This window comes from Camarhynchus parvulus, chromosome 7 (assembly GCF_901933205.1).
Source record: "Camarhynchus parvulus chromosome 7, STF_HiC, whole genome shotgun sequence".
In the NCBI taxonomy this organism is placed as follows: domain Eukaryota; kingdom Metazoa; phylum Chordata; class Aves; order Passeriformes; family Thraupidae; genus Camarhynchus; species Camarhynchus parvulus.
In genome coordinates, this window is record NC_044577.1 from 17,284,524 (window position 1) to 17,406,419 (window position 121,896).

Consider the following 121,896-nt stretch of genomic DNA (forward strand, 5'->3'; position numbering starts at 1 on the left):
ATTTCCAAATATTGCCTGTGTCAAAGCAAATAATTTTAAATATACATACTTAACTTGGGGCTGGTGGGAGGTAGGGCTGCACCTGTTTGCAGTCCAGGAGCTTCACTTTACTGGATCCTTCTTAGCATGAAGGTGCCAGGTCAGAGCGTGTGTGCACACAGAGAACATTCCAGGTACAAAGTGCATCCAGGTCTTTTCCAGCACCTGTGATTCCTGACCTTCTACACCCAGTTTGCTTCTAAACACTTTGAAAGCAACAGCACCCTATTCAAAGCCTCAGTGTTCCAGCGTTTGCTTAGCAGTACATTCTATTAGTGAACACTTTCACTGCAGGTTAAAATTTTCAGACACAGATGATACAATGCACTGAGAAGTATTGGCTGGGGAGAAAAAGCCTGTCATACATAGCAAGACTACTGATAATGTGCAGTGCATTACACTGCAGCAAAAATGACTAACATCAAAGCTAAACAGGAATGATTTGTATGGTTGAGACAAGTAGAATAAAATATGTATTTTAAATAAATCAATTTTTAGGAACACCAGGCACAGGTTAATCCTTTATAAATATGTTCACAGAGTACATTAGACACCAGCCCGCCTACACGAAATGAATGCAGCACACACTCTGATGTATTACAGAGGCAGGATAAATGAGGGAACTCTTCTGTGTTTGATCTGGTTCTGCTCTGTAATTCAGAGATACTGGAGATGGGTGGTGAGTTTCTCATTGATCCCAAAAGAACCAATAATGTTGAATCCTGTGAAATGTAAGCTTTGTAGAGGATTGGAGGCTATGCACGAAGGACATTGTAGCTTTAGGGGCATATTCTCTTCTCTGGAATGTGTGTAACTGGCATTCACAAGAGTCATACATATCCCAGGGAAACTAGATCCTGTAGCTTTGCAATACTTAAAATGCATACCTAGCTCCACAGGCAATTATATCACTCTCGTGGCTACATCTGCATCCAGTTATCAAAGGATAGATTTCCAACAGATAATAAATGAACCTGCAAATGAGTATCTTCAGAATTTTGAAACAATGCTAAATTTGCCACACATCAGCATTTAAAAATGCAGCAGAACAAAGCCAGAACATCAATCCAAGTCTAAGATATTTAGATAGAAAACACAGAGCTAGCACATATATATGGAAATAATCAATTCAATTTCCCCCCACACCCCCAATTCTTTCCAGCTTTTTAAACCACTTACTCCAGTCCTTGCTTCTCTGAACTGTATTTTGCATGTGGTGGAGGTGTTAATCCACAGTTACTGCACAACAGGGTTGTGAATTTTAGCTAATGAAAGCTTTTAAAGGCACAATGAAATGCTCAGATGAAAGGCAACAAAGAAGTGCAAAGTATTATTACAGCCTAGCCTAAGTTTTACAGAGAGCATTCTTATACAGGATGGACACAGCATAAATATGTATTACAGATGATAACCTCCCTGTAAAGGCTAATTCCCACCCCTGAAGCTGCCAGAGGCAAGGGGTGGCAGTCTTATAAGACTTAATAAAAACTCACAATGTTTTCATCCTGTTCCTACCCCCAGGAGCTGGAAGAGAACCCCTGTATTCATCTGAATCCTTAATGAACAGCATGTCCATCCCGGCATATTGCCGGCACGATCAGATCACAGGGAGTGCAGACTGGGATGGTTCAACGAACACTTTAAGGCAGAGGCAAATACAGGAAGGACAGCAAATGCTCTAGTTACAGCAGTTTGGCATACAGTAAGTTTATAGTGTGTATCTGTATGCTATCTATGGGAGAGGTAAGCAAAGGGACAGAAATCTACTTGTCATTTTTCCTGATAATTTTTCGCTAAAACCCAAGTAATTGTACATGATAACAAAAAGGAACAATTAACACAGTCTGTATGTTGCAAAGGTGAGAAAGGGATAGCTGTCAACAGGATGCGGATGAAAGCACCAGTAACTCATTTGGAAAAGAACTAGCACCAGAATAAATGTACAGCAGCTTACCAGGCAGAGAGGACAGGATCTGCTGCTCTGAAAGATGGTTTGATCTGTTACGATGGGAATGAAGTCTTCAGTTTGAAAAATATTATTATGCTTCCTAGGTCTGCAAAAGCTAACATTGTTCTAAAGACTGCACCTCTCTGATCAGCTGCCGTTTCACTGATCATAGTCTAAGTGATCCATAGTCCCCTTCTTTTTCTGCCTCTGTTCAGATAAAAGATTGCAGCTTCATTTCAGTTATCATTTGCATGTTTTTCTTAACAGTTTATTCTCAGCATCTTCTGATTTAGCCTTATGTGTTCTGTTGTTTGGGAAAAGGCTAGAAAGATAATTTTTAGATTGGTACCTAACATTTTCAAAGTAATAGCAGGCACCTCATGCATGCATCTCATGTTCCACCCTTTTGGTAAATGTATTCTAACACTCTACTTACCTGCTTTAAAAGGACTGGCATGTTGAACCAGCTGGCCTTTTTCCAGCGCTATAGCTTTTCATGTTATATTCTGCTCCTCCAATTTCTGTATTTTCCCTGCATTTTGCAAGACAAAATGAAGAAGTTTAAAGGCACATAATGTTTATGTGACAAAATCTTGCTGCTAAGTACAGTATTACTGACGGATTAGTTTAATGCAATAGCATAATGTAATTTAATTATAGTAATAGTGCACAGCAACAATCTTACTACTTATGTCAGATTGTGAGACATTCTCTTTTAAAAGCTTCATCGTTATTATTTAGGTTTTTGATTTAGTTCCAGTGTCCCCCCGCTTCCTCCACATACAGTAAATTAATTTCATAGGTATAGAAGAAACATTAGGTAAATTGCTCTCATTTTGCCCTAAGAATTCACAATACTAACTGAAAATCTATTTTGCATCATTAGACAATAGTCAGACAGCCTATGGTGAAAGCTCATACCCTTCTGGGCAGTAAGTCCTCAGACCTGCATTCTGCAGTTTAAAAAAATGAAACAAACATCAGAAAACAATGCAGGAAAAAAAACCCAAATAGGAGCATTCCACCACATCTACCTTTTGTATTTACCTGAGAGCTCTTACTGGAGATTGATCCAAAATCCTATGCCAGCCATTAACTATTTCTACATTCATGTAAACTATTATAGTTCAGGGCTCCAGGTTTTTCAGCCCACAGCTTCCACTGATTTCAGCTGTGGCTGACTGCAATTCTGAAAATCCAACCCACAATAATTCCTATTTCTAAAGTGTTTTCTATCTGAAGACCACAGAATTTTCTATCAGTGTTAATTTAGCCTCCAGAAAGACAGAAAAATATATCTTCAGCCAGCACAGCTGTATGCAAAGTGAACATCTGTCCATTGCCAAATTCAGTTTAGCTAATAATAAAAAAACACACTTTATTTTCTTTTCCAGACAGGATCAGACTGCAAGGGAAAGCCTGGAGAGGACTTCTGTGCTTTAAAAAGAGAAACAGGGGAAGACTGAATTTCCTAAGGTCACTGAGGAAACATGTGGCAATGCTAGGAAAAAAACTCAGCACTCGAGCAGCAGAGATACCATCTTCAGAGCCAAAACCAGATGGGTTTTCTCTGCAGTGTGGCATAACAGCACAGACAGAGTAAGTCTGTGGATTTAGTGACAATGAAGCCAAATAAGGTTAATTTCTGGGTGGCTGAGAGACGTCTTTTTGTAATTGCATCATGGCAAAAGCTCTTCTTGCCTTATTTCAATAACAAGAAGCCAGGTAATGAGAATTAGCCAAACCACTGCAAATCACTGCTTTTTAGAAGGGGGAAAAAGATGTACCCTCATCTTGAAAGTATGGAAACTGCAAAAACAATGCTGCTGACAGGTTGCTGTTCATTTCCTAGCTTGCCCAAGGCTTTGTATGTATTTTCAGTGTATACAATCTTTTAGGTGTGAGGCTTAGCTCACAAAGGGTCTTGGGCTCAGTACTGTAATGCTTGACTCTTAGGGGCTCTTTCAGCTTAAGAAACCCCTAGCTCCACAAAAGCCAGCATCTCTGCATCTCTGTGTCCAAGGGACCTGCATTTCTGCTTCTTTCAAGGGTTTTGGAAGATGACTACAGGGTGAGTGGACACATTTCTCTCCCCTTTTGACTTCACAATGTGTAACAGTGTGTGGAAGAGTATCCATGCCTAATGCCTTTTAGTACAACACACCAACATAAAGAGTAAATAAGTCACACTAGCTTTCCCCACTCCTTTTAAAGCCTCAACAGTGTATTTAAGAGCAGTTCTGTGCCATGAGAGAGAAAAACACAGCCTTTTTCCATTTGATTTTGGGTAGATGTTTCAATCCAGAATCAATCTTTTGCAGCAAAAGATTTTAAAAATTCTTTTAAAAAAGATTTTTGCAAAAGAAATTGCTAAAAGCTGGCCAATTTAATTGGGTTTTACAATACCAAAGACCACCTGTCACATCTACGGCACCTTTAAAAGCTACAGATAGAAATATAATTATATGCCAGTTCATTTTTGCATTCATTTTGGCATGCAGCAGAACCCCTTTCTCTAGCCAGCCTCTGCTACTGCAGCAACACCCCATGCTTAGCAGCAACCTGGACTTTGATAGAAGTGGCACCATTTTTACACCTTTCTGCCCTGGTGTTATTCATACTGTGTACCATTTGCTACCAAAAGCCTCTGCATTCCTTAAAGCTTTGTCTCAGAAGAAAGAAATCCGGGTCAAACTCCCCTGCCTGAAAGCAAGCTGGTGGGGGATTTAAACCTTTGTCTTAGCTCCACATCTTAGGTGACTCTTCAGAAGATTTAAGGGCACTAAGAAAACATTGTCCTCTTTGCTGTGTTTTGCATGGAACTTTATAAGAACTGGAAAGCAAGAAGCTGCTCCCAGCCTAAGATCTACTGCAGTAAATTAGGTCACTTCAGCTGCGTCTGTAGCAAGAGGATGTACAAAAGTCTCTTCCTCCCATTGATAACATTGTTCTCTTGCCTATAGGTGTCGGTTTGGAAACAAATGTAGGGCTACAATTTAAAGTGAAACTCATGATTATTAGTCTCTCAGCTATTTTTTCCTCCTTTTTTTTTTTTTTTTTTTTAAGTTTAACCATTCCGGTGCAGTGAACAACTTCTGCGCTGCTGTGAGCCGACTCCTAGCCTCAAGATCTCACCCTCCCTAGTGTTGTCTGGATATCAATTCTTTCAACCCCCAGTCCTTCCTCACAGGTAGGAAGCACATCACAACTCATTAGTAATTTACTGCTACAGTAATTTTTATAATTACTGCCAGGAGGCCTCATTAAATTTGATCTAATGAATAAATATTGTATTTTTCAACGTGATTACCAGAACAGCTTAAGCTGTGTGCCATAAACAATTATTTTCCTCAATATGCAGTATGTCAGTGAGTATTGATTTTTATTTTGTAAAGAATTTACTGTATTTCTATCCATGGCTATTAAGTAATAAATAGCCAATCCTCTGAAGCCTCAATTGCTGCAGAGCAGACGGCAAAACAGAATTTGGGGTATCTGTTGCAAAAAGTAAAATAATGCATGTTAGTGAAGATAAAGGGTTTGTCTGGAGGTTAAGAAGGAGTGCTCCAATGTGAATGTCTCTCCTAGCCCTCAAGAAAGCAGCCTGCTCTCGTCTGGAGTCTCTGATGTATAAGTCTGTGATATCAAAAAAATTTAGGATTTATTAGCAGGATACAACATAGCATTTTATCTCAAAGAACTAACACATGAACAAACATTGATGCCTTATGTTTCATTTGCTTTTAGAGCAACTGCTCAGATGGAACATTCTTCTAACAGGTTCAAGAAAAATAAATATAAAATATGCTGAACATGAACCTATAGTTCAAACCAAGGCTGCAAATTATATTTACTTTCCAGTATCATTTACTCCTTCTTTTCAGCAATTGCAGACTGTAGCACACAAAACTGTAACAAAGCACTGAACTGTAACAAAAGGCATCAGAGGAGCTCAGGACTAGGAGGAAACCCTTTGCATTTTTGTCGTGTAAGAATGTTTTCTGCACCTCCAGCTATACTGTACCATATTAGATAGATCTAATTCCCTAGCTACAGCACTACTTAAATAATTTCAAAGTAAATTTATCTGCATCAATAAATAGCATTGCTGGTCTGTGCTATCAGATTTTCTGTTCAAACCAGACTTTCATTTAGGGAGAAAGTAAAAGGGGTGTGGGTAAACCTAGGGTCATTAGGGGCAATTCATGTACCTGAAAGGATTTTTTCCTATTTTAATGGACATTTTTGAATTGCATTTTCTCCCTTGATTGTTTACTTTAAGGAAACCTGGGAAGTGTTGAGATGGTTAGCTCAGTCTCCCAAGCTCGCTCTCCACACTGGGCCATGGCCTCCCCCAGATTTCCCTGGGCTGAGCACAGTGCAGTCACCAAGCCGTGACTGTGTCACCAGAACAGCCTCTGGCTCTCACCAACACACAGACATCACCCCCAAGTAAACCACAGGCAATTAACTCTACACAGGACCTCAGGACTTAGATCCACCTTAGCTGCTGCTTCACTTAACATTTCTACTTTAGGACACAGCATTTGCTCTCATAAGGTTCCTTATACCCAGGTTTCTCTTGTGACAGATGTGAAGGAACCTCATTCTCACCAACAATGGCTGAAAAATACCTGTGCTTCCAGAAAGGCTGTCAAATATAGCATAACCTCCCTCATCTCACCAGCTGGCAGCAGCTGCTGAATGATCTTTGCAATGAAGAGCAACTACAAGACAGGTTCTCTCCCCACTTTTTTTTTTTTTTGGGTGCTCCATGTCCAAAAAGCACACTAATCCAGCATTGCAGAGCTCAGTACAACTACAGGTAAAAGCACTAGCCACAGTACCCTGGTCTGACACCTCCAGTACCTCTTCTGGTTGTACCAATTGTTTTCTGAGGGAAAAGGTCAACATGGTTCAGGTTTATAAGTGGTTTGCCATTTACAAAATCCACATCTTCTTGCATATTATACAGCAACCTGTGACTCACTGGGAGGGGCAAGGGAGCTCCAGCAAGTCCAGCTGTTGCACAGGTATCAGGGAACTCCAAGTTATGGCAGGAAAACCACTTCCTTCTGGATCCCAATATGTAAAAAGTAGAATGTGGTATCTGTACAAGGGAAAACAGAAGCTACATTTCAGCAGTCAGGCTTAATTAGCAAGTTAGTTAAGCCTGACATCAGCCAAACTGTTCCTCTCATTCATAACTTTTCTTCAGAACTGGAAAGAAAAATAGAAATCAAAAGCTAGACATGAGATTTTAGAAACTAGAAAAACAGATGGGGATAAAACCAATGGTACTTAAGAGACTACAATACTCTCAACTCCCATGCATCAGCTACAATGTAAAATATACTAACTAGTGAGTATACCAAAGAAATAGTGCATATTATACTTACTACTGAGCATGTCAAAGAAATAAACTATCTCTGTTTTTAAGGAGAAAGGGCATGTGTCTTCAGCCTGTGCTACACACACCTGTGCTGTAGGTACCCAGAAAAAAAAAATAGCAAAATTCCTTGCTGTGAGTAAGTCTGCATGTCTTGATGAAAATTAATCGTACTCACATTAAGAACATTCAAGTGGTAATTATTTTCCAAAGCAGGCTTTAGCTACCTTAGTGAATGGGGGTTTAGTCTTACAACTACAGGAAAAGTGACTTGTTTGAGATCATACCAGCAGGTTTTGACAGAACACTATCTGTATTCTGTAATGGGCACATAGATATCCTACACACAGGTATATTTTTATTTACTGGAAGTGCTTTTCAGAGCTTTGTAATACCAATGCTGTTTTCTAGCCATACCAACTATTTAAAAACTAGAAGTTACTTCTCCTGGAAAAAATCTAGGATTACATCAAAGCATTTCAGTTCCTCACAACAAAACTCTGTGCTTGGTTTCCAATACTAAAACTGTAACATCACAACTTTTTCATAAGAATTAAATGGAAAGAGAAATAAAGGGGGAAGAAAAAGCTTTAGAGTGTTAACTCTCCACGGCAGGAGGAAGCCAGCATGGGCATTGAGCTCAGCACACTCATTCCCTTCTCCCTGCTGAAAGGGACACAAAAAGAACTCTGGCTAAGCATTTATTTTTCTGCTAATGTGAAAGTTTTCTTTTAAAGAGGAAGCAGATTGAACAGAGCACGAGAAAAGAATTTGACTCTGGCTTATTTCCAAAGGGTTTTTTTTTCCTGATGATTCACTGTTATCACTTGTATTCACATTACAACTAGCCTCAAAAAGAAATACCCAAAACCAAAACCAACCCCCCAACACACCCAACAACAGCAAAAAAATACACAGCACAAAAGCACTAAGAAATAGAGTCTTTCCTACTGCTAAATTCTGCTAATAAGCTACATAAGAAGAGGATCATGTAAGATAAGAGTGCCTGTGTTCATTCACATTTGAGTAGGAACATTGCTAAGCCTCTATATCTGGAACTTTAGGGCACATCTAAAAATGGTGAACTTCCAAGGTGTTAAACAAAATGGTGGACACTGACTGGACTTATTTTACTTCAGCTATATAATAAAGTAGAAACCATCTAAATTTCTACCAAGTCTAAAATGTTTAAATATTCATTATAGTCTTACCAGTCTTTCATTACTTTCAAACAGGAGTTTGATTGGATATCCAGAGAGGAGACATAACTGCTAATTCCCTGAAAACATGAACAACAACAATTTTTATTCCTGGGACACGTCTCACCCTCATTCCTAGTGTCAGTCAGTTGTGAAGCTTATATAGCAATTCACAAACATACCATTTTTACATGGATATTCAAGCTAAAAGGAGGTAAAGGAAAGCCAAAAGGAGTGCTGGTAGGGTTGCTTTGTTATTGTGCATGTGATTAAAAGAGAATGAGGATGGTTGCCATAGGCTTCTGTTATCTACACCTCTTGACACAACCTAGCACATAATTTCATTCTCTGTGCCTGAGTCCAAACACAAATCTATAATTTCAGTAACATTTTATATCTGCTTTCAGGAGTAGATTTAAGTTTTGCCTGTGGATATATTCCAAGGGAAAGACTGTACCAGTAGGTTTCAACACAGCTGGAGCTACACTTCAACTGACTTTTTTTCTAGCCCAAGTGATCAGTACAAAAACTACTAAAGTACTACTAATAGAGACAGATGCAATGCCTTCTTACCCCATCCTGACCATACCATGACTTCTGGTTTATTTTTTTCACATAACAGCATTTTCTGCCATCCTTACAACAAGAGCTAGATCAATTCTAGCTGGAAGAAAGCTTGTACCAAACAGCAACGAGAGCTGTTTTAATATGACTGCATCTCTATGCTCTAGACATATTTTCATACAGATTCAATATCCACAACTTCTTGTAACTATCCATCACAAGAGGATTCTCAATTCCCCTCTCATCTTCTATTTTCAGGACTTCTACCTCTAGAGCTGATCATTACATTTTTGAATTCAAACATACAATTCCCCTACCATTTTCCAGGTCCAAAGGGCTTGTGGGGTCTTTAGGAGACCCAGGCTTTTTCTTTTGAAGAACACTGAGACCCAGTCACGCAGGTGTAGTGCTGTCCTCTCTCTTTGGCATTTGCAGCCCACACACTCACGTGTGTCTACAATGAAGCTCAGCATTATCTGGGTGCTGGTGTTCAGGATCCCATAGACTGGTCAGCCTCTATTTGACAGTTTTATCTTTTTACTGACTTGCTTTAGAGGTAAAGAACCTCAAAGAACAGTAGGCAGTGTTTCCAAATCTCCCCACTAGCTCACATTAGCCATGCAAAAGCTGCACTCACAAAAGGCTGAAGAGAACAAACTGGATGATGCCAGCAGAGGCCAGTGGGTGACTCTTGGCAGAAGTTCCAGATGCACAGTGTATTACAGATGGTTTCAAAGTCAGCTGAGTTCTCTCACCCTGAAACACTTCAAGTCATTCTTTAACCAGATGCCACCATTTTGCCCTTTTTCATCTCATTTGCCTTCCTCAGCAAATGATGATGTTGCTTTGGTATGTTGCCATCATCTCTGTGCTTTTCTCTTCAAAATGTATTTTTAAGGTTGCTGGCAGTCAAAATAAAGGTATATCAGCACATGAGGCTAGGAAGGAAGAGGGGTACTTTCCAAAGTTAAAATTCCAATCCCTACACTAATATAACTGGTTAAGTAGCCAAGCATGCTGCTCTGCAATGGTTACTGTATGCTTCAGCCTGTGAAGCAACACTGCCATACTGGCTTTTTAACTTACATATAATGAAAAAAGCTTAATTGTTAAGGAAGACAAATTTTTTTTCTCAAAATTTGAAGAGACCTAATGCTTCAATGTTTGGCTTAATTAAAAAGCAAGTGGAATGGGGAAAAAGCAAACAACATATATATTAGTATATACCAGCCTAAGAAAATCTTCTGGTAATAAGGAATTTATTACCAATTTAATCAGTATGTAATATAAAGTCATTCTAAATTATTATATATCAGGTTAAAAAAGTTTTTTCAGACCTATGCACAAGATCACCTGGCTCTAAAGCTGAGTAGTGAGGGAATGTCAACTCATGCAGCCTTTTTCAATTATAAATCAGTAGTCACTCTACCTCACACATGAGCTTCATTCTTTTGTTCTTCCTTACACAGTGATACTCTATTTCCACACATCTTTGGTTTTCAAAGCTGACAGGACCTTTTCCTCTCCAGTCTCCTAAAACGCTGTTCATTCAATGAGCTTATAAATCATGAGCTTGTTAAAACTGTATTTCAGGTCCACATCAACAGCACTTAAGTAACTGTGGTAGAGGGGCCTGGGGAAAGTGGGGTATTGAGACACCTCAAAATCACCAGATTAGACAAACTAACATCCTCTACAATTTATAAATATGAATTTGTTCTCACATCACAAGAAGTGTGATGACAGGCACAACCAAAGACAGCTTTTAGGTGAGAGTAACAAGGTGAGGATTTTACCAGTAAAGAGTATCTGCGACAGCTCAGCCACTCTGCTGGATCACTTCTTTCCCATTTCTTCTTACTACAGAAGGTTACAGCTTTTTGTGCAACCTTCTGCCACGGCCTCATGCAACTCCTGTCTCTAGACCCAGGGCACAAAAGCAGCACAAGTGTCTTCACTATCAGCATGCAATCAATTACCCCTCAGGTAATTCTCTCCAGGAAAGAGCTCCTGAGAGGCTCCTTAAGAGCTTGTTTGTAAAAGAAATAGATAAATAAATTTAAATGGCACACACATTACTCCAACTCATGTCCAAAATTTGATGCTCATCCTTGTCAACTCAGGATGTAGGCATCTGGTTTAAAAACAAGTAGAGAAAAAGCAGAAGGGTAAAGCACACAGCACATTGGCCTAGAGCCTCCGCTAAGCCTGAACTAAGCACTCTGTATTCTGACCATCACCATTTAGTCACCAGGTACTGAAAAATTCACTCCAAGCATGAATATCAGAGCAAGACTGATTCAGGAACACAGGGCCAGAGATTATAAGATGGCAGAGTCCCACTGATCCCCCAGGTATGATGGGAACAACCAAGTCCTTTACTTTGCAGTATAAGTTCACCTGAAAGTGGTAAAAGAGAAGTACAGCTCCAACAGGCTTTTTAAAACCAGTTCAGAGACAAAATATTCTAAAATTGAAAATTTTTATTTTCAAAATAAAGAAATTTGTACAGAACAGTGTAGATCTGAGGAAATCTAAATACAGCAGTCTCTGTAATATAACACAAGGGTCTGCTTTTAGCACAGTACTTTCACACTCTAGCAATCAGAAGGCAAGCCAAGCAATTAGGAGGGAAAAAAAAACCAACCACTTTTATCTGTCAGAACATGTATTTCTAAAATGAGTTCCTTCTTCACAAAATGTACCTAGAGGGAAGAGCACTCTCCACACCTCAGATTGCACAGCTATTCACACTATAAAAACAGACAAAGAGAGGACAAGAGATTTTCAATAGGAGAGATGATTTATGAAACAGAACTTCAAGTCTGAGACATAAATATCTGTTGTTTCTAAATTCCTCTCTCCTCCCCTCCCACACACACTGATGCAATTCCCAGAAAGGTATGAACTGTGGATCATTTTGTATACACACAGTGCAAATACTGCACAGGCACAGAACTGTAAACCCATGGTGATTCTTCTACTGTTCAACTGTACATTATTTATAGCATTACATTCTAAACCTTATACAAAGCTTATACAGTAGTTTCCATAACAAAACTAAGCACATTTACAAACTTGGTGGTTCTCTGGATTCAACTTTCATGGCACCTTCTTTTTTACAACAGAGTACAGGAGACCCCTATGTGCTTAGCATATCAGAATTCTTCAGCTCTGTTTCTGCTGTACTTACATTTCACAAATGTCATGTGAAAGAACATTCCACAATCACAAAGAGCCAGATACAGAAACATTCATTGCCTGTTTTCCTGATAACCAAACTAAACAAGTTACCACCTCTCATCCACGCAAAGATGGCCAACAGCCACACGAGCTGCCACCCCTCTACTTGACCAAGCCCTGGTCTGGAGGCATCCCTCTTCCCCAGGACGACTGCTGACTCTGCAAAGCACTTCTGCAGCTGCAGCAGGAACAGGGAAAACAGAGTCCACCAAAACAGTAATTTACCACATGGAACATCCTGTTTTAGACAGTGGTCACTACACAATGTATGCCAGTACATTCCCATCACTGTCACCAGTAGGCAATGGAAGCTGTGGAAGCTTTCAACAGTGGCCTTCTCTCATCTGAGCAAAAACAGAAAGTGCCAGGTCAAACAGCATCTACTGCATTTTTTAATTCATAGAATCTCCCTTGAAATAGCCAGTGTGAACTTTTAGTACTCTATAAAATCAAATATTAGTGCTTGGAGACTGCTCAGCTGCGACTTACAGAGCTTCGTTTTTGAACTTAAGAACATGCTGTTGTTTCAGAGAATTCTACAATTCCATTTGGTCATGAAGTGCCTGTATTGCAGAAGTTGGCTGATTTGTTCTGTGGAGAAAACCACCCCAAGTTTTCAAAACATCTCTATCTTTTTGTAACCAATTTTGGAGGATAAGTAAACCTGCAGCATAGATTGCTGCTTGAGTGAAACGGATGGCTTAAAGCCCCATCTCCTTTCAGGAAGAAAAAAAAGAAGTTAAAAAGAACTGATGCTATCTGATTTGCAAAGTTGTCTGAAAACAATGGCCTGTGGGTGAAGACCTGCACTAAACAGCTTTCCCAAGTACGATTTATACTGAAATAAATGAAAGGTTTTTATCCTTTTTTACCTAAAAGGAAAGGGAAGCAGAGAAGGCACTTTGTAATCTCATTTGATTAAACAATTCACTGCAGGCAATAATATTATGTTGGTGAAAGAATATGTAATTTAAAGGCAGTCACAGCTTCAGTCTTCCATTCCAAGCTCTTGTTTCAGACTGAAAGACAAGTAAAAACATGAGTCAGCTTGTAGCAAAACACTGAAAACTCTTTGGACCAATTAGTGGAAGCCTTGACAATACACACTGAGGTTGAGAGCTAAAAGGCAGAGTGAGTATATCACTTGTTTCAGGTAAAATTCAGTGTTATCAGAAAAATCATAGGGCAAAATCTCAGATTCTGGAGGCAACACAAAGTAATCTTGAGATTTACCCGGCAAACTAGGATGTGGACATCTTTTCTCTCCCACTTTTGAGATGCTTATCCCACTTAATGCAACCACATCACTGACACAATGGCACACTCACCTTTTTAAGTAGGCATGGACATTGTCAAAGCCGTGGTACTTGGCCAGATAGACCAGGACACCGGTGGCACATCGGCCATCTCGCTGTCTGCAGAAGCTACAGTTGCAGATTCCACGACATGGGGGGCACCTCCATGTCTACACAGAAGAGAGACAACAAGAAGCCCTTTTAGCTGAGATGCTATGCCAGATGTAGCTCACACTCGCTTAGGAGGGTGCCCTGCTACACACTGAGTTCTGCAGTGAACATCAGCACTGCAGAAAGTCGTCTAAACCAGTACAAGAGTACAAATTCCTCAGTCTGTAGGGGATTAAGCTCTCCATTGCCTGCCTTGCACATAACCACAGGAAGCATTCCACTCTGTTTTAACTCCCACATCACAGCCCACAGCAGCAGCACTTTGTCCACAATACAGTTCCTTTCCCCAGGGCATTAAGCACTAATGCAGAGATAAAGAGAACACTATTTTGATGCTTAAACACAAGAATATTCTGGCTGCTTTTCTGTTCTCATACTTTACTCCTGCAATTAAAACTACAAAAGTAGTAAATACAACAAGCGCTACACAACACAGTTCCACGATTCAGGGTGAATCAAGGAGTGCATTAGGCACTGTAAGCAGTTGTTAAAACCACTGCTGCCAGCGACCAATAGCCCTGGCTGTGGAAGTCAAGCACAAAAAGCACCACTGAGCACTGTCCTACCGGGTCCAGCAGTGCTGCTCTGACATCCTCCCCGTATCTGTTGCGCAGGCAGGGCCCGCAGAACTGGCCCCGCACTCCCACGCACTCAGGGTTACGACAATTTGTCTTGGTGTCTATGGTTTTCTGGCGACACTGATGACAGGTGGATCCCTAGAACACAAAAAAACAAGCGAGACATTTAAGATGGCATTTTAGATAGGGGGAAAAAAAGCATTGAACAAAATCTCAGTGGCAGTGACCCGAAATAGAAAGCCACCTTGCAAGTTTCAACCAAGACTGTTCTGATACTGCATCTTCAGTGTCTCGTAATCACTTAGGTATGACAGTTGTTCAAGAGTGAAATCAAGCTAATTGGCTTGGTAAGGGGCATTCTACAAATTCAGGAAAAAATAAGAAGGGACACTTCAAGATCCCAGACATATTTCTCCCCAAAATCACATCCTTTCTCTCAGTGAGAGGGAGTGTACCCTATTTGATGCTAAAACACAAACAGAGAATAACAAAAAAAATTACTTCACTAAGTACACATTTCACAAAGCTGGAATATACTTACCAAGGCCCTGTTATATACTTTTTCGCTTGCAGATCCACAGATATTATCCAGCTCTTCTGGTGTTATGTCCTCAACTGGGCGCACGACGTGTGGAAAAGCCATGGCACCACGGTGACCCCTCCTGGGAGTACGGGCTTCATGCTGAATAGCAAAGACGCAATACTTGCAGTATTAGTTTCAGCAACAACTCTACAAAAGCGAGGATCTTCACAGCAATGCTGAAGTCTCAAACACCCATCATATATATAAGCAAGATATAATAGAACTTTGTACAGACACGTGATATGGATGCAGCTTTAGCACCTTTACTTGATCTGTCCCCCTCAGGGTGCAGTGACGCTACTGATCTTGCTTCACTCCTGCTGGGGTGCAAGAGGAAGTGATTTTTCAAGGACAAGGAAAGGGAAATGGAGAGCACATACAAAATGCCTTTTTTTTTTTTTTTAAATTCTTCTAAGGCCATGGCATACTGATAAACCTCATCAACTCTCTATGAATCGCTATTTTCTTGAAGGGAAACCTTCATACAAAACCACCCTCACAACCTACAACAGGAGAACTAGATCTTCATCATACCTCCAGGTATTCATCAGACATCTTTCTTCTTCTCACCAAGATGTATGGGTCATCTTCTTCCTCTTCCGGTACAAGAGTAGGAGGGCCTTCAATCAAGGACCTGGACCTTGTGTGAGGCCGAGAACTCCGGTCTGGGTTCCGCCTCAAGGCACATTTGGGCAGTGAACGCCTTGGAAGTCGCTTTGGTCCCTGCTAATGTTTAAAAGCCCCTAATGAAACACGTGACAACACAGATAGCTCCTGACCCTACAGTGAATTCCTCCCCTAAAGATGCCCTCCTCTCATCTTTTCCAAAGAGAGAGACATGTCTATCCCAGTCAGCAAACCAAATGTAAGAAGATCCTAAGCAAGTTCATGTTAGGCATTCTGCTAGTCACTGAGAAATAGTCAAAAGCAGCAGAACCTGTGTCTATGAGGAGCTGTGATTTCCAGGGTTGTTCTAATCTTCACCCAAATTACAAATACATCAGCAGTAAAATCCATTACACTGCTGATTCACAACCCAACCTTCTTAAAAGTTGGGCTAAATGCCAGGTGTTTTTCAAGGCCCCAAACTCACAGAATATTTAGGTCTGAGCTGCCCTCCCTTATCTGCAGCCTTTGTATAAACACATATTTACACAGCACCTTGTTTGGTTTTACTGGCCTGTGGAGACACTTAACCTTTACAAATCAATCTGTTCTGCTTTGTACCATGGTAAAATCAAAAGAGAATTACACAATGAGGATACCCATTTTAGGAAGCAATAAAATTCTAACTGGACTTTGATTTGCACAGTTTATTACGTTTTTACATTGAGAATCCTGCTTTGTAATGTCAGAATTTGACTCTTAGAAATCTGAATGCAAATCCAGTAAGCTTATACTCACATGACTGACAGCTGGCAACGATTTTCTCCCACCAAAGATACCAGAAACATTTTGCAACTCAGCCATTAGTTTTGCAAGCTAACAAGAGAGAGAAAAATGAAGCAGAGCTTTAAAAGGGTATTTATGTGCTATTACAGACTACTAGGGCAATTGGCTAAAAGTACAATTACTTATAGGAAATGCAGTCATTCTTCAACTCTTTGCATTTATGTCTTATTTATGTTTTAGTGACTGCAAGTAATTTGGAAATGATCAAAACTTATTATGTTGTTAGGCTTGCAGCCTATGGATTTTCATATGCCAGTGAATATAAAGTATCAGATTTATATTTTAGGAATGCAAATTCATTTTAATGCATTCACATAATTCCCATTACAGTGAATTTAAACAGAGGTCCCCCGAGAGTTGTAAGGAGGGGGAGGGAAAGGGCCAGTCCACAGGAAGACATAAGAGTACTTACCATTGCTTTGTTTTCCTTTATGTTTAAAGCTCTTTTTTCTAAAAACATAGCACCATTCTCTTCAGTGTCAGAGTCTGAATCTAGAGCAGGCATCGGTGTTTCAGGAACAGGTTCCATGCCACCCTTCCTCCTCTCTGATCTTCGAGGTGGAAACTTCATGGCCACTTTCAGAGGAACAGAGCATTTCTGCCCTCTCTGATCGGTCTCACTTTCAGCACTTGCATCATTCTCATCTGAATCTGATTCCAATTTCTGTTAACAAACCAAAATGGAAGCATGTAAATCCAGGGGAGTTGCTCTGCAGCTAAATACAGCAGACAACATTTTGTCTAGGAGTAGTTTAAGAGGCTACCTTGCTGAAATCCAGACACCCAGTCCTAGTGTATTTTGGAGGGGGAGGAAAGGACAGGGGACACAGGGATGAAAACCTCTCAGGGAGACGCACACGGTTGTGCCAAACACACCAGAAAAGGGAGTGTAGTATTTGCAGCAGTTGCAGCAGTCTTAGCTCTCACTTGTAGATCTAACAGCAAAAGCAGTTCGTGTGTATGAGAAAGAGAACTGCCTTTAAAGGGCTCCATTTTGCTACATCTAGCATTTGGCTGTAAAAAAAGCCACTATGCAGTTGTCTGCACAAGGTCAAACCCAATTCTGTAAGCTATCAAGTAGTCATCTCACCATATCAATGATAAAAAAAGGACACTTCCTTCTAGAGCCAACCAATGAAATAATTATGAATAAAATCCCAGTATTTTCTAATCTTCAAATTCAGATGTCTTGCTTACAAATTTCTCAAGAACCAATGGCTCAGTGAGGACATAATTTAGTTAAAAGCTCATTATGCAATAGGCTTTGATTTTTCTTTTTAGACACAACAAGACAGTCTTACTTTGATCAGCAGTAAGAATGGACATCAAATGGCCATTTTTATTTACACAGGGTTTTTACTAAGCAGGTATGTGATTCTGGTTGTACATTATGTGTAGTTACTGACTTTTTTTATATTTATCTACTCCAGCTTTGTCTCCTACTTACTATCTTTACGATTGTGTTTTAACTCAGATGTGATTTCTTCCAATTAGCCTTTTTTCTTTTCTAGTCGTTTCCCAGCATGTGCTGAAGTTATGATGAACCTTGTTTTGCCAAAAGTGGTACTATTTCAGTTTCTCTTCCGAGTATCAACTACTGATCTTTTTAAGCAATAAAATGGATGTCAAAGAAAAGCAGGAAGGCAGATTTCACCACCTATGACTATTTCTCTACTGCTGACAGATGCTCAGCATTCCCTGTTACACTGCCAGAGTGGAGGTCTGACTGCATGTCAAGACACAGGAATTTTTCTGAAGCTTGCTGGAGTCCATGGGCTAGGCTAGCATTTCATATTGAGGAAACCGGAAATGTTAGGCTCCAACAGAGTAACACCCAGCAAGGACAGTTTTAAGATGTATATTTCAAAATACCTATGGCAGATTTTTAAAGCTCCATATCTTGAGTGCTTTTCATGGAGACAAAAAGAAAACTAAACTTTGGCTACTTGGACTATTTACTAAATGAAATTATGCTTCCTTCTGAAACAGTGAACTTCAAGTTGAAGCTGACATTATTCTCCAATTAAGAATGTATAAGAATTTAAATATAAAATAGCAAACAAAAATCAACTGTCTTACCAATGCATCTTGAACCTCATTTTCCGAAAAGCCACAGAAAGATTCATCATCAGAGGCTTCATGAAATATTTTTGCCAGTTCTTCTTTAATATCCGACCTAAATTTGCATTTCTACAAAAAGCAAATATCCTTTAAGTTGTACAGAAAATTTTTAACATTTATATGTGCAGTACAGGCAAATAGCTTTTTAATAAAGAAAAAAGTTAAGGCGTTTCACAAGGGGTTTTAGAACCACAGCTGTAAATTACCAGGTACATTAGGTTAGGTGACATATCAAAGGCCTGAATTGATAGCTAATCTATTTCCAACAATTACCACCTAGAAGCACAAGTAAAGAGTGAAATGAAATTACAGCATATAGAACAGGTTTATAACTACTATACAAAAACATAAGCAGAGCAAGTAGTCTTACATTATTAGCTTTACATTTTTGCAGTTCTTTACTAGTCCAGCACATATGATCTTATTTGTTCTTGTACTGTACTTACAGTATTTGCAAAATTATCAGAACCAAAACTGTCACAACTGTCATCAGAAGATGAGGATGTTTCCATGGGAATCAGTTTTGTATTTCGAAAGGTTGTGAAGTTTCTCCTTGCTGAACGACGCTACAAAAGGACAACAGCAACACCATTAAGAAGAGACCTACTGCAGCACAGTAGCTTTGAAGAATATCTTTGTACTGAAGCTTAGGAAGCTTGAACATTTTAGGATGTTTAGCAACCTTGAATGCAAGTCAGAAAACTAACATCAGCTTTGAAATAAATCTCCAAGTTAGGAATGACAGTAGTTTTTACTGTGACACAGTTCTGATCACTGTTACAGATGAGTTTCATTTAGTATTTAAGAATACTCTTTATGCAAACAGGCAAGTGGAAATAAGCACATAAATCATGCCATTCCCCAGTCATCATAGCCAGTGATGGAAAAAAGTGCAAGTACATGAAAAGTACCTAGAAATCTACTTTGATTCATTTATTACTTGCAGTTTGAGGCAAACACTAAATACTCTGCAGCTCTTAAGGAAGGGCCAAAGAATCCTACCCACAGATTTGAAACAACCGTTCTAGACAAAACAGCTTACTGTTTGGCTCCTTTTGCCACCGATTTAGACTTTTTTTAACGGGCTTCAGGTTTTCCTTTCCCAGGAGATGTTTCTACTGGCAGTGACCCATTTTATCCCCCGGGGCCGGCTGGCAGCGAGCCCAGGGGGCAGCACCCACACTGAGGCGGCGCCCGGTTATGAGCGGGGGCGCTTCACGGGCCCACCGGCGGGGCCGAACGCCGGACACACGGGGCTTAAGCAACAGCTGCCCGGGCCAACCTGGAGTCCTCCGCCCTCTCCTCAGCACCGCTCTGCTTGCGGCTTTTCGCTCCACAGTTCCGCCGAGCGCCGAAGTGCGGCCCGGCCGCCCCAGACACAAAAGGGGAGCTTTCTGGTGCCGCCCGCCGCGGCTGAGGGTGCGCGCAGCCGGGGCCAGTGCGCGGCCCGGCCGCACGGGGGGGCCTCAGGCGCAGAGCGGCCCGGCCCGGGTGCCTCGGGCTAGCCAGGGGCTCGCAAACTCGCCCGTCCCGGCCAGCGCCGCTCCCGCCTCCGCTAAAATGGTGCCGCCCCGCACACACGCGGCTGGGCCGACCTCTGTGCTCCTTCCGCCCGTCCCGTCCCTGCGGCGCGGGGCCGCTCCCCACAACACCGCCCCACCACCGGCCCGCGCCCTCGGCGAGGCAGGGGCGATGGGCGCATGGCTCCGGGCCGCCAACCCCGCCGAGCACGGCTCTCAAGCCGAGTTCCCACTCCACTAAGGCGGGCAAGGGCACCGCCATGCACGTGGGACCCGAGCACCGCGGCGGGGCAGGAGACCCGGAGCTGTGGGTCCGAGTGGTGGGGCTGCCCCGACGTCGCTCTCCCTGGGGTGCCCAAACTAAAGAACCCCCCGCGCCCGACCCCACCAGCCTTCCGCAGCGCGCCTCAGTCCGGCTTGCCCCGGTTCGCAAGACCCCGGAGCGCCATGGGAGGGGCGGCAAGCGCCACAGCCTCCCCCTCTCTCCGCAGCAGCAGCGACCTCTCCCACGGCCTTACGGCGAGCTCGGCGGGCAGCGCTCACCTGCGGGCGCGGCGGGGCCATGCTGGCGGCGGCGGCGAGCGCTGGAACTGAAGGTTCGCGCCAAAGCGGAGGGACCGCGGGGGGCGGGGCTGGCGGCGGCTTTCCCGCGTTGCCGCCCGCATCCTGGCAGATGCAGCGCACACACCGCGGGGTCAGGCACCCGGCGGGCTCCCCTGCGCCCGCCCGCCCGCCTCTGCTAAGGAAATTATCAGATCTCCCGGGATATCCCCGAAGGGGTCAGTGCGGAGGTCCCTTCTTTTTTTTCTACTCGCGGTGTAGGCTTTGTGGAGCTGCAAGGGCCTGGCCCTGTGGCGCGAAAAGCTCCCGGGCGGAACGTGGCGGGACTCAGCTGCAGAAGGGGGGCGGGGGGCGGAGGGCGCGCCCGGGGCTACTCGTGCCTAAGCTGGGCCAGCTGGGAAGTCTCCGTAGTTTCTAGCTCTCCTTTTTTTTTTTGTTTAAAATATTTTTATATGCCAAATAAAATAAACTGAAATAAACTCCTTAAGCCTGCCAGTTTTCAAGGGCAGTGTGGCTTCACGAAATAAAGCCGAGGGTCTGTGGGCTGGCTGCCCCCGCAGTGCCTGCCGACCAGCATGGTACGAGTGCACTGTATCAGAACAGCCGCCCGCAGCGCGCAGGCTGCCCAGAGCTCCCCGGGGAATGGGGGATCACTCACCAGGGCCCCACGGATCAGCGTCAGGAGTTGGACTCTGGGTGACGCCTCTGCTCCTCGGGTAACAGCAGTTCAACAGAATTTTACAAAGAAGTTGGCTGCCTTGCCCTCTGCAATCACAATACTATTTGAAGACAGGCCAGAAGAAAATAGATCAATCATTTTAAACCATTTTTGGTAACATGTATAATAGTACATTAAATCAAGTACAGCCGTTAAACACAGCAGAATAACTGCTACGTGGTATTTGGCAGCAGTAGTAACGGGAGAAGCCCTGAAGAAGCTGTACGGGATTTGCGGCCCTGGTGTTTGCTATAATCCTGTTTGTGCTGCGGTTTGAGCAGGGCTGATACCAGCGCAACTGTTGCAGCTCAGCACTTCCAGGTGCCTCCCTGGCAGCCGGCGGGTCCCGCTGCCATCAGCAGGAGGGAGGCGGCCGCGGCCCGTGTAACCCCGTGCCCGTGTAAGGCAAACCAGGAATCATCTCTGAGCCAAAGCCTGTAAATAGCCTACAGCACAATAGGGTACAAGAGCCCTCACGGAGGTGTTCTATTTTCTGTGGGCATTATTCTTCCTGTGCGTGCTGCAATCTGTCGTGTAAAAGAATCTCCATTTTAAATAAGCCCATAATTACACACTTACCTGCACTGCTGGCTTCTCAGCACACACAAAAGCAGATGAACTAAACCAGTTCTCCAGAGACCAGACCACACTCCATTCCTCTAAATCCACATTAGTGGAGGATTGCCACCCACCTGGCTTCCAGACAAGACAGCTCAGGGAAAAGCCATCAATGTTTTTTGAATTTTGATGTACTTTTACTTCTTTCAGAAAAAGAAATCTAAAAATACTAGTTTACTTACATGGAAGAAGAGATTTATGAACAGTAAAAGCCCTTAACATCTTGAATCACAATTATCAGAATTTTACTAAAGAAGTAGCCAACCTTCACAGCTTTCAAGAGCATCACATTAAATGTTATGGAGTGCTGATGGCACTAGCTAAAGCAGAACTTCAGACTTTAGTTACTTGTCCATTTAATACTTAATGCATTCTTCAAATCTTCAAGCTACATATGTAGTCAAATGGCTTTCAAATTAATAGGCCAGAGCAGAGACTTTGTCAGGAATCCAGACAGGACATTTCATGAACTGTATTGTCAGGGTTTTTTTTTAAATGTGAAAAATAATTATTTTATTGAAAATTGTGTATATCAGCTCACATATTTTACAGATGACTGAGGAGAAGAGTTCAGGACAGGGAAAAGAGAAATGGGATGTGTGTGAAGGGCAGAGGCTTCCCTTCCTACAGCACACAGCAAGGGTACCAGAAAATGAAGGTCTGTAACTTAGGAGATGATTGTTGTGACCTGCAACACTGTCATTTCCCCTGTTTTCACCTTCACGGCCTGCATGCTCCTGCTCTGCCCTGCAGGGCCCAGGTGCCCTGGGCAGATGGACACAACAAGCTTACCAACTGGCTTTGCCATGATGGAAAAGGTTTTTCTGTGTTTGTTAAGACATAGGCAGCACCACTGTCCTACATCTAGCTATTAATAGTAGCTGAAGACATGCAAAGCTGAACTCAAAGGTGAACATTGCATTTTCAGCCACACTTAAATTAGGTTAATGTGAGTGGAGGAAAACATCCCCGCCTGTTCAGTCCCCCAGTCAGGGTCCTGCATTGCCTGTCCAGTGCTACCAGCAAGCTCTTCCCTCAGAGCTCACATGTCAGCAAAGGTCATCTGGAGTATTTATCAGGTGTTTTCAAGAAAAAAATCTGTTATGGTCTCATCTGTCTTTGAAATGAGCTGTCACTACATGGTAGCAGCCCTTGGAAGACCTGCTAGGGGAATAGGCTGGAATAATGGAAGGACATGCAGTAGATTGAGCATGCAACATTTTCTGCATTTATCTGGGGGGAAGCAAAGTTGTTTACATGTTAGGAGCTTCAAGCAGCAGCAAGAACATGGACCTCCAACAATAGCTCCATTGTCAGAAACAAAAGATGTGACCTTTGGTCTGCTGGGACAAAGGACAAGTGCTGTGCTGCGTGTAACCTTGCAGATTTCGGCTGTTGGCATTGTAACACAGCTTTTCTCTCTGGAGGCAGGACTCCTGCTGCCCTGTCCCTGGCTCTCCTACACACTTCCTATCTTAACTACACTCAACACTCTTTATGCTCCTTTCCCTCCTTTTTTTTTTTTTTAATTAAAGCAATACATTTTTACCTGCTGTCATGAATGAGTGTTTTAGGACACTCAAAGAATCCCTGGCAAAGATATCAGCAAAAGTATGTTTAATATAAAAGTGAAAGCATGACAAAGTTCATTGGCAAGGTTCACTCTACTACTTACTAGATGGTTAAAGCACACAGAGAAAAATTTTACTGAAGTCTAAAATCAATCTAAAACTAAAATCAACCAAAAATTATCTACATGGAAAAAGGGTAAGGCTGAGAAAGAATAAGGATAAAAAAAGAATAAGGGAGACTCTCCCATTGAGTCACAAGGTTCAGAATGGACTTCCTTGCCAAACTTAGCCCCACACTTGAAAAATGGTTTTGGCCTAAAAGTTTTAATAGCACTTAACAGCACTTAATTGACATCTTAATGTAAGCAATTTAACAAAAGATTCTTATAGAATTTACTGTAGCACAACAGTAACTCAGTAATAGGCCTAACTTACTTACAAATCTAAAGTACTTAAGAATCTAGGAGAGCAACATTCATAGTACACTTCCTACAGCATGCTCACACACAGACCCCAAGGACTACATACAAGGTATATACATTTGAAAAATTCCCTTTGAATTCATCAAAGTATTCACATCAGATGCCTTTCTCATCTTTCTCTCTGCATGTTCTCAGTGGGCAAAGCATTGAGTCTGGAGGAGTGGGGGTAGCCCAGGCTCCACTGCTGGTGGTCAGCGGTGGTGCCCCAGGTATGGCAAACATGAGAGTTGGCTCTGAGAGGTCCCACTCAGGGGGAGGTGCTGGTCACAGCCTGCTGCAGTCCAGGAGGGCCCAAAGGGTCTCACTAGGACTGCTCTTTAGAGGGTCACAAAAGAGTTGGCTTTAGTCATAGTAATTTTCCATCCTGGCCACAATTTGGGTCGGCAATTTTCTTTAAAAGTGTGGTGACAAAAATCTTGTTCCACTTGGATTTTTATTCAGGCAAGAATAATGAGTTTTCAAGGCTGTTCGTTAAAAAACAGTCTCACTAGAAAGCATAAGCTTGTGGGAGCAGGCAGTGTTTCTGATAAGCTCAAGAGCTTAGCTCAGGTGGTGCTTGTCAAGGCCAAGGCTTAATGAGTATTTCTGAAATCACAGTGTGGCCCAAGGGTGGGGATGTACCACCACACCCGCCTAAAATAGCATGTCAATACATTAGTTAATGTTTGTGTGATGCTAGTATTTATTGTGATGAGACTTGCACAGTGACACATGTTTACAGATGCAAACATTTAGGAGGAAAGGGGGAGTTTGGATTCTCATGGCCACAGAGTACCCACAGCACAATACAATCACACATATCCTAGGTCCATAGAAAAAAAATATTGCAGCCACTAATGACAGTAATTAAAAATTTCTGTAAGAGCTGTCCAATCACCTCTTCATCTGAGAAAATTACAGTGTGTTATTGAAACCATTAGTGCAATAAAATGAAGCTAAAAAATATTTTGCATTAAAATAATCAGACATTGATTTATGATGTAAATTGTAAATCAGTAACCTATAACACACACTAATTGTTTTTCTCTCTCCTGTAAGGTGTGTTTCTGGAAAAGATCTGATCAAGCATATCTATTTGTTCACATGTCACCCTCCAGTGGCTCACACTACTATATAAGACATAATAAGGTGTATAATCAGGTAACCTGCTATTGATTGCAATCCAGAAAGGACGCACTTGTTCTTACACAGAAGAAGGAGGATAGCCACTTTTGGAGATTTAATTACAGCTAGATCTCTACATGGTGGCTGGACATGAATTTTTATGGAATACCTTTTTAATGTAAATACTTCAACACTATGCTCTGATAGGCAGAATCAGATTTTGTAAAATAAATATAAGTTTAAATATATAACATGTACAATCAGTTTCTAGTAAGACCAACTGTACCAGTTCCATAAAATACCTCCACAATGCAATTAGTACCTTTTTCCTTTTTTCTCTCTCCATGGACAAATAGATTTTCTCCTTTTAATTTAACAGGCTTGTATCTCCTGGTGCTTTGCTGTGATTTTCTTGTTAGTAAAGCCTGGGTGCCAATGCATCCTGCACGTTGAATTGAAGGTGGTCATGTCCAATCCTATGATACCGTGTTTCTTTGACACAAACTGGCAAGACCACAAAAATTGTAAGAATGAGAAAAAGAAAACCAAAGGAATAATACAAGTCAGTGTCAGAAAAAGTGCAATTGATACTACATTTATCAGTGCACTAAGAGAATGGCTGAAATGTGGTCATTTTTGATAGAAACCTTAATGGTTATTCCAAAGGTATAGCAGATCATTTGGAGCCCAGAGCAATATGTGCACATTATGGGAATGTAATTACAATGCTCATTTGGTTACCCTGTAGCCATTCCACAAAATGCACAGCAAAAAATGTTGATTGAAAGTAGCTGGTTTTGATATGCAGTAGCCACTTTCAAAAGTGCAAGATCCCAGCCCTTTCACTGTTGGGCTTTGATTTTTGTTTTCCTTTGAAAACACAAATTACATTTAGTCACATCATAAAGAAATCACTTTAAAAATATTCTGCAAATGTATAGCTGTGGGAAACAGAAGGCTATCAGGAAGTAACTAAAATACTTACTGTAGTCTGGTTTTTTGCCCTTTTATATAAGCTTTGCCACTGCCCTTTTGCAAGTGTCGATTTGCACTGCCTCCAGCAGCCTTCAGCAAGATGTGGTTGCTGGGAGGGGATGGGGGTGAGAGGAGAGGTGGTGGCATAACCTCCTCCCCAGGGATCTCTCTCCCCAGGCAGCTCTCTCAGGAGGGAGGGAGTGAGTGGGACAAGTAGAAAGCCTCCCTCAGACTCGCTAGTGCCTGCCAGAGGTCCCCAGGCCATATCTCGACTTTTCAAGCCTTTGGGATTTTTCCACAGCATGAGGGCAATGCTCTCTTTGCTGCGGGGAGCCCTCACTTTGCTTGCTAAGGCAGGGAAAGGAATGTATGTGTTGAGCCCCGGGTACACTGTGCATTCTACACTGCACAATGTCCGTGTTTCCACCTGCCAGCCCCTGCCAAAGAGCGCCGGAGGTGTCCCGGAGGTGTCCCGGAGGTGTCCCGGAGGTGTCCCGGAGTGTCCCGGAGGTGTCCCGGAGTGCCCCGGAGGTGCCCCGGAGGTGCCCCGGAGTGTCCCGGAGGTGTCCCGGAGTGTCCCGGAGTGCCCCGGAGGTGCCCCGGAGTGTCCCGGAGGTGCCCCGGAGTGCCCCGGAGGTGCCCCGGAGTGTCCCGGAGGTGCCCCGGAGTGTCCCGGAGTGTCCCGGAGTGTCCCGGAGGTGTCCCGGAGTGTCCCGGAGTGTCCCGGAGGTGTCCCAGAGTGTCCCGGAGGTGCCCCGGAGTGTCCCGGAGTGCCCCGGAGGTGCCCCGGAGTGTCCCGGGTGTCCCGGAGTGTCCCGGAGGTGCCCCGGAGTGCCCCGGAGGTGTCCCGGAGTGTCCCGGAGGTGCCCCGGAGTGTCCCGGAGTGCCCCGGAGGTGCCCCGGAGGTGTCCCGGAGTGTCCCGGAGTGCCCCGGAGGTGTCCCGGAGTGTCCCGGAGAGGTGCCCCGGAGGTGTCCCGGAGTGTCCCGGAGGTGCCCCGGAGGTGCCCCGGAGTGTCCCGGAGGTGTCCCAGAGTGTTCCGGAGCGTCCCGGAGGTGCCTCGGAGTGTCCCGGAGGAGGCTCCGGCCCGGGCAGGGGCTGTGGGAACGTGGGAGGTGCTGCAGGGAAAGGCTGCACGCTGCAGCCCCAGCTCGCCTTCCTCCCAGGGGGACCCTGCCTGCCGGCGCCATTCCTCTGTCCTCTGAGTTGCTAATCTCAAATGCCCTGTATTTACATTCACTCAAACGTGATCTTGGCAGACCCTTATTAGTGTTCTTGCCTTAATAGACTTCTTCTCTCTAACCTCTAAATTTTTGCAACAAACTGGCTTGAACTGCTAAGCATGGCAATTCATTAGATAAGAATATTATGTAAAAACCCTTCTATGGTGGACACATATACAGAAAATAATTCTGTCAGATGTAATTTTCAGAGGTAGCATAGCTATTTGATTCCATTTAGTGACATGAGATGCCAGGAGGTCTCTCAGTTTGGGGTTTTTCCACAGTTATATAAGTCACTGCCCATCTTTCCCAGTCTAAAGTAATAATAATAATTATTGTTATTGCTATGTCAAAGTGCATTCTCTAGCACAATCAAAAAAATCAATTGCATATATTCGATGTACAGTCCAATGTTCTTGGTAGCAAGTCAGCAAGTTATAGAAAGTCTTAAAATACATGGGGTTTGATCCTGAGCAGCATCAGCTGAGCTAAAAAGCAGGACAGAGGTGAGGGGCGCCTTGGCTGGGGGCTGTTGTTCTCAGTGAGGCAACCTCTGCTCAGCAGGTTGCCAGATTCTGGTCAGCATGCTGTCATACATGGCCAACTGCTAGAAAATAATCTGTGGGAGCAGATAAGATAGAGCAAAACTGCAGTAGCCATTTTTTTTAAAAAAAGTAAACCGTGTCCAAAATCACCCATCCCCATTTCACAGCAAGAAAGCAGGTTCTCATGGGGCATCAGCTCAGTCACGGTAGAGCTCGGGGGAAGCACAAATGGGCCCTCTCCCCTCCCAGCTGAACAGGAACTTGCCCTGGCTGTATGCAAACAAAAGCAGCCTGTGTCTGCAGGCCTGGGCAGTGTTTTTGCTCCAGGGAGTCTCTCATTCAGTGCTGCCCTGCTTAGGAGCAGGGTTTCACAGGCACTTGAATGCCAGCTGGGTCACAGCACAGCAGCACACCTCTGGTCTCTGGCCGGCAGGACACAGGGAACAAGCTCCTGGAGAGTGCAGTGCCACCCAGAGCTGCTGGTCTGGCTGTCACTCCCTCTATGGAGCAGCTCCCCAGGACACTCTTCTCTTACAGCCAATCCTGATGGCAGTGCCAGGTACCCCAGTGCTGCTGGGGAAACCTGTCTTCTTAAGAAGCCAATATACAACAGGATCAGACCCAGCTCTGGGCCACCAAGCTGAAGAAGAATGATTGCTACCCTCAGTGGTAAGTGACTGCTCTCCATCCTCCTGTTGTTCTTTCCTATTTTTTTAAGACATCCTTAGGTATAAGGGAAAGACAAAAAAAAGAAAAAAAAAAAGAAAAAAAACACATTAAAAAAACTGAACCACATATCTTGTTGGCAGAAAAAGAAAGTATTGTTTTTGCTCATGCTATGAAGACATCAGCTGTGGAGGTAAAGCCTATAAAATTTCAGAAAACCAAGGACCATGATGCTGAGGTTAACCTGCTCTTCCTATCTGAACTGAGCACTGCTTCCTCCCTCACAACCCACCCACAGGGTCAAGAACCAATTGCTGGGGAGAGATGCTGCTGTTCACCCTGAAACTTTCCTGCTGATGTCTGGCATCCAGAGAGAGCAGGGCAGCTCTTGTGATTCCCACAGGATCCAGAGTAAAATGCTGCTGAATGAACAGCAAGACTCTGTATAAGCTCTGGTAGCAAGTCTCACATTAAAAAAAAAAAAAAAAGAAAAGAAAATCTGATTTTGTAAATATTCTCTCAATAGGATGCAAATACTCACTCACTTTGGACGTCCAGTTCTGAATCTGCCTTCATGAGCTATTTTTCATCATCCATTCCAGCAGGCATCTCAGAGCTCGCTTCTTATAATTCAGAGCATTTTAAACCCTGGAAGAGGAAAATGCATGTACCTTTTGGGGATTAAGAAAACATCAACATCCAAGCATGGAGATCTGAAGCCTAAGAGGAAGAAAAGCCAAGAAACCAAGGGGAAGATCTACACCAGTGGCATTTTGTGCCACTTGCAGAGTCAGCCATGGAGGGAGGGTCTGGCAGCTACAGCACTGCCAAGGATATGTGTGTGGATGGAGGATAGTGTGTCCAGCTCCTGGCATGCAAACCTAGACATACTGGTGCTTCAATATGGTTGCCTTTAACAGATTTGTAAGAAAACCCTAAGTGAACATAACATGGCTCCTTTCCAAAGAGCATTTCCTGAGGCATAGTTGCCCAAGACAGTCTGATTTTACGCATTGCTGTGCATGGTCTTCTAGCTGCATGTTAGTAAAACATGAAAAAAAAAAGATTCAGCTTTGTAAAGTACTGGGGGTATGTGTGAAAATGTAAGCACATTTTTATTTATAACAAATTATCATCAAGATAGGGAGTAGCCACATTAAAAGTGACAAAAAACAAGACAGAAAACTAAATCCTCCTGAAATCTTTTTTCACAAGTTCACTCGCTGTTGCTTTAACCAGCAAAGCTGGTACAGCAGAAGGATTTCTAATCAGTCACTAATGCATGATTGTTTAATTTTAATGGGCATGATCAATACCATCCGCTCCTTCTTTAAATGCTAATGAACACTTTAATACAACAGATGTGGACAAACAGTACATTGCAGATTAAAATTAGGCACAGCATTAAATAGCTTGCAAACAGCAGAGGAATCCTGCTGGACATCTTGAGGAACAACCACAGACAGCTGATAAATCTTGAACTGCCACCACCAGCCCACAGTATCTCAGGCTTGTACAACTACACTGCCATCCTGATCACCCTAGAAGAGAAAGGTGACTTTCCAAACTCTTGCAATCTCTTTCTTAGGATTTGTGCAGGCCCAAATGTGATTCCTGAGATGCATATCCCATTTTAATAACACAAGCACATTTCTAGCAACTACTCTCAGTTGGTATCCTCCCATTTTGGTCATGGCAAGAAATGTCAGGGAAGGATCTCCAACCTAGACAAAATCCCAGTCCCTTGCTTGTGACAGAGAAACATGCAGTGCTAGATTGTCCATGTCCCTCAAATTAGTTGTCAGGCTCAGTAAATCAGGGTCAGAAGCTGGGCTACTAACTAACTTTCAACCACTTTGAAGCCACAAGAAAATGGCAAACTTTGGTACCAAAGGGCATCACATGCAGCTGAATTCACTTCGAGGTAAAGCTTCTATTTTTTCTGCTCTAAACTGTTGTCAGAGGAAAAGTCACTTGAGTAAGAGAAATCCGAATCCTGATACCTGGTGTCATTTGTCTTGCTCCATTGGTTTTGGTGGATCTGTCCTGAATTCATGAAATGCGAGTCCCAGTCCACTCTGGTGGGTAATGGAAACTCACCCCAGGGCTCAGCCCTCACTGGGGCAGGTGGCAGTCAAAGGAAGGAGTGCTGCATGTACCCACAGGAGTGGCCTTTGCGTGGGGTAAGGACTTTACATGTCCTTTAGACCATCCAGTGACAGGCTGCGGTGATACCCCTTCACCCTGAGCAGGTGACATGCCAGGAGCTCGGCCGGCATCGCTCACCATGGTGGGCCAGCAAGGGATGGGCACTGAGCAGCACCCTGTTCAAAGGCATCTCTAATTTACAGTTCCTTGGCTTTCAGAGGGTACCATGCAATGCTTTGGGTTCAGCTTCCTTTATCTGTTTCTTCCTTTTTTTCTCTCTTGCATCTTGTGAAACCCAAACTTTTTTTTCTCCTTTTTAATTGTGTGAAATCAACTTGGAGTGAAAAGGCCACGAAGAAACTTTCTGACGCCAACTGAGTCTAAGCTGTGTCTTTGTTCTCAGCAGAGCTAAAGACCACATTAATCAGAAACTTTGCTGACCTTGTCTTTACTACCTGAATACTGAAAGACAAAAGCGACACAGTCTGGCCACATTTAAAAATTCAATTAAAAAATACCAGCTGCACAGGGATAAATATTATTATAGACCTCAGTGGGGTTAGTTGTAACTATGATAAAGGCAATGCCTTCTTCTCACTCTATTTTAATTTTTTTTCCCCAAAAGAATAAAGCCTAGTTTTTGATTCTCCTTCTGATTAAGACAACTGTGTACGTGACAGTGTGCTCAGTGGTGTTGGGTAACTAATGTTGGGGCTTTTAATAAGGAACAAAGTAAGAAATTCCTGAGAAGGGATGGCAAGCTGAAAGTGGAGAAGTGAAGCTACTAAAGTGGACCCGAAGAAAAATGTCCTTGTGTCCCTTTTTTTCAGACTATACTGAAATATATACCTCTTCCTATAGCCCTGGCAGAAGCAGACTAGACAAGGGGTGAGAAGACCCTGCTTAGAGCTGGACTCAGCACCTAGAAGCAAAGTGAGGTGAGGAGAGAGGTAACAGCACAACTCTCCCGAGGATGAAACTCAGAGCCTTTCATTGGGGCACCTAGCCGTGCCTTACGGATTTTATTTTTGAAATATTAAGCAAATGAGTGGATATCCGGTCAGCTGAGAACACGAGCAGCCAAACAAAAGAGGGGAGAAAACCAAATTAAATCCCTTGACGCTGACAGTGACAGGAGGAGAGGTGGCAGCTCTCCCTGTCCACTGGCAGGCCCCAGCCAGGTGGGTACCAGCTTCGATGCAGCAAATTGAACAGGAGCAGGCAAATCTTCTCTAGGTTGAACGTTCAGTTAAATAAAGGGCCAAATTCCTCTCAGAACGTCCTCCGGCCCCGCCAGCTCCCCCTGGCTCTCTCCTTTCCCGGCTTGCCGGCGGCCTGCCTGTGGGGTTTCCTTGCGTGCTGCACCTTTATCCAGCCGCCCTCGCTGGCTCTGCTCTCCCCTTCGCCCCTCCTGGGCTCGCCGTCACCCTGTGGGGGCATGCCAGGGATGGCCGAGGGCTGCGGAGGGGCGCGGGGGTACCTGCGGTGCTGGGAGGCCGGGGGGCCCGCGGGCAGAGCAGTCCTGCCGGGCCTTGCCGAGGGCCGCGGGGGCACCGGGGAGCCGGTCCCGCTGCGGCGCCCGCCCGAGGAGCTGCGGGAGGCGGCGCCGTGCGAGGCGGTCCTGCCTTGGCCGGCAGACCTGTCCCTCTCTGAAGGGGTGTCAGAGGCCGTGCTGGAGGCGCTGCTGCCTTTTGAGTTCAAGTGCAGATTGGAAAGGTTTCTCATCAAGCTGTGCGACAGGGGAGAGGAGTTCCTCGAGTGGCTGATGGACGTGAGCTGCTGGCTGACGGGAGCGCGCGTCCTCCGCACGGCCGCGGCGTACGAGTCCTGGCTGCGCAGGTAGGGCAGGTACTGCGTGACCGTGCTCGGGCTGTGCGGGTGGCCGTGCTGGAGGGAAATGGCCTTTGCTAGCTGCTGCATGCGCAGGGTCTGCATCCACTGACTGTCAGTGCCTGCAAGGGAAGGGAAACAGAGTCAGCTTTCTGTGAATCGATGGAAAACCGCTCTCAGGTTTACCAAAGGTGTGAGGTTACGTACCAGGGTTTCTCTCGGAAGAACCTCAAACCACCCTTCCCCTCCCAGCCTTGCAGCAGATAGTCCTAGATTTGAGTATGTTTGATGTTATGGTTGAACATAATGTTGGGCTTTTAAAATAGCAAGTGATACAAATATTTCTGATGCCACTGCAGATTACGGAGCTTAGACTAGAAGACGGTTACTGAGCCATCCACCTGGCTGTTCAGGTGGGCTCCCGCCCCCAGGTGCCTTCTGGTCATTTGAACCCAACCTGGTTTTAAACATGCCCTGTGATGCTCTTGGCAACCTCAGCAGATTTCTCCACAGCTTTCATTAGAAAAGAGCCTGGAGACCTCTGGAGCTGACACAGAGGTCACCCCAAGGTACCAGTACTGCTGCAACATTGCCTTCCAGCTGCACCTCTCCCATCTGGCACAGTCGTGCTGTTTGCAGCCCAGCACAGAGAGGAAGCAGTGCAGAGCCATTGCAAATCCCAGCTGCGGCAGCCACATTCACCTCCTCTGCCTCCAGTTTCTTTTCAAACTGCTACACACCATAAAAACCAGAGCTACTTTAGTTGTTGTTGCTACTACAAATTCAGAATTCAATCCACTTTGCATCCAGCTTCATGCAGAAAACTGACTCTGTATGTGGAAAAGTCAGTGAGGCATTAGGCTTCAGCCAGGCTGGCTCAGACAGTGCTTAACTGTGAGCAACTCAGGGTATTACAGTTCCCTCTACACCTACTGTCACAGCCCTGGGGTTGTAACAAAAGTTGTAGCTTTCAGAGATCACACTGAAGTGGTTTTGAAAGTCAGTCCTGTGGTTTCCATGAAAGCCTTTAGCAAATACAATAGCTGTAAATTTTCCATTTGAACTGCAAAGGCTGCCTGGTTTGCTACTTTGTGGGTAGAGCAGAGAACAGGAATTCCTCTTATCTGAGGCCACAGTTCTGGCCAAAGACTCATGGGGAGCAGCTAAAATAATTTTGTTCTGGAGAGATTTGAATTATTTGTTCTTAAAGATTGCTAATATCATTCCAACAAGAAAGCATAATCCTCTCTGCCTCTCGCTGGAACACTTCATTGACCATGGGGAGTTTTGTGGGAGCTGGATAGCAGCTCTGTCCTCATTAGGGTTTCTCCTGTTAAAATGTAATGGATGATCTCTTCCACTCCTCTTTTCCCCAGACTTTGTTTGAATCCAAAGAGATTTAAATCACTTCAACTTATTGTCAACTATGTCAAAAGGAAACTGTCTTCCCTATCATAGTGTGTATGACACTGACACAGCAGATAGCTCCACCTGCACTTAGAGGTGAACCTTCTTTCACAGAAAGACAGATGGGAATTGCCTCCTCTGCTTCTTAACCTCCTTGAAAGTCATGGTTTCAAAAGAAACATGCATGCCAAAATGTACTTGATAGACACTATTGCCTCTGCCATTCCCCCGTGCCCTCCAACCAAGGCTGTGGATGTAAATCACAGACCTCATAAACCTGGAAACAGCAGGCTCAGGACTCAAGTTTAGATCTTCATTTCTTATCAACACTCAGGTGGCCATCACATGTGCTATGGGACTAGATCTCCCTGAACAAGGGGCTCCCTTCAGGCTGCTGAGTCCTTGCTCCTTACAGCCAACAGCAGCTGCCAGCCCAGGATCCAGCTGCCCAGCAAGATCTCCAGTGTGCCCTCTGGGGCTGGGAGAAGGGGCTTCTCATGCCTCTCATGGGCTGGGGGGCTTCTCCCTCACATGGTCTCTAAGCCACCAACTCTGTGCTCTGTGTGGTAGCCCACAGAGGTAGTTATTTTAGCCTATTAGACAGGTATTACCCTTACCTTTGTGCTTGGATTTGGTGGTCTTTTAAACCTGGGATAGGTGGTCTGGTAAAGAAGACAGGCCAGAAGGTTTGCTAGAGCTGAGGCACAGCTTTCATGCTGGCTGGTAACCCACCTCCTTTGAACTGTGCCTATTCAATTGGCTGCTGACAAAACATTAGTGCTTCCATGTAACTCCTCCAGTGTGCCAAAGGGACAGACAAGCTCTCCCACCACTCACTGAAAAAAAAGCAACCATTTGGGTTTACAGCAGCTGAGCCAACCTGTGAAGATACACACCATACTTGGTATGGCTGCAGGGCTCATCACCCCAAAACCAGGGTAACCTCTATCTGCAAAGCTAATCTGGAGTAAAGATGTATTTTTTAGGACATGTTCTAGATTTCATTTGCATATTATAAAAGATAACTGTGTTGCAAATGGATCACAATTGCTTAGGAATAAGCACACCCATGTTAGATGTGTCTGCAGTCCAAACCCAGCACCTCTCAATTCACAGGGCCATTCTTCTACAGTAGCCAATAGTGTACAAAATTGAGATGTTCCTTCTCTACTAACTGGTGTCTTGTTCCGGCTCCTGTACTGCCCCTCAGGTGTCCCAACCCAAACATTTCTGCAGCCCTACCATGAACTCGAAGACAAAAACAGCTTGGCTAACAAACATCTTTACAAAAACAACAGCAGGTCTTAAAGGCAGAACTGTGCTAGAGTCAACTGAGATGAGTGTGAATCTGTCAGCAGCATAAATGTATTAGGAAATGAAAACTGCATTGTAGAGCCCACTGCATCATTAAACACACCTCACTGAACAGATTAAGCCCCAGAAGCCATAACAAACACCATTCCAGAGGTCAGACAATGATGAGCCAGGGCTGGCTCAAATGGGCAAGCCGAGCTGTGGAAGAAGAATGCTGTGGGAAGATTTCCACAATTCCTCAGAGAAGAGCAGGATGTCAGGAGCACTTGTGCCTGCCAGGCTGGCAGTATTGTACTTGTCAAAACAGTGCATGATCCACAGGGGACTTTTTGTCTTTGAGGCTACAGCCTAAGTATGTGTGTCCCCCTGCAAGAGCACTGGCCAGAGCAAGAGCACCCACACATCTCTAACAGCAGGTGCCCTTTGTCCAAGCACCACATCTGTGCAAAGCTGTGTGCTGGCTGGCTAAGGGTGGGAGGGAAGAACTGGCCAAAGCACTCCAGTTGAGTGTGAACTTCTCACCATGGACTCCTTCCAGCCTGCTTCCTACAGGAGCATACAGGGCATCCCCCTTACCCTTCAGAGACAGGCAACAGGCAGCTCTGCCAGGGGGAGAAATGGATCTGATGGCCACCAATGTAAGCAAGTTAATCAGGGACATCAAGACTGGAAGCAGCCTGTGCTGCAATGATCATGCAGTTTTTTTGTAGTGTTTGCAGTCCTGAGGGATATGGGTCAAATAGTTAGGCTCATGAATTTTAGGAAAACAGACTTCCAGCTCCTCAAGGACAAAAGGAAAGGATACCCTGGGGACAAGGGAGTGGAATAGAGCTGACAGATCTTTAAGGAAGTCTTTCATAGAGTGCAAGAGCTCTCCAGGAGCAAGAAACTGGACAAAGAAGGTAAGAGACTGGTGTGTCTGAGTAGGGAAGTGCTGGCAAAAGTAAGGGGAAAAAAGCAAATGCCCAGGAAGTGGAAACAAGGATGGGTAGCCTGGGAAGAGCATAGACATGAAGTCTGGTTGTGTAGGGATGTAGTGAGAAAGGGCAAAACAAAGCTGAAACTGAACCTGGCAAGTGATGCAAAGAATAACAAGAAGGGTTTAAACTATGTTAACAAAATAAGAAGTTCAAAGAAGGAGTACCCCCCTGATAAACAGCACTGGAAAACTGGTAACAACAGATGGGGAGAAGACTTTGTCTCAATCTTCAATGTCAGCCCCTCTTCCCACACCTATCAAGTCAATGGACAGCAGGATGAGGACTGGGTGAGCTTCCTGATCTTAACATCAGTGGACAAGGGAAGAGCTACAGGTGTAATTTATCTGGACTTCTGTAAAGCCTTTGACATGATCCCCCCAACATCCTTCTCTCTAAATTGGACAGAGATGGATTTGATGGGTGGACTGTTAGGATAAGGAACTGGTTGAATGGTTGCATCCAGAGGTCAACAGCTCAGAGTCCTGGTGTACATCAGGGACAAGTGGTGTCTCTGAGGGGTCCATATGGGACCAGTGGTATTTATTATCTCCATCACTGACAATGAGGATTGATTGTACCCTCAGCACAGCTGCAGGTGACACCAAGCTGAGTGGGTGATGTGCATTGACTTTTAGCTGTCCTCCCCATACATGCCCTGCCCATGTCAGCAATAAAGCTCACATGTGCTGACTTACCTGAGTCAGATCTGCTCCGTGAATTCCCCTCCGAACTGGGCAGCGAGGTCTGGATCAGGAGCTGTACTGCCTCAACCTCATCCTGTGCTTTCAGCTTGCTCCAGCAGATAGCCTGGATGTGCCTCGTGCTTTTGGGAGCTCTGACATCACTCTGCTCAGGAAGGACACAACAAGTGTGAGGATGTAACAACAAACAACACACAACACACTAAGCTCCCCTATGAGGGAACTTCCACTAGTGCCTGGGCAGCAGCAGTTGTTTCAATATAGAGCCTGATTTGCAAAACCACTTAGTAAGTTCTCAAATATTTTTAGACTCTAGATAATTTTGGCTGGTACTTGTGATTATGCTAAAAATGTGGTAGTGAAAACCTGCTTCAATTCTTGTACCCTGCGGAGGAAAGATGTGAAGGCCTTCCTCTAAAACACAAAACCACATTTTACTAGTTCTGTTAATGAGGATCAAATGTGCACTGCTTTCTGCTAAAAGAGGTAGGACTAAGGTATTTTTGCAGGGGGACTCCCTACAAAATTCTCCTGGAGTATCCTTCAGTTTGCTGTTAAGGACCTATGACTCCTGAGAGAAACTTCAGCCTGAAAGAACTACTTCTTCACTTCTGGGAAAAGCAAGCAAGGTCCAGGATTTCCCCATTGCTCCATCACTGCCTGAATGCTTGTTCAGGACAGAGCTGGAATCTCATTATTAACCTTCTTCTGACATACAGAGTTAGTCTTTAAAATATCAGTATTGTAAGTAACTGCAAACTTTTTTTTACAAAACTAATTTCTATCACATCAAATTGTATTCTGGGTTTTATTTTATCTTATTCTTGATTTCTCTTTTTTTTTTCTTCTGTTTCTTCTCTGCTTTCCTAATTAGCACATCATTGAAAAGAGAAAAAACAGCCTCTTTAAATAATGCAAACACCATTGACCATTACAGTTGAAGCAAAAGGAGCTTTCATCCTTGGGAAGAAGAGCCATCCCAGGCAGCAGTCTGAGGCCATTGTCTCTGTAAACTTCATTCAGCTTTTGCTCTGAACTTTATATTTTACAACTAATTACAGGCTGCTGAGAACTTGATTATAGGATATAACAAAGCCACAGGATGTTATTTCCACACCTCCTGTGTAGGTTTTGTCTTGGATCAACTATTTTATTTGTTTCTTAGAGCTTACCTCATACGTAACAACACATTCGACAGACTGGTGCTCTTCTATGCCCACAATCCATTTCTCCATTACAAACGGTGGCTGGAAAAAACATAGTGGGAGTTTTCTAAGGTGCTCTTCATCTCCCAACTTGTTTCTAAATCACCCAGAAGGGATTTACACATTTGCCTCTTTTCATTCATTCCTATATTGTTAACATCAATACTTTCCTTAAAATTCTGTGAGACAAAGCAATATATTTTTGAAATATTTACTTCCTGGTTTACAAAAGGAAACTGAGAAGAGATTTCCATACATAACACACAGCAGATGAGACAACATGGAATATTTTCAGGGAATATTTTCAATATTTTTCAATTTTGTGCGTGTACACTTTTTCTTCTGCTAGATTTACAGAGGAAAGCAAGAACAAATATCTAGAGATTCTCAAAGCAAGAACAAATATCTAGAGATTCTCAAAGATATTTCTTGACAAATATAAAAATGTTGAAGTATGTGAAAAGTTAATGCTACTGTATCTAGTTGTTAGTTTATTTAACTTGATGCCTTTTTAAAAGGAAAAATGGAAATGTCCAAGATTTAAATTAGACAGAAAACTAATGATAGTAATAAAAACAAAATAGTAATAGTAATGATAACAAAAAAAATCATAAGTGTTGTTCCAGAAATCACTAACCATAAAAATAGTGTTAGCATTAATTAAATATTAGAATATTTTTTGGCAAATAGACCTATATCACATTTTCCTTAAAATTCTGACTGTTGACAATGTTTTTCATTTTTTCCTTTAGAAAAAATGACTGAAAGTTTCCCCTCCCGATTTTGCCACAAAAATTCACAGTTAAAAGCACTCAAGAGTTTGGGTGTTTTTACCAGTGCACATTAGAGCAGCATTCTAATTGGCAATCAAGCTGTATATTTTTTCAGTTAGAAATTTATTTTGTTAGCTATTATCAAGTAGAGCATATTAATAAAAACAAACAATTAAAATAATAGCTAACAAAATGCCCTCTGCATCAACAAAACTTCTGTTCCTTAGGGAAAAGCAGTCTAAATGCTTACTGGTAAATATTTACAGGCAGGTTCTGACACAGGGTAAAATGCTCAGTGACAATGAATTGCAGATGTTCAGTGCTGTACTGTCTGCGATGGATTTCAGTCTTTGCAATTCACTGGTGCATGAAAGAGAGAGTTTTAGAACCAGATAAAAGTTCTAAAACCACACACAAAAAAAAAAAAAAAAAAAAAAAAAAAAAAAAAGAGAGAGAAGAAAAAAGAAAGAGAGAAAAAACCCAACAAAACCCCCCAGACAAATAGCATGAGGTTTCTGGAACATTTAAATTGGTTTCTTCTCTTGAAAAATAAAGCAATTTTTGGAACATTCGTTTCATTAAAACAGGTAATAAATTCAGAGGATATAACATGGAATTAAAACAAGAAAATATAAATTAGTTCCTTCTCTTATTTGTCTATTGTAAACATTATTGTCAGCTTAAAGGAGAACCAAAATACCTAACTCCTATTATGATACAATTCTATTTAAAATGTGCATTTTATTTAAAAGCTGTCAAGAGATTGAGCTTCTGCAAGCACAAAAGTCGACTGCTGTGGTATTTTAATGTCTTTGTTTGAGATCTGTGAATTCCTGAAAGCTTTAAGGCTGTAAATACCTTTGTCATCTTTAAAATCTCTACATCAGGTAGGTTAGTGTTGAATGTCACATCTTTTATGTAGGTTATTGCAATTTCATCCCCGTCCATCTCCATGTACATTTTCCATTTACAATCCTATGAATAATAAAAAAAAGAGTGCTGGATTGTTAGAATACAAATAGGAAAAGAAAACTCAACAACAAAACCCAAAATGAAACAAAACTAAATGCCGAAACAACCGAAATCTAATCCTCAATATATGAAGGGAATAACCCAGCGAGAAAGTGAAGAGGCATATACACATTTTATACATGTTTGCAGTACAGTGTTGATAATGGAAAACTCTCAGTCTTCTTGTTTCTTCTTCCCTCAGCTCACCCTGTGAGGCAGCTGCCACCTTGACAGGTCTGGATATATTCTGAGGTGTGGTGTCCCTGAATGGCCTCACCTGGACAGACAGCCTGCTGGAGCATGTGGCTTGGGAGCTCTGCACACCCCAGGGCAGTGGAGGGACAGGCAGTGATGGGAGCCATCACCTGGGGTCACAGTCAGAGCTGACAGCCAGGCACAAGGACATCGTCCCAGTGAAACCAGGAATGAATGGGCAAAGTCTGTGCAACACCTTCAAGACAATCACTCAAATAATGGGCAAAAGGATGAGCTTGTTATCACAGCCCAGTTATTTCAGATACTGAGAGCACTGAGCATCCTCAACGTCTGCTTGCCTCCAACTGCATTTTAATCATAAAGAAGCTCAGCTAAGAAACTAATCACATTGAGTCTAATAAACCACAGCAGTAAAAGGTATCCTTAATCCCCTGAGCTGAACAGTGACAACTGGCAGCATCCTGCAGGACATCCCACATGGACTGAGTGCTGGAGCTGGGGTTTGTGTCTGTGGCCAGGGAGGCTCCCACTGGGGACCAGAGACTGCCTGTCCATGGTGCAAACCAGCCAACATTTGCTGGTCTGCCTGGCAGGTGCTTTGGGGATGAGATACTGTGCACTGAGATACTGGGGATGAGTGCAGTGCACATAGCATCTCCAAAAATCAGTCCCCTGAAGGACCATGCTGCCACTGAAGCAGAGTGTCTCCACCTCCATACAGGAAGGAGGAAATCTTCCCTTCACAAAGACAGAAGCTCCTCCAACCCCTTCATGCCAGGGGTTCAGGGGTCTGTATCTGCCACATGCCACCTGTAAGGCAGGTGTGGGCTCAGCGCTCGCAGAAGGCAGTCTTCACCTTGGTTTTCCTCAGAAAATGCTAAAGGTTTCAGTGGGGACACAGATGGACACTTAGGGCCACGGGCTTGTGTAAGCAGTTATTTGCACAGACAAACATACAGCAGCCTAAAAGTTACCCATTTGCACAGGTGATTATCTGTGGTGTTTGCACGTATGGCTCTCATAAGTGTAACACAGGAGCTCAGCCCTCAGAAGGCTCAAAGCTTTCCATCACACATTAAACTGGCAATTCCAAATTAAAAGAAAACCGAAATATAATAATTTCTGAACTGCAACAAGAAATTATGTTTATGACAGCATTTGGTCCTGTGTGTCCATGTGTCTGCTTTGAAAGCTTCCACATTTTACAAGCAGAGAGGCCATGTGAATTGGTTTTTGCACTGCCCTGGTGCGAGTTTGAGTGATGGGAACTGCAGTTCAGTGGTCAGGGCACCAACCAAGACTCAGAGGCACCAAGTTCAGTTTCCAGTTCTGCTACTGGCTTCCTGTGCAACCTGCTCAGGTGCTGAAGTCACCCTGTGCCTCCATTTCCTAATCACAGACTGTATCTCTTTGCACGTCTCTTTTCTGTCCTATTTTTCACATTTGTGAGCTGACGCAGGGCAATGCCTGTCCTGTCCCAGGCAGGTTCAGCTCTGTGCACTGGTTCTGACATGAGGATAGCATGTGCTTTGAAACAGAACAGCAACAGCAAAGCAAATTGTCTCTGACTCCTTCTCATATATCAAACTTGTGCTCCTTTCCCTACCCAACGTTCTTGTTGCCAGGCTTTTTTGCAGGAGATTCATGGTAGTGCAAATCAAACCTGAGGTTAGAGACAAGATGCTTGATGACATTTTTAAGTTTTACAAAAACACCAGAGCCAAGAAAAGAAAAAAATATCAACATAAAGTACTATCCTCCAGTTAGTTCAGCACATCTCCTGCCATCTCTGAGTAATACCAGTGCCAAGCACTTGAGAGCTAGAGCTTGTGCCAGGGCTCCCATGCCCTCCTGACTCAGGATTTTGTGCTGTGCATTCACATTTCTGGGCAGGCTAGATCTGACAAATATGATCTCATTTTAATAAACAAAATAAATCAATAATAATATCATTATTATCAATAATGTCATTAATATCAATAATAACCAATAAATTGTCCAGGGTCTGGCAGGGGGTGGGCATTGCCACTGTCCATCCTCTTGCCAGGTCCGCTGCACAGGCAGGATCCCTCTCCATGCAGTCATGGATCAAACTGCCCTGTGCAGGGGTGGACGCCTGAGGCCTGCACAAACACTGCCTTCCCCAGCTCTGAACTGCATCTTCACAGAAACACACACACTCCTGTCCCTCAAATACAGTCCCCAAATCTTTGGCCCTCTTTGGAGCCCTCTCCAGCCAGACTGTGCAGATACCAAGATACCATAACAGGATACTGCTGTGGTCCCTCAAAAATACATGTCTCATTTTATTTGGAAAGGTTTTCATTTTGTGTTATTAGAAAATTATTATTGTAAAGGGGAAAGGGAGAATGAAAGAGAGAAGGAGCAAATAAGGAGAGTGAGAGGCAAGGGGATGTTGGGAGGGAAAAGGAAAATATATTAAGAAAGAGGGAGGGAGGGAGGGAGGGAGGGAGGAGGGAGGGAGGGAGGAAGGAAGGAAGGAAGGAAGGAAGGAAGGAAGGAAGGAAGGAAGGAAGGAAGGAAGGAAGGAAGGAAGGAAGGAAGGAAGGAAGGAAGGAAGGAAGGAAGGAAGGAAGGAAGGAAGGAAGGAAGGAAGGAAGGAAGGAAGGAAGGAAGGAAGGAAATGGAAAAGGCAGCAGGCAGGTGACTTTATAATCAAGGCACTTAGCAAATATCTAAGATCAGTAGGTGATTACTTGTCTTACAAACCTAGTAACCATTCTGTTCAACCAAACAGTAAATAATGCAAGATTTGTGTGCTGTAGAAAGGAAGGGACATATTTCTGTGTTTTCTAATGGAGTTCCAGATTCTTATAATAGGAGATGCTCATCCATTTAAGCAAAAATTTGGCTAGAAAAGCCAAGCATATGAATTTCAATTCTTTGATGAAGTGTAGCCATATGACTTCTTAGGTCAAAACGACATTTAGTGCCAGGCATTTGTGGGAAAATAACTTGGAAATGGCTTGTTCAATGTGTCTGGTTGATAGATATGCTTACATAAGTCCTTCAAAGAGACTTCCCTGGATATCTTGTCATTCAAGCATTATAATACCTCCCAATATCTACCTGCTTGATTTTGATCTAAATAAAAAAAATCAGCTTTTTGTTTTACAAAATTATCTAGTTTCAGAACCGAAAGGCACAACCTGCAAAACTTTGTGTGAAAACATTTCCAAATAACACTTTGACAAAGCCAAAAAATCAACAGCCTCTGAAAATTACTGTAGAAAAAAAAAAGCAAATCACACATGTATTTGAGCTGCTTCTTTCTCTTTGAAACAAGAAATAAGAACACTTTAAAAATTAAGTCTCCAGCTTACTGTGGTGACAATACTCCTTTAACCCCATATGCGTTTATGTCTGCAAAAAAAACCTGAAAGGGAAATGAAAAAGATCAGGCACAGGCTCTAAACAGCAAACACATATCCTGCAACAACAGCTTCAAACCTTTGCTAGGGAGGCACTTCATTTTTCAAGGGGGCCCAAATCAAGGATTCATTTTAAAATCTGTGGTTGCAGTAAACTTTTTTTGTTTTTTAACGATTGAAATAAAAATGGAAATGGCATTGCAGCAGATAACTGGATATTAAAAGAAAAGTAAGATGTAGCGCAGGATGAAACAAATAAGGAAAAAAAATGTTGGCCATGCTGATACTAAAAGTAGTAGCATGTTGATGATTTAGGTCCCCAGAAGCTCCTTTACATTCTTAGCTATTATCTATCTCAGCTGCTGAAACCTGCTGTTTTAAAGGCATTAGAGTTGAACATCTAGTGACAGCACTTGGGTTATTTATCATTATGTATCACCCTGCTACACTATATTTTATTATACTGGATTTAAAGGAAGATAACACAATTATGGTTAATTTGCTTCTCTTCTTTATATGTATAGTGTCATGACCCACCACAGCTTTGTCCCATGAGATATTTTTAACCAAAAAGAAATCCACAAGAAACTCTCCCTAAAAATTCCATTAATAACCTCTTGTAGCATGTATAGGTTGCAGGGTCTGGAACTAAGAATGTTTTAATCTCTTCAGCAAAACAATGTCTCATAATGATGTACAGGACTATTGCTGCACTGATGAAGAATCATACATAATTCAGCACCTTTCACTTGGCACCACTGTGATATCCTCATTAGCAGTGGCTCACAGTGGCTGTCAGATGGTGTCCATGCGAATGCAGGCATTATATTGTCTTTGAGATGTGCAGCTGCTTCCATGACACTGCCAGTATATAAAAACATGACGCCAGTTTGTTTTATTTAGTGCTAAACCTTCCAGTTTGTAAAAACAAGGCTGACACAGAGCCTGACATGAGGCAGTGAAAATAATTAGCTCTCATTTTCTCAGCCTCCTATTTCCTTCTCCCCGCTGTGTTCTCTTTCCACTAAACCACCACATGTCAGTCGAAATGGGAGGCAATTAGTGGGCTCATTTCAGTCCCCACAACTGTGCTGAAAAGAAAGTATTTATGATGGCACAATGAACAGCTGAAAGATTAAATAACATTTGCCTTTTGAAAAGAAAATGACTTCTAGCTAAATGGGCAATTTTTGATTATTCTCAAACAAGCTTAGAGTAGTTGGTTTTTAAAATACAAGAAAGGAAAATGAGTCATTTTTAGGTGAAAGAATCAAATAAAACTTGACACAGTAATGCAAATAACTGATGTTTTATTGCAAAATATGTAAATGTGTTATACCCTTAACAATGGCTGGTGTCTCAGGTCAGGGCAGGCTGCTGCCAGCCAGGCTCCAGCAAGAGAAGGTGGCTCCACCGCTGGTTTTGTTTCAGCTGTGCAGGCAGAAAAAAGAGGGGCGGAGGGGAGGCCTTGCAAGAGAGATGGTCTTAAAATGTACAGAAACAAAGCAAGAGGAAGATATATTTATGTTATCAGTTGCCTGGGTGCCTCCTCCGAGCTGGAGCCCTTACTCCCCTGCAAGGCAGCAGGCACTGACTGGCTGCAGCTTTGCCTGGAGAAGCAAGAGGCCCCTTAACAGTTACACAGAGCAGCCAGCACTACCAAAAATATCTGTCCCCTGGCAGTGCCCTTCTTCAACATCCAGGGCTGTGGAGCTGTGTGCACAACAGAGTTGCACATAATGGTAAGTACCAGGCACTGCTGTGTGTGCCCTGAGAACAGGGGCTTGCAGCAGGCAAGGCAAGAGCTCAGTGAGCCCCAGCATTTACCAAAAGCTGCCCCTGCCATGTGATCAGAAGCAAACGGGGGTGTTGCAGTCACAGGCATCATCCACATGAGCAGGCTGCTTGCAACAGTGGGATGGTAAAGGTGGAAGCATGAAAAACCAGTCCCTTCCCTGAGGGCTGCATGGGTGCCCTCCTGTACTGTCCTGCAGTGGCATTTCCTGTGGACCACTCGTGGGGACAACGTGCAGACACCATGTCCCCACTGCAGCGTGTAGAGTGACTGCTCACACTCTGGGACTTGCAGCTCTGCAGGACATTGGCTGAGGGAACAAGGGTGCTCCGGAGCTCAGGAAAGGCATGGCAGGGCCACTGTTCTGCTGGGAACAAAGGCTTCTCTTCCAGGCTTTTGTCTGGATAGCACATGCCAAGCCTACAGATCACTGGGAACCTGTCTGTGCTTCTGCAGACCTATCTTCAATATGTGAGAGATAACGTGTGGAAGGCAGCAAGTTAATTCAGTGGTCAAGGTATAAAAATAAATCTTTAGATTAAAAAGTCTAGAAAGTCAAGTGAACAAAATACCTGCCTGAAAAGTCTACATCTCTTCAGGGCTATGGAATAATTTCTAATAGGTATCCTTGGTCTAGCACTGGCTACACAAGGATTTTTAAAGGTCTTGGCTTGAGTTTGACTTCAATTACACATGGATGCTAAAGCTGGAGCAATCCCAGTGGAGATGATGGAGTTATACCAGCTCCACCTGATGCAAAAACAATATATGGTCCTGAAAAGAGTCTTTGGAAGAAAATACCAGGAGCTCAGATCACCTGCACTGATCCACCTTCTTAGCAGACTACAATATTCTGTTCTTAATGGTGGTGGCAATATTTTAATGTGGCTGTGGTTTTATTTTACAGCTTAGGTAATTCTTTGTGTCCCCTCACTGAGTACTTGATAGAATAGGAAGAAATTTATGAAAATAGCACACGAACACAGCTACTCTGATTCTTGCATTAACTATTAGTCTTTAGTACTGAAAGCATTGTGCTTTGAAATGGAATTAAAGAGGGAGGATTTAGAAGATGAGGTTTTGAGATAAGGACAAATAACCCCATGTTAGAAAGTCAAGGTACCTGTGATTATTTTGCAAAGGGAGGATTAGTAAAACCAATTCCTCCTCCATTTTTACTTAGTGAAGTGGGTTAAAATACCTACAGAACATGGAGAATATAAATGACTGAAAAACTGTAGAACTGAAATTTCAAATGTTATACCTTGGCTCTTGCTTTATTTTTCGGAAAGTAAAGAAAGAATTTATGAGCGTTGATATAGTGGGAGGGTGGGGAGGAACAAGCAGCAGAAATGGTCTCAAGCACTTGTGAAACCACATTCCAGTTACAACTATTTCAGTACTGATTTTTTTGTACTGCCTGCATTTTGCTGGCCTGGGCTTCTCCACATGAAGAGTTGGTCACAATGTCGCTTTAAAGTAGCCTTAATAGTACATTACCTTTGCCACTACACATTTAAATAATAGCATTAAAATACATCTCAGTTTGGATATTCAAGGCTAGAAAATAGTTCACACAGTTAGCAGATGGCTTTGAAGAGGCTCTGCTCCTTACCTTGTCAAATAGAGGGAAAGGTAAATGGGGAAAAATCAGGCGAAATGGTGAGCCAACTTCAAGGCTTTGTGTTTGGATATAGGTCAAATTGTGCCACTCTCGGTAAAAAATGAAAACATTCAATGGCATAGTGAAATCTGCCCTTTTGAGGACCAAAACTAAAGAATGCATTAATAGAAGGCAAAAAGACTGTAAGGCATCCTTCTCAAGGGGTTTGGTGATTCATCAGTGTGGAGCCGACATAGCTCAGGCACCTTTCCCTGATTGGGAAATTTTAATGAGCCATCTAGGATGAGAAAGCCATTGAAAATTCCCCCTGCAGTCCTGCAAATCAGCTCAAGCCACAACTGCCAGGGTTTGTTGTTTTACTCTCCATCTTGGACTTAATTGGTGGTCCCCTGCTTTTTTTTATTTGTGGGGGAGAAAAAAGTCTAAATCTATCACCTTTCAGCTCATTGGGAACTGTGTACAGAAAGGTCATGAAAAGGCAGTGAATGGAAGTAACCACATAACTTGAACTACAAGAGTTGGAAAAGAAACCTCTAAAAACCAGGTTAGCTTTGCAGTGCTCACTCCTGATGCATTCAGAGAGCACAAAGGTCAACTGAGCTTTTATAGCCTCCAAAGATGCAGCTAAAAAAGGAAGGAAACTGTAATGAAATGACTGCATCTGTCAGCTGGTGGAAACCAACATAATCCCACTACAAGATGCAGTTTAAATTAGATAAAAAATATGGGGCTGGTAAAGCTGTTTACTGGGAAGTCAATGTTTCATTCAGCATACAGAAAAGGCTGAACATTCAAATGCTGTCCTGAAGCATATCCAGCAGGATCCTTGCTAAAAGGCACTGCCATTCCTAAGGCCTTAATTTTCTGTCTGCTGATGAAGAAAGGTGTGCTGGCTGTGCTGATGGGGCACAGTGCAGTGCCCAGGAGAGGACACCTGTGCCCTGAGGAAACATCTTCACAGCACAGATGGTGCTGTGCTCTTACCAGCCAAACACATCCGAATTAACCAGCACCCCTGAAATGGTTTCTGGGTCCTGGACCAGCTTCTCCAGCACTTTTGTATCTGGTGGTATGGCTGTATGTCATGATGCACTCCCCAGCTTTCGTTTGGACCAGGAGGCTTTTGTCCTATGTGTCCATCCTGTCTGAAGCTTGGGCAGAGCCACCTCCAGTGACATGGATGGCTTGGTTCCAGGTGCAACTACACCAGAAGATGCACTAAAGGGAAGTGGACTCAGAGACCAGCACAGAGCCAGCCTGGTGTAAAACCTCCCAGCATGAGCTGTTCTCCTTACAGAGCCCTTCCTGCTGCACTGCTGAGCACCTCCCAGCTGAGCCTAATAACCTCTCTCACTGTACACAAGTCTAGCAGCCAACACACCACCCAGGGAACACACCCTCAATGTGTAACCCAGATTTGAGCTTATTGCCTCTTTTTCCTCATGATTAAAACAGGAGAAATGCTTCTTAGTTAGGCAGCTGGTTATAGGGACTGATTAGGGTAAAGTTCCTTTGAGAAATTTATTTTTAAACTGATGTAGGCCAGCTTTTTAGCTATAAAGATGGTGGAAGGCATGATCCCAAGTGCTTCTGCTGACCCAGTTTTACAGGAACAGGCACCACTGTTTTACAAAAATGGGACAATAAAAGAAGTTTAAATCCTTCAATCCTGGTTTTCACCCTTTTCCCAGTTCATTTTGGAACAAATCTACATGACAGCTCAAAGCAGCCTCTAGGGGAGCCAGAAGATTGTGTGCAGGGGTTTTCAAAGAAGCAAGCTAGCCAAATTTCCTATACAGTTTGTACCACACCAGTCTTTGTTAATGTTATGTTTAATGCAAATTACTTGCCCATGTTGGCCCTAGCACCCTGCCCAAAACTCAACCAACCTGCTCCTTCCAGTTCACTTTTTCAAACTGGCTCTGCTGCAATATCTTCAAAGGCAGGTACAAGTTAATGTGCAGATCTCAGACAGATGTTTCCAGCCCAGACATATTCAGGTGATAAATTGTGCATTCCCTGGAATGGCACCACTGAGCACATGGGGTACTGCAGCAGGGCAGCTGACAGGGAAGGCACGCCTGGCATGCAACCACAGCTTCAGAGGGAATGGCTTTCTTAGAAAAGGGCCCAACAGCACACAGAGCACACAGGACCAATTAGGAGCTCACAGGGAAGGCAGGACCAAATAAAAAAGGTTGTCAGAAGCCTGCAGAGGTTATGACAACACTACACAGGTCCATTGAACTAACTCTGCCCTCTCATAACAATTCAGCTTCTGTCCCATAGACTTTGCGCACAGTCTCATTTGCACATTTTGCTGTCATGGCTAAAACATCTACTTATCTTCAAACTTAAGGAGCCATTAGTACAATATGAATTTCTCTCCAGTGCTCAGAGGTCTATTTGCTCCTTCTCTTGCTCTTTCCTGCAGGTGATTGCCCAACTCCCTGCACTATGGCTCACAGCTCATATTGGAAATGGAAGGGAGATATGAGTTTTTAAATGGACTTTTAGTTCCTTCAAGAGTTAGTTGCACATGGGAGAGAAAAACGCACACCTACAAAAAAGCAGCTGTACAGCTGCATAAGCAACATGCATTCAAGAACACTGAGACAGTCTAAGTAATTCACATAGTGATAAAGAAGATTTTTATAGGAAAAAGAAGTACTCAAGATAAAAGAAACAAACTAAAAAAAGAAGTCTCCAGACAAAAAGCTTTTTCAAATTGATGAAATTATTTCAGTATGAGTACAAGTTCCTACTAAGTTCAAACCTAAATGCTTTCTCTGCAAGCACCACCAAGTACAGAAATCAAGAGACTTCTGCAAACAATATGCCCTGAAAGCAAAGCAGCCAGATAACACAAGATGAAAGTCAGCCTCCCACAAGTTTAAGGTGGACACACAATGCAGATTTATCAAATAAAAAAGGAAACAAATCCTGCTGTCACAACCCCTGACTCTAGCTCAGAAATGCTTTGCGCACCATTTCCACATAGATGTTTAATTCTAAAACCCTTGAATTCAGAGTCCATGGCAAGCTGGACAAAGCAGACAGAAAGCATGGGACAAACCTTACTCTTGAGAAAAAACAATGTGGTAGAAATCCTTTGCTGGAACACCTGGAGTCATCAACACTCCTGTTACGCAGAGTGTAACGAGAGATCCTTGAAGCAGCTCGTCTTGGAGCTGAGGGTTGATTAGGATGTGGCACACTGGCAATTGCTGGAGCACAGCAGTTCTGTGCTCCAACCACCCCTCCCTCCTTCCCCAGGACCATGAGAGCACACAGTCTCCACCAGGACCAGTCCTGCCCAGCCAGCAGCCATGCATACCATGTATTTTCCAAACTCCTCTTGGTTGCATGAAACAGTATCTCCTTTTTGCTGAGACAAAAGGAAGTCTGCCCACCAACATCAGGCATATGCCACTGCTCAACTGTCAGTGGTTTTTTTGAATAAATGGATTACCATTTCACACTCATTGGGATAAAAGGAACAAAGTGAAATCCCAAATTATAAAAATTACAATTTAAAAAACAGTTCACAAGGAAACAAAAGCTTTCAGCCAAAACTTTTTGTGCCGCTCTTTTCTTCCTTGCCTATTCTGGGGAACATCATCATCACTGATGCAGCCCCATTTGCCACCTTGACATTCAGTCAGCACTTTCCAAAACAAGAGAATCTTCATGCAAATTTATCTTTTGTGTCCAGAAGATACTGGACCCTCTGGTTAGGGACTCTTAACCACACACACTGATCTAGCACTCCCAGCTTACCTTTGGACTGTTTCCCGGCTTCAAGTGATAACCAAACACAAGTTCAAGATTCACTACTTTCTCTATGCTTTCTTCAGCTCCACCTGCAGAATCCTGCCAAAAAAAACAGGTAAAGGTAAGAATTCACATCTACCACAACCCACTGGGAGACACGAGCACACCCTTTGGTGGCAGAAAGGATTTGCCTTTCAGGTGTGACAAGTCTGGCAGGCAGCAGAAAGGAGACATGACTGCAAGAGGGGCAAAGGCTTCTGCATGGGTTTAGAGCTGGTAGTGGATGGCAACTGGGAGATGCTGCACATTTCCTGCTCCTGGCTGAGCTGCTCTGGCACAGTGCAGTGTCCCTGCAAGCACCGTGACAGCCTCTGCCACTGGAATTGCAGCTGGCACAGCAAAGCAAAGCAGCAATGCTCTGACTTTCATTTTCTCCTCTGGAGTTTTGCTATATGAAGATTTGCTTTATGTGGATTTCACTCTATTGCTGTGCAATAAATTGTGACTAAAAAAGCTACTTCAGGATTTGGGGTCTAGAATTCCTTGGTTAGCTTACTGAATTAAATAAGGCAAACATCTGGTCTTGCAACACAAAAGTCCCCAAATGCTCCCTCCCTTTTGCATGGGTCTTATTACAGATTATCAGAAAACTAATGGGTTAATGTAAGGGTGGCAAGACACTAAATCATCCTGTCATCCTTCTCTCCTGTAACATTAGCAAACTGGGGAATTACGGGCTTATTCTGGGCCAGGGGTCTGCTGTTCTTCAGTGGTGACCAGTTGGTGGCAGCAGTTTGGAGGAATGGCTCTTCAAAGTAGTTTCTGATTAATGACAGCTAGCAAATTGCAACCAGTTGTTGCTTAATTTAATTCTACAGGCTCCATGATACAAAAGGTATAAAGTACTCAAACTTAGAACTTCCCTGAAAACAATTTCTATTATCCTATTATTTGTTCTGATGTGACCCATTGCTGCTGTTGACTCCGCATTTGTTACAACCCCCTGTAGGAACTGCAACCTTGCCCTCCCCTGAATGGGGGAAAGTTGAGACATGAGAACAGGAAAATATTCATATCAGCACGAGAAGCATGGCTTATATCAACAGTGAGACTTACCTTAATTAATGGTGGAAAATGAAATAGATTTAGGTAGTCATGGGTTAACTTCTCAATAGCAGTCTACAAAAAAAATCAACAAAACCAGATGGGAGTTATTTAGTATCTCATCCTGCAAATACCAGCATGAAAAACAGCACAACCCCACATGCCCTGTTTTCCACTGTGGATACATTAGGGCATGTGAGAAGAGTTTAAAATATAGCCCTGTTCTGGAAACTGTTGTGGTAGATTGGCCCTGATTTGCATTCAGAATCAGATCTGCTTAATCAGAAAAAGAGATGTTCAGGGGGCTTGTTTTTGTTGTTTTTATTTATGCTCAAATCAACCCAGGAAGCTGAGATCTTTCATTTTGGACATTATTGACTTTATTGAGTTTCAATAATTTTCCCTGTAGGAAATGTAAATTAAATATATCAGTAATGGTGCGTGGGCATGGAAAAAAATGGCTGGCAAGCAAAAAGGGAATAAATTTGTGTGACTTACAAAGCTAAATTTGCAGGACTAGCAATTACAAGTATCTCTTTACTAGCAAATTGGGATCTAAAATGATTGAGATACAACAGAATTATAGACACTGCTTTTATAGAATCCCTTTTCCAAAGCTGACTGCCAGAAAACTCTCTCCTGTGGATACAGGACTAATACCATTACTGCTGTCATGATCACATTTCCCAGACCGTGATTTTTTTAACTCATTACAAACATTAGACATTTAAAACACTGTTTAAAAGCAAAGTTCTAAGAGCAAAGAAACCTGTCTGTCAATCAGCTTTAAAGTTGTCCAACTGAGTTTTGTTAGTCTAAATATGCTTTATGCTATAAATGAGATGTGGAAATTGAGAAGCTGAGATTTCAGTTCAAATAACTGTTTCATATCTGTTTCTCCTTCAGCTAAAGAGAGTTCTCTCTGGAGATTCCCAAGCTTTTCTGCTGGGAGAATGGCCCTCCTAGGCGAAGCTGCAGCAGTACTGCCATCCAGCTCACAAGAAAACTAAGAACTACAGAGAAGTATAAAGACCACAGCACATTTTCATGCCTCATAAAATGCTCAGGTTACTTTGAGTTCTAAATTCATATGAAGCTATAATTCTGTTTATTTTAGATACCAAGTATGTTCTCTGTTTAGCTTTGTAACTTTTGTTGCTAATACTACTGAAACTCCATAGACTCTGTAATACTCACAGTATAACCTACTGCACCATTCAATATATGCTGATAATACCTTTAAATGGATGATGTGTCCTCTGGAAACAATTCCCATGTCCTTTAAATCCTCTTCTTCTAGAAGAAGCAATTGCTTCCCAGTGATATGATGTTCCTTAAACAAGCTAGCATAGACACTCATTTCACCAGAAGCATCGCCTTAAGATAAAAGAGGTTATTCAGAAATCCACATGGCACTTTATTGGAGGGGGGGGGAATGAACAAATGTATATTAGTTCATAAATGTGAGCATGAAAGGACATATGAATAGCTTTTACCTTTTCTAGTAAGTTGTTGCATCCAGAAAAACTGCAAAAAAGAGGAATCAATCTTGAAGTTCAAATTACCAAAATCTTGTATTACAGTTATTTGGAGTTAATAAGTAATCATCCTTTTTAAAACAAAATTTAAAAATATTTCTCACTTTGGGATAAAGGACTCAGGATTCACCAATGCAAGTGATTACTTCTATTTAGCTTTTCCAAACTGCCTTCCATTTTGCAGCCACCTTTCTCAGTTTATTGTCACGAAGAACTGAAATGACCAAAGCGGAAGCTGAGAAATGTCATGTGCTAAAAGGGCTGAAGTGAAGGAGCCAGGGCTTTTATGGTTTTTGCACTGGCTTTCCAGACAGTCCTTTGGTAAATGTCAGCCAAACAACCCTATGATGCATAAGACACAAAGGCAGTGCTTGATAGGACATTGAAGTCATTTTGACACATAACTATGTCAGAGATAAATCACTAATCTGTCTTGTTTAGACTTCTAACTGAATAAAAAAGTATAAAGTACTCAATGCCATTATTTTATATGAAAGAGAGGTTCCACACCTGCTAAAAAAGCCCTAAACTTTTTTTCAGTTAATTGCAATCCAGGTGGCACACAGTGGGATAAAACCTTTGAACTCATTTTGTCATGTCCAGGGTCAGGGCACTTCTACATTCCTTAAACGAGGACCCAGGAATGCCCTCCTGGCTGCTGGCAGTTCCCAGCTCCCACTATTTTCTGGACACTGGAGAATGTGGCTGTTTTATGAAGGTAACTCAAAACTTTACTCCTGGTCACTTTCAAGCTTATCTGGGACACAAGCTTCACCAAACAGCAGTAAGATCTCACCTAGATGTTCTGATCCGGCCTTCCCTCCCACCACACCCGCTGTAATTTGTCAGAGATCTCCAGCATCAGGAGCCTGGCCACATTAACACAAAATACTCACCACATCTTCCTCGGTCCATGCACAAATATCAAAGGAGGGCAGCAACTGTGTGAGAGATAGGAATTGAAAAGAAAACCATCCGAACATTTTTCGCCCCTTCACCCAAATTTTACTCTGGTGGCTGATATTATTCTGTTCCTTCTTCCCTGCAAAGTGCAGGACTTAAGCTGCAACTCATACTGATGTACTAAACCACTGCATTCACACTGATTGTGGGCTGGCTCCAACAGCGTGTTGGCAGTGTTAAATCGATCCTGTTCCTCTCTGCAGACAAAATTACCAGCAGATCTACAACAAAAACAACTTAGGAAGCAAAAGTAAATCTTCTGATGGAAAGGGACTCTATCTGCCTCTCCTCTTGGTTCTGACACTACAGGAAGGCTTTTGCTTTGGCTTTGGTCTGCAATGAAAATAATGCTGGGATTATGACTCCCTCCCAAATCATGGATGCTTTCTGCAAAAGGAAGGAAAACTTTCACTGGACAGCAGGGAAAACAGAATTTGGAGTCTGGCCACTGCAGACTGTCTTCCCACCCATATACAGACAAGTCTCTCTTGGTTTCTGCCACTGCTTTGTAACGACTCCTGTAAGGCTGGAGGAGTGCAGCACTTCCCAGCCTCCTCCTACACTTTGTTGGATGCAAGATGGTGTTAGCTCTTGAAGCACTAGGAAACCATGGAGGAATGGCTGCATTAAACAAAATTCTGGGATGATGTGAAAACCGACAGAGGAGAAGATGTCACTGTAACAGTGATTGCCATTTTACTCATTCAAGTATATGGTATCCAAAGTGTCATCTTCTTGGCATTTTTATTCAGCTTAAAGGATTACCATTAATTGTTGTAGATCTGTATTTGGACAGTCAGTGTCTCCCAGAAGCTCAATATCATGATGTAGTTGCAGACTTTTTGATGTAGATATGTGATTTATGAGAGACTCAGCTCGGTTATCCCCGACCCCCCATGGCTTTGTCACCCTCGCCACCCCAGGGTCCCCAGACCCCACCCACAAGCCAAGCATGTCCCCTAGGCAGGCCCTCACCCCAACACCTCCACCTGCAGCCTGGGCAGAACACTGTAGGACAAAAGTAGCGCTGGGGGGAACACTAAAGGACAAGGAAGGGCAAGTGGCAATCATGAACACCCTCAGGAGGCTCTGAGTTGTGCCTTTTGTAGGCACTTAGCGTCAAACTGGCTGGTGCTGCAGCAGGAGCCTGGTAAAATGATTTGTACAACTGAAAAAATTTACTGCAGAAGTCCAATAATGCATTTTTAGATGTACAGTGGGTTTTTTCTGCTTTCTTCTGGTTTAAATATAACCAGTGGCAGCAGAATAGTTCTGTATTATTCCTCTCTTTTTTTTTTCTTAATGGGAGAATAAAGGAGAAATGGCACACAGTTAGTAATACAGAAAAGTGACTTAAACCAGCAGACAATAAGGAACCTCTTCGAACTTCAGCGTTTTACATAGTGACACAAATGCATAAAATTTACTGTCAAAATGTTTATTGCAAAATAGAAGTTTGGAACAAAAGAGAAGCAAGGGAAAAGTTCACACCAAAAGAAAGTTTATGACACCAATCGAGGAAATTGAATACATTGTATGATTTTTTTTGTTTGTTTGCTTTGGTTTTACACTGGAAAAGCGAATCCACAGTGTGAATAAAACAAGACATGGTATGTCAAGTGCAATAAAGAGAATAACTGACACTGCAAGATTTTACCACACACAAGTGTAACATTGCATGTTCCACACAAATGATATATTCAGTTTACAGCACAAGAGTCTTGGCATAGGCATTGCACTCAGCTTTGCTTTTTCAGAAGGGAAAATGAAGTTTTCTAACACTGTGAAAATATTTTCATTCAAATTCCATCAGTTCAAATCTGAAGTGTAAGTAGCATCGATTCCTACTATTCAGTACAAAACTTCTTCAGTAGTGCAAAAGCAAGAAATGCAGTGGACTATATCTGACTTTAAAAGGCATATGAGTATTTAGCACACAATATAAAATGTTAAAAGAAAATCATTGGTTCTACAGTTTTAAAATTAAATCTTCACACATCAGAAATCTCTGTGCAGATTTTACAGTGTACACTAAGTTGAAGCCTGGGGGAAAGGGGAAAGATCTCTCCTCCAGATTCCTACCAGTGCATTTTAAGGTCTGTGAAAATTACTAAATGAACTTAGTTTTTCTGCCTGAACATTCTAACTAGGACTGTAGTTAAAACCTCTGTCAAGTCAGAGGTCTTATTAAAAACCTGTAAAAGCTGCCTGATTACAGATAAAGGAAGTACACCACTAAAGACACACAGTAACACTGCTCAGTACTTAACAGCTATATGCACACTACACATCTATTGCTACTGCTGAGAGCAATACCCATCATTACTGCATCAGATATTTAACTCAGAATAAACACTTTAAAACCCAGAAGGAAAGGGAATCAACACCTAAGAAAAGCTCTGGAATGATAAGCAAATGACAAGCCATGAACATGACTGTGTGACAAGAGGCCACGCCAGACCTCACCTCCAAAAGCCCTTCCAGTCCAGAGGGGACAAGCTCCATGTCAGGGAGCACACAATGGCTGGCAACGCAGCACACCCACACCGTACCCTAAGGCACTTGCTACTCCAAGAAATTAGTGATGACATTGTCACAAAAATGACTAGATCAGAAGTTTTCCTTCATTAAGTCCCATTCCCATATTTTTTCATCATGGCTAAAGAAAAGGAGTTGGGAGTTGGACATCCTGTCTTGGTCCCAGCTGACCATTAAGCAAGCCAAAAGTCGATCCTCCCCATTCTTCTCTGAGGCCACTTACCCACCTAAGTTCATGTCTGCAGTACAGCAGCCTGGTAAATATGCCAAGTTCAGGCCTGGTTCTTACCTTTCCCCTCCACAAATGCAGTGATATTATTCTACTGCAAATACCTTCAGGCTTTATGGAAGGCAGAGGAAACTGGAACCCAAAAGGCCTGGCAGGGCCTAGTGAGCTGAGAGGAGTACAAGGCACAGGAAGGCTTTTCATGGCTTGTTCTGGCTTTGGCCCAGAGCAGCCAGAGAAATGTCTTCTGGGTTTGGTTAATGCTTGTATTAGCTGACACACGATGTGGCTCTGGACTGCTGTGGAGATTTGTATAACCTGATGATGAGACAGGTAGAAGATGGACTTGGATACACTGCAGAGCAAAATCAGGTGTAGAAGATGAAATACTCTGCCCTCCTCCAACCACCATATCTGCCCACCAGAGCCATTTTCAAAGCCTTTATCTAGTGAGAAGCATTTCAGAGGCAGAAACAACACAGCTTGATTCTCACATATGATCACTGACTTGCAAACTGGAGACACCTGGTGTGAAACTCATCACAGGAAAGTAAAAATGCAATTAATACCACTGCTTTTTTAGTAAGTATAGCCAATATCCTAAGTATAATACTATCTCAACTGCATCAGAAGAGTTTGTCATGTTATCACCTTATCTACAATTCAGAAGTCACCCTCGCTACTTTAAATGCATGGGGAAGTTTTAGAAGAGCTTAAACTTTTCCTTAATATAGTTTAATTTGCTTTGAGAAACAACATGGGAAAAAAGGTGACGGGGAAAAATCCATCTTGCTTCATTAAAAAATACTGAAACAAGCAGGTAGAAATTACTACAAGCATGTTACCACATTCTGATGATATTTGCTGATATAAGTTACACACCTGGGTAAGCACAAAATGTTGAAGACAGACCTAAACCTTGTGATGTTGTAACTATGAAAATCTGTGTCATACTACTTAAAAATTATTTTTATTTCGGTAAAGATTAAGGAGTTAATTTACAAATTCACTTAAAACCCACACAAACATAAATGTGCATGAAGTGCTCCAAGATTGTCAAACACGAAAAAAGTGCAAAATATCAATTCTAGGAACAGATTTTTTTGGGTTTTGAATTAGAAATGTACTGAACCAAATTTTGTTTTCAGTTGTACATCCCTTTACTGCTGAAGTGGGGCAGTAATTTATGCACAATGATACGCATCTTAAGACCTAAAGTGCACATATTACATTACACAAATCCATCAAATTTTGCCGAGTGCAAAGTGGTAGTTACAAAAATAGTATCATTGCTGTGGGTGTCAGCAGATGTAGACTTACAAAAATAGTACAAATCTACACTGGAAAAGGCTATTTGTTCTTATTTCCATTTCATTATTTGCCCTTCCAATTCTCTTTTTCTCCCTAAAATCAGATTGCTTTGATGGACCCAAGAAGCCATCCCCACATGAGCCAAAAGAGTTTCTCCTTGGGATACTTTGAACATTTACTGCATCACTTAAATGATAATTTCATCATGAAAATAGCTTCCAGATACAAGAGGGAAGTTCAAGTCAAGAGGTTTGGGAGTGTCTGGAAGAAGGTTAAATGACATCCTGCAGGAACTACAATCCCATGCAGAGCGAATGGAGCAGGCCAACCTGAGGGCAGCACTTGTGCCTTGCAGGTGACTGGATCAGTGCTGGTGTTTAAGGATAAAACAATTCTTTCTTCCTCACAACCCAAAGAGGTACCCACTCTGGAAAAACTTCTTCAAAGAACTTTGTTTTGTTGAGTGAACAGGTAATGATTTCAGGCCTGCTGTAATCTAATGTATCCATTTTTTTCTAAGCTATCCACAAAACACCATAATATATAGGTTAGAGCTGTGTAACAGGCAAGCCTATAATTAAAGATGCCACTCAAAAACACAAGTTTTATAAAAGAAACCCTTCCAGTAATTGAGAATGGAATTTTGATGGCTTGTTCCCACTACTGCTGAACTACACAGTAACATTTTTCTTTTGAAATGCTGCCCTTCTTCCTTGGCAAATATTTTACAACATCTTCCTTTCTAACCTGCATCTGTGTTCACACTGGTTTCCCTCCCTCCTTCTGCATCACCACTAAAGGGGTCATCAGGAGAAACATCCTCACTGCTCTCAACATAAGTGCCTGGCAGGCAATTATTGCAGCAGATTGTAAGACACTGAGTTTTATGGTAAGCTGTAACAGCAGTGACAATACTTTAAAAGTAATGTAGCTGCAAAAAACAGTTATGCAGAGTCTAGTAAATATTCCTGACATTACTGCCAGATTCTAGTACAGAGAATTTCACACAAGCCACAGTGGTAGGGCCCAAGCTGAAATGTCACAGTGGCTTCTCTTTGTCCTTTCCCAAGGATGGCACACGCTGTTTAGCAGATACAACAGAATCAAAATTTACAAACACCGATTTTTGCTCTCAGGTACAAGAATAAGTCCATCAAAGTTAATGAGGCTTCATGGATTCACATCAACCTAACTGAAAATTAGCTCTAGATCACAATATCTGATAATAGATGCAGAGGTCTGATTGCAGTTTACTTTGCTAGGGTGAATTATACACACATGCACATACACGTGAGGGGGAAAAAAAAGAACATTTATAGAAATCATCTACTAATAGGGATTATCTGAGTTCTGCTGCTATTCCATTTTTAAACTATTTATTTAACTAACCCCTCTCTTCGTCCGCAAGCTTCTCTGTTCCTAGAAACTTACTTGTGACTTCCCACAATGTTGCCTTGAAAACGGCTTTAAATTAAGAAACACAGCAAACCCATTCACTACAACAGGAAGAAAGAATGGATGTAGAAAATAACAAATCTGGAAGTACAAGCATATGCATATGACTGACAATTAAAGGGATAAGGGAAATGACAAAAAACACGAAAGAAAAATTTGAAGTACATTAATGGCATTAATGGCATTGAAGTTTCTCCCAGTGTTTCCGAATCTTAAATTTATCAAGCCATAGTTTCTGTAATCAGGCACTAGGAATTATAGATATAATGATGAAATAATAATAATCTCAATTAGTTTGGAAAGTTTAGTTCCAAATTTCATCAAAGCAGAAATAAGCACAATTGAAACAGAAACAACATATCTTTCAACATACAAATACGCTCAGCCTGGTAAATATCTTTTTTGTTGTTGCTTGTTTGCTTTTTGTTCTTTTACAGGATTTAAACAGACCAAACTGACAGGATTCTTGTTCTAAAACTTTATTGTTTTGCTTTGCTAAAATGATTTCAGGGTTAACTCTACAACTTATTTCATTCGCTGCTATCATCTGTATCATCAAAATCATCATCATCATCATCATCGTCATCTGACCAGTCGAATTCACTGAAACCCAAAGCCATGTTGATTTTCTTCCCTTTTCTCATAGACGTGGTTTTAGAAGAATTCTTTTTGGCTTGCATATTTATCTGCATTCCAGATTGCAGGACAGATCCTGCTTTGTTCAGAGAGAAGATATCCCCAAAGCCCGTCATCATCAAGGCCTTCAGGCTTTGGTTCATGCCAGCTACCTCCCCGTTACTTGTTGCTGTGATCTGACATGACATCTCTGCACTGTTTGACTCCTCTGTTTTAGATTCAAAGTAAGACTCCTGAGACATTCTTGCAGCAAGAGGTAAGAAAAACTATTTAAAAGGAGGAAAGGACAGAGCAAAAGTGAAAGTTAGAACCAATTTAAAAATCAAGGAAAAAGACACCACCAGATTAGTCAGCAATCAACAGAGAGCATACGATTAGTGAATATAAACATGGAGGTCAAGTAAGTATTCATTAAAACAGATAGCATCCTTCTGGGGTCATCATTCTTAAACCAAAATCACTGAGTGGCATGGCAAGAACCACAGGCAACAGAGCTTTCATGACAAAAGAAGGTTCAAACTCTTCAATCCTTCATATTTTGTACAGCAAAAAACAGAATATGACATTTCCCAACCAGGTGGACTGGTTCCAAGGCAATTGGAGCTGCTTAATTCAACCTTTCAGGATTGAAGAATAAATTGGGTTAAGACCAGAGAAGCCAAACAAGTTCTGCAGTTTGATGCAGAAGCAGCAGCCCCTAAATATCAGAAATGAAAGCAGCAGCAGACTGGTTTTGAGTGTATGCTCAAAAGGAGAGAAAGGGTCACCCTGCAACAGCCACAATCAGAAATGAGTCTCTCACCAATGCAAAGGACAGGAGAACTAGCCTCCAGCCTGCACCAGCACCACACCTCTAGAAGCCATCCCAGGGACAAGCAGGCAGGGGAAGAGGGGTGGTTTTGGTCAGCTTGTCAGCTTCTTCAGCTTTTTTTTTCTTTAGTGGTATCAAGAGACATCTGTCAATTGCTTGTACATCATATTAAATTTCCGCTAATCTTCACCTACGGATAATGGCATTCTCCTGACCCAGTCTGTTTGTAGTAACAAATGAAATATGCTCTCTTCAGGTTAATGATTAATGCCTCTTCAGAGTGGCCAGGCTAGTAACCTCTGTGACATGTTTGCCTGTGCTTCACAGGGAATAAAAACTCAGGAGTTTCACCCTAAATTAAACTACCTACTTGTCTTAGGGTGTCAAACTGAGGCACTACATAAACAACAGCAAAGGAGCTGTGTGGTGCACTAGCATTTCTTTACAAAGCATTTGTAAAACTACCTACCCAAAATTCATGGGTTTTCATATCTTTTTTAACCTCATCAGAAAACTGACTGAAGAGTCAATGGCAGTTGATCAAAACAAGTTACAGGGGTGATTATGGTGATGCCCTGCTTTTGTAACACAAGAGGCTTCACAGCCAGGGTTGCTCAAAGAGTGCCCATTTCTTGGTAAAACCACTTACATTGACTAATTTTCTATCATTAGAAAAGACAGCATCTGTCTTCTGTTCCACTTGAGCTTTCCCTACTTACAAAGACTTACTATTTGCACTGTGGTTAAGTAAAGTTAGTGATCAGGGTTTAAGAAACAAAAATAAAACAAAGAAGTTGGCATGATGGGGGTGCCCTAAATAGCCTCCATGCATCCTACTGCTATGTGATGAAAGAACCTGCAGCTAAACTTCTGTACACCTGGCTGTACAAAAACCTGCAGTTACATCATCAACAGTGTGCTAGTTGGATCAAGCTCTTCCTGATAAAAAGAAGGAATCTTTCAAAAACAAGACCTAGCACACACACTTCATTGCCAGGTAGTTATAGTTACTTTAGATCCACAGAAGAACATCCCCGACATGGGAAGAATTCCCAAAAAAAAATCAACAAAGCTGCAAATCAGCTCTCCACTGAAACACCTTTCTGGGTCATTGACTGTTCAATGTCTGAGAGTGGGTAAACTGTGAATGGCTCATTTTGCAAGTTATAATCACATTACTTCCTCCATATTTTGCCATCTCGTTATCCGGAGAATTTAAAGAGTTTGTTGGGATGGGACATGCCTTTAGTGACATACTGCATATGATGACTATCAGAAGGGACCCTTAGAAATGGCTAGGATCCACCAGTCTCTCTAAATTCCATGGTTAAATGACCACCTGCAGGTACAGGGCATCACAGGTGATATATGGATTTCATGTCTTGCTCACTGTCTTCCTCTAATAAGATGTTCATCTTACCTACATCCACTACCATTGCAAAGTCAAATCTTCCAAGACAAGTCTCCCATTCCATGGCAGCTATGGATATATTTTACTCCACCAAAATGCTCCTGATTCCCTTGCGCTAGAGGCTTTTGGAGATCCGCACAAAGGAATTTGCAGAGATCAGACTCAAAGGAGTCTGTTGTATAAGATGCAGCGAAACAGGGTCAAAACAAGAGCAGGGAGAAACGCACAGAAGCATTCCTAAATATTGGCCTCATCCTTCCCTCATGCTGAAGTGTGTGAAGCTATACTTTACTCATTGGAGCAGAAGCAGCCTGCCACTCACAGTTACCTACCACGCAGGATGAAGCTTCTACCAACCCTACAACACTGGAGAATCAAGTGGCAGAGACAGCTTCACTGTTCTCCTGTCACTTGGTTTAAGTTTCTACTCCTGCGCACCACTGCTGGCCTCTGGTCTTTGCTGCAGAGACAAGTGAAAAGGTGACAGCAGAACACAGAGCAGGGACAAGAGTACCAGCTAAGACACAATGAGGCCTAGTTTTGGCTAAGAACCAGGTTTATGCCTAGCGGGAACTCTAAAATGTGTCACAGTTCTAGCTGCCGTATCTTTACTCCTGCTTTTATAGTCAAGGTAGTTTGAAGGCAAGCACTGCAGCTCCCTGTTGTAACCCCCTAGTTTGATGCTCCTGAGTAGACACAGCCTGAACTAATGGAAGGAGACAGATGCTTGACTCCCAAGGATTACAGCTTGCAAACAGAATGCCCAAAGATATTTTGCAAATGACTTACAGCTATGAATTTACAATATAGTTGTATGTGTAACCAGTGCTACGAGAAAAACCCAATCCTGCTTGAATAAAGCCTTTTTTAGCCAATATATCCAATTTTTTCCAATAAAATGGCTCTTTAAGAAATACGTACTGTGTAAGTTCACTTAAGATGTGTGGAAAAAACAAACCTATATTTGTCTATTAGAAGAAATTGCACCTAAATGCAATAGGACAGTTGGGTTAATGCTATGCAGAAAGACAGTTCATGCTTAGCACAATAGGCCTTAGCACAATGCTTTATTCTTGCAGCAATGCCAGATCTAAGTGAAAATACAAGTCATAAGCAAGTACAGCATAAAAAAACCCTAGGCCCTTGCTGGTGAAAAGGTTTGCTCATTAAGGCTGTGTCTCATGCTGTGCTCAGGATAGAGGATGGCCCACAGCTCAGTTACTGGAATATGGCAAGTGTTAAAGCAGGCATAGAGATATCTACTGAAAACACACAGAATCTGCACATAGGAAAACATTCATCCTCCGTGATTTCATTGGTGCATGTTCACAGCTAGAACATAAATGCAACTTCATTCAAAGAACAGCAATAAGCTATGCCTTAAAAACAACTCATATGTAAATGGGTCTGGCTGGAATCAAGGTTATTAGTATGATAAAATTGTGCATAAGAAAAATCATATGCTACTGCAATCTCAATTTGGTATTTGTCTTAGCTAGTGCTTTAAAAACAAGTAGGTATCACAGTATTTTTTTAGCAACTCTGTTGTAATGTCGCGCCATGCACTAACCCTGTGGTCCTCCCTCTGCCAATCAGTGGTTGAAGAGCATAGTATTTCATCAAGAAATTCAAGATAATGCAAGGAAGTTTTTTTGTTCAATTTACTAATAGAAATGTGGGAATTCTACCAGCTGGTAACTGGCCAGTCAAAGTTATGTTAATTATAATTATGAACAAAACCTTAAATTAATACTTTGAATTTTGACCCCCTTTTCACAGAATGGGAATTTGCTACTTCTCAAAGAAAAAGAACAGAATCAAAAAAATCTGCATAAGTTTCACAACATGCCTTCTGGAAGATACAAATTATTCTTACATTTAAGACCAAATCCTGCATCCCATAAAGTCTACAACTTTCTAGTTGAAAAAAGAATTTATTGAATGTAAACAATTTTTAAAGCTGAGAACTCTAAATAAATCAATGGACACTGCTTAAAATGCCTATATCACAATATGAACTATCGGTAATATGTGGTACCTAATGTATTAGGTGAAATTAAAAAAAAATATTGTTATCTAGAGTGATGCAATAAAATTGGCCCAGAGGAACAACTAAAAACAGGAGCACTACTTCCTTAGTATGTCTTGAGATTTACATAGACAAAGCTCCAAATCCTTCTGACACAAGATGAAAGGCTGAATTATTGTCTACTTACAGGAGTATTTGATTGTTCAGTTAACTTCTGCTCCCACATCTTCAAACGTCTCTCCCGTTCCTTTAGTTCCTGCTCTTTAAAGCTCAGATCACGCTCCAGTTTCTTTAGTCTCTCTAAGGTTGCTTCAATTTCACATCTGCACGGAGACAATTTGTTACGTCTTGTCTTTTCCTGACAGATATAAATTGTTCATAATTCCCACTTGAATGTTAATTAAATGTGAAAGGCTGAAAAGTACAATACTAACTCAAGCAGTTCATTTAATTACCAAATGCAAAGTCTTTCACAGCTTTAGGAACAAATGGTAATGTTTATACTTCAGACCATAATACCTTCAGTTGAAGAAAAATAACATTTAAAAGAGTGAAATACCATATGACAAAAACATTTTTAAAATGAAAATGCCTTCTTTCCCCCCAACATCATGAAACATGATCTGATCCATAAAGAAACTGCATTAAGAACTGGTAATGGGACAAGCATTAACAATACAATACAGGCAGTCCAAGAAGTCCATTTGTCTAGGTTTATAACTTGACTATGAATACTACTTGGACTTACACTCAAAATGCACAGAAGCATTTTGTGGGGGAATGTTTTCACCACTTACCTTCCTGTTTCTTTAGGTGAAGATACAAATGCAAAAATACAAACTGTGATATGAGCCAGCCCTGCAAACAGTTACAAATACAAGCTTCTCAAGTTTGGAAAGGATTTGGTTGACTTTTCTCCAGTCCTCACCACACTTGCAAAGTTATGAAAAGTAGGAAGGGCAGGAAATGAAGGCAGTACTCTAAGAAAGTTGCAGATACCATCTGTATTTGGTTTCACTGCACGTACCTCCCTTAACAAAGCAGTTTCCTTTGACATACCTTCTGATGGATGGTATATTTTAAACACATGAACTGAACTGCTCTTGGAAAAGAGTTTAACAAGTTTTGCACTACACAAATGCACAGAAGGTGAACAACAATTCTGTCGCCAAATTCAGACATATATTTTGCTTGTGGGGTAAAAAAGAAAAATCTATAGTATCAGAGGCTGTACTTGCACTTAACATTTCTGTGCCTGTTTGGGAAACTGTGCACTGTATCCTGACAGTTGTGGGAAGAGTCAATCACAGTGTTTCGTTTTTCTCGCATACCCAAAGAGTCTAAGCAAATCAAATAATTTAAATATTCCAAATTCTATGGATTTTTCATTTTGATAAGACATCTCTGTCAGAGTGCATTGCTTAAAAAGTACAGTGAAAGGATTCAGAGCTCGAATAACCAGAAAATCCTACTGCAAACTTTACCACCATGCTTAATTCTACTGCAGAAATCAGCCACCTGGGGGCAAAGGCATTTATCACACTTGAGTCCTGCTGAGTGAGCTGTTCTATGTGGTGGTCAGAACAAATACCCCTCATAATTATCATGCTTCAGATTTAAAGAAAAATTCTCTATCATATTTAGGCATGCATAAATTAAGACTGATCCCTGTGCTGGGTAGAAACTGGTCACATATCATAATAAAGAGACAACAAGGGAACAAACTAAAAGGCACCGGACCAAAGGTTCCGAAAGTGACTCATACCCAGACACCCATATCCCTCGTAAACCCCTTCTGTCAGGTGAAACACATACTATGCTATCTACTGTGGAAACTACAGAGCAATTTGAGGGCAGTTGCAAGCACTGCTTTTCTTAGTTTGTCTCTCATCATTGCTGCTACTTACATACAACTCTATAATTTTTTAAATATGTAAATTACATCCTCTTTTAAAATAATATTATGCGCTAGGGGAGTCCTGGTAACAATAGTTTTCTCTGTGTCAAAAGTCTATTTTGTACTGTAATTACCTCTCTTCGTTAGACAGAAACTTCTCTTAAAATAAAAGGTTAGTCTGCAAAAACAGTTGTATTCTGAAAAATAATTCCACTGCATAATGAAACTGTGTAATTAAAGAGAGAGCTACTGTACATTGCCCAGTTAATGAGTCTTACTCCATAAATGAAGCAGCTTGAAACATTATACATGGTAGGACATGTGGATTTGCTTGCTTCTGTAGTTCTGCAGTGTGAGTTTACTGGTTTTTCTAGAATAGTTTCATTCTGTGACACTGAAGAACAAATACTAATACATTACTAGAAACTATAATGACAAACATTCACAGATTAAAAACAATGACTGGCATTTCTTTATATGTCTTGAATTGTTACTAATACACTAATGTAAGTATCACGAATACATAATTTTAATCATTGGAGCAGCCACTCGTGGGGAGAGGATAGAAGGAGAGATGCACTTAGTATATATGACTAAATGCAGACAAATGGGATCTCTCACTGAATTGGAACATCATTACTTCTACAGTAATTATTTCTGACTGTAATACAAGTGACTTGAGAAAGGGCTCCAAAAAGATCACAGAATATGAACTTAAACATAGGGCCTATGCAACTAGACCTATGCAACTCAGCCATAAGGCAGTGCCCCTATTTTATTAATAATAAAAACGTGCTGAACACGTGTGGAACAGTTAGGAAAAAAGACACTGAATTATTTTAAGGAAATGCAGAACAAGCAGATCATAATGTGATATTAATATAAAAATGAATACCAGAAGATGTTGCAAATAAGACTGCATTATATAGGTAAGTCAAAGCATCACTTGTGTTATCAACTCCAGCAGTCATGTACAGACTCAGCCCACTCTCAGTTTTCATGCCAGCCAGTCAGTGATACTGAAGACTCCAGTTACTTGCTGTTGCAGCTACAATTTTGGCATATCTATATAAAAAGGACCTCAGCTTGCCTTTTTTAAGAGTGGGGAAAAACACAATCCAGGTTGTCTGAGCTTTGCTTTGGTAAGAGCAGCATCCTTGTGAAAGTGCAGTATCTGGATCATTAATTCAGAGGTCCCTCAAAGGAACAAGCATAATTTTTGCTTTTCCCAAGCCCACCCTTCTCCAGTGCTCTGATATCCAGGCTTCATTAAAATTCCCTATTTTGTGGTAATACATCTCATACTTTCCCTACTGCTGGTTTCACTATCTCTTTGCAAATCATTATGGGATAAAAAACCATGGGAAAAAAAATCAGTAAAAGCAAAGATTTTTCAATATAGAAGTTAAATTACATTAAATTAATGTGCAGTTGTTTTTAGTAACAAACTTAAGTCTCTTTTAGTTTATCCTTTGGGATCACTTTATGCATCTTTTATCTATTTCAGGTGGCAATTTTTTTGCATGCTTTCTGTTTATTTGGCTAAGCATTCATGAAAGCTTCCATACAGATATGGCTTTTGCATCAGGGCAGGAAGCTGTTACCAGAATTTGGATAGGAGAGCACCCCTCCAGCTTCCAAACAAGTGCCCACATGATTTGTGCTCTTTCTGAACGTTTGTTTTAATTTCAGCTCAATTCAAAAATTATCTTTGCTTTCAGGCAAATCATGTCCCATCATGAATTTTTATTTTCTCTCTCATATTTCCTTGTCTCTAAGTCTTCCAGAAAAAATGTCACATTTCTTTTTAACACAAGTCTCCATGGTAAGTAGTTTTTTCATTATTTGATAGTACCAAAGAGCTCTTTGTTGCTACATGGCTTTTCCTTAATACCTTTTCAGATGTTCCTCATCTGAGAAATTTAGCAAAAAATGTGCAAGAAATACTTGGGCCACTTGAGATACACTTGAAGAAATAAACTGATAAAGTAAAACAATATTTGTCACGAAATGTCAATTAGTACAGCTTTTATTTTGCTACATTGGCAAGACTTAAGTAGTTATTAGCTTTTCCTAAAGGCAATTGAGTACCCGCCCATCTTTAAAATATTTTTAATATAAGAAATCCCTCAGTAGGATGTACTTTTTTCCCAACCATCCTTGTTCTACCTGCTGTCAAACCCACGATATGATGCTCAGAGTCTGGATAAACAACGGTGCCATGCAGTTGGGGTACTTTAAACACCACCCGGAGCGCTCAGCACTGGGCTCCGGGCGCAGGGCCCAGTGGGGCCCGCAGCAGCAGCAGCAGCAGCGGGGCAGGGCCCAGCGGTGTCCGCAGCAGCAGCAGCAGCGGGGCCGGGCCCAGCGGTGCCTGCAGCAGCAGCAGCAGCAGGGCAGGGCCCAGCGGTGCCCGCAGCAGCAGTAGCAGCGGGGCAGGGCCCAGCGGTGCCTGCAGCAGCAGCAGCAGCAGCAGCGGGGCATGGCCCAGCGGTGCCCGCAGCAGCAGCAGCAGCGGGGCAGGGCCCAGCGGTGCCCGCAGCAGCAGCAGCAGCGGGGCAGGGCCCAGCGGTGCCTGCAGCAGCAGCAGCGCGGGGCAGGGCCTCCTCCTCCAGCAGTGTCGAAGAATGTGGTGTTAAGGTTACGGTCTGCGAGGAGCATTGTGATTACTGCGGCGAGGACTGAAAGCATAGGAGTAATAGGACTGCGGTGATTAAGACTGATCAAACGAATAGAGGGGTTTGGTATTGGTATTTGGTATTGCAGCTGCAGCGCGGCGCAGGGCCCAGCGGTGCCCGCAGCAGCGGGCCCGGGGACGCGGCAGGGCGGCTCCGCGGGCGGCGCGGAGGGCGCAATGCGGCGCTGCCGCCAGCAGATGGCGCGCAGCCCCCGCCGCCCGGCCGGGCCCGGGCCGCCGGCGGCGAGGCCGAGCCGGGGCGGGCCCGGGCCGGGCTATTTATACCCCGCCGTGTGATCGGGGGCGTCCCAGCGACAGCTCAGTTTTTCCACTCGCCCCATTAAAAGTCTACGTCTTGCCTTTCCTTGGAAGGCAGCGGAAGAAACGCGGGATTGCCGGGCTTGACACAAGCCCCATTTCCATGTGCTCCTCCCCATCCTCCACCCCGTCCCGGTTTCTTCGATGCAGGGAATCTTTCGGTATTTGTGCTCCCCGCTTATTCGGCATAGAGCCAACGCTTCTTAATATAGAGCGAGGCACGATCATCTGCAAAAATCATCTCCCTGCGCAGATCTGTTTTCAATATTCCATCTCAAACAGAAGGCTTTACTGGGAAGCAGCAAGTTTTCTAACCCAGAAATAAGCTTCAGGGACAGGTTTTTGAAGTTTTGGCACATTCCAAAAAAGAGGCTGGAAATTTTACTGCAAAACTGTAATGTAATAAAATTGTCTCAAATCTCATCTCCATTTATAATCACTAATGAATAACAATTACAATCAGCAACAGCTAAAATCATATGCTCAAGCAATGCTGGAACACTGTAAAAAACAGGACTGGCATGGGCATGTGCTGGATGTGTGAACACACAGTTGACAAAGGAGAGAACACATAAAAATGGTAGAGTGCATTCAAGTGAGCACAAATAGAAGCTTGAATTAGAAGGTGAGGTTTTTAGGCCCTTTATCCTTTTTTGGTTTTAATATTAATATCACTGATACACTTTCTACGAAAATGGCATCAAACCTACATGTTATCTGAGTTCTTTTGCCCCTACACTATTGACTGAAACCTTGTAATTGGTTTTAAGATGTTGATCACAAAACCATAAATATCATGATGCCTAAACCACTGTAATAATAAATATAGGGTACAGCTAAGTGCATTGGCTCCTAATACAAGTTTCGCAACATTCAGGGCATTCCTGAAAAACAACAAGGTAAGTTATGTTCTAAAAATACTTCAAGCACACATATTTTCTACCAGTACATCATTGGAGTCTGATGTCTTTCTGAAAAAAACCACTCATACCATTTCAATGTAAAACCACATCATATCATCTTGGGAGGAAGAAAACTTACCTCCACTCTGCCTTGTTATGCAGGAATGAGTTACACTGGTCTGGAAGGCTGCTGTCATTTGACATAGATTCCAGGATTGAAATAATCTGCTTGAAAGATGGTCTTTTCTGAAGAAAAAAAGAAAACCAAAACAGAGCATTTGCATTCATATAAAACTACTAAAACTATCTGCAGGATATTTTCAACTGAAACCCCACAATTAATAGGAATTGTCACGCTTCTTTCTGACCACAGCATCCTACAAGATGACTGTAAATCTGTAAATGGTTTCTTTTTGTTCTTCTATTAAAGGAAAGTTTAAGAAGAGTTGCACAGGCTAGTAGGACTCAAGCCTTAGCTTAGTCTCCCATGTCTACTAGTAAAACAGGATTAAACATTAGAATCATCAATCATCTAGATTCTTAATTTGAAAGAATAATTTTTCTCAAGCTAAGAGAGAAAATGCTTCCAAATAGAGAAGGCTGGACCATCAGCAACTGGTAATTATACAGGTGGCCTTTTACAGGTATTAATATAAACTCTTTGGTGTGCGAACAAGCCATTTAGCTGCCTATCAAAAACAGGTTTCTGGCTGCAGTTCCCCTCTTGCAGAGGAGATACTTTCAGAAAAACTCTCACTTAGCTACTTCAGGAGCAGCCAGGGAAGAAGTGAAGACTGAGGTTAGGGAAGGATGTCTTGCCTGGCAGCTAAGCTCATGTTAGTGGACTCTGTGCTCTTCTGTCCTGGGCTCATTTACTGAACTTTGTTCCAGGGCTCTCCATCCAAGACCCATTGTGCTCACAAGTCAGAAAGACCAGTTAAAATTTTTCCGGGCTTTTTTTGGTGGTTTTTTTTTTTTCACTTTTCCCTGAGTCCCAAGGGGAAGCTATGAAGTAGGATAATAACTGAAAACTGAAAAAGCCAGTTAAATGTGTTTCTTGAAAGAGCACTGACTCTGTTAGTCTGTTTGACAGACCCCAGACAAGGTTGAGACAAAAGGTTGAAACAAAATGTAGATACATAATAAGGGGATGATGCACATTCTCTCTCTACTGTGCCTTTAATTATACCATTTCTGCTAAAATTACAGATGCCGCAATTAAAACGTGCATTTTAATTTGGGAGCACAAAAACAATTAGGAACAATGCTGAGGTGTCTCTCTCGGGAAGATCCAAGTGATTTCCACATTATAAAAGACAGACAATTTCTTTATTTTAAATGTCAAACAGCATGAAAAAGTGTCAAATGCATAACAAAAAGAGAGACAAGCTCTCTTATACTGTAATGCTGCACTCTTCGGCTGTGACTGGAGGCTTTGTCTGTCATTTTTTGGTCCAACTCCATGATTTCAGGCAATGGGCAGTTCAGTGAGCTACACAGATTTTCTTTGCCACAGACATGCTTGCCCCAGCACAAGTGCTAATGCAATTTGTTCCCCAGCCCAGCAAGCAGAGAGGGGCAAACTGGGCACACAGACCTCACAGCAACAGGTACCCATTAAGCAGCAGCACATTGCTTGCACTGGTGACACAGTCCCTTGAATGGAAAGCCAGCAGGGTCACCCTGTCTTTACAGGGGGCTGGGGTGGCAGCTGTCCTCCCCTCTACATCCATGATGGTGCTCGACCTGCCACAGCTGAGCAGATCCTCTGAACATACCCTGGGAAGAGCCCAAACTTGCCAGTCTGGAGTGGGTTGCACTGGCTGCACAGAGCACAAAACCCATCCCTGGTACCACCCCCACCACCGACTCCAGTGCGGTTTTGGGGCAGAAGAACCTTTGACCAGCCTTCACATCCTTTTTGTTGCTACGGCTGCATCTCTTGTGACCACACCAGTGGATTGGAACTGTTGAAGGGATAAGGGCCTCCCAAATGGTGAGGAAGCTGCCAGACAGGAGACAGTGGCTCCCTGAAATTTACCAGAGTACTGCAACTGCTACGCATTGTCCAACAGACTGGCAGGTACATAATGTGCCTATACAAAACAAATTCTATTTTCAGGAAGACACCAAGGGCAAACATTCCTATGCTGCATTATCTACAATATTTTATGGACTATTCAGGATAATTTACAAAACATATCTATGAGTTTGGCTTGCTCCTTTTTTCTCAGGTGTATACTGGGAAGTATAGGGCAGGGCTGACTATCAGGCTTGCCTGGAGTAACCAGAGAGGAGACAATGACAGAGAACAGGGCTTTTACTAAGGGTAGGCAAAAGGATCAACCAACTGATTTGGGAGAAGCAGCAACAATCATGTGGTGGGTCCTGCAGGCAAAGGAGCTGCAGAGTTGGTGCAACTGGAGCTGGAGCAAATGCAGAGTCACACAGCAATGTCAAAGTACTGTACATCTCTGGCTGTGCAAATTCTGTAAACAGCCAGCAGTTACCCTGCCAGCTTTGCAGCTGCCAGATTTACAGGCAGCAGCTTTGCATGGAGACAAACCTGGCAGGAAGGCACAAGCCTACACTGTCACATGGGTTTTGATGGTTTCTTGCCCCTAGGAAAGGATAATTTCAGATTTAATAAATGCACTCTAAATGCAGAGTGGTACCTTGGCTAAAACTGGGAAGAAGTGATTTGGGAAACTGGGAGCCTGAGCTGAGAAACTCCAAAAAGAAAAATCTTTTCAGCTGATAACTGCTTAGCACTTTCTAGAAAGCCCTTATAAGGGATTCTTAAAATATCAAGGCATGAGTCGCCTTTGAAAACTGTTTCCCTTTATATCTGTGATGTCTCACACTGAAATCTTTAAAATATATGCCCCTCTAGAAATAATTCTGGCTAATGTTTTCATTGTTTCCTTCCACTGAGTATTTCTTACTGAATAGGTCTCCATAAAACCAGGATATTTAATCCATATGTCTTTCATTTTTTGTTTCTTCTCTGTTCCCAGATTTCTGATTTCCATTAAAATACTCTGTAATTTATAAACATCTTTGTTGTGGAAAGAAACTGAAGGAACAGATGAAATGAGAAAGAATTATTCACCTACGACTCAAAAGCAAGTAACCTCAGTAAACAAAGACATCAGTGATGAGCAACCTTGTTTCTACAATTACCTAATACCCAAGCAAAAGCAATTTGTTCAGTAGAAATTTTAAGGTGTGAACTGTTTGTTTCAACTAGCAGTTTAAACTGCATAAAGACTACTGCGCCAAGTATCACGGGGAGCACTACAGATATTTTTCTCCATGTGTGAAGAAATTCTTAAGAATTCAAAGCAATATTAATAACTCTGTCTGTTCCCATGAAGAAATTATGGTGTGAGCAGTGTTCGACACTCCAGCTGCTCTGCAGCAGCTCTCCAAGCGTATTCCTTAGCCCCACCGTAAATGCATATCCCTCATTTCTCAGGGGTAAGCCACCGAAAGTTACCTCATGAATTCTGCGGGCTAGAAGTATGCACCTTAGCAACTGCTTTTGAGCAGCTGACATACTCAAGCTCACCCCTGCTTGACCTTCAGTAACTTGTTCATGCATCAACGATCTGATTTTCTAAAGCTAATCCTGGCAAAAAGGGAACGCTACACAGAGCAGTATTTCAGAGGAGCGTGCTCCATCTTTTGGCTCATGCAGGCCACACAGCCCTTTATCAAAGCACTTGGAGAGCCGTAAGTAGCGACCCTTTCCCAGCACGTGACCGAATAAGTCAGTCACATGTCCAAATTGTGACCACAGATTACTCCATTTCAGTCATGTGAACAAAGCTGTAATTGCTTAACAGAAGAAGAGCTGCATGAAAAAACTAGCGAAGAGCAGAGCGTCAGAAAAACCCCGTCTCTCATGAGATTCACAGTTTGCATGACTTCTGGGAACAATGTCCCCAGGAACCAGCCCACACTTAGATAAATTACTCTATCAGACAGAACTCAGCCTGATGGTTAAGCATCATTCTTTTACAACATGCAAATCCCTCCCTCTCCTTGAGAAACAGCAACAGTCTTTTGGACACTTATGGATGTGGCTCGAACAAGGCAAAGTGAGCTGATCTAGTATGTGACAATTACAGAAAAGAAGCTCCAATAATTCTTATTCTGAGGCCTTTGGTAGTGATGCTAACACTTGGGAGCAGTTAGTAAAGATAAGCAGTTGGCACTGAAAGTTCTCTTCAGCAATTACTGACCTAGAACTTAAGCAGTCTACGTGTAGATTCAAAAACTTGAAGCATTCTTCTCCCCTCTCCCCCCTCTGTGGGGAAGATACAAGGAACTATCAAGAGAATGGCAAGTATATGTGTGTTCATGTGGAAATCACATGTTGATGGATCTCATTCTTCCAGATCCATTCTGCAGGAAAGCAACCCCTTGCTTTTAAAAGAGAGACCAAGAATGTATATTTCCTTTCTCCTATTATTATTCTATGGCTACTCTTTGGTGATAAATTCAAGTTTAGAGCATGCATATGCTCTCATTTGTCTTAGAATTAATCTTGGTCTCTAACTTTTGAAAGTTGCTAACTTTCTCCTGAATTTAAGAAATTAAGTTCTTCCTGGTGCCTTAACTTGAGAAAAAGAGTACCATTTTCTCTGCTTAACTATTCTTCAATGTCTCAAATATTTTCATAGGCAAAGGAAATAGATGCTAATCCTTGGTACTAAAGCTAGTATGCCCACAGGCTCTTTTCAGGCAGTTTTATGTACAACAGGATGGTCACAAAGTCCATTTTAAGAAGGTAACTCTCATAATCTACAAAAGCTTTTACTGTCTAAATACTTAATCAATCCCTTCCTTGTAACAGCAGATTAATAGTAACAATGCAGCTCTTTTAACTTTTTATTCTGTTTTCATGGTTAAACAGCACTGCTATTATCATATTATTACAGTACAGTCATTATAAAGCTCACTATTCAAGCCCTAAGGGAACAGATTAAGAGAGGTTTAATGTTAATTTAGAATGTGTTGCTGCTGTTCCTACCCATGTTTCATGGATTAATTTATTCTTTACTTATACTTATGTTTTCAACACGAGTAGGGCACAGAATTGGACCTTGAAATTTGTATTTCATAACGTGATGCTCACATACATCCAACTATTAACCTTTGAAAGCAAATATAAAACCCACAATTTTTCCACTTGCTCCAAAATGGCCACATTTTTGCCATCTTACCATATTTCCTGTCATTGTCTTTAGCAGTTACAAAGTTAGCAGCATAGTAACTCTTGATTAAAAGGAAGAGAGGGAGTTATTTAGGTATAAATATATAAACCCACTAAAAAAAAAGACAGTCCTGGGTATCTTTGTCAAGAAATGTGTCAATGATGTCAGCTCAGACTTGTCCCCCAAAGCAATGCTAATGCACTTTGCAAAACAAGGCTGAGGTGGTGGTGCAGAAATCAAACACACATTAAATTACCTTTGAATCAGCATCCCAACATTGGTGCATCAGTTCTGCAAAACTTCTGGGACAACTGCTTGGAATGGTTAATCTCTAATGGAAAGAAAATGTACCAGTTACTGGAAGCATTTCCCTTTAAGCTGCTACTAAGCAATTTCCTATGAGACCAATAGACGTCAAAGAACTAAAGCATATTCTCTCTTTTAAACATAATAAAAAAATGTGGAGACATATTAGAAAGGAAAATCAAAATTACTAACACTAGCAAGAAGCACAAATAATTTTTACTAGACCTATAAGAAAGTAACGTATCAAATGCACAAATGGGGTTCCTTAAGAAAGCTCAGAGAGAAGAAGCAAAACCAAGACAAACAGCTTTTAATACTAAAACAATCATTTGTGGAGGTTACTGCATAGTATTTTAAGTTGCTTGTCAGGCATTATGTACAGCCTGCTTTAATTCCTTTCTCCCACACAAATGATCTAGCTGTACAATACTATAATCACTTTTGACACACAAATAGCTGAAATATAGATTACATTAAGTGAGTTAAAAAGAGTTAAGTGAAGCTCTACATGACACAAGAGATGTTTCATGAGCCTGTGGTCAGAAGGATTAATGAGGACATGCAGATCTCAGAAAGCACTCACAGAGCACAGTGAACTCATAAATATTTCCTAATGACTGAAGACAAGGAGTTGATGGTTATAGCCAGGACCACTGACTACAGAGAATTAGTTTGCAGCTAGTTTGGTTTCATTTGCTGAGAGTTTTAAATTAGAAGATTTTTACATTAACAGCCTGCCTCCAGACTGGAAAGCCTAAAAGCAAATCCTTTCTCACATACACAGATCCTGAAGCCTCTCCAGCTGATTGCACATGCTTCCAACATTACAACTGAAGGAGATCCCTCTGCTCTCACTAAAGCTGTTAACTGACTTCAGATGTTTCATATTATATAAATAAATTTTTAAAGTTAGATAGATAAACCAATTTCTCAGTGAAAGTGAGTGAGTCCAAATGTAAGAGGGGTCAAGCTGGAAAAAAGGTTCTTGTCCTCTAAGAGGCGAGAACCAGGAATTACATTCTTGTTCAGACTATCCTCTCAGGAAGATCCTTTCATCTGCCCTACTATTGCCATTTCAGAAGCAAAGCAGAGCAAGTTATGTCACTCTGTACCATTACATTACTGCAGTGTGACCTGCAAAGCCTTACAAGACACAGCAGCCAAAAGTAAGAGTTAAATCCTGCTCCAAAAACATTTGAACCCTATAAGAACTGGAAACATGAGACACAGAGGCAGGGCACTGCAGACATCTGATTATTAATGTCATAACTTAATGTGCAAGGGTTTCTTTGGAAGAAATACACAGAAATTTGTACAATGCACAAATAAGTTGCACTGGTGCATGATGTCTAATTGAGTCATTGGCCTAAAAATACACTGGCTAGTCTTGCTGCAGTATTGTCTGTAACCCTCAGTGTTCCAGGAGGTGGACAATCAGTAGCAATCACCACTTGTCTCACTTGTGAAGAATATCGCCTATATAATACGTAATATAGAGGTAGCAGGATCCAAATGTCATGTTATAATAAAGAACACATTTCTCAGTGGCAATTTATTATGAGATCATGTCTAGCCTAACATGAACTCTCATGCTTTGCTTTTCTTAAAAAAAATAGCTTAAAAAATCTCTACCAGAATAAAAATAACACTCTGAAATTATGCATAGTGTCAAAAGAGATCCATACAGACACATTAGAATCTACTCCATTTGCTAGCCTCAGGCTTTACGAAAGGGATTTTTCACCTTATGCAATTATGCTTTGGCCTCAATCCCTCACTGATTTTAACAAAAGACTTGCAATCCAAAAACTGGAGGCATGGCTCAACAGTGATCCAATCCTGTTGTGGACTGGAACCATGCAATCCCACTGATATCAACAGGCTGAACTGAGAGCAGAACCTGACCCTTACACTTGTTTTGGGACACAGAAAACTAAGAAAAGTAGCACAAGCTGACTTTTCAAGGCCTATGCTGGACATTGTACCCATGTCATGGCCAGAAAAAATTAAAAGTATGCAATGCCCTCCAAACTCCCTCATAGCCCACAAAGAAAAGTGGTCACAACAGGCTAGTGCTACCTGACAAAGAGCTGGCTCTGAGAATGCCACCCCTTAGGCTTCTTCAGCCATTAGTAAAATAGTCACATCTACATTTTGTTCATACTGTATTTGATGCAATTCCTTGCTCTGGAAAACTGTGTGTTGTACTCTCAGACATGTTTCAGCATGTGACTGCATCTCTTTACAACATTCCCAATGCCACTCTTACCCCTTACATAAAACTGCATGTGGTAGGCACAAGAGCCAAATACTGTTGATGGAAGGCTTTAAGGTTCCTCCGTCAAAATGATGTGTGAGGCTTTTCCTGGACTAGGAGAAAGAGTGTCTTTCTGCCCCCTGCTCTGATAAATGCAGTAGAAGACCACATTCACAATCTTCACACTGTTAGTGTAGCATTTCCAACTAATTGGTATATCACACTGGAATTAATCCAGTCCTCAAAAAGAAGAAAAAAAGAAAGAGGGAAAAAAACACCAACAAAAAACATTAAACTAAGAGGAGGAAACCTAACTCCTCTGTTTAACTCTGAAGCATTTTGAGAAACAGTTTATGTAGAATAATAGAAATCTGTATTGTACAGCCAGTGCCTCGCCATTGTAATGTTTCCCAAGCTTCCGCTGTGTCTAGATAGAGGAGGTTTCATCTTTGTGGAGGATTTCCATGCTTGTCTGTGTGTGGTACAGTCACAACTTTAAATGTTTTTTAAATGTAGTTACTGTCTTTGATATCAAGGGACTATGTGTTCAGATATACGCTCACATGTCCAACTAACTGAAAGCCTCAATTTGTGAGGAGAAGAAAAGCGAGGCTGGGGACACTGTACAAACGGTGTTTACACCACTGAAGTGCTTTTGAAATGGAAAGACTCTGCATGAGGAGGCTTGCAGCTATGCCACAGCCTTGCCGATACCAGTGAGGAGCTCATCTTCAATGTAGTGTTGAACGTAGGTGGCAAAACTGTAATTTCTCTCTTTTTTTAAAACTATTTTTTCTTCTTTTATTTTTGAAATTTTCATCTAAGCGGCAGTTTCTTGTACTATAGTGACTCCTGCTGGGAGAGTTAAGTTGAAGTAGCTGAAGGTCTCTTACAGATATATCAACTCCCGGCCAGTAAAAAGATGTCCTAAACGCAGGAGATGGAGTTAAACTGTTCCCCTACCTTGGACGCAATGGCTTCTTTCATCACTAAGAACAAACCCCTAGGTTTTACAATTGAGACTGAGAAACTAGTACAGTACTTGTACAATTTTTGATCTACAGCATCACGACGTGAAGCTGCAACAATTAGATGTAAAGGGTCCATTCATGAGGAATAACATCACTTTGACCCTTTGTGTTAGCTCCTACTGCTAATCTTTCCATACGCGTGAACTTACTTTCAATTTGAAGAAGATGAAAAAGTCTTTTGCAAAACCCCAATACTGTTTTCTGATCTATGTACCTGAATGTAGAAACGTAGTCTTACCTCGTTTTTTTCCACTACAAGCCAAGCTACTTGTAATCCTTCCAAGCCTTTAAAGGGGACCTCCCTTGTTAGCATCTCCCAGAGAACCTGGAAGAGAAAAAAAGAAAAGAATTTTTATTTCTGTACTTTGTATTTTAAATACATTATTAAACCTTGATACAGCACTATTCTGTATCCAATTACCAGGCAACCAGTTTTCATTTGCAGGAACTTGGACCAGTGTTTGTGTGCAAGATCCTCTCACAAAATTAATTTGAATGTTTCTGCTTTTTCCTCTACAGAAAAGCTAAGATGAAAAACTGGGTTGCTTTTTTACTATCTTCGTACACTATAAAGTTCACATTTGGCAACTGGGTCTTGGGAAGACAATGCTCTTCCTCTCCTTCTCAGCTCTAACTAGGCATATTGCTTTGCAATAATTTTTCATTTAAAAATATTTCTATGCAACTGCAACCAGTGAATATGATCCAAAAGGTATTTAGCCCCTTTGATAAGCCTATAAAAATACAATTTTGCAATCAAAACTGTAATTGTTTATCTCCAAGTATGTGATCATATTAAACTAAGCAATATACAGCATATAAAAAATTACTCTCTTCTCCTTGAGTTTTTATAGACTTACTGTCCTTAGATAGAGAAAGATCTCCTAGTTTTGCATGCTTTTCGCCTTTTGGTAACACAGTACCCAAGAATCTAAGCTACTCTGTAGAAAAGAGTTTGGCATCATCAAAAAGGCTTCAAGTCAATGAATACAACTTGTTTTTCTGCCATTGGGACAACATATTGGAATTCAACCAAATTAATAGTACTTTGTACCTCCACTTGTATATGTCCCTTTTTTTTTTAAGCAAAACTTTCATATACATATCTTGTTGCAAATATCTGCAAACGTTTTCTTCTGCTCATATACCAAGTATAACAACAACAACAAAGAATCTTTAATGCAGGATTTGCCAAAATGCATTAAGATCGTTATACAAGTCTGTATATCCTCAGTGTTTGGGTTAGTGCCCAGGTTTATTCCAGCTGCATCATTTTGAATGGATTGAGGACAGCTATGAAGATAATGAAAAAGCAAATGGAACAATATTAACAGATGGAGGTCAAGCAAAAAAATGCACTGAAGCAGAGTTGGGCCTTTAATCAAGTGAACAGGGTACTCCAACAATAGACCTATTTAAATAATTCTGCTTGAGTCAGAAGACTGATTAGTAAAGGTAAGGACATCTTGGAAAAATATGAACAGTTTTTCTGAGAATAAGAAATATACGGGGAGAACTATCACAGACCTATTCAATTATCCTGTTAGCCTCAGTTAAATCCTTTCAGAAGGAAAAAAAGGCACCTCAATTGTAACTCAAATTATCCCCTCTCTACTGGCAGAAAAGGAAATTTAATTGTGAGAGAAGGAAAAAAAAATTACCAGTCCCATGTACTTCAGACAAAAAAAGCAGTGTATAAAAAAGTCAGTTTAAAACAAAGGTTCCTGGACCAAATCAAACATGTGGTTGAGCAGCCTTGCAGAACAACCTCATCTGTTGGGACTGTACCATGACATTACAGAGGAAAAAACTCAAGTTTGCACACCAGATAGAGCAGTATCTAAATAACCTTCCAGTAAAGAACATAATGAAATACATGTTAAATGTCTTCAAGAGCCTTGAGTTGGAAAACTACTGCTGTGCTATCTTTCTTTCACAAGACTGTAAATTTTAAGAGCTGTGTTGTTTCATTCATGCACATATGGCTGTGCAGAACATTTTGCACCGAATTCCTTTATCATGACACCTTTAGTGTTTATTTCCACTGCCCAAACAGATCACTGCCTCCCTAAACCAACAGTGCTAGCTAAAAATTCGTCCAAGACTGCACATAGTTGAAGAGAAAAACAGCAATTTGACACAATAGGAAGGATTTTTCTTGATGCCTTCATTTTACTAATAAATGAAAGTAAAAGATACGAATATGGGATGTTGGAAACCCTTGCATTTACTTACACAGGTTTATATTTTAAAGAATATTTTAACAACAATGCAATTTTCATATTCAGGCCAAATGTACAGAGAAAGCCTTTCCTTCCAATGGTGATGTGTCTCTATGTTCAGTTTCACAGGAGTTTCAACCACTTCTCATGGACTAGCTACCCTGAATCATCAGCTAAGGTGAATGACTGCATCAGGAGTCTTTTAAAAAGCAGCAAATGGGTACTGTCTGCATTCTCATTTGCCTCTTCCTCTCCCCAGGATGATTCAGCAGCAGACAAGGACCTCAGCCTAACTTACCCCAGCCTCTTCATTGTGAGGTACACCCTGTTCATTTTCAGAACTGGCTCCCCAGCTCACTTCATATGAAAATTTTTTTATCTTTCCTTTCTGGTGTATAATCTGATTGAGACTGACATGGTTCACTTCCCCTCCCACCTCTGACGGTGAGGATCACCTCCTTTCCCAATCACATCACATCACATCTCTGTGATGATGGACAGCAGGTGCTCACAGAGAAAACAGTCAAGCTAGAAACAATGATGAAAAACAAAGCAAGGCCATTTAATATAGTGCAGTAAGCGGCAGCCTCTGAAGATGTTGGACCCATCTTTGCATACAGAGGAAGAGAAAGGAGAGATAAATGTATGAATGTTCACCCTATGCACAAACCTGACAATAAGAAATATGTGGTCTTCAGAAAAAGCTCACGCATTTACTTCTGTCAGCTCAGCTGTGCATTTCAATTCCTATCCTCTCAATTATGTGACAACAACCCAAAGGAAAAACTAAACCCACAAGACCTCTACCCCATACCCTGTCCCCACACTGGTGCAAAGCCAACAAAGATTCAAAGCGCCATGTGGATAGGAGAACACCCAAGTAAGTAATCCGAGGAAAAGAAAATATTCTGAACACCTTCACTGAAGAAAAATATGCTTTGTCTGGTAGGAAACTGTTCAGAGACAATGGTCAGGAGCCACAGTTAGCAGAGGTACAGCAAAAGCGTTAGCATTGCACTCACAGAGGTACTGCCATTAGGCATGAAAATTAGGTCTGTCTTCTCTGCATTGATCCAACTGCAGTTAAAGATCGCATCATTCTTTTCAAAAAGAGTAAGGGATAACCCCTGGAGCTGGCCAACATTCCCTCTATAAATAACATATGTTCTCATAACTAAAGCAGTGTTTGAACAGCTGCTACATTTAATGGCAGTCTCTAGGCCACCAATAGCCAATTAATGGTTTTACTTATTTGTTCTTGTAAGTGATAAAATAATTCAAGTACATCGGATAAGCTTTCTGTGATTAAATACATTTATACTGATACACAAACACACACTGTGGTGCACTACAAACAATTCTGCCAGGATAATATAATCTGAGCATATGTCTTCATGATTTTGAACAGCTTTTAGAGTGACACTCTCATTCCACATACACTTTCCTATTTGGCAGAGATAGCAAGGAATGACAGAGATGGCAAGGAATAATTTTTGAGCAACACACAGTGACATACAAGTCAGTTTCAGGGTTGATCACTTGTAACACTTGGTTTTAGTTGTTTAGAGTACAGACTTGGAAATGGATCAGAAAGGGGAACTACAGCACGGCTGAAAGAAAGTGTAAGATCTCTCTCTGTGTGGTAATAAATTCTCCTTGAAAATTTAGCTTTAGCATTTCATGACAGTATTATAAATTATTGACTATGTATCTCAGAGAATACATAGGCCTGTTTAACCATCCATGAAGGGCAGGACAAGCTAATCTAAACATTAGCTATAAACATGCATACAACTGTGCACAAAAAGGAAAATTCATTTCAGCTGAGAAGCAGCTCAGACCTATGAGGCTGCAGAAAGACTTCAACACTTCATGGAAAAGAGCTCTTGCACAGCTTAAGCAGAACATTTAAAATCACAGATGGGTTTGTAGAAGGAAAAGACTGTCAGATAAAAAAATAAAAGAAAGGGAATTAAAGAAAACCATGGGAAAGATGACAAATATTGCAAATGAAATATCTATTCCTAGCATCTTACTAGTTTACATTTGAAAGGATTCTGTTCTTTGTTAAGAGGACTTTAACTGAAGTAAAGCAGATTTGTCTCTCTAGCACAAAAGCTGCTGGCAAGTGTTATGCTTCGAAAAGGGATTCTTTACATTTTGTTTTTATAGATGATAATAACTTAAAGAGACAAAAATACCCTTTCTCAGATTTCTTGTTCTCAGACCCCTAGCTACTTCTCTGGTAGTTATAACACTTATTACAGCGAGATTTCAACTTGCAATGTTATATTCAGGCCATTTCTTGCTGGCATAACCCCCTAATATCAGTTATTTCAGAAACAGAGAACTTGGGCCACTGCCATTCTTCATTTCTACTCATTCTATCTCCTCTGAAAATAATGCTGTTCCAAGACTAGAGTTATAAAAAGAATAACTACTCCTAGGTGCTTATGAATTCATAAGCTTCTACCCACAGTAGAACACATTAATTTAAAAATAATGTATTCAAAAATTGTGGGTCATTACTAGACATTCTAAAGTGGCACTACACACCCATAACATGTTAAAATACTCTGGTAACACTAAACTGTTTTCATAAGGAGGATAGTTCAGTTTTACCTCCAAGCACAGAACTATCAAAGGAACCTGACTTTTTCAATGAGGTCAAATAAACTTTTCACAACATACTGTTCCTAAGGCACTGTTAATACTTGACATGATAACTAAACAATTCCTTACCTTCTCCCACTTTGAAAACATCACCTAAAGTCAATTCAAACGAGGATGACTATGTGAGAAGTTTGAACTATAATACCACGTTTGGAATTTTTCCTCTAACATTGTTGTTCTGTTTTGAAACTGGAATGTTTCCCTTCAGTGGACAATATGTGATTGCTTCCAGTAACAGTTTACATTAATATTTATATTTGTTAGCTTATGTTCTCTTACTCTTTATGACCTAGTTCAGCTAAGCAAGCGAGGATTTTGAATCTGACAATATAGGATCCTTGCAAACTTTCACTGATACGTGATGTCACATCATGTCTCAAAAATTTTTCTCACTATAAACAACTGTTTGGGAAAAAGTTTAAGTCACTTTCCACTGAGACATCAGCTTAGCTATGTACAGCCATAGGTGCTAGCTTAAAATCACAGTGCCTCCCTCACATCTACCTCCTCCCATTCCTCAAAGAGAAAGAGACAATATTTGGCAGGTAGTGAAGAATTTCTCATTCTGCCATCCACCGTTGAATCCAAACAGAAAAATGGTTAATGCACCAATATGCATAGAAACTACAGCCCCACTTCCTTTCCTTTCCCCCCAAATACTCTTTACTGTCCTCTGCCAGAGAAAGGCTATGGGGTTAGGCACACAACTGATGTGACCAGTAGGGCTATTTCTAGCCTACTTTGTATTGCAGAGCAAAACTAAATGAGAGTTTAAATGTGGACAGAGTAAAGTAATTCACATGACTGAATCTGAAAACCTGACAGTCCTATGAACTATAACTGATTTCTCACCCTTCAGCAAAGCAGTGTTGGGCTTCTATATTTTCAGATGGAGTCTATTCTCACAGATAGTGATAGCAGTGTCTTTTAAACAATTAAGCATAGGGCAGTTGCTTTTTAATAAAAATCAGTGACACTCTATTTTGGGGAAAGTGGAATGCTAATGTTACCCTCCTATTACAAGACAAGCTTTTTCTCTTTAGTTCCACCAAAAAAAAAAAAAAACAAACAAAAAACAAACCACAAGCAGAGATTCATGATACTTTCACTAGCTCCTGAAAGCCTTTGGACATATGCTGAATAATTGTGGCACTTCCTACACTGGCATGCTGCTAATCTAATGAGATGCTACCAAACATGCAAGATATTATGTCCTTCCTATCATTTTCAAGCATATAATTATAAATTATGGGTCAGTCATAGAAGGAACTGCGGCGTTTCTTGTTGTTCTTATTTAGAATTGCTGCAGTTGCAGCACAGGAATTCTGTCACTCTGACAAACTGCCACAATGCACAGTGAGATCAGGCACTCACCACTCCGTACGAGTACGTGTCACATGTTTCAGACACTGGAAGACTCTGAATAACTTCTGGGGCCATCCATGGGAAAGTGCCCACTAATGACATGTGTGTCGTATGGGAGTGGAATCTTGAGGCACCAAAATCACAGATCTGGCAAGAATAAATAAAATATTAAACTGGTATTGTGAGTATTGACCTCATTCATCAGACACAGAAACATCCAGTCAAGCAGCAGCATCTCTCTATAAATAATTAAAGTGTTCATACCTTTAACACACCATCAGCAGCTATAACAACTGAAAATGAAAAAACAAAAGGTTACAAGAATGCAAAACGCAAGCCCAATACATTTTTACAGCACAATACTTCATTTTTCAATGAGACAAATGACCCTAAGGTGAGCCAGCATCTGAATGTGCAAACCTGTCCTGGTTTCATTGAGAAGCTGACAGAACATCGGCCGAATACCTGCAAGCCTCTGAACAAATGCAAAACCTTTCAGGCCTTACTGAGTTAAAAGACAGCGATGCAGATGAACTTCATTCTCCCCAGTACAGTTCAGTTTAACAAGAAGCTCTCTGGAAGAGTCATTAATAAAAGGAGAAAACCTACAACCAAGGTGAGACCTACATGCTTCTTGACTATTATACATCATTGAAATTGGTGCATTATTAAAATCTGTGCCTCTCCTACCCCACCACTAGTAGTAGAAGTTTCATCTAAAAGGCAATGTTCAGCAAATTTCAGAAATGACTGTCAACTGCTAAGTACAGACTACACTGAATGTGTATGACTCAAAAGCCTGAATATCTGTCAAACCTCAAAAAAACCCACAATAAAGACAAGATTTTCTGATAAGAAATAATAGGCCTTATGCAGCCTTTTGTGTCTGGTGTCTGCCAGCCTTTCCTGGTACTCAACCTTTCCAAACAGAAAAAAGAAGTAAGGAGTGCCCAGGCAGTATCTGAAAGCTTCATCAACTTTCTTGGCCAATCATGGCCAGCAAGACACAAGTTGAAAGAGTCCTCCACAGTGCTCTAGATGATGCCAGGTCTCTAATGAACTTCAGACAGGCTCAGGGTGGGGAGGAGGGAACAAGCTTTTCTGTTCCTCAACAAGTGCAGCTTTGATGACAACTAAGGCATTAGTTAGGCATTCTGCTTGTTCACAAAACTCAGGCACAGATTTAAATGCCACATTAATGGATAACAGTAAATGCAGATAGTTTCAGAGTATTGCTACTTTACCATTCCTGGACTTCAGGTCCCTGTGGATAACTTTGACTGGAGCTTCCATGTGTAAATAGTGCATTCCTACACAAAACAATGGAACAATCCAGTTAGACAGGCTGAGCAGGGCCATCCCGTTTCTGCAGTCCTGATTCCTGGTTCCCACCAGCTGTACTCATTGCAAGTTGCCATACCTGTGTGCCATACTGATGTGCTGAAGGAGAACTAAAGCTTCCCACAATCTACTTTGAGTAAAAAGCACTAACCAAAGCTCACTTATCTCTCAGAGCATCTATCGGGATATGCTAATGGTTTGTAATATCACATGTAGTTATTTTCTCTAACTATAGTTAAGGAGGTGTCTACACAATTAAGCCAGATATGATTTTTTTTTTCATAAGTTTACACTAATTCTTGTGTGGTCAGTCACAGAGAACACAAAGGATGGAAGAGCTTATTCTACAGTATTATATGAAGAGTTTCTGTGTGTTTGCTGAGAATAAGTCCTTAGCTTCCTTAAATGCCCCAAATCAAATCAAATGTAAGGGCAATTATGCACTTTACCTCATAATTACACTACATCAGCAAATTATCCTCTTGGGATTTAGGGGCACACCAGAACTGGCTCACAGAAGCCATTTTCATTCCAGAATAGTTTTGGATTCATAATAATTAAGGAACATATTAAAAAGAACAGTGAACAGGTTTTGCTTTTTTTCGTTTATATATGTTTGATTGGTTTTCTTACCATCTCAATAAGGAAGACTAGGAAAGCTTTCCTGACTAAAGAAGCTTACATTTACTGGCTGTGTAGGGCAGTATATGTCACTCTTCTTGCTTACCTTTAGCTATGTCAGTGGCCCAGGTCATGATATGATCCATATCCATCTCTTCACTTTTGTTACTATTAATGTAATCAAACAGTGAGCCAGCAGAAGCATACTCTGTTAAAAAAAAAACAAAACCCAAGACATTTAAAAACATTGCACCTAACTTGAAAGACATAATAACACTCTGCCAGTTCCAGAAAGCAGTCCTCTGGCTTAATGACAAAGAATTTGGGCTCAACAGCCTAATATTATTACCAGTACAGAAAGAGAGCTTATCTCATTATCCCAATGCAGACATAAGCTACTACTAACAAAAAAAGAAAAAAACAAATAAAAGTGTAATCCTATAGAAAAACAGGCATTAAAATGAAAAGGCATTAGAAAGGTCCGGCATCAAGAAAGATCAGGCAAAGCAGCTCAAATTCCAGAGTAAAAGGTTGTGCAAACTCCTTGTTCAGGACAAGCAGATGTTTCTCTTAATTTCCCATAACTATATCTACAGAATCCCACAGCAGAATTCTGGGGTACAAACAAGGGCATTTGGGGCCCACTGGTGTTTGGAACTGTGGCAGATGGAATCCAGTCTGACTGTCAGAGTTGTGAGGCTTAAAGCAGGAATAACAAGCTAGTCAGCCCTACCCTACACATATTTAGGTGTGAAATTGGAGATAACTCAAATCTCTACAGTACCATTTTCATATCACCTAAAATTCTTACTTTTTTAAACAGTGAATTAGCCACATTTAATCAAAGAACAATTAACAGATGAGATTGGTGGTATCATATTCATCTTACTGTTTCCAAATCAGAAGATACTCCCCCCACTGGTAAGCAGTACTGTGTATAAATTATGCCCCATAACAAAACAAGATTTTTAGGTTTTTTTTATGTAAAGGCACATGATAAATATATAATGTCTTGTTACAAAGAAAGAGTTTGCAAGTAGAAAGTTTCCTATTTCCCCATGGAGAAACAAAATAGCAGATCAAATAATTTGTTCATTAAAAAACAGAAGGTTGAAACCAGAAGTCTAACCCTGTGATAAGCAGGACAGATTTTCTTGTGCTGCAGGTCATCTACAGCAGTTTAACGCCTATAGTTCTTCTGCTCAGTATTTATTAATATTAATATGAAATATTAATACAAATAAGTTTTATCTTATTTAGAATTCATTTATGTTTCACCAAAAACAGAACAGGAGGTTCGTAAGATCAAACAGCTGATACATTTTCTTTTATCTGTTTGCAATGACAGGGCAGGCAGATGCCACCCAGTGCAGGGGGATACAAGGAGCAACTTAAGCCTTTTGTCCCTCTCTCTCAAGGCTATTCAATGTGCTTCTCAGGCAGAATTTAGAACCTATCTATAAGACTCTCAAAATCTTCATATTCTTTCAAAACAGCCACAAAATCATTGCCTTTAAGACTACATCAAATGTATCTGAATTTTGTTAATAATAATATTAATCAATGATTGATACGTGATAGTGTAAATGTGTACATAAATTTCCATTGTTCCTAACCAAAAAATCATAAACACTGGGAGATCACTGCATGTGGAAGAAAACTGAGACTAAACTGAATCTGCAGCCTAGAATGTTGTAGGTCAGATGGGAAGACTCCAGTGCTAAATGAAAGAGGGAAAAAATAGCAAGTCCTGTGAAAGTAAACACTCTAAGTGGCAAGTTAGCTTTGGATCACTGCTGTACCACCTCCCACTGAAAGGACAGACATGTTGCTTCTGATGTCACCGACAGAGGAGTAAGCTGCTGACCCGCACATTTCCACAATTAAAACAGAAGCTTTTTTTACCCATGATGTCATCATCTGTCTTATAAATGGATTCTTCAGGAACAGGTTGGCTGCATGCTTTGCATGCCTTTACAATGCATAATTCTATCCATCAGGGTCAGGGGACAGCTCAGCTCCTTCAGCCTTTTGCCACTTTTTGTGAACAGAGGCACGTAAGCTTCAATCAACAAAGCCCCACTGTTAGTATTTCTTCCATATACTTACTGTGCCACAGATATTTACTAGGAGCTTGTGGATTTGGAAAGCATATTGCAAGGACAATGTTTTGCAAATAATGGAAAATAAATATTTCCTTTAGAAAGAAAAGCTCTGATTGCTTTACTGGACCCACCCTGTGATGCTGTGGCAGACATATGGTTCTGTGCATTGGGGGCACAAGCTCTGAGAACCTTTTGGGATGAGGCAGCTGGGGGCAAAAGCCATATGTGAAAGCTACATATTGAGACTGCTGCTGACAGAGATAGCCAGTAGCATCTAGAATGATGGGATCCATGACAGCAGCTCACCAGGCAGCATGATGAGCTGGAACACTGACACATCCTAGGAGGAAAACATTTTTTTAACTCCAGCTGTAGCCCTTCTCAGAGAACTCGTTATCAATCCCACATGAGACATTACATGCAGCTAATGCTCTGTACATGCCAGTACTTGGTTGAATGCTCTTGTCTCCATCACTCTGAAGAAACATTAATTTCCTAAGATTTCTTCTTATTTGGGATTTTCTCTCAAGAAACAAATCTCTAACTAAACACAGGATTGTCTGCAACACTGGAGGCCATCCAGAAGATCACAAAGTGAAAATCCCTCTAAAAGACATTTGAAGTGTAATTAACATTTCTTTATTCGGTAACCATTCTCTCATTTGAAAATGGTGTGTGGAAATGGAGCCTTGCCTCCATTCCAATCCACAGGACTCCAGTCTCCTTAGAAGTTGCACGGAGAATCAACAGTTTGATAAAAAAAATCCCCAAGCCTCTTTCTTCTTTAATCAGGTGTGATCAGAGTTCCCTGTGGAACAAAGCTGTTGAACTACACACCGTAGTCTCTTTCTCACAGGCAGTTAGAGTCCCCGTTCTCAACAGCACAGTGAATTACTTCAGTTGCTGTCTGTACTGTGACTGGTAAGCATGTCTTCCAAACACTGATCTTTCGTGAGATCCAGCTGAGGTCTTCTGATCTAGACACCACCCCAGGTCATTGATTACACCTCACCTTTACTACTCTGCTTGCTGGTTTACACTTATATTAAAAAGGATAGTAAAATTACATTGCTTGATTTATTAGCTATTAATTTTATTGCTTCCAGAAGAAATTCAAATTCCTGTCTATATGCCATCATCAGTGCATTTCGAAGTGGTGCAGACTGTGGTCACCCCATGCACCTCTGGAATGCTGTCTGCCACACCATGACCTCCAGTAGGCTGATACTCCTGGAGTAAGCAAAGCTCCCCACACCCTGAAATGTGCTGCATTTCAGATTACACTGCCATCTGCTGTGATAAGCAGAAGTCTAAGAGGCAGGTAGAAATAACTGCATTTTCACAAGTTCTGACCACCAACCAACGAAAACCTGACCAGCAGTGACTCAAACTGGTGTTAGATTGTGCCACATGCAAAAGACTACTCTTCACATTGAGCTTTGAAAGTTACAGACATACCAAAACATGCCTCCTAATCCACACTTTCATGGGTTTTATCTCTTCAAACATTTGTTTGAGCAGTTGGGAAATTTCTTTGCTTTCGGTTTACTTTCTACTCCAATCTTATGTAGTTTGTCCCATACAGGTAAGGGAGAAAATTCTATATCTGGACCATCTCCCAGGATAAGAGCAGGAAGCTAAAAAACGGTGACAGAAAAAAAACAACCACCAACAACACCACAAAAAGCAACTTCCGCATAATTCTAGGAATATCAATGCAAACAAAACCTAGTTTTCCATGTATAAAGGGAGTGGTCTTACAATGCCTTATTAACCCTTGACTCTATTTCAAACTCTTCCCATTGTGAACCTCGCAATGCAAGTTCTCCTACTTTCAGTGCAGTCAGAAATCATGGGGCAGCTTTGCTCTGAGCAGACACCCAGCCCACCTTCCTTCCAGAACAGAACCAGCCAGAACTTCATATCATGAAAACCTCTACTCTTGTGACGCACCAATTAGAATGGGAAAGCAATTCTCCAAACAGGGTAAGAGAACACAGTGAAAGGTACTGTTAAAAGGAGTCCTGCTTTTGTGCACTAAGAACACCCTAGGCTTCACCTGCCTCATGCTGCCTCCAGCTATTCTCCCAGCCTGGTTCCCACCTCCAGCACTCCTAATTACATTGAGGCAGGTAGTGCCAAGCACTCTTAACATTTAGAAAAGACCAGAACAATTAGCAAACACTGTAATTGGGTAACACTGGAGATAACCTTGTAACATTGTAGCTTTACAGAGTCGAGAAAAAGGTCAGACAAAAATCCTTACCTGTAACAATGCCATAATTTGGAGGTTCAATGACAGCTCCATAGAACTGAATGATGTTTTTGTGACTGAGCACACTGAGTATTTCTGCCTGTTGAAAACAAACAAATAAACAAACAAGTTAGACAATTCAGAATGGGTCATTTATTATAATAACTTATTTCATACCCCACCGGGTATACACACAAACAGCATGTAATATACATATATATATATATATAAGCACACACATATCTAGGAAACACTGTTCACAAATGCTTGGCATTTGAAAACCTAGTGAGAGTTTGGCAGATGAATGCTTTGTATGTTTGGGGGGGGGGAAAAATTAATTTGAGACTATTCTTTCATGGCCAAGGCACTGATGTAGGAAGTTAAGTCTCTGGAAAAATGAAGATCTTGGAAAACTTTGTTCCAAGAAAGATCTGGGATTTTGGGCAGAGCAGCAGCAGTCCGATCCAGAATTTGTGTTTATGCATGAAGTACCATTGGTTCAGTGAGTCCAGCACTCCAGGCTGTTACAGCATTCCATGCACACACAGCTCCATCCAATGTTTACTGGAAATGTGGAATTTCTAGGCATGCGCTGTGGAGTCTGATTAAATACACAGAGCAAGCATGCTTGAAATTGCCAAATACCCAGCAATGCAGTTGAAACTGCTCCTCAAAGCAGACTACAGATGTTCGGCAATTCTGGAAAAATGTACAAAACCTTCAAATTCCACATGAAGAATGCTGCTGGGTTTGAGCAAGAGACTGCAAGACAATGAGACTGTAACCACAGAAATTAACACATATAAGCCCTGTAGTTTTTGAGAAAAAAGGTCAGGTATTTCTGGGAAGGTGTCTCAACAGTTTCACCTCTGCAGTGTATCAAAACAAATATTTAAGAGATTTTAGACACATGTTTTTATACAGATATAGATATTATGCAAATACAGATATGTACTACTTTATATTTTTCTTCACAGTAATGGTTTAAGATTATGAGATTATGTTAACTCTGTACCAGGCAAGAGCATCTAACAAAAACAAGATCACAATTAATGCCTCAGAACTTATCAAAAGTATCTGACAGATCCCTTCACAAATCCCTTGACTTGCAGTGGGAGTGTTGCTGTTTGCCCACAGATGAGTCTTCACACATGTTCTCAGAAAGCTGCCAATTAATTTATTTTGTGGACTTGTAGGTAAGTCAGTCTGCAGTATGATTTGCTGAAAACAGCATACATTTTAAAAGTTAATTTTCTGGTATTGTGAAAAAAGATTACTCACTTGATGGTAATACTGTTTTTCTTGCTGAGCAGGCTAAGCAGCATGAAGAGTTAGTGTAACCCAAGTAAAGTTCAAAGCTATAGTTAAGATTTAATTGCATATGTGTAAATGTCTGAGCATTAGCTAAAGGTCTTCCAAACTGTGTTGAAGTTACTCAAAAAAGTCCTTAAGCAACAACAACAGCAAAAATTTGAGTCATCTAATGCCTATATCTGTAATTATGCACATAAGCACATGTATCATGGTACTACCTATAAAACATAGGCCAAACAAACACTGGTTTGCTATAGCTCTAAATTTATTAGAATAGCAGTAGCTGATGTACTATGGGTTTCTGCATAAAAACTGCGATAGTATTCCTGTTTTCAGTGAATCTAAAAGGCCACAAAATAATTTAAATGGCAGATATCCAAGCAAATGGGAGAAGATTGGCCTGCAGGTAAACAGCAACACTCAAGACTCAGCCAGTCAGGGGATCTCTCAGTAGAAGGAGCTCTGCCCTACAACTGCAGCCCCACCATCCTCCCAAGATAAGGAACTCCTGCAGCAGAAGAAGCATGAGTTGTACCTCCAACCTCCTTCCCTAGGCTGAAGGATGCAGGTGACCACTGAGTTGTTCAAATCTCCATATCAGAAACTATTGTATTATCTTTGTATATTCCTTAAGAAATATTCAATTGGGCATTCAATTCTCTAATTCCTACCAGCATTACTGCCATATTACCAGGAGACCTCACTCTCCTTGACTGCCTAGCTGAATGTTCTGATATGGGACAGGAATAATACAAACAGTTACAAAAACTATCTAAACCACCTTTTCCTTAACACCTTGGTAGAAGGAATGGAATAAAACCATCTTCTTGTGAAGTACTTAAAACACACCATGTCTTCAAAGCTATGAGCACACCATCTGCTGCGGTGTTTACAACACAAGTACTTCAAGAGGTCATTAGAATTAAATTGATGGGTCTCATATTCAAATTTTTAATGGCATAATATATTTAGGTCCTGGCTATAAAACAAGTACTTCGTGAATCTTTTCAGAGAATGATTAAAAATGCCCCATGATTAACAAATCCAAGTTCCATTGCTCCCTATCCCACCACGACTATGTGCGGAACCCAGTGACTGTCCTCCATCTCATACATGATGCTGCTGGATCCAGTAAAAGTCCATCAGAGTCAGTGGACAACAGGAGGGGCTACACTGCAGCAAACCCCAGACCAACCAATCACCCAGTGCTACCATGACAGAGACTGCAATCAAAATATGAGTATCAGGCCAAGAAGATGGGTACTTCACTGCCACAGGCACAGACACACGGTGCTTTTATTACTTGGAAATGAAATAAAATATTTTTAAGGTTATCTTATTTATGTTATATACGCAAAGATCACATTGCAGAACTACAAAAAAATGCTGTGTCGACCACAGCTAATACCATCACCTTCACATTGATGTTCATACTCTAATCTGGGATTTAATAGATACCAAAGCAAGCTTCCATCTAAGAAATCCAGAGAAGCAGCTTCTAATGCCCACAGATATGACAATGAAGAATTGTGAGGTAAAAAAATTTCTAACTTTTCCTAAGGACCATTATATCACAAAGAAATCCTCTCTAAATACTTTTAATCACTATGCTGTTGTTAGCACTAGTGATTCTAGACTATTCCTTTCATGTTTTCCTCTCTTCTGTTGCTGTGATCAGCTGTGAACTGTATTAGCCAATTTAGACTCTTATTCCTTACAGTGAGAACCACATGCAAGCCAGTCCGTATCTTTGAAGTTTTTGTACTATCTTTGACAAGAAGGTGCCGTATTTCAATGAAAATTACTTTCAGATAGCAAAATATGAAGTGGTGGTTAAAGACTGGTATTTCAAAGGTCTCTTAGACACTAACAAGAATATTTAGAATCACCTTTAAGCATCAAAACTGTACTTTAATCCAAAATTCCTAAATGCTTAGAAGAAAATTCTGTCATGCATCTACCTATCCACAAGCTGTTGAAGAAGTCTGCCCTTGCTGGCTTGGGCATGACTCTCTTCCCTCAGTAAAGCTGCTATCTATCTTATGCAAGCTAAATGAGCACCAATTCCTAAATAGTGATGACAAGCAACAAGTATTCAACTACTTCATTGCATTCGTTTTTTGTGTGAAAGACAGAATTTTTTTTTAAGGTTGGATTGAAGCCGAACTAGTAGAGTTCAGCTGAATGATAGACATCCAAACATATAAATATAAACTCCCTGGACACAGCATAGAGACACAGACACACAAGGTAACTGCAACAGAGTTGAATATTATGCTTAGTACCATGATAAACTTAGTAACAGCCTGTTACTGACCATCAAACTATGCTAAAATTGTTCATACTGCACTTACATCACAGGTATGGATGAAATTATGTCCCTCTCTTGAGTCCTGATGAAGGGATTACAGACTACACACCATTTCTTGAAGGCAAAGGGATTCAGATTTCTAAACAAACCTGACAAATCCACTGCTTACATAATTCAAATACCACAAAATTCAAGGTCAGAACAAATTACATTGAAAACTTTTTCATTTAATTTTCACTTACTGGCTTACTGTAAATCAAGTCAATTCATCAAACAATCACAGCGTAAGAGTTTGTAATTCAGATAATCCCTACGTGTACAAACAGTGTAATTGTGTCCTCTGAACCATGGTATGGATCACAGTGTTTAACGGGTAATTTGGTTTTATGCCTGTTTAATCTCTACTTACTGACATATGTGAAAATGACAGTTACATCATCTAAGACTGACATCACCCTAGAGCTGCTTGTAGACCCACTAGTACTGCTCTTAACCTTGTTGTACAAACAACCATGCATTAATAACCATATCTTCAGGTGCTTCAGCAGGTAGAAACAAGGTCGTCCACCAGGTCTTGTCTCTGTTCAGCAATAGCTGGACAGAAATCACAAACACAAATTCTAACCACAGCCAGCAGCAGATGAGGGGACAAGGCAAGCTGCCTGGACAGCATGGTCTCGTTATGAGACCCCCAAGCCTGAGCTCACCAGGATGACCCAAGCCTTCACTTGTTTTTGCTCTGCCTTGTACCAGTGCAGCAAAGACAGCAAATGCAGTTCAGCTCTGATGAGGTCTTCAAGGTCGGTGCTGACTGCAGATGTGGGCAGGGGCCACCTGATGCTGAGCTGGCATTACTTGGGAATCAGACAAGGCCCCATCGTCAGATCTTTAATTGCAGCCGCAAAGACAGCAAGGATGTGGACGGAGGCACTTTGCATACAGCTGTGTTGGTGCTTGCCAGCTACTCATAGCAGCTGCAGCTGCTCTTGTTAGAGCTCCCTACCCCAAGGCAGTTAAAGTTAGCAAAGACCAAACAGCTCAGCATATTTTAGTTACTCTAGTTCTCCTTGGAAATATATTAGAAATTTGTTACGCTCACACTTGTAGTCAAGAGAAGTGATCAAGGGTTTGGGCAGTCTGCTGCAGCAGCACAGCTGGAACTGTAAAAGGACATCTGTTCACAGAATTCTTCAGTATCAAAAGGCTTTTTTTGCATGGGTCCAGACAAACTGAGCCCAAAGCAACTCAACCACCACTTCTTCCAGGTGCCTTTGGAGCAGCTGACTGGAAAGTAAAGTATCTTTCCACCCTGGTCTGAGCACACTGTTTTAGGATTAACACAGGAAATAGCTGCAGCCCCTCATGAGACCATTGCATCACCTGTTAGTAAATCAGGAAACCACACAGCAAGTGGCACCTTCACTCCATGCAAAATTACAGAGTTGTACATGGTTAGCGATTTAATCTGATTAATACAACTTCCTTAACTGCCTTAAAATATATATTATTACACTGTGCAAAAGTTTGGCTATTTAATTTTCCAGAGAACTGTTTGCCATGTTTATTAAGGAGATATTTAGACACACTTAAGGCAGCTTTGGAAAGATTTCTTTTCCTAAGTCTTGTAGCATTTTAAAGGCTTTGACCTTTGTCATATTCTTGGGAGAGCTGCAACTTAGCTACTCTCAGGGGATTTATAGTCTAATGCAAGGGCAGCTGGAAGAGGCCAGCTGATGCTTCAGTAAAATAGTTTCTATTAGAGAAAACCACATACAAAAAAGATACAGAATGCTAACACATATAAATCCCACACCTTTATTTCTAGACTCCTGCTCAGAAATATATCCAGTCTATGTTCATTTCCAGTGTCTCATGAATCCTTTCCTCTGAATTTACTGATGTCTAATAAAGGATGACACCTGTTATATCATCAGTTTCTCTAGGTCAACAAGCCCAAAATATCATTTTACAGATGAAATAAAAACAGAGTCAGCATCCATCATAACTAACAAATTATCTTCTCAATATGCAATAAAGGGATACTTAGAGAATTTCAGAAACATAAAATTATTACCAAGAATTATATAGCAGTGATGTTAAGTAATTATTACAGTTTTGAACACAGAAAAGAAAATTATTCAGATACAAAATAGAAATTTAGGACTTTGCCTACTGATTTGTCTGTTGTCATAAAGTTTTCTACAGAAAAAAATATAAACAAGAATTTTGTGCTTTGGGGGCCCAAATAACAGGCAAAGGATACTGATTGTCCAGTTCAGAGAATTTTTGTTAAACCTGTTAAACAGTCTTTAATACTAACAATGCAAGAGGAAAATCACATGAACATAGCAAAGCCAAACAATCCTCAATGAGATTTTTTTACCTGCAAATAAGCAGTTACCAAGTGCTTCAATGGGCATACTCACAGCATACATGTGCTACCATCTCTTCCCACAGGCAGTCATAGTTTTAAAACTATGGTTTGCATGGCACTTAAAGCTGTATGAGCTTGGGCTTCTTTTCTAGTATTCAATTAGATGATAATTTATAAAAAAAAAAAAAAGCTGGTTTCTGCAAGCCATTTACATGTTAAAACTGTCAGCACTTACACCTTACAACACAGCCTCTATACTCAGGCTGTATTAGGAAACAGTATCCTGTTTCTTAAACCACAGAGAAAGGAGTTAAATTACATTCTCTGATTGATGTCACCAGCATTTCTGTAAATAACAGAATTAAATTCTCATAAGTACATCTACAATGACAAACAAAATTTGTACTTTGAAGCATTTTGATTGAGCAAATCTTTCACAGCATCAAATCTGCATCCAAAATTATGTCCTACACTATTACAAATCCCAGAGACTAAAAGTGGAAACGTACAGGAAACTAATAAATTCCTCTTACTGTGTAATCATTTTACCATTATTTTAAATCCACTGGTGTATATCACCAAAAAAATCTCACTTTTGGAGATACTGTGATAGAAACACACACTTTAAATACCTTGCATTGATTCTAAGGTTTCAATCTTAAAGAAAGAAAAAGCACATTACGAAGAGAGCTTATTTCTGTTAAACTATCATAATATACCACAGATAAGGAATATAGACATAAATTTATTTTATTCTGTTCCAGACTCATCCCATCTTATGAAATTTATTGAAAAAATGAATTTGCATCATGCAATACCATAGGATTTGTTAGTAGTAAAATGTATTGGATATGGACCATTTGAAAAGAAAACTGAGTTTTATACTCTAGTATAGTTCTTTATAGCAACCTTGGCATAGAACTTGGTATGTTATGGATAGTTTGAAGGCTAGAGGATTAAAAGTACTTGCTAGCAAATTCAGAATGTGTCTGTCAAAACACTGCAATGGCTTGCTCAGCCCATGCAAAGCAGGCTGGTCCCTCTAAAAATCACAGGGGCTTTGTCCTTGCGACGTGGCAGCAGACCCTCTGCCTTGTGCAGTAAGAGGGAATGAGATCAAGCTAACTGGCTCAGTCCTCCCTCTGACCTCCATCAGTACAATGACCACATGGAGCCCACACAGCACTAACTAAGAAATTGCAGAATCATGGTGTTTTCCTCATGAGGAGGGTTAAAAATGTGCTGTGAAAGAAGAGGCTGCTAACAGATTGACAGAACTAAGCAGAGGCACTTTCTGCAGAAAATCCTTAGAGAATGGTTAGTAAGCTTGAAAAAATTCTATGTTATTTACACTGCCATTTACAAAAAAATCCAAACAAACAAAATACATAAACAAAGTTTATGGAAAATAACTTATTTTCAGACAGATTTCAAGTAGAAATGCACCCAAAGGACTGTTACATTTTGCAGCATACAACATGAGGTTGTATGAGCCTTTAATAAAAGGTATCTGATAAAGGCAGATCTGTCAAGAACAAGTTTTGTTTGGATTTCACTACTGTTATTCACATAAAGCAAAACCATTCAAAACATGCATAAACGATGTATTTGTACTGGTGTAAGAGTTTAGAAATGAGCAACGTCTGCAATATTTGTCATTTTTAATTCAGGCAGATTTGGAGTACTGAGCTGCCTCCAGCTGCAAAGCAACACCAGCAACTGAGTAGAAACAATAGATGAGTGGACTAAACACCAGGGCTGAAATACCTGAGCTCCCTTAGAGCTCTTTATTTTCAGCAATGATCATTTCTCTTTTCAATGTTGGGAAATTTTCCAAGTATAGTCACAATCACTTTGAAGACAAACTGGCTTTGACTATGGAGGACAGTAACAAAATCCTCAGCATTCCTAAAATACAACAGAATAACAAAACTTGAAACTTTGACTCCTGGCATACTCCCCAGGTGAGAAGATATCATGACTAATAAGCAAACCAGGGATAATTCCAGACCCAAGAAAGGGAAAAATATCCAAGGAAATTATTTCTGAGATCAAAGTCACTGTAGGTTTCATGAGCACCTTGTTGGAAAGGCATTTTGGTATGAAAGTGGTGGGAAAACTAATCCACCCTCAAGGAGCCATGTCTAGTTACATATGTAACTAGAGCAGTGATTTTCCTCAGCTCTGCAGGGTATTTGTAAGGAATCTCAATAGGACAACCTAGAACAAGTCAAATCTCATTGTACAGTGGCTTTTGCTGAACAATTAGCATAGACTGCAACAGAGACAGCAACAGCTGTACTTATGCATCCTGATCCACTCCTCTAAAGCAGCTATGATCTTTACAATGAAGTATTTTTCCATCTTAACCATGAAAACTGTAATTTAACCACAGGAAAAAACCCCCAGCATGTTCTTGATGAACACTCACTTAAAGCCTATCTTAGAATGGATAAATCAAACCTACTACAGATAATGACAGGGACAACACTTGTTGGGAATCCCTCTTATTGGAATTCTAGTAAATGTTATAATTCCTGAAAATGTAACTCAACCAGGCAGCTTGAGCTCACCCTTATGAAAAAAACCCACTTCACAGTATGTTATATGTTAACAGCACACCACAAGGTTTTGTTTTCCACATGGGCTGCTAGAGCTCTGCACAAGGCTCTCCCCAGCTGTCACTCAAAACTGAGCTGCCCCTGCAGAAAAGGTATGAATAGTTCCCTACCTGGAGTCCAACTAACTTAAAGAAGCTTTCAAAACAGAAATTACAGCTGTGACCAGCAGCCGTAAAAAGAAAGCAAAGTAGTTGCCAACTGTAGATGTTGGCACTCTGCTGAAGTGAATGAGAGTCTTCCACACATGAGAGGCATTTTTCTGTGACTTTTACCGATCCCAAAGCACAACCTCACAAATCTGAGGTTTTCAGGAAAATGAGCTGTCACCATTATCTGAATGACACACATCATGGTTTTATGTGAAACTGTCCAAAAGATCCAGCATGAATCATGGTGAATTCTACCCGCTTTTCAGAAAAGTCACTCTTCTTTGTCAAAGACTGAAAATTGTATTTAACTTAGAAACTTGGTTCAAATGCTACTTCTACTGGGTAGCAATGGTCAAAAAAAACCCAACAACAACAACAATAACAAACTAGACAAAACTCATCAAATTTTAAGCTTTCATCTTTATGAAACATGGACTCAGTGTTTATTTTTTCTTGGGATTCTTCATGCTGCCTTTATGGTAGCTCAATCTTTTTTCCATTAGAACTAAAAAATTTCAAGTAAAACAATGGCTAAGATAAAAACCTTGGAGAAAACCTAGCAATATTTTAAAAATATTTTTAGTATCATACATTAACATTTATTAGTATTACTTTACTACATATTTCTGACATGTAACTCCAGCTTTTCCCTTACTCTTCTGTGATGAATTTCTTGTACACGGAACTCCCTATCTTATCTGTCTTTATAGCTCTCGGCTTACACAGATATGGCAATAACAACTATTTCATTTCTAATCCTTGCTACATAGGAATGCAAATGGGCAGCCTCAAAATACATTTTTAGAAAGTTAGTAACTTGAATGCCAGTATCTATGAACTCTGCAGAAAGTGGAAATCCAGAAGAACCTATCTAGAAGAGTGAGACTACAGACTGACCTAAAAAGGCAGTTGCTTTGAGTCCTGCAGACCTACAAGGAGCAGAGAACTCACACAGGTCTTGTACCACTGCAGGGTATCAAAATTAAGTCAAAAATCTCTTTTCTCATTGCTCTTCTCCATTGAAACAACAATTCTAGCCAGTTCCTTCCCCAAATTACAGAAGAACATCCAGAGGTAATGTAACCACCACCCACGTCTGTACTAATATGAGAGGAACATCACACATACTTAATGGGGAATGAATAACATGTAAAAGGCCAGTTACAAAATGAAGATCAGCTATTCTGTGGTTACAAAACCACTGACCTGCACTAATTCCTCCATCACCTTGCACTGTGCTTGCTGGGGACCTGCAATAAATGAAGCAAAGAGGAAGCAGAACTGTATATATATGGGACCACAGGAACTTTCAGGACCAGGGTCACATGCAGAGTCCAACAAAACCTCTCTCCTGGGCTGTACCTAAAGAGCTGAAAAGAAGGCATTATGCTGCAGCTAATGTCAATTTCAATCTGAATCTGAGTGCAGCAGAGAGAATTTGCATCTCTTCCTATTCCAGCAATGCCTGTAGTCTTTGCATAACTACTGACTGATTTATGCTCCGAGCATGACAAGGATTAGATTAGCAAAGTTCAGTACAATGAACTGAGCTCACAAGCCGGATCCAGGGCCCAGAACTCCATGATGTTTTGGTGACACAAAGTACATTCAAATCTGCAACAGGTCCTTTGGTGTGGAAGAATAACAGCATCACATATACCAAAGCTTCCCATTTTCCAGTGCCAGACATACCCAAACCCTTGCCTAAGAAACTGTTTCTTACCAAGAATCAGACACAAGCAGATGTAATTTTCCATGCCACTTTCAGGTCAAGCAAGGCTGGAACGACTTCAAGCACTCTCCTTCAACCAAGAAAACCATCTTCTAGTAAAGATTTGCTGCCTGAGACACAAGTGTCTACAAGACACAGCAAGAACTCTTTCCCACCCTGTCACAGCTATACGGCTATGCAACATTTCCCTTCCCTTTCTAGACGCACTGCTACTGTGCTGAGCATTTTGCAGCTTGCAACACCACTGGCCTCCTGAGGGTATTTACTTCTAGGAGACAATTCCCTTATTCCAGGTAAAGTCCTTCCTTCTGCCTGGGAAGAGAAGGAGAAAAACAAAACAGTATTGGCAGGAGAAAAAGGACCTAGAGAAACATTTCTCTTCTCTTCAAGAAGAGTTAGCAGTATCTCGTGACTAGCAGTGGAATTATAAAGAGGGTTTGGCCGATTCCATATATGCAGAAGGCTGCCGTAATCCTCCTGCCTTTTTTCCTTCTTGAGTTTGAATTGTTGCACTTTGAAGAGTTTTTAAATCTCTCCTCAAGGTCAATTTTATCAATTATCTCCGTCTATCCAAATCCGGATATAATTACTGTAGTTAGCTCTGAGGGGAGAATGAGACCATTTTGAGGTCACTATTGTGCAAAGCAGGTGTGATGGTCTTGTATATTACTGCAAACCTTGCAAATATTATTTTTAAATATTTAAACCATTAATTAGTCCATACTGTATCCTCAGGGACAACACAAGAGATCTTAAGCCTTTAGAAGTGTCCTGCATCTTTTCATGTGTCCTCACTGTTTAGTTTAGACTAACACACCTTTATTATTGTGTATGTACAAAAAGAAGCCACAAGGTGTAATAGTCTTTTGAAAATACTGCTTTTTTGTTCAAAGTCTCAACTGAATTCAGAATTTTGATGGACTGAAGTAAATGGCGGTGCTAGAATAATACTAAACGTTTAGAATTCAGATTGCAATTCTTCCAAATGTGTATTTTAAGATACACAGTTTCTTTAAAATGTGAAGAAGCAAAATTCCTCATAAAAGCTGTGTACACAGAGGGGTTTTCACAACAATGAACAACCTAATCAGGGTGAAGAATCCTCAACTGAAAGCTCACAAAGAAATCTCTCTATCCTTTCTCCATTATTTCAATTCTACTTTTCTCGATAGGGGTGTCTCACCAGAGAACCTGAAGAGTGAAAGGTTTAAGTATAGGACTGAAATCCATCAAACCCAGGCTTGTGGTCCAAACCCAAGCAGCTGTCAAATCCAGAGATAGGAATGTATGCTCACTTCTGCCTAATAAAATTTGAATCAAACACTTTGCATCTGATTCTCCATGTGAGCTTTTATGCAAACTTCTAAAGTGCAAGGAATCCTGGGGTGGAAGAGCTATTCTGAGAGCTTTCACATAGTTCATGTAATTAGGGAAACCACTTCCTTTGATTGTAAGTGTTCAAAACAGCTGAATTTCTCCTTTCAAAGGACTCTGTGATTTGGGTCATCTCTTTTACTTGCTCTTTTATGTTTTTTAAGATGAGAGGTGAGACTGTAAAGCACATTATTTAGAAAAAAAAAGATTCCACTTTTTGTTTTAGGGATTGAACTCTGACTATTCAAACGCTTGTCATTTGGAAATCTATCTTTCTTTCCCTCCCCCTGTTTCCTTCCTTTTCTGATAAGCTCTTCAGTGGCTCAAGCGAGCATAGCCCAAAACGCCAATTTAAACCTAAGGGAAAGCTGAAATACGGGACATAAAGGAAAAGGGACTCTCATTTTCCTTTGTGCGGCTGTGCTTGAATATGTAATTATAGAGGAGCTCTAGCTGCAGGATCTCAGTCCGCATGTCACATTTACTTTTTAAATGGTTCTAAACATTGACCAAGCAAAAAGGCAGAAATACAGATTTTTAAAAGGCAAACAAAGCAGCTGCCCTGGTCTTTGAAGTGGGTTTGCAGGTTCTTCGTTTCTCAAAAAGGGAGCTCAGGTCACAGTTTCAAGGCAATGACCATGTTACCAGAGCTAACAGCTGATGCCAATGTTGCTACAGAATCAAGTGTCACTCGCCCTGAATTTCTTGAGTCAGGCACCCTGTTAGTGCTGTTACTTCACATTCATCTCACCAACAGCTGTAACAGGCAGTGGATATCCTGCTTCTCACAGTATAATGCAGAATCACACGGGTGAAAAGGCAGGAGATTTCTTACTGCAGGTTTCAAATTTATCAAGTAAAAACAGAACGCTTGTTGATCCTACGAGGACTGAACTTTATTCCCAATCAGTGAAAAATTGCAGGACTCCTTCCAGAATTATAGCACTTACAAGGAATCGGTCTGCAATGGGAACAGAGTAAACCGCTTGGAACACAGCGCCAGAAGTGCAGCCAACTCCTGCACTTCTGCACAGGACAGATGAGACACTGGCTTGGAGAGATGATTTTACAATAAAGACTTTGGTACAAATACAAAAACAAATGAGAACCCAAAAGGTTAAGAGCAGAACTCCAAAATGTGTGGTCTTTTTGAGTGGGGTCTGGATCTTGCATTTGCCTTTAGGGCTCTCACAAACTCTTACAGGGGTAACAGCAAGGCAACATCCAAAAGAAAGAGGAATTCAACATCTCCAAATTGTAGCCATCTGTTGCTCCATACTTGTATCACACACAGCACCCTTAGCATACAGAGACATCACAGAGAAGTCAAAAAGCCTTTTCCTTGGCTTGGGAGATTGAAAGTATACAGCTCACAAAGATGGAAACCCACCAATCACTACTTATAAGCCTTCATGTTTCAAAGGTTTGCCTCAAATGCATCTAACATTACTAAAAGTTGTTACAAGATCAGACAAGAAGTGATTTCTGCACCTTTTCCCCCCTCTAATTTCACACAGGTATGCACAACACTTTCTCAGCTGTACGACCCTTCCAAGAGGAAAACATAACCTCTCAGTAATGTCACTCATCTGCTCAAGGGTGCAACAACCAGTTGATTTTAGCAAATTTCCAGAACAATCTACTCATCTCTCCTATGCTACCTCTGCCAGATAACAATTTTCAGAGTGCCTCAGCTTTCACTAAAAGGCTGCCACCCGCCCAGCCTGCATGGCTGTCTTTTGGTTATCCCACCTTCCAAGAGCAACTTGGTACAAGCAACTGCATCTCATCTTCTGGTGTCTACCAAGAGCTTCCTCACTTCTCCTACAACAGCTCAAGGGATTTTACCACCCATGCTTATTTTTGATGTGGCTACTGGTAAATCAGGCGCCCAATACACAAAACCCACTGCTATTTGGTCAGTCATGTATATCATAACACGATTTTTTTCTCCCTTGCCTCGACCATTTAGCCACTAGGAACCTCAATTTTCAAGAGTTTTGGAGTAAAAAAAAATAAGCAACCAGAGGCAGAAGATAAGTGGGTAGGCGTGTGGCACTGTTCCCCTTCACTGACATCCAAGGGCCAGGCCCTATTTTGCCAAGGAGGTACACCCATAGGGGCCCTTCCTGTGTGCAAGACACCCAATTTCCCTGTGGAGCTGACTTTCTTAAACAGAAATTATGCAGAATGCAGATTCTCTAAACATTAGTCTAATAAACAAACATGTATTTGCAAATAGGATTCTTCCCCAGTGGCTGAATTGCAACAGATGAAACATTTAAAAAGATAAACAGGGACATTTGGAGGCAGTTGAGTCAGAAGTGCAACTCCGTGTTTGCCCTTGCTGGCCTCATCTCCCTGGTGAGTGAGTACAGTTAACTGAGTATAAGAGAAAGAGTTAATGTTGAAGCTGTTCTCTGGGCTCCTCTGCAGCCTCCAGCTAACATAAACACATCTGAATGTTTCCCTGTGACTGTTTATACTGTCCTCTTAAAAAGGAAACTTTCTCTATCAGCACCTTAGTGAGTGGAAATAGGTAAATATGAAATAACTTTTACAATCTTAGTTGTTTAATTACAATTAACAAGACTGATTTTGATGCTTGCATCCAAGTTAAGATATATTTTATTTTCTCTTTTCTTCAACTCTGTTTTCAGAGAAATCTTGTTCTCCAGACCCTTACACAATTCACATGCAGCCAGTTTAAAATTAAGGACTAAAAAACAAACAAAAAAAAAGGAAGTAAAGTAGGGCCTATGTAGTTCTATAGAGCATTTTATTGCCCTCTTAAAAGCACAAAACACATTGTTCAAAATTCCATTGCCACCATGAGTGTGGTGGGTTGTTTGGGGATCCAGCCAGAGACTGCAGCCCCCATGGTCAGCTTTGAATACTCCTGTGGAAAACAGCCTCCAGGAGATGAATGGTCTCAGACTCAGATCACATCAACTCCAGCACAGCTCTCTGACTTCATCTGAACCATCACACAGGCGTGCAACAACCCAGAAACTGTGTCAGATTGAAACAGTACTTCCACTCACCTCAAGAGCTACTCTGGGATCATCAGAAACAATTTGTCACTCTGTGTGCTGCAAGTCAGTGCAAGCTATTTCATCAGCATCCCCAGGAATTGCAACACCAACAAATTTCCATGTGGGTCAGACATGTAAATTGTCAGCTGTCCCTCAAAGCACATAAAACTCAAACATGCAATTGCTTATCATCTCTCAAATTACCACTCACCTGTCATTGTGATTTTCTACTTGTAACACTGTTTTAAGAAAACCATACAGTTAAATGTCTACATAAGTCTATCTTGAGCCAACCCTCAATTGCTTGAGCCTGCAACAGCCTAAAACAGCACTTTGAGAAAAAAGGATTTCTTCTGTATCCATGAGATTTCCACAGCAAAGCTTCAGGACAGCTTAAATATCCAAAAATACCATTTTGCAGTTAATCACTTCAACAGAAGCTCAGGGTCAAAAAATGTCATGGGAGGGGAAACAAAAGAGCTGCCATTTGATGTCAAGGGTTGCTGGCATAAAAAAATAAGCAACACAACCTCTCTTCCAAATTATACGTAACAACTGAGTGCATGCAAAAGGAAGACTGAAACAGAAGAAACATATCTAGAGAAAAATTAAAAATAAAATAAATTTTTAAAAAAGGCAAAAACCCACACAGAAAAAGCCCAAAATAAAAGAAACAAACAAACAAAATAAATCGCGCTAGGAAAAATGTCCTTAATTGCAACTAAACATCTACTGGAAATGTAAACAGCCCAATGTCAAACTTGCAATTGACAGAATAATTTTTATGACAATATGCAATGGAATTAAACTAATTACAAAAGTAAAGAATATTTAATAATATTCTAATGTTGTGGACATATCCTGCATGTTGTGGACAGCAAAGAGGATAAGAAAGAGTGTTTTCTAAACAATCAGACATTTTCTCCCTATTCTGAACAACATTTATTCATGATTCATAGGAAACCAGCATAAAAACTTGTTCACTTGCAGATGTTGCACCTTCTGAAAAAAACAACCCAAAAACAAACAAACCACTGAAATTGAAGACTAATTGGAGATAACTGAGATAAAAGGGTCCAAGATCCCTAACCCAGGGATCAGGCACAGTAATTTCCTATGACTCAACCAAGCTAAGGAAGCTGTACCTATATTCCTAATGAGCAGCACATGCAAGGTAATTTCAATTCTCATTTACAAAGTTTAGGGCAATTCAAAAGACAAGCAAAAGGAAGCAACAGACATACCTGGTGCATCTTAGCTTAACAATTTATCTGTTAATCAATTTTGTTTATGTAGCAACTGTTCAACACTGGCCACCAGTCAAGAGGACATGTGCACTTGTCCCTTTACAATTTTAGTACAAAATCTAGCGGTCTGCACCACTGACAGTTATATGTCTCAGCTGATTCAAAATAACTTTTGAAGTCACATACTGCCAGTGTGGGCCCTGACACACCAGTTTCACTGAAGCTGATGTCCATATCAAATTAACCCCAAAGTTGGCTTGATTTAAAAAAACGTGTATATACAAGCCAGTGTAAGAATCTCAAATTAAGTTGGTCAAAAAAACCACTAAACCACACAACTTGTACTACGAATACTCACTATTTATATGAGGCAACTGTCATGTTACTCATTTAATGAAAAACTTGGTATAAAAATGTTTAAATGCATGAGTAAAAAAATCCACTACAATAAAATGTAGCAAAATACTGACAAATTCTCTTCTGTGTCTGATTCCTGTGTTTCCAAGATTGTTTTAGGAGGTAGAGACACAGGAATGGAGTTTCTTAAAACAGAAGTCTGCTTTTGGCAAGAATAATTGCATTCTGGTATCTTTCATTATACTGGTGTCTCCCAAATATGGGGTTTGGAGAATATTTTGGTTGCAACACATATGCCATGACACAACACAGTCATATCCAAAGCATCCACTAACAAAATCTCATGCAGTGACTTTCTTGATTCCTGGAAATATAACATTCATTTAGAAAATAAAGTCCTCCAGATAATGACCCCTTGAATGAAAGCCAAGAATTGGGCAAATAAAGAATCCGTCAGATTCATTGCAGAAGTCTGTCCTATCCAAAATGATTTATTCTGCAAGATACAGAATACAGAACAGTTGGAGCATCTGAAGCAATTTTGACAACTTCCAGTCTATAAAGGGTGCTAAGTATCCTCTTGATACCTTTTGAGAATACCCTAGTCAGCACCGAGAGGAGTGCTCTAAGCCAATTCCTCTACCAAAATATATTAAAAAAACCCAAACCGAAAATCTTGCAAAATAACCACCCTGTAAAACAGAAACTAAGACATTTTGAGACACTCCTCTGGTATATTAAATACAGTTTTATCTCCTTTTAGCAGCTAACACCACACAGCAGTAAACGTGAAAAGAGGTTGTAGTCAGGTGAAGTCAGTCTCTTCTCCCAGCAATTAGCAATAGGAGAAGAGGACAGAGACTTAAACTGCGCCAGGGAAGGTTTAAGCTGGACATCAGGAAGAAGTTTTTCACTTCAGGAAGGGTGACTGAGCACTGGAATGGGCTGCCCATGGAGGTGGTGGAGTCACCACCATTGGAGGTATTTCAGGAAAGACCAGATGTGGTAGTCAATGCCACGGTCTAGGTGACAAGGTGGTGTTAAGTCATAGATTGGACTTGGTGATTTAAAAGGTCTCATCCAATCTAGCTGATTCTGTGATTCTGTTTTTCTTTCAATGAATATGGGGCTGGATGGGTTCCTATGAGATCACTTACTGTGAAGTTTGTAATTTTTCAGTATAGGTGCACATATCCCTGGAAAGTTCATATATTAGATTCCTACACCCTGCATAACTCCATACAGCACACACTCTAAGTCCTCTCTCAGTGTTGATCACTCTCAATACTTGCTGACTCAGACCTGAGAGAGGGTAAGGGAGTAGAAGCTCCTAGGAAGAGCTAATAAAATATTAATAGAGCAACAAAATTGCCCTTCCTTACAGCCAGGACCCAGTGTGGAGAGTCATTCTAGGCTGGCACCAGAGCACCCATACCAGCTACAAACTACAAAGAAAAAGAACATGTGCTATTTTTAGTCCTGTCAGGGCTACAGTATCAATTTCAGTTTGTTTTGTTTTGCTTTTACTCTGTTGTTTTTCTCTTGTTACTGTTGCAAATCATTGCCAGTCCTTGCTCTCATGACCCACATAAAAATTGTCACATGCTCTCTTTTAGCACTACAAACATGAATGAGGTAAGTCCAATGACATGCATGTGATTATACTTAACTCATCCCCTTCACAAGGTGCAAGCCCAATCTAAGCCTTTTGGACAGTCCATTCCAGAAGTGGATCATAAAAATCCAAAAAGTGAACAAGCTGCATTATATTCTATATGAAAATTTTTATAAAGCATTAAAATATCTCCTAAAGCTGACAACACACGTGTTACATACAAGAAATCCTGACAATATAAAATTAACTTCCATGGTAGTCAGACTCCAGGCAATAGAGCATCAAAAACAGAGAAAGTATGTCTTTATTTTTGAGTCTCATAAAACTTAAATGCAGTACAGACACGACTGAACAAGGCATGCATAGTTCATGCTGCTCCATTTAACTTCTCCTGTCCACAAGTTAGTTCTGTTAGTTCACCAGAAATATTTAAGTATTTCCCAGTAAGATTACAATTACATTTTACTGGATTTTTTTCCACCACTCTCCTGCAGTTTGCACAGACCACTGCCAGCATTTTGAAGAAGTCCAGGAACATATGTTCTGCATGAAATCAAGTAATCTTGTACCCAAGTGGCCTGGTTGTAAAAGCTGAAGCAATACTGCTGCCCATCAATAGCATGGAGACAGCTTACGGACCATGGAGTACTTTCAAAGACCTGTGGTATTGAAATAAAATTCAAATTTCAGGTGAAATTCCAGCAGTAATAAACCTCCTGGTGAAGAACCACACCAAGAAGAACCAGCTACCAACAAATTGCCACCAAAAGCACAGCCCTCAAAAGCAATCACAAATAACAGATAAACTTCAGAGATGGGCAATCAAAGGAGGTGAGTGCTCTGCAGTGAAAAGCAGTCGTGGCAAGGCATAAAACAACATTTGTAACACTTCACTCCAGCAGTTATCTGCTCAAGATAATGGAGTCAAAAGAACTGCTAGCAATTTGCAGAATAAGGCCCCTGGCCTCAGTCTCTCCCATTCATTTCAGTGGGAGCCAAACTATGGGTTTATCTAATAATTCATATAAATCCCTCACAAAAATACCATATAACTTCTGGAGTAGTAGATGTGTAATTTTCTTCAATGAGTGGACACAATTATCACTCAGGGCAAAAGGACTGATACTGCTACAACAGGAGGCATTTCTACTCTGCCACATGCATCATAAACATCACGCTGACAGCTTCATTTTCTATAAAACAATTCACTAGGAACTCCTGTTTCCTACTTTAAAGCCATAACCACTGTAGTGGTTGTACTAGATAGTAAAATGGCAACTTAATTTTTGTTTTGCTGCTATTTAATAACTCAAGCTACATTCCTATGTTTTACTTAATCAGCACAATTCTTGCCCAGTATCACATCCAATATTCTAACCAAGACCTTGTAGCATATATATACTTTTCCTAGTAGACCTGCTCAGGTGTGTTTTTTCACATATACACACATCTCTTCCCATAAAGTTGTGGTTTACTGCATGCATAAAAAAAGTTAATGCCTTGCAGAGGTATTTCTCAGATTTCAAAGAGTTTCAAAGCAATCTGTTTAAGTAACACTCTTCCAAGTATTTGTAAGTTTTTCTAAGCACATATTCTAGTATGCAATGCTGGAATAAAAATTGCTTCGTTTCACATGTTAGAACTTGTTAGCCCCTGGGCTAATATAAAACCTTCACGATCTTTACTGGTTGTGATTGGCTTGTTTTATAAAATGACACATAGATACAACATATTTGCAGAATGATACCATAGCTCTATTGACTTGGCTTGCTCCCTTGGACTTGGCTAGCATGAAATGCCTCTGAGCAAGTTTTTCACAACTCTCCTATGTTTTCCCTCTAATCAGTTGTTATGGATTATTGGCAGCAGTTAACAGAAATACAAGACATGCAGTCATGGAGATAAAAGGACACTTCCTTCCAAATAAACTAGAAAGAGTAGAATCTCAGATTATGCCAAGCTGGAAGGGACCCACAAAGATCATCAAATCCAACTCTCAGCCCCACACAGGACCATCCCCAAGAGTGCCTGAGAGCACTGTCCAAATGCACAGAATAATTAGTTTTCTGGACTAAACGCATCGAAGTACCTACTAAACACAGATACACAAGAGTTGCAGCAAGTTGGTTTTGTATTGATATCAGAAGAGTCAATAATTCACCATGAAGAGTCATTAATTCACCATGACTTCAGTGCAGTCCAGTCACAGACATTCATTATTGTCATCACTACAGATGAAGATGCTACATATGTAAACATGTGAGAGCCATTAGGGTCAGAAGACCTTCTGGCCACCAAGTTGGCCTCTGGTACAGCACAGGCCACTATACTTCAGCAAAATGCTCCTGGTGTTGAGCTCAACAACTTGACAAAAACAATTGTCTAAAAAGACATCTCAATGAGAAGACAGATGAAAAGGATCCTCCATCTTCGCTCCTTTCATTTGTAGTCTGTGCCAAGTGTTACTCATCCTCACTCCCAATAATTTGTGCTTTTCTTTCCATTCTAATTTTTCTGGCTACAGATTCCAAGCACTAGTTTCTGCAATAACTTTATGCACTAGATTAAACTATCCCATAATTTTCTCCATATGAAAATGCAATGTTTGTACATAAGGTCTTACTTTTTAATTCTCTAAGGTTGTTGACAGAAAAGTTCTGCCAAAGCTTGTCAGAGTTATTTAAGGCATCACCACTTGCCTCTCCACTGCCTTTCCAGAAAACCTTCAAGAGAAAGTGCCCATACCAAGCTGTTCCCATAACCTGTCTGGTTTAGTTTAAGTTGCAAATTATAACCAGTCCAAAGAAAAATAAACAAATTTGTGATGGAAGGCACTTGCTCCCCTTCTGTCAGCTCACCCTGATGGATGACATTCATCACCCCCTCTTGACACCCCCACTCTCACCAACTTTCCACTTGGTGTTTTGCAGATTCCCTTGGGCTGCTCTTACAGTTCATTGACACTCTTAAACAGAACAGAACCACATACAGGTGTAACTCCTTCAGAAACACGCGTGTTCAATAAAGGTATTTCACTGACCCTGACTGAGATCTGCCAGCCAGGTTATTTTTAAGGAGCACATTACTGATACTGCATAGCTCAAATTTTACTTTTCATTTATCTTTCGATATTAACAAATAGTAGAAATAAAGAGAACAGCGCAAACTGACATTGGACAGAATGTATAAATCTTCCATTGTCCTATAAAAATCTTGAGATCCTTTTACATTATTTTAGACAGCAACATGCTTAATCATGATCAAACATGCTTATTACATCACTAAGCACGACACAATCATGGCAACTCAGCTGCTGCTGCAGTGGATGAACTTTGGTGTCTGATTACTTACTAAGTCTATTATGCCTAGCCCTGCTCTGCTGTCCTCCAGCTTGTAACTGTCTTCCTACAACAGCCTGAGGAGATTGTATACAAGTTACATATAGCCATGAAGGAACAACAGCCCAGTAACTCTGCTGTCCATCACTACACCGGGCTGTAGTGATGCTCCATCGCTGGTGCTGACAGCAGGCAGACTGGAGCACTGTGAGGACAACATACACCACATCTCTGCTGAAACTGTACAAACCTGAGGGGTCAAAAGGACTTTTAGGCAAATTTAAAAAGCTTTGGGAAAAAAAAAAAACAAACAACAAACCAACCTTAGCTGGTAAAGGTGCCCTTAGCTAATTCTGCCTTTTCCCCCAGGATTGCCAAGGACTCATCCTCCTTTCCAGGTCACAAGATGCCCCAAGGGAAGGAGACTGGCAGAACAGTGAGGGTTAAAACTATCTCATTGCAAAACCAAGCTATGACTGTGTGGCTATGACTAACTAGAAGTTAGTGGAACCCTAGATCAAAATCTTCATCAGGCAAGGAAGAGACAACTCTAAGTCTGTAGTGAACACAGAGATGTGAACCACAGAGCAGACGTCAAGAGGACAAAATGGAATCAAGTAATGATAGGGACTCTACCTCTTCCTATCTAGCAACATGCTGGTAGTATCAACAGGAAATTAGTAGCTCCACAGGTGCAACAAGCTCTCCTCAGGGCCAGGTAGAGCAGAATTGCAAAACAAAAAAAGTGGGAAACAAGAGTGAAAGGTTAAACAACAGTGCTTTGAATCAGCCCCCTGGCTTGGACAGCTCATTATGTCCTTACTGTAACATCATCGCTTACAGAGTTTTGTAATTAAACAAACAAAAACCCCAAAGTAGTTTGCCTGCATTACCTAGAGGATCGAAAACACTAGAAAAGAATTTCTGTTGTTACCACAGCAGACAAAGTGAATGAAAAGTAAACTTTTACCTCTTTTTCTATTTTGAGCAGCTTCTTTACTGCCACCTCCTTGTCCTGAGAAATCCATCGGGCTCGGTAGACACTCCCAAAACTCCCTCCACCGCAGTTCTCAAAAAACTGCAAGTCATCAAATTTAATTTGCACAAATGAAGCACTGGTAGACGACATCTCATAATGACAAAATATACCACAGCAAAACCTGTGAAGAGAAAAGTTTTTATTAATGCCCATGCTTCAAGGATTTACGAACTTTCTTACCATGCTCAGTCACCCCAAAATCAGAATCATAAGCACACTACAGTAAAATCCACAGGCCACAGGAGGAAAAGAGACTGAGAACATGCGTTCGAACAGGGAGTGCTAAAGTTCGCATAATTTGCACAATCTGTTAGGAGGAGCTGGGGGACAGAAACAACTAACAGTATTCCTCAGAGCAATCCTGACATTTCCCGAGCACCTTGGAAGCAGCTCTGCAAAAGGCAGGCACGTGGCTGCCTTCCCTGCGGACAGACACTAGCTGCTCTCGGCCCCGGGTTGCCTGCCCGCTCCGGCACACTGGGCATACCGTCCTGCGGCCGCGATGGCCACGCACGGGCACGGGCACAGGCACAGGGCAGCCCGGCCGGGCAGCGGCGCTGGGCAGCGAGCAGCGGCACCTCAGCACACACCGCGCGCCCCAACAGCGCTCCGGGCCAGGCAGGAGGACTTCGTGCAAGGATATGGAAAAACCTGGCCATGGTAAATCTCTCTTCCTGAGTGACTCAGATCTGTTTGCACGTTGTAACAAAGCGCAAGTACAGGGTAATTCATCTGGGTTACAATATGTGAAATTCTGCAGCCTGTGCCAAGACTGGTGTCGGCAGTTTCAGGAGATGATCCCAAATCTGCTGACGGAGGAACAGAATGTCCTCCCCGGAGATTTCATGGTGATAAAGCTTATGGCTGTAGCGAATTTCAAGAAACATAATCACCTAAATGCATGAACAATGACTAATTTTAGGTTTCTTTTTTTAATGATATAAGATCAGAAAGCCCAGGTCTTCAGTGGGACTGCACGACACGGCATACTCCAGAACCATCTGCAAGTCTGTGGCGGGTTCAGTTCAGACGCATCAGCCTAGACAAAAGTTCCTATACTTAAAAGCAGAAGTTACTATACTTGCAATTAATGACAGTAAATTTATCAGCATAAAATGAGAGATTAGTTTTAATGAAACAAGCAAAAAAAGAACCAGAGATTTTGGGGTGATGGTGAAAACAACACATCCAATTTCACGGGTAAATTACAATATAAAAATATACTATGTCTTCTGGGAACTTCCATTCCGTAGGGCTTTTTGAGATAAAACGTTATGTGCTGTCCAGAGCTGTGAAACACAACTGTGTTAACTCCTTGTACCGCTGACTGCCACAATCTCTTTATGCCAGTCTCTTCTGTAACAAACACAAAGGCATTATGTGCCCTCTGTCATTCCTGATTGTGTAGCTACTCTGATTAAAATTTTGAGATATCATTAGATCAGGAATTTCTGGCACTATTTGATTGCAGCTATTCTCCAAATGAGAGATGATGATATCAATACTTTTCTACACACAACATAACAGTGCCTTCTCTGAAACTGCCTGATTCATTCTATACCTCTTGACCACCCATAAAGATAAATGCTGACCAGACCATGACAACTTTACTATGTGTACTGAAGGCTTTTTAGCAAGGAGCCAGCTTCAAGCCTTTCACTGACAGCCAGCCTGCAGAGCTCCCAAAGAGGGAACATGAATGCTCTCTCCCCAGAGCTGCAAGTCAGAGCAGGGGTTACCAGCAGGATATGAAATAAAGTCCCTTCTTCCAATGCTCTGCAGCCTCTTCCCTAATACAAGTGCCTGAACTGTCCTGCTGACCTTCTGTTCTTGTTTTAACCTTGTTGCTGTTGTAATTTCCTGTCATCCCATAGTCATCTTCTGCACAGCCTGCACACATTTTCTTTAGAGAAAGCTCAAAGGAAATTGGTCAATCCTACAAACCAAGAGATGTTTTAATGTTTTGCTCCTTGCCTTTGCTGCTTAATTAGCAGATCTTCAGAAACAAAAGTTCATTTGCATTGTTTACTCCAGCAGTTACTCCAATTTCATGCTCTGTACATGGTGTCTCAAGCATACGGGACACTTTACAGACAAATAAAACAGATTGACTTTCCAACTCAAAAACCTCACAATTTAAGGCCACAGCCCTGCACATATTTATGCACACAGGTAATCACACTGGAGTGAACAATTTCCTTACTGACAACAGATTTAGCTAGAAGAGTGATGTTACTCACAGGCAAAAGTATATGCACCGACTAGACCATAAATTTAACAGGAAGGTGGGAATAGCTGAAAACAGACCATTTCATTTGGGATGGCAGAAGGAAAAGGAAACCAAGTGAAAAGAAAAACACATCCCAGGAAAGAAATTTCTGAGCTTCACTATCTGAATTCAATAGCTTTGAAGAGCCGTCAAATTATTTAACATTATTGTTCACCCAGAACCATCAAATCAACTGTACAAACTAGTAAATTATTTGATTTCTGAAAATTACCCTAGCAGGGAATAACATGCACATCAGACACTTGACAAATACAAATGAGTACTTTTCTGATGGGTCTTCCTTACTGCTTTAAACTTTATCTCAATTTCCATGCACTCACAATGCAGTGCCTGACACACAAGCACTTGCAGAAGCTACCACTCGTTCTTTAAACACCTTCTCAGTTTCAAATTTACCTACAGCAGTCAACCAGCTGCAGATCACAGGATCATACAATGAATCAGGTGGCAAGACCTGAGATACTGAGTCCAATGTATGACCAAATACTACCATGTCAACTAGACCATGGCACTGAGTGCCACATCCAGTCTTCCCTTAAACACCTCCAGGGACAGAGACTCCACCACCTCCCTGGGCAGCCCATTCCAACGTTTAATCAGCCTTTCTGTGAAGAAATTTCTCCTTATGTCCAGCCTAAACCTCCCCTGATCCATCTTAAGACCATGTCCTCTTGTCCTGTCACTGGTTGTCAGGGAGAAGGGGCTCACCCTTGCCTGACCACAACCTCTTTTTAGGTAGTTGTAGAAACACTATAGGGCACCAGCATACAGTAAGTTAATGTTATTTAAAGAATGATTCATTGGTTGGCATCAGGTTGTTCCAGATGCTTTTTTTTCCAGAGAAAGTAGAGGAGATTTACAAGAGACACTCTTTATTTAGAGATCTGTAATTAAAACCAGGCTGCATTAGTTTTCTTTTTCTAGAAAACAGGCCTGTTTAAACATTACTCCACGTTTTTGGATTCAAGGTAGGCAATCCTCAATTCGAAAGATCAATCTCTGTGTTATGTTTGAGAAAACAACTGTTTAGATTAAAAAATGTATGTGACAAATCCACACACAGTTATTAACTTGTCATCCTGTTTTAAAGATATTTAACAATCTGAGTTTATAAAACTGGTTAAAAGAAAAAAAAATCAGGTATTTCATTAAACTCTGTAGTCTTCCACTTGCATCTGAAACAAGCACAGCATTCCAACAATGTGTGGCACTTTTTTGCATCTTACACTTCTGCAGACAGGAGAGCAGCCTCCAGGCCTGGGGCCTTACAGCAACTGTCTGCACACAGCGCAGGAGGGTTCGGCACCTGCACCCTCCTTCCCCACTCACAGTTTGGGGTGTTGAAGTACCATTACTGTGCAGCAGGGAAACACTGCATTGACTGACTTTGTTCCTTGCTCTCAATTAAATGAAAACATGACAATTCAGAAACAGTGAATGACAGGTATTTCAGGAAATAATGAAACTGCTGGTTATTTCAGTTACCCCTATGGGATCTTCCTGGGAGTAAAAGAATTTTCTCCTTTTTCTGTTTTATTTCTAATAGTTAGCACAAGCTTGTAAACTTGCAGCAACATCTGCATCTTCTCCTGGCCCTTTGTTTTCCACACAGTAATTTATATTTGAGCATGCTGTTGGAAGCTGTTCATTTCATACCAAAAAGTAAGACATGTGAGTTGCATTTGGCAGTGTTTAACATTTGAAATTATTAGTTAACAATAGTATGCAACATGTCAGGACTATTACACAGAGTCACTTCACAGCAAGCAAAGTCACCACATTATGTCATCACAAGCTCAGTTCAGTACACCAGTGATGCAGGTGTAGGAAACCATCCACCATCACTAGCTGCTTGTGATTACAGCACTTAAGGGGATTAACCCATGTGAGGGTCCTGACCCTCCAAAGGTCCCACATTTGCTGCTTCCTCTAGACCCCCGCAAGGTGAGGGACCCCTAAGGACCCTGCTGCAGGCTGCCCTGCATCTTGGCACAGCAACACTGGAAGAACTCAACACATTCCCTTCTACCTCGCAGCTCCCTACAAACTGCAATGTAGGGGAAGTGCTGCCATGCCCAACACTCTGCTTTATTCCACATACAATACAGAAGACCCTTCTGTTTGTCATTCAGCTACTGCTCCCAGAGTACAGACAGCTTCCACTTGAGGGACTTGGAGACAGGAGAGAGGAAATAATTTACAAATTGCACAGTAACTGCAACTCATACTTTGTTTAGTGCGTGGCTGCGAAACCGAAAATTGCATCTCTCATCTTGCACGTGCACCTGACGCTGCTCAAGCATTCAATTACCGCAGGAACAGCCTTTGTAATTTATTATGGGAAACAACCATGCAACTCCCTGCCCCTCGCTTTACTGTGTGGTTCCACAAAGTAGGATTCAGTGCTTCTTGCAAGAAGGCATACTGCCAACATATTGCCAATAAAGTAGTAGCACACCACACTTGTGCTATCTTAAAATACACAGCTGAATGTGCCAAGTTTCCTTATTTGGCAAAACAGCCCATTTGCTTTCAGGATCTTTGACCATCCATTTTTAGACCCAAATCATCCTTTGTATCCAACAAGGCCTGCAGTCCTTGAGCATACCAACCTGGATTTTTTCAGCAGTATATTTATACAGAGTTAAAAAAAATATATATTAAAAAAACAAATAAAAATGTCCAACAAAAAAACCCCATCCTCAAACACCAAAGCATGGTTAACCATTGTCTTGTCCAAACAGAAAACAGAAAAGGAGATAGTGACATTGAGCTACAAAAGATGCTGCAGAAAAGTTTTTATAAATAAAAACCCCTTAATCATATCATGAACTGTTGATCGATAAGATGTAAACAAACTCCAAGCACAAATCCAAATTAAATATATTGTAATCTTCTAATCTCCCAATGACTTAAAATAAAGCCAACAACCCCTACAACTCCTAAACTTTCTTAATCAAACTGAGTAGCAGTCCTGCAGATGGTGAGACTGGAGGCATGGCTCTACCTACCTTAGTTACAGACCCAACAACATTTGAGCCTGTCCTTTGTCAGAACCTAAGAATTCTGCATAACTTCCATTAATAACATTTCTAATTTTATTTTAATTTATATAACCATTGCTACAAAAAAAATGGCTCAACTCCACCTAAACAGTTTGAGGACTGAGGAAAAGAATAATTTTCAAGCCAAGCTGCGTCAATGGCAGAGACTGAAGGCTATAAAGACTTCACATTAAATAAAAAACATTTTCTCTCAGAAAACCTCTAAACTGGTCACTTCACTTTCATTACACCTTGTAAGTGATGCCTGCCAGTAGTACACACACAACAGCTCGCAAGAAAGACAAGGCAGCTAAGCCTGCATCCAGGCCCATCGTGCAGCTTGGTCCTGGCACAGGCCACACTGCAGGACCTGGGCCTCAGTTTTGTCCATGTTTCTGTTTTCCCCTCACAGAGAGCCAGGTTCTCCAGGGTTACCATTATTAACACAATGCCACCGGTATGCAAAGCACATTACGGATAGATAAAATAAATAGGTTTCAGAGGACTTACAATTCCAGGACAAAGTCCTGAAAACATCTAACCACATGCCTCCTGCAGAAAGCTATGATGTTTTCGGGTAGTGACCCAGTTAATCCAGTGCTTTCAAATTATTTCTGCTTCTGGAACTTAGAATAAGTAATGATCCATGGCTTTCCCGATGGCTCTGTCGCTAAAACTCCCAGCAGAGCATGCTGGATAGAGGGTAATAGATAGCTCACACACGCGAGCTTAATAAAAGATCATACGGCTGGAAATGAGCTAACTTAAGCAAACACAGCAAAACCAAACGACAGCTTACTTTAAAAAAGGAAAAAAACCGGAGCGAATGAAAGTCACACCTCAAATCCCAACCCGACGGATTTTGTGCCCAAAACAACAGCAAAATGCAGCAGGTGCGCTGCATTTGAAAGACATTCTAAGGAGGCAGGGGTGGCCAAGCGCAGCAGCCCCCGGCCGGCCGCCGGCTGCCCGTGTCCCGCTGCCCGTCCTCACGGGCGGCCGCCGCCGGCAGCGCCTTTCTCGTGCCGGGCCGTGCTGCCCGGGTGTCGCTCGGCGGACACCGCTCTGTCCTGCCCTGTCCTGCCCTCCCGGCGGGGCACCGCTGGTCTCCCGATCCCCGTCCCACTGCGCGGCCAAGCGTGGGCGCCGCTGACCACGGGGGCGTTTGGCCGGCGCGGCGGGACGAAGGCGACGCAAGGTCAGGCCGTGTGCCCGCCCGGCCGCCTCCCTACCCAGGGCTTCTGAAGTTGCTTCAGCACGGGGAACGTCAACCCCGGAGGGGACACCCATGGCCCGGGCCGCTGCCCGCCGCCTCCCTCCACCCAGCCGAATGCGCACCCACCGCGCCGCCGCCCCAAGCGCTGCCTCCGCGGGGGGCGCTTCGCCGTCCTCACCTTTCCCGAGGGGCTCCGGGCTGGCGGGACCCGAGCGGCGCCGATCCCGGAGCCGGCGAGGCAGGCTACAACCGGCGCGACCGCGTCTCCCGCTCCGTCCCCCGCGCTTCCGGTTGGTGCCGGGAGCCGAAGCCGCCGCCGCCCCCGCACCGCCTCGCAGCGGCGCCACCCCGCGCTCCGCACCGGGCCCCGCGGGGGGCGGCGGCCGCCGCCGGCTCAGGGGTCCGGGCGGCGCGGTGCCCTGCCTGTAGGGGGCGCGGTGCCGGGCAGGGCGGGCGGTGCCGGCTCCTCGGGCTGCGGGAGTGGCGGGCGGAGGCCAGCGTGGCCCCTCGGCCCGGCACAGGAGCGTTGTCGTACGGCGCGCGTGGCCCCTCGCGGCCTACGCACCCTGCACCCACGCCGTGAGCGCTGTGGTGGGGCTGGCGTGAGGCGAGCGGGACGGAGCGTCAGCTTCTCAGAATCACACCACCGCAGGCTATCCTAAGTTGGAAGGGACCCACAAAGACCATGAAGTCTTAACTCCTCGCCTTGGACAGGACATCTCCAAGAACCACACCATGTGCCTGAGAGTGGTGTCCAAACGCTTGTTGGACTCTGTCAGGCTTGGTGCTGTGACCACTTCCCTGGGGAGCCTGCTCCAGTGCCCAACTCCACACTTTATGAAGAGCCTTTTAATAATATCCAATGTAAATCTTCCCTGACACAACTTCAGGCC

At 41.5% G+C, this 121,896-nt stretch overlaps 2 protein-coding genes across 4 annotated transcripts; both read right to left on the bottom strand.

The window, feature by feature from the left end:
* Positions 1-11,651: 11,651 nt before the first annotated feature.
* CDCA7 (cell division cycle associated 7) lies at positions 11,652-20,761 on the bottom strand. Of its 2 annotated transcripts, none has more exons than XM_030952773.1 (10): positions 20,646-20,761; positions 19,029-19,148; positions 18,541-18,651; positions 16,874-17,125; positions 16,414-16,491; positions 15,544-15,732; positions 14,968-15,108; positions 14,415-14,564; positions 13,711-13,847; positions 11,652-13,401 (listed from the first exon to the last, which is right to left on the bottom strand). In XM_030952773.1, exons 1-10 carry the CDS (start codon positions 20,664-20,666, stop codon positions 13,371-13,373), a joined length of 1,230 nt encoding a protein of 409 aa, XP_030808633.1. In that variant the 5' UTR covers positions 20,667-20,761; the 3' UTR covers positions 11,652-13,370. The 2 variants fall into 2 exon arrangements, with proteins under 2 accessions (XP_030808633.1, XP_030808632.1); XM_030952772.1 differs by having other exon boundaries at positions 15,544-15,735.
* Positions 20,762-31,713: 10,952 nt separating this feature from the next.
* Positions 31,714-121,334, bottom strand: MAP3K20 (mitogen-activated protein kinase kinase kinase 20). 2 transcript variants are annotated; one of them, XM_030952249.1, is made up of 20 exons: positions 121,182-121,334; positions 114,385-114,574; positions 91,960-92,047; positions 87,695-87,796; positions 86,871-86,936; positions 85,891-85,919; positions 85,636-85,773; positions 79,605-79,691; positions 76,029-76,103; positions 70,690-70,796; positions 64,944-65,079; positions 54,273-54,317; positions 53,335-53,365; positions 53,076-53,215; positions 51,851-51,913; positions 50,741-50,833; positions 39,781-39,897; positions 38,117-38,191; positions 36,939-37,089; positions 31,714-32,664 (listed from the first exon to the last, which is right to left on the bottom strand). In XM_030952249.1, exons 2-20 carry the CDS (start codon positions 114,541-114,543, stop codon positions 31,985-31,987), a joined length of 2,382 nt encoding a protein of 793 aa, XP_030808109.1. In that variant the 5' UTR covers positions 114,544-114,574; positions 121,182-121,334; the 3' UTR covers positions 31,714-31,984. The 2 variants fall into 2 exon arrangements, with proteins under 2 accessions (XP_030808109.1, XP_030808110.1); XM_030952250.1 differs by lacking the exons at positions 31,714-32,664; positions 36,939-37,089; positions 38,117-38,191; ... (4 more) ...; positions 53,335-53,365; positions 54,273-54,317 and adding an exon at positions 55,762-60,771.
* Between the last annotated feature and the right edge of the window lie 562 nt (positions 121,335-121,896).

Excerpts from the sequence above, each read along its gene's own strand:
- MAP3K20 (XM_030952249.1), bottom strand. The coding sequence starts at position 114,543 with ATGTCGTCTACCAGTGCTTCATTTGTGCAAATTAAATTTGATGACTTG. Across the intron at positions 79,692-85,635 it reads ACACGTACTCGTACGGAGTG|GTTCTCTGGGAGATGCTAAC; the intron begins GTGAGTGCCTGA and ends TTTCTCTTCCAG. Across the intron at positions 51,914-53,075 it reads GACACATCATCCATTTAAAG|ACTGCTATTGAGAAGTTAAC; the intron begins GTATTATCAGCA and ends TTTTTTTTGTAG.
- CDCA7 (XM_030952772.1), bottom strand. The coding sequence starts at position 20,666 with ATGGCCCCGCCGCGCCCGCAG. Across the intron at positions 18,652-19,028 it reads CTGATAATTTTGCAAATACT|AAATGCAAATTTAGGTCGGA; the intron begins GTAAGTACAGTA and ends TGCTTTTTGTAG. Across the intron at positions 14,565-14,967 it reads AAGTATATAACAGGGCCTTG|GGATCCACCTGTCATCAGTG; the intron begins GTAAGTATATTC and ends TTTGTGTTCTAG.